The sequence below is a fragment of the Oncorhynchus clarkii genome, chromosome 12 (genome assembly GCF_045791955.1).
Source record: "Oncorhynchus clarkii lewisi isolate Uvic-CL-2024 chromosome 12, UVic_Ocla_1.0, whole genome shotgun sequence".
Classification (NCBI taxonomy): Eukaryota; Metazoa; Chordata; class Actinopteri; order Salmoniformes; family Salmonidae; genus Oncorhynchus; species Oncorhynchus clarkii.
The window spans coordinates 81,803,047-81,944,681 of NC_092158.1; the positions used below are offsets into that span (position 1 = coordinate 81,803,047).

At 43.1% G+C, this 141,635-nt stretch overlaps 9 protein-coding genes and 3 non-coding genes across 18 annotated transcripts in view; 5 read left to right on the forward strand and 7 right to left on the reverse strand.

Moving 5' to 3' along the window:
* Positions 1–39,544: 39,544 nt before the first annotated feature.
* On the reverse strand, positions 39,545–43,314 carry LOC139421461 (large ribosomal subunit protein uL3). Its single transcript, XM_071172389.1, has 8 exons — positions 43,289–43,314; positions 42,436–42,628; positions 41,980–42,148; positions 41,431–41,566; positions 40,979–41,165; positions 40,429–40,787; positions 40,027–40,146; positions 39,545–39,676 (listed from the first exon to the last, which is right to left on the reverse strand). The coding sequence occupies exons 1-8, from the start codon at positions 43,289–43,291 to the stop codon at positions 39,632–39,634; spliced, it is 1,212 nt and encodes a 403-aa protein (XP_071028490.1). The 5' UTR covers positions 43,292–43,314; the 3' UTR covers positions 39,545–39,631.
* Positions 39,762–39,892, reverse strand: LOC139423295 (small nucleolar RNA SNORA54). The gene has a single exon (XR_011635849.1). It is a non-coding gene; the product is annotated as a small nucleolar RNA SNORA54 (small nucleolar RNA).
* On the reverse strand, positions 40,872–40,958 carry LOC139423299 (small nucleolar RNA U83B). Its single transcript, XR_011635852.1, has one exon. It is a non-coding gene; the product is annotated as a small nucleolar RNA U83B (small nucleolar RNA).
* On the reverse strand, positions 41,274–41,367 carry LOC139423298 (small nucleolar RNA U83B). The gene has a single exon (XR_011635851.1). It is a non-coding gene; the product is annotated as a small nucleolar RNA U83B (small nucleolar RNA).
* Positions 43,315–47,449: 4,135 nt separating the features above from the next.
* On the reverse strand, positions 47,450–64,892 carry LOC139421462 (mitochondrial glutathione transporter SLC25A39-like). Of its 5 annotated transcripts, none has more exons than XM_071172391.1 (12): positions 64,535–64,892; positions 59,614–59,719; positions 54,494–54,553; positions 53,870–53,920; positions 52,711–52,820; positions 52,465–52,532; positions 52,193–52,317; positions 51,823–51,996; positions 51,520–51,629; positions 50,619–50,700; positions 50,419–50,499; positions 47,450–50,303 (listed from the first exon to the last, which is right to left on the reverse strand). In XM_071172391.1, the coding sequence occupies exons 2-12, from the start codon at positions 59,708–59,710 to the stop codon at positions 50,185–50,187; spliced, it is 1,077 nt and encodes a 358-aa protein (XP_071028492.1). In that variant the 5' UTR covers positions 59,711–59,719; positions 64,535–64,892; the 3' UTR covers positions 47,450–50,184. The 5 variants fall into 5 exon arrangements, with proteins under 5 accessions (XP_071028492.1, XP_071028491.1, XP_071028494.1 ...); XM_071172390.1 differs by lacking the exon at positions 64,535–64,892 and adding an exon at positions 60,656–60,710 and having other exon boundaries at positions 48,982–50,303; XM_071172393.1 differs by lacking the exon at positions 53,870–53,920 and having other exon boundaries at positions 48,982–50,303.
* Positions 64,893–65,918: 1,026 nt separating this feature from the next.
* On the forward strand, positions 65,919–74,566 carry LOC139421463 (progranulin-like). Its single transcript, XM_071172396.1, has 17 exons — positions 65,919–66,099; positions 67,136–67,276; positions 67,548–67,685; positions 68,359–68,487; positions 68,657–68,741; positions 68,830–68,936; positions 69,162–69,312; positions 69,414–69,518; positions 69,621–69,712; positions 69,837–70,079; positions 70,505–70,715; positions 70,836–70,927; positions 71,050–71,292; positions 71,703–72,032; positions 73,276–73,518; positions 73,783–74,028; positions 74,242–74,566. Exons 2-17 carry the CDS (start codon positions 67,136–67,138, stop codon positions 74,383–74,385), a joined length of 2,700 nt encoding a protein of 899 aa, XP_071028497.1. The 5' UTR covers positions 65,919–66,099; the 3' UTR covers positions 74,386–74,566.
* A 3,095-nt stretch (positions 74,567–77,661) lies between these two features.
* Positions 77,662–84,362, forward strand: LOC139421464 (RUN domain-containing protein 1-like). The gene is made up of 5 exons (XM_071172397.1): positions 77,662–78,227; positions 79,253–79,411; positions 79,529–79,727; positions 81,446–81,541; positions 81,641–84,362. Exons 1-5 carry the CDS (start codon positions 77,835–77,837, stop codon positions 82,501–82,503), a joined length of 1,710 nt encoding a protein of 569 aa, XP_071028498.1. The 5' UTR covers positions 77,662–77,834; the 3' UTR covers positions 82,504–84,362.
* Positions 84,363–84,899: 537 nt separating this feature from the next.
* LOC139422308 (large ribosomal subunit protein eL27) lies at positions 84,900–87,472 on the forward strand. Its single transcript, XM_071173503.1, has 5 exons — positions 84,900–84,966; positions 85,667–85,749; positions 85,890–86,059; positions 86,637–86,747; positions 86,918–87,472. The coding sequence occupies exons 2-5, from the start codon at positions 85,669–85,671 to the stop codon at positions 86,964–86,966; spliced, it is 411 nt and encodes a 136-aa protein (XP_071029604.1). The 5' UTR covers positions 84,900–84,966; positions 85,667–85,668; the 3' UTR covers positions 86,967–87,472.
* A 4,305-nt stretch (positions 87,473–91,777) lies between these two features.
* LOC139421465 (interferon-induced 35 kDa protein homolog) lies at positions 91,778–98,909 on the forward strand. The gene is made up of 10 exons (XM_071172398.1): positions 91,778–91,903; positions 92,290–92,326; positions 92,407–92,484; positions 96,141–96,299; positions 96,480–96,596; positions 96,712–96,859; positions 96,933–97,042; positions 97,266–97,452; positions 97,623–97,732; positions 98,166–98,909. The coding sequence occupies exons 2-10, from the start codon at positions 92,315–92,317 to the stop codon at positions 98,373–98,375; spliced, it is 1,131 nt and encodes a 376-aa protein (XP_071028499.1). The 5' UTR covers positions 91,778–91,903; positions 92,290–92,314; the 3' UTR covers positions 98,376–98,909.
* A 137-nt stretch (positions 98,910–99,046) lies between these two features.
* On the reverse strand, positions 99,047–110,033 carry LOC139421466 (branched-chain-amino-acid aminotransferase, cytosolic-like). Its single transcript, XM_071172399.1, has 11 exons — positions 110,001–110,033; positions 105,675–105,746; positions 105,025–105,225; positions 104,668–104,778; positions 104,436–104,555; positions 103,915–104,078; positions 103,270–103,412; positions 101,466–101,551; positions 101,165–101,305; positions 100,992–101,066; positions 99,047–100,833 (listed from the first exon to the last, which is right to left on the reverse strand). The coding sequence occupies exons 1-11, from the start codon at positions 110,016–110,018 to the stop codon at positions 100,792–100,794; spliced, it is 1,173 nt and encodes a 390-aa protein (XP_071028500.1). The 5' UTR covers positions 110,019–110,033; the 3' UTR covers positions 99,047–100,791.
* A 16,474-nt stretch (positions 110,034–126,507) lies between these two features.
* Positions 126,508–132,994, reverse strand: LOC139421467 (17-beta-hydroxysteroid dehydrogenase 14-like). Of its 2 annotated transcripts, XM_071172400.1 has the most exons (9): positions 132,622–132,994; positions 132,482–132,520; positions 131,745–131,842; positions 129,393–129,459; positions 127,705–127,796; positions 127,452–127,556; positions 127,281–127,348; positions 127,015–127,111; positions 126,508–126,832 (listed from the first exon to the last, which is right to left on the reverse strand). In XM_071172400.1, the coding sequence occupies exons 1-9, from the start codon at positions 132,710–132,712 to the stop codon at positions 126,689–126,691; spliced, it is 801 nt and encodes a 266-aa protein (XP_071028501.1). In that variant the 5' UTR covers positions 132,713–132,994; the 3' UTR covers positions 126,508–126,688. The 2 variants fall into 2 exon arrangements, with proteins under 2 accessions (XP_071028501.1, XP_071028502.1); XM_071172401.1 differs by lacking the exons at positions 127,705–127,796; positions 129,393–129,459.
* A 1,418-nt stretch (positions 132,995–134,412) lies between these two features.
* LOC139421508 (potassium voltage-gated channel subfamily A member 1-like) overlaps positions 134,413–141,635 on the forward strand; it is a 9,398-nt gene continuing 2,175 nt past the window's right edge. Inside the window, exons 1-3 of one of the 2 annotated variants that reach the window (XM_071172468.1) lie at positions 134,413–134,773; positions 136,696–137,526; positions 140,546–141,635. The exon at positions 140,546–141,635 is cut by the window's right edge and continues 2,175 nt beyond it. In XM_071172468.1, the coding sequence (XP_071028569.1) occupies positions 136,792–137,526; positions 140,546–141,454 (1,644 nt within the window). In that variant the 5' untranslated portion in view covers positions 134,413–134,773; positions 136,696–136,791 and the 3' untranslated portion in view covers positions 141,455–141,635. The remainder of the gene's footprint in view (positions 134,774–136,695; positions 137,527–140,545) is intronic. The other variant, XM_071172469.1, reaches the window with a different exon arrangement.

Here is a 141,635-nt window from a genome sequence, read left to right on the forward strand (position 1 = left end):
CCAGCATGGATCATGAAGAGGGAGTAAAATAGTGGTCTCTCTGTCAAGCATGGATGAAGAGGGAGCAATAGAGTGAACTCTCTGTCCAGCATGGCTCATGAAGAGGGAGCAATAGAGTGGTCTATCTGTCCAGCATGGCTCATGAAGAGGGAGCAATAGAGTGAACTCTCTGTCCAGTATGGCTCATGAAGAGGGAGTAATATAGTGGTCTCTCTATCCAGCATGACTCATGAAGAGGGAGTAATATAGTGGTCTCTCTATCCAGCATGGCTCACGAAGAGGGAGCAATAGAGTGGTCTCTCTGTCCAGGATGACTCATGAAGAGGGAGCAATAGAGTGGTCTCTCTGTCCAGCATGGCTCATGAAGAGGGAGTAATATAGTGGTCTCTCTGTCCAGCATGACTCATGAAGAGGGAGTAAAATAGTGGTCTCTCTGTCCAGCATGGCTCATGAAGAGAGAGCAATAGAGTGGTCTATCTGTCCAGTATTGTTCATGAAGAGGGAGCAATAGAGTGGTCTCTCTGTCCAGCATGGCTCATGAAGAGGGAGTAATATAGTGGTCTCTATCCAGCATGGCTCATGATGAGGGAGTAATATAGTGGTCTCTCTATCCAGCATGACTCATGAAGAGGGAGTAATATAGTGGTCTCTCTGTCCAGCATGGCTCATGAAGAGGGAGTAATATAGTGGTCTCTGTCCAGCATGGCTCATGAAGAGGGAGTAATATAGTGGTCTCTGTCCAGCATGGCTCCTGAAGAGGAAGTAATATAGTGGTATCTGTCCAGCATGGCTCATGAAGAGGGAGTAATATAATGGTCTCTCTGTCCAGCATGGCTCATGAAGAGGGAGTAATATAGTGGTCTCTGTCCAGCATGGCTCATGAAGAGGGAGTAATATAGTGGTCTCTCTGTCCAGCATGGCTCATGAAGAGGGAGTAATATAGTGGTCTCTCTATCCAGCATGACTCATGAAGAGGGAGTAATATAGTGGTCTCTGTCCAGCATGGCTCATGAAGACGGAGCAATATAGTGGTCTCTGTCCAGCATGGCTCATGAAGAGGGAGTAATATAGTGGTCTCTGTCCAGCATGGCTCATGAAGAGGGAGTAATATAGTGGTCTCTGTCCAGCATGACTCATGAAGAGGGAGTAATATAGTGGTCTCTGTCCAGCATGGCTCATGAAGAGGGAGTGATATAGTGGTCTCTGTCCAGCATGGCTCATGAAGAGGGAGTAATATAATGGTCTCTCTGTCCAGCATGGCTCATGAAGAGGGAGTAATATAGTGGTCTCTCTATCCAGCATGACTCGTGAAGAGGGAGCAATATAGTGGTCTCTTTCCAGCATGGCTCATGAAGAGGAAGTAATATAGTGGTCTCTGTCCAGCATGGCTCATAAAGAGGGAGTAATATAGTGGTCTCTGTCCAGCATGGCTCATGAAGAGGGAGTAATATAGTGGTCTCTGTCCCGCATGGCTCATGAAGAGGGAGTAATATAGTGGTCTCTGTCCAGCATGGCTCATTAAGAGGGAGTAATATAGTGAGTGGTCTCTGTCCAGCATGGCTCATAAAGAGAGAGTAATATAGTGGTGTCTGTCCAGCATGGCTCATGAAGAGGGAGTAATATAGTGGTCTCTCTGTCTAGCATGACTCATGAAGAGGGAGTAATATATTGGTCTCTCTGTCCATTATGGCTCATGAAGAGGGAGTAATATAGTGGTCTCTGTCCAGCATGGCTCATGAAGAGGGAATAATATAGTGGTCTCTGTCCAGCATGGCTCATGAAGAGGGAGTAATATAGTGGTCTCTTTATCCAGCATGACTCATGAAGAGGGACTAATATAGTGGTCTCTCTGTCCAGCATGGCTCCTGAAGAGGGAGTAATATAGTGGTCTCTGTCCAGCATGGCTCATGAAGAGGGAGCAATTTAGTGGTCTCTGTCCAGCATGGCTCATGAAGAGGGAGTAATATAGTGGTCTCTCTATCCAGCATCACTCATGAAGAGGGAGTAAAATTGTGGTCTCTCTGTCCAGCATGGCTCATGAAGAGGGAGCAATAGAGTGATCTCTCTGTCCAGCATGGCTCATGAAGAGGTAGCAATAGAGTGGTCTCTCTTTCCAGCATGGCTCATGAAGAGGGAGTAATATTGTGGTCTCTGTCCAGCATGGCTCATGAAGAGGGAGTAATATAGTGGTCTCTCTATCCAGCATGGCTCATAAAGAAGGAGTGATATAGTGGTCTCTGTCCAGCATGGCTCATGAAGAGGGAATAATATAATGGTCTCTCTGTCCAGCATGGCTCATGAAGAGGGACTAATATAGTGGTCTCTCTGTCCAGCATGGCTCCTGAAGAGGGAGTAATATAGTGGTCTCTGTCCAGCATGGCTCATGAAGAGGGAGCAATTTAGTGGTCTCTGTCCAGCATGGCTCATGAAGAGGGAGTAATATAGTGGTCTCTCTATCCAGCATCACTCATGAAGAGGGACTAATATAGTGGTCTCTCTGTCCAGCATGGCTCCTGAAGAGGGAGTAATATAGTGGTCTCTCTGTCCAGCATGGCTCCTGAAGAGGGAGTAATATAGTGGTCTCTGTCAAGCATGGCTCATGAAGAGGGAGCAATTTAGTGGTCTCTGTCCAGCATGGCTCATTTAGAGGGAGTAATATAGTGGTCTCTGTCCAGCATGGCTCATGAAGAGGGAGTGATATAGTGGTCTCTGTCCAGCATGGCTCATGAAGAGGGAGTAATATAATGGTCTCTCTGTCCAGCATGGCTCATGAAGAGGGAGTAATATAGTGATCTCTGTCCAGCATGGCTCATGAAGAGGGAGCAACAGAGTGATCTCTATGTCCAGCATGGCTTATGAAGAGGGAGTAATATAGTGGTCTCTCTATCCAGCATGACTCATGAAGAGGGAGCAATATAGTGGTCTCTTTATCCAGCATGACTCATGAAGAGGGACTAATATAGTGGTCTCTCTGTCCAGCATGGCTCCTGAAGAGGGAGTAATATAGTGGTCTCTGTCAAGCATGGCTCATGAAGAGGGAGCAATTTAGTGGTCTCTGTCCAGCATGGCTCATGAAGAGGGAGTAATATAGTGGTCTCTGTCCAGCATGGCTCATGAAGAGGGAGTAATATAGTGGTCTCTCTATCCAGCATGGCTCATAAAGAAGGAGTAATATAGTGGTCTCTGTCCAGCATGGCTCATGAAGAGGGAATAATATAATGGTCTCTCTGTCCAGCATGGCTCATGAAGAGGGAGCAATAGAGTGGTCTCTATGTCCAGCATGGCTTATGAAGAGGGAGTAATATAGTGGTCTCTCTATCCAGCATGACTCATGAAGAGGGAGTAAAATTGTAGTCTCTCTGTCCAGCATGTCTCATGAAGAGGGAGCAACAGAGTGATCTCTCTGTCCAGCATGGCTCATGAAGAGGGAGCAATAGAGTGATCTCTCTGTCCAACATGGCTCATGAAGAGGGAGTAATATAGTGGTCTCTCTATCCAGCATGACTCGTGAAGAGGGAGCAATATAGTGGTCTCTTTCCAGCATGGCTCATGAAGAGGAAGTAATATAGTGGTCTCTGTCCAGCATGGCTCATAAAGAGGGAGTAATATAGTGGTCTCTGTCCAGCATGGCTCATGAAGAGGGAGTAATATAGTGGTCTCTGTCCCACATGGCTCATGAAGAGGGAGTAATATAGTGGTCTCTGTCCAGCATGGCTCATTAAGAGGGAGTAATATAGTGGTGTCTGTCCAGCATGGCTCATGAAGAGGGAGTAATATAGTGGTCTCTCTGTCTAGCATGACTCATGAAGAGGGAGTAATATATTGGTCTCTCTGTCCATTATGGCTCATGAAGAGGGAGTAATATAGTGGTCTCTGTCCAGCATGGCTCATGAAGAGGGAATAATATAGTGGTCTCTGTCCAGCATGGCTCATGAAGAGGGAGTAATATAGTGGTCTCTTTATCCAGCATGACTCATGAAGAGGGACTAATATAGTGGTCTCTCTGTCCAGCATGGCTCCTGAAGAGGGAGTAATATAGTGGTCTCTGTCCAGCATGGCTCATGAAGAGGGAGCAATTTAGTGGTCTCTGTCCAGCATGGCTCATGAAGAGGGAGTAATATAGTGGTCTCTCTATCCAGCATCACTCATGAAGAGGGAGTAAAATTGTGGTCTCTCTGTCCAGCATGGCTCATGAAGAGGGAGCAATAGAGTGATCTCTCTGTCCAGCATGGCTCATGAAGAGGTAGCAATAGAGTGGTCTCTCTTTCCAGCATGGCTCCTGAAGAGGGAGTAATATAGTGGTCTCTGTCAAGCATGGCTCATGAAGAGGGAGCAATTTAGTGGTCTCTGTCCAGCATGGCTCATGAAGAGGGAGTAATATAGTGGTCTCTGTCCAGCATGGCTCATGAAGAGGGAGTAATATAGTGGTCTCTCTATCCAGCATGGCTCATAAAGAAGGAGTAATATAGTGGTCTCTGTCCAGCATGGCTCATGAAGAGGGAATAATATAATGGTCTCTCTGTCCAGCATGGCTCATGAAGAGGGAGCAATAGAGTGGTCTCTATGTCCAGCATGGCTTATGAAGAGGGAGTAATATAGTGGTCTCTCTATCCAGCATGACTCATGAAGAGGGAGTAAAATTGTGGTCTCTCTGTCCAGCATGTCTCATGAAGAGGGAGCAATAGAGTGATCTCTCTGTCCAACATGGCTCATGAAGAGGGAGCAATAGAGTGATCTCTCTGTCCAACATGGCTCATGAAGAGGGAGTAATATAGTGGTCTCTCTATCCAGCATGACTCGTGAAGAGGGAGCAATATAGTGGTCTCTTTCCAGCATGGCTCATGAAGAGGAAGTAATATAGTGGTCTCTGTCCAGCATGGCTCATAAAGAGGGAGTAATATAGTGGTCTCTGTCCAGCATGGCTCATGAAGAGGGAGTAATATAGTGGTCTCTGTCCCGCATGGCTCATGAAGAGGGAGTAATATAGTGGTCTCTGTCCAGCATGGCTCATTAAGAGGGAGTAATATAGTGAGTGGTCTCTGTCCAGCATGGCTCATAAAGAGAGAGTAATATAGTGGTGTCTGTCCAGCATGGCTCATGAAGAGGGAGTAATATAGTGGTCTCTCTGTCTAGCATGGCTCATGAAGAGGGAGTAATATAGTGGTCTCTCTATCCAGCATCACTCATGAAGAGGGAGTAAAATTGTGGTCTCTCTGTCCAGCATGGCTCATGAAGAGGGAGCAATAGAGTGATCTCTCTGTCCAGCATGGCTCATGAAGAGGTAGCAATAGAGTGGTCTCTCTTTCCAGCATGGCTCCTGAAGAGGGAGTAATATAGTGGTCTCTGTCAAGCATGGCTCATGAAGAGGGAGCAATTTAGTGGTCTCTGTCCAGCATGGCTCATGAAGAGGGAGTAATATAGTGGTCTCTGTCCAGCATGGCTCATGAAGAGGGAGTAATATAGTGGTCTCTCTATCCAGCATGGCTCATAAAGAAGGAGTAATATAGTGGTCTCTGTCCAGCATGGCTCATGAAGAGGGAATAATATAATGGTCTCTCTGTCCAGCATGGCTCATGAAGAGGGAGCAATAGAGTGGTCTCTATGTCCAGCATGGCTTATGAAGAGGGAGTAATATAGTGGTCTCTCTATCCAGCATGACTCATGAAGAGGGAATTAAAATTGTGGTCTCTCTGTCCAGCATGTCTCATGAAGAGGGAGCAATAGAGTGATCTCTCTGTCCAACATGGCTCATGAAGAGGGAGCAATAGAGTGATCTCTCTGTCCAACATGGCTCATGAAGAGGGAGTAATATAGTGGTCTCTCTATCCAGCATGACTCGTGAAGAGGGAGCAATATAGTGGTCTCTTTCCAGCATGGCTCATGAAGAGGAAGTAATATAGTGGTCTCTGTCCAGCATGGCTCATAAAGAGGGAGTAATATAGTGGTCTCTGTCCAGCATGGCTCATGAAGAGGGAGTAATATAGTGGTCTCTGTCCCGCATGGCTCATGAAGAGGGAGTAATATAGTGGTCTCTGTCCAGCATGGCTCATTAAGAGGGAGTAATATAGTGAGTGGTCTCTGTCCAGCATGGCTCATAGAGAGAGAGTAATATAGTGGTGTCTGTCCAGCATGGCTCATGAAGAGGGAGTAATATAGTGGTCTCTCTGTCTAGCATGACTCATGAAGAGGGAGTAATATATTGGTCTCTCTGTCCATTATGGCTCATGAAGAGGGAGTAATATAGTGGTCTCTGTCCAGCATGGCTCATGAAGAGGGAGTAATATAGTGGTCTCTGTCCAGCATGGCTCATGAAGAGGGAGTAATATAGTGGTCTCTGTCCAGCATGGCTCCTGAAGAGGGAGTAATATAGTGGTCTCTGTCTAGCATGGCTCATGAAGAGGGAGCAATTTAGTGGTCTCTGTCCAGCATGGCTCATGAAGAGGGAGTAATATAGTGGTCTCTCTATCCAGCATCACTCATGAAGAGGGAGTAAAATTGTGGTCTCTCTGTCCAGCATGGCTCATGAAGAGGGAGCAATAGAGTGATCTCTCTGTCCAGCATGGCTCATGAAGAGGTAGCAATAGAGTGGTCTCTCTTTCCAGCATGACTCGTGAAGAGGGAGCAATATAGTAGTCTCTCTGTCCAGCATGGCTCATGAAGAGGGAGTAATATATTGGTCTCTCTGTCCAGCATGGCTCATGAAGAGGGAGTAATATAGTGGTCTCTGTCCAGCATGGCTCATGAAGAGGGAGTAATATAGTGGTCTCTGTCCAGCATGGCTCATTAAGAGGGAGTAATATAGTGGTCTCTGTCCAGCATGGCTCATGAAGAAGGAGTAATATTGTGGTCTCTATCCAGCATGGCCCATGAAGAGGGAGTAATATAGTGGTGTCTCTGTCCAGCGTGGCTCATGAAGAGGGAGTAATATAGTGGTCTCTCTGTCCAGCATGACTCATGAAGAGGGAGTAATATATTGGTCTCTATGTCCATTATGGCTCATGAAGAGGGAGTAATATAGTGGTCTCTGTCCAGCATGGCTCATGAAGAGGGAGTAATATAGTGGTCTCTGTCCAGCATGGCTCATGAAGAAGGAGTAATATTGTGGTCTCTATCCAGCATGGCTCATGAAGAGGGAGTAATATAGTGGTGTCTCTGTCCAGCATGGCTCATGAAGAGGGAGTAATATAGTGGTCTTTCTTTCCACCGTGGCTCATGAAGAGGGAGTAATATAGTGGTCTCTGTCCACTATGGCTCATGAAGAGGGAGTAATATAGTGGTCTCTCTGTCCAGCATGGCTCATGAAGAGGGAGTAATATAGTGGTCTCTGAACAGCATGGCTCATGGAGAGTAAGTAATATAGTGGTCTCTCTGTCCAGCATGGCTCATGAAGATGGAGTAATATAGTGGTGTCTGTCCAGCATGACTCATAAAGAGGGAGTAATATAGTGGTCTCTGTCCAGCATGGCTCATGAAGAGGGAGTTATATAGTGGTCTCTGTCCAGCATGGCTCATTAAGAGGGAGTAATATAGTGGTCCCTCTATCCAGCATGACTCATGAAGAGGGAGCAATAGAGTGGTCTCTCTATCCAGCATGACTCGTGAAGAGGGAGCAATAGAGTGGTCTCTCTATCCAGCATGACTCATGAAGAGGGAGTAATATAGTGGTCTCTCTGTCCAGCATGACTCATGAAGATGGAGCAATAGATTGGTCTCTCTGTCCAGCATGGCTCATGAAGAGGGAGCAATAGAGTGGTCTCTCTGTCCAGCATGGCTCATGAAGACAGAGTAATATATTGGTCTCTCTGTCCAGCAAGGCTAATAAAAGGGAGTAATATAGTGGTCTCTGTTTAGCATGGCTCATGAAGAGGGAGTAATATAGTGGTCTCTGTCCAGCATGGCTCATGAAGAGGGAGTAATATAGTGGTCTCTCTGTCCAGCATGGCTCATGAAGAGGGAGTAATATAGTGGTCTCTCTGTCCAGCATGGCTCATGAAGAGGGAGTAATATAGTGGTCTCTCTGTCCAGCATGGCTCATGAAGAGGGAGTAATATAATGGTCTCTGTCCAGCATGGCTCATAAAGAGAGAGTAATATAGTGGTCTCTGTCCAGCATGGCTCATACAGAGGGAGTAATATAGTGGTCTCTGTCCAGCATGGCTCATGAAGAGGGAGTAATATAGTGGTCTCTGTCCAGCATGGCTCATGAAGAGGGAGTAATATAATGGTCTCTCTGTCCAGCATGGCTCATGAAGAGGGAGTAATATAGTGGTCTCTGTCCAGCATGGCTCATGAAGAGGGAGCAATAGAGTGGTCTCTCTGTCCAGCATGGCTCATGAAGAAGGAGTAATATAGTGGTCTCTTTCCAGCATGGCTCATGAAGAGGGAGTAATATAGTGGTCTCTGTCCAGCATTGCTCATTAAAAGGGAGTAATATTGTGGTCTCTATCCAGAATGGCTCATGAAGAGGGAGTAATATAGTGGTGTCTCTTTCCAGCATGGCTCATGAAGAGGGAGTAATATAGTGGTCTTTCTTTCCACCGTGGCTCATGAAGAGGGAGTAATATAGTGGTCTCTGTCCAGCATGGCTCATTAAGAGGGAGTAATATAGTGGTCTCTCTATCCAGCATGACTCATGAAGAGGGAGCAATAGAGTGGTCTCTCTGTCCAGCATGACTCATGAAGAGGGAGTAATATAGTGGTCTCTATGTCCAGCTAGGCTCATGAAGAGGGAGTAATATAGTGGTCTCTCTATCCAGCATGACTTGTGAAGAGGGAGCAATAGAGTGGTCTCTCTATCCAGCATGACTCATGAAGAGGGAGTAATATAGTGGTCTCTGTCCAGCATGGCTCATGAAGAGGGAGTAATATAGTGGTCTCTCTGTCCGGCATGGCTCATGAAGAGGGAGTAATATAGTGGTCTCTGTCCAGCATGGCTCATGAAGAGGGAGCAATAGAGTGGTCTCTCTGTCCAGCATTGCTCATTAAGAGGGAGTAATATTGTGGTCTCTATCCAGCATGGCTCATGAAGAGGGAGTAATATAGTGGTGTCTCTGTCCAGCATGGCTCATGAAGAGGGAGTAATATAGTGGTCTTTCTTTCCACCGTGGCTCATGAAGAGGGAGTAATATAGTGGTCTCTGTCCAGCATGGCTCATTAAGAGGGAGTAATATAGTGGTCTCTCTATCCAGCATGACTCATGAAGAGGGAGTAATATAGTGGTCTCTGTCCAGCATGGCTCATTAAGAGGGAGTAATATAGTGGTCTCTCTGTCCAGCATGACTCATGAAGATGGAGCAATAGATTGGTCTCTCTGTCCAGCATGGCTCATGAAGAGGGAGCAATAGAGTGGTCTCTCTGTCCAGCTTGGCTCATGAAGACAGAGTAATATAGTTGTCTCTCTATCCAGCATGACTCATGAAGAGGGAGTAATATATTGGTCTCTCTGTCCAGCATGGCTCATGAAGAGGGAGCAATAGAGTGGTCTCTCTATCCAGCATGACTCATGAAGAGGGAGTAATATAGTGGTCTCTCTGTCCAGCATGGCTCATGAAGAGGGAGTAATATAGTGGTCTCTCTGTCCAGCATGGCTCATGAAGAGGGAGTAATATAGTGGTCTATGTCCAGCATGGCTCATGAAGAGGGAGTACTGTAGTGGTCTCTGTTCAGCATGGCTCATGAAGAGGGAGTAATATAGTGGTCTCTCTATCCAGCATGACTCGTGAAGAGGGAGCAATATAGTGGTCTCTTTCCAGCATGGCTCATGAAGAGGGAGTAATATAGTGGTCTCTGTCCAGCACGGCTCATAAAGAGGGAGTAATATAGTGGTCTCTGTCCAGCATGGCTCATGAAGAGGGAGTAATATAGTGGTCTCTGTCCAGCATGGCTCATGAAGAGGGAGCAATAGAGTGGTCTCTCTGTCCAGCATGGCTCATGAAGAAGGAGTAATATAGTGGTCTCTCTGTCCAGCATGGCTCATGAAGAGGGAGTAATATAGTGGTCTCTGTCCAGCATGGCTCATGAAGAGGTAGCAATAGAGTGGTCTCTCTTTCCAGCATGACTCGTGAAGAGGGAGCAATATAGTAGTCTCTCTGTCCAGCATGGCTCATGAAGAGGGAGTAATATATTGGTCTCTCTGTCCAGCATGGCTCATGAAGAGAGAGTAATATAGTGGTCTCTGTCCAGCATGGCTCATGAAGAGGGAGTAATATAGTGGTCTCTGTCCAGCATGGCTCATTAAGAGGGAGTAATATAGTGGTCTCTGTCCAGCATGGCTCATGAAGAAGGAGTAATATTGTGGTCTCTATCCAGCATGGCCCATGAAGAGGGAGTAATATAGTGGTGTCTCTGTCCAGCGTGGCTCATGAAGAGGGAGTAATATAGTGGTCTCTCTGTCCAGCATGACTCATGAAGAGGGAGTAATATATTGGTCTCTATGTCCATTATGGCTCATGAAGAGGGAGTAATATAGTGGTCTCTGTCCAGCATGGCTCATGAAGAGGGAGTAATATAGTGGTCTCTGTCCAGCATGGCTCATGAAGAAGGAGTAATATTGTGGTCTCTATCCAGCATGGCTCATGAAGAGGGAGTAATATAGTGGTGTCTCTGTCCAGCATGGCTCATGAAGAGGGAGTAATATAGTGGTCTTTCTTTCCACCGTGGCTCATGAAGAGGGAGTAATATAGTGGTCTCTGTCCACTATGGCTCATGAAGAGGGAGTAATATAGTGGTCTCTCTGTCCAGCATGGCTCATGAAGAGGGAGTAATATAGTGGTCTCTGAACAGCATGGCTCATGGAGAGTAAGTAATATAGTGGTCTCTCTGTCCAGCATGGCTCATGAAGATGGAGTAATATAGTGGTGTCTGTCCAGCATGACTCATAAAGAGGGAGTAATATAGTGGTCTCTGTCCAGCATGGCTCATGAAGAGGGAGTTATATAGTGGTCTCTGTCCAGCATGGCTCATTAAGAGGGAGTAATATAGTGGTCCCTCTATCCAGCATGACTCATGAAGAGGGAGCAATAGAGTGGTCTCTCTATCCAGCATGACTCGTGAAGAGGGAGCAATAGAGTGGTCTCTCTATCCAGCATGACTCATGAAGAGGGAGTAATATAGTGGTCTCTCTGTCCAGCATGACTCATGAAGATGGAGCAATAGATTGGTCTCTCTGTCCAGCATGGCTCATGAAGAGGGAGCAATAGAGTGGTCTCTCTGTCCAGCATGGCTCATGAAGACAGAGTAATATATTGGTCTCTCTGTCCAGCAAGGCTAATAAAAGGGAGTAATATAGTGGTCTCTGTTTAGCATGGCTCATGAAGAGGGAGTAATATAGTGGTCTCTGTCCAGCATGGCTCATGAAGAGGGAGTAATATAGTGGTCTCTCTGTCCAGCATGGCTCATGAAGAGGGAGTAATATAGTGGTCTCTCTGTCCAGCATGGCTCATGAAGAGGGAGTAATATAGTGGTCTCTCTGTCCAGCATGGCTCATGAAGAGGGAGTAATATAATGGTCTCTGTCCAGCATGGCTCATAAAGAGAGAGTAATATAGTGGTCTCTGTCCAGCATGGCTCATACAGAGGGAGTAATATAGTGGTCTCTGTCCAGCATGGCTCATGAAGAGGGAGTAATATAGTGGTCTCTGTCCAGCATGGCTCATGAAGAGGGAGTAATATAATGGTCTCTCTGTCCAGCATGGCTCATGAAGAGGGAGTAATATAGTGGTCTCTGTCCAGCATGGCTCATGAAGAGGGAGCAATAGAGTGGTCTCTCTGTCCAGCATGGCTCATGAAGAAGGAGTAATATAGTGGTCTCTTTCCAGCATGGCTCATGAAGAGGGAGTAATATAGTGGTCTCTGTCCAGCATTGCTCATTAAAAGGGAGTAATATTGTGGTCTCTATCCAGCATGGCTCATGAAGAGGGAGTAATATAGTGGTGTCTCTTTCCAGCATGGCTCATGAAGAGGGAGTAATATAGTGGTCTTTCTTTCCACCGTGGCTCATGAAGAGGGAGTAATATAGTGGTCTCTGTCCAGCATGGCTCATTAAGAGGGAGTAATATAGTGGTCTCTCTATCCAGCATGACTCATGAAGAGGGAGCAATAGAGTGGTCTCTCTGTCCAGCATGACTCATGAAGAGGGAGTAATATAGTGGTCTCTATGTCCAGCTAGGCTCATGAAGAGGGAGTAATATAGTGGTCTCTCTATCCAGCATGACTTGTGAAGAGGGAGCAATAGAGTGGTCTCTCTATCCAGCATGTCTCATGAAGAGGGAGTAATATAGTGGTCTCTGTCCAGCATGGCTCATGAAGAGGGAGTAATATAGTGGTCTCTCTGTCCGGCATGGCTCATGAAGAGGGAGTAATATAGTGGTCTCTGTCCAGCATGGCTCATGAAGAGGGAGCAATAGAGTGGTCTCTCTGTCCAGCATTGCTCATTAAGAGGGAGTAATATTGTGGTCTCTATCCAGCATGGCTCATGAAGAGGGAGTAATATAGTGGTGTCTCTGTCCAGCATGGCTCATGAAGAGGGAGTAATATAGTGGTCTTTCTTTCCACCGTGGCTCATGAAGAGGGAGTAATATAGTGGTCTCTGTCCAGCATGGCTCATTAAGAGGGAGTAATATAGTGGTCTCTCTATCCAGCATGACTCATGAAGAGGGAGTAATATAGTGGTCTCTGTCCAGCATGGCTCATTAAGAGGGAGTAATATAGTGGTCTCTCTGTCCAGCATGACTCATGAAGATGGAGCAATAGATTGGTCTCTCTGTCCAGCATGGCTCATGAAGAGGGAGCAATAGAGTGGTCTCTCTGTCCAGCTTGGCTCATGAAGACAGAGTAATATAGTTGTCTCTCTATCCAGCATGACTCATGAAGAGGGAGTAATATATTGGTCTCTCTGTCCAGCATGGCTCATGAAGAGGGAGCAATAGAGTGGTCTCTCTATCCAGCATGACTCATGAAGAGGGAGTAATATAGTGGTCTCTCTGTCCAGCATGGCTCATGAAGAGGGAGTAATATAGTGGTCTCTCTGTCCAGCATGGCTCATGAAGAGGGAGTAATATAGTGGTCTATGTCCAGCATGGCTCATGAAGAGGGAGTACTGTAGTGGTCTCTGTTCAGCATGGCTCATGAAGAGGGAGTAATATAGTGGTCTCTCTATCCAGCATGACTCGTGAAGAGGGAGCAATATAGTGGTCTCTTTCCAGCATGGCTCATGAAGAGGGAGTAATATAGTGGTCTCTGTCCAGCACGGCTCATAAAGAGGGAGTAATATAGTGGTCTCTGTCCAGCATGGCTCATGAAGAGGGAGTAATATAGTGGTCTCTGTCCAGCATGGCTCATGAAGAGGGAGCAATAGAGTGGTCTCTCTGTCCAGCATGGCTCATGAAGAAGGAGTAATATAGTGGTCTCTCTGTCCAGCATGGCTCATGAAGAGGGAGTAATATAGTGGTCTCTGTCCAGCATGGCTCATTAAGAGGGAGTAATATAGTGGTCTCTATCCAGCATGGCTCATGAAGAGGGTGTAATATAGTGGTCTCTGTCCAGCATGGCTCATGAAGAGGGAGTGATATAGTAGTATCTGTCCAGCATGGCTCATGAAGAGGGAGTAATATAGTGGTCTCTCTATCCAGGATGGCTCATGAAGAGGGAGTAATATAGTGAGTGGCCTCTCTGTCCAGCATGACTCATGAAGAGGGAGTAATATAGTGGTCTCTCTATCCAGCATGACTCATGAAGAGGGAGTAATATAGTGGTCTCTCTATCCAGCATGACTCGTGAAGAGGGAGCAATATAGTGGTCTCTTTCCAGCATGGCTCATGAAAAGGGAGTAATTTAGTGGTTTCTCTGTCCAGCATGGCTCATGAAGAGGAAGTAATATAGTGGTCGCTGTCCAGCATGGCTCATGAAGAGGGAGTAATATAGTGGTCTCTGTCCAGCATGGCTCATGAAGAGGGAGTAATATAGTGGTCTCTCTATCCAGGATGACTCATGAAGAGGGAGTAATATAGTGGTCTCTCTGTCCAGCATGGCTCATGAAGAGGGAGTAATATAGTGGTCTCTGTCCAGCATGGCTCATGAAGAGGGAGTAATATAGTGAGTGGTCTCTCTCTCCAGCATGGCTCATGAAGAGGGAGTAATATAGTGGTCTCTCTGTCTAGCATGGCTCATGAAGAGGGAGTAATATAGTGGTCTCTGTCCAGCATGGCTCATGAAGAGGGAGTAATATACTGGTCTCTGTCCAGCATGGCTCATGAAGAGGGAGTAATATAGTGGTCTCTGTCCAGCATGGCTCATGAAGAGGGAGTAATATAGTGGTCTCTCTGTCCAGCATGGCTCATGAAGAGGGAGTAATATAGTTGTCTCTCTGTCCAGCATGGCTCATGAAGAAGGAGTAATATAGTGGTCTCTTTCCAGCATGGCTCATGAAGAGGGAGTAATATAGTGGTCTCTCTATCCAGCATGGCTCGTGAAGAGGGAGTAATATAGTGGTCTCTCTATCCAGCATGACTCATGAAGAGGGAGTAATATAGTGGTCTCTCTATCCAGCATGACTCGTGAAGAGGGAGCAATATAGTGGTCTCTTTCCAGCATGGCTCATGAAGAGGGAGTAATTTAGTGGTTTCTCTGTCCAGCATGGCTCATGAAGAGGAAGTAATATAGTGGTCTCTGTCCAGCATGGCTCATGAAGAGGGAGTAATATAGTGGTCTCTGTCCAGCATGGCTCATGAAGAGGGAGTAATATAGTGGTCTCTCTATCCAGGATGGCTCATGGAGAGGGAGTAATATAGTGGTCTCTGTCCAGCATGGCTCATGAAGAGGGAGTAATATAGTGGTCTCTCTATCCAGGATGGCTCATGAAGAGGGAGTAATATAGTGGTCTCTCTGTCCAGCATGGCTCATGAAGAGGGAGTAATATAGTGGTCTCTGTCCAGCATGGCTCATGTTGAGGTAGTAATATAGTGAGTGGTCTCTCTCTCCAGCATGGCTCATGAAGAGGGAGTAATATAGTGGTCTCTCTGTCTAGCATGGCTCATGAAGAGGGAGTAATATAGTGGTCTCTGTCCAGCATGGCTCATGAAGAGGGAGTAATATAGTGGTCTCTCTGTCCAGCATGGCTCATGAAGAGGGAGTAATATAGTGGTCTCTCTGTCCAGCATGGCTCATGAAGAAGGAGTAATATAGTGGTCTCTTTCCAGCATGGCTCATGAAGAGGGAGTAATATAGTGGTCTCTGTCCAGCATGGCTCATTAAGAGGGAGTAATATAGTGGTCTCTCTATCCAGCATGGCTCATGAAGAGGGAGTAATATAGTGGTCTCTCTATCCAGCATGACTCGTGAAGAGGGAGCAGTATAGTGGTCTCTTTCCAGCATGGCTCATGAAGAGGGAGTAATATAGTGGTCTCTGTCCAGCATGGCTCATGAAGAGGGAGTGATATAGTTGTATCTGTCCAGCATGGCTCATGAAGAGGGAGTAATATAGTGGTCTCTGTCCAGCATGACTCATGAAGAGGGAGTAATATAGTGGTCTCTGTCCAGCATGGCTCATGAAGAGGAAGTAATATAGTGGTCTCTGTCCAGCATGGCTCATGAAGAGGGAGTAATATAGTGGTCTCTGTCCAGCATGGCTCATGAAGAGGGAGTAATATAGTGGTCTCTCTGTCCAGCATGGCTCATGAAGAGGGAGTAATATAGTGAGTGGTCTCTCTCTCCAGCATGGCTCATGAAGAGGGAGTAATATAGTGGTCTCTCTGTCTAGCATGGCTCATGAAGAGGGAGTAATATAGTGGTCTCTGTCCAGCATGGCTCATGAAGAGGGAGTAATATAGTGGTCTCTGTCCAGCATGGCTCATGAAGAGGGAGTAATATAGTGGTCTCTGTCCAGCATGACTCATGAAGAGGGAGTAATATAGTGGTCTCTCTGTCTAGCATGGCTCATGAAGAGGGAGTAATATAGTGGTCTCTGTCCAGCATGGCTCATGAAGAGGGAGTAATATAGTGGTCTCTGTCCAGCATGGCTCATGAAGAGGGAGTAATATAGTGGTCTCTGTCCAGCATGACTCATGAAGAGGGAGTAATATAGTGGTCTCTGTCCAGCATGGCTCATGAAGAGGGAGTAATATAGTGGTCTCTGTCCAGCATGGCTCATGAAGAGGGAGTAATATAGTGGTCTCTGTCCAGCATGGCTCATGAAGAGGGAGTAATATAGTGGTCTCTCTGTCCAGCATGGCTCATGAAGAGGGAGTAATATAGTTGTCTCTGTCCAGCATGGCTCATGAAGAGGGAGTAATATAGTGGTCTCTGTCCAGCATGACTCATGAAGAGGGAGTAATATAGTGGTCTCTCTGTCCAGCATGACTCATGAAAATGGATTAATATAGTGGTCTCTGTCCAGCATGGCTCATGAAATTGATCTCCAGGAGAGCCAATGAAGAGTATGGGATCAGCTCCTGAACAGGCCAGTCAAATCCCTTCTCTGTCCCATTACTCCAATTGTGGAACCAGTTTCCCCCTGATGCTCGGACAGCAGAGTCCCTTGTTTTATTATTGTATTTTACTACTTGCACTAACTTTGCTGATAACTTCAAGGGATCCTATTATGGTATCTGTGCAGTGTGGGAGCAATGAGCCATCTGCAATCTTTTTGGGCTCCAACTCTATTCAAATTAAAGGGCCAGCAGGTTCATGGGGAAAAGAAAAAGACCCCACACTGTTTCTATCAGACAAAGTGCTGAGATCTTGATTCACTGTATTATCTGAGTTCACTGACAAAAGCTTCTCTCCATAAATTTGTCTAAGAATGTGTCCACGAAGCACTCTGAATGAATAGGGCTTTTTTATGTACAGTATAGGCATTTTTATTCAAATTTCATAAGGAGTAGCCATTTTACAAGGCTGGATTACATTAAATCCTAAATGGAGGAGAGGAGATACTTACATTACCATGAAGCCACATTGAGACCTACTAGCCACACACACACACACACACACACACACACACACACACACACACACACACACACACACACACACGTCAGTTTTTTATGTTTTAGGATTGGACGTTCTCCCTCTCTCTTTCATCTCTGTCTCTGTCCCTCCCTCTCTCACTTCCTCCATCTTGTCTGGCTAACATGCTTGTCCTTAATTTGCCTCTCCTGCACAATCTCTCATTCTCTATCCCTCTGTGATTTACACACTCACATCCTATCTCCTCCCCTCTCCCACCTGTCTTCCCCCATTGACTTACGCTTTCTTTTGTTCTTGCTATCATCATGCCTCTTCCCACTTATATGCTCCCTCTCCTCTACTTTCTCATCTCTTTCCTCTTCCTCTCTCTCTGTCTGTCTCTCTCTGTTCTCTCCCTCTTCTGTTGTTTTAGCTTGCTTTCTCATGAATGCAGAACATCTCTCTCCCTCTGTCTCTCCTTCCCTCTTCATCTCTCTCTCTCGGTCTTAGAATGCAGGATATGTGATGAAAGGTGGGAAGTGCTGTTGACATCACTGAAATCTAATTGACAGTGTGGCGGTGGTGTCCGTCCATACGAGAGTCCCAGCTCACTGCGGGGGAAGATGCATTTGTGGGCCACACTCCTAATGAGCTCCTTACCACTGGATTCTCTGTGGCCTCAACAGCCATCCCCTCTTCGTCCCTCTATCCCCGTCTCCCCATCCTGACAGTGGAGAGTTCAAGTCTGGAGTGGCTAGACGTGCCCTTGAAGAGTCAAGTCCGTTCTTGGCAGGCTAACAGAGTTGGACATTCCATGGGGACGTCATGGAGGGTTAACTCTCCGTGCCCACCGCAGTGAGAGGAGAGCAAGGCTCCGGCTACACGGCTCCATCATAGGCTGGGTTTCCCATGCTCTGTCGCTGAAGGTTACAAAGTGTCATATCTGAAATGGAGCCAGAGGAGGGAGAGATTTCTCACACTCTAATTGTGTGTGTGATTCACTTTCTCTACCCTCCCTTTCGCTGTTTCTCCCCTCTCCTACTGTGTGTCAATATCTGCATTTTAGCATGCAAGAAATTAGCCTCTCACTCTGAGTGTCTCTCTTTCTGTGTCCCTCTCCCTCTATCCCTCCCTCCACCCCTCTGGTGTGTCTCTCTGCAGTGTGATCAGAGAAGTGGGGGGGGGGGTTGAGGCCGAAGGAACATACTGTCCCCTTCTGGCTGGGAATACTAAGTGACCATCCTCTTCTCTGGGCTGTATTTGTGTCTAAGTACAGCAGTCTCCAATGTTACATAACCTCGCATCAAATCAACAATGACCTTTATCTGACTTTAGCAGCCAGCGTTCTGGGACAGAGCACCCCATGGGACCGTCAGGCACGTCACCTGAAGACTCGCCTCTTATCCCCAACGAAAAGGCCACCGCAAAAGACAAGGGCTCGGTTGAGCACGGCTGGAAACTGTTCAGCTGAAGAGTGACCCCACAAGGTAGCTGTACAAGACTGTGTGTGTGTGTGTGTGTGTGTGTGTGTGTGTGTGTGTGTGTGTGTGTGTGTGTGTGTGTGTGTGTGTGTGTGTGTGTGTGTGTGTGTGTGTGTGTGTGTGTGTGTGTGTGTGTGTGTGTGTGTGTGTGTGTGTGTGTGTGTGAGTGAGAGCCTCTTGTTTATGCTGACCAGAGAGTTGCTGACTGCGCTCACCTAGGTTATTTTGGGGTCAAGGAGAGGTGAGAGGCTACAGATAGTTAGGCATGGCTCCTCTACAAGACATGTCACGAGGACAAACAAACACTGAGTTCAAAATGACAAATTCAAATATCACCACAACCGCTATACTCAAAACAGAGGGAGGAAACAATAGTTAAGTGCGCAATCTGTACTTTCACAAAAGCGTTTGAAACAGTAATAGAAAATTAACGTTCCTCATGAAGAAACAGTAGTAGAAAAGAAACAGGTTCCTCATATAGAAACAGTAGTAGAAAAGAAACAGGTTCCTCATATAGAAACAGTAGTAGAAAAGAAACAGGTTCCTCATATAGAAACAGTAGTAGAAAAGAAACAGGTTCCTCATATAGAAACAGTAGTAGAAAAGAAACAGGTTCCTCATATAGAAACAGTAGTAGAAAAGAAACAGGTTCCTCATATAGAAACAGTAGTAGAAAAGAAACAGGTTCCTCATATAGAAACAGTAGTAGAAAAGAAACAGGTTCCTCATATAGAAACAGTAGTAGAAAAGAAACAGGTTCCTCATGAAGAAACAGTAGTAGAAAAGAAACAGGTTCCTCATATAGAAACAGTAGTAGAAAAGAAACAGGTTCCTCATATAGAAACAGTAGTAGAAAAGAAACAGGTTCCTCATATAGAAACAGTAGTAGAAAAGAAACGTTCCTCATGAAGAAACAGTAGTAGAAAATAAACAGGTTCCTCATATAGAAACAGTAGCAGAAAAGAAACAGGTTCCTCATATAGAAACAGTAGTAGAAAATAAACGTTCCTCATGAAGAAACAGTAGCAGAAAAGAAACAGGTTCCTCATATAGAAACAGTAGTAGAAAAGAAACGTTCCTCATGAAGAAACAGTAGTAGAAAAGAAACAGGTTCCTCATATAGAAACAGTAGTAGAAAAGAAACGTTCCTCATGAAGAAACAGTAGTAGAAAATAAACAGGTTCCTCATATAGAAACAGTAGTAGAAAAGAAACAGGTTCCTCATGAAGAAACAGTAGTAGAAAAGAAACAGGTTCCTCATATAGAAACAGTAGTAGAAAAGAAACAGGTTCCTCATATAGAAACAGTAGTAGAAAAGAAACAGGTTCCTCATATAGAAACAGTAGTAGAAAAGAAACAGGTTCCTCATATAGAAACAGTAGTAGAAAAGAAACAGGTTCCTCATATAGAAACAGTAGTAGAAAAGAAACAGGTTCCTCATATAGAAACAGTAGTAGAAAAGAAACAGGTTCCTTATATAGAAACAGTAGTAGAAAATAAACAGGTTCCTCATATAGAAACAGTAGTAGAAAAGAAACAGGTTCCTCATATAGAAACAGTAGTAGAAAAGAAACAGGTTCCTCATATAGAAACAGTAGTAGAAAAGAAACGTTCCTCATGAAGAAACAGTAGTAGAAAATAAACAGGTTCCTCATATAGAAACAGTAGTAGAAAAGAAACAGGTTCCTCATATAGAAACAGTAGTAGAAAAGAAACAGGTTCCTCATATAGAAACAGTAATAGAAAATTAACGTTCCTCATGAAGAAACAGTAGTAGAAAAGAAACAGGTTCCTCATATAGAAACAGTAGTAGAAAAGAAACAGGTTCCTCATATAGAAACAGTAGTAGAAAAGAAACAGGTTCCTCATATAGAAACAGTAGTAGAAAAGAAACAGGTTCCTCATATAGAAACAGTAGTAGAAAAGAAACAGGTTCCTCATATAGAAACAGTAGTAGAAAAGAAACAGGTTTCTCATATAGAAACAGTAGTAGAAAAGAAACAGGTTCCTCATGAAGAAACAGTAGTAGAAAAGAAACAGGTTCCTTATATAGAAACAGTAGTAGAAAATAAACAGGTTCCTCATATAGAAACAGTAGTAGAAAAGAAACAGGTTCCTCATATAGAAACAGTAGTAGAAAAGAAACAGGTTCCTCATATAGAAACAGTAGTAGAAAAGAAACGTTCCTCATGAAGAAACAGTAGTAGAAAATAAACAGGTTCCTCATATAGAAACAGTAGTAGAAAAGAAACAGGTTCCTCATATAGAAACAGTAGTAGAAAAGAAACAGGTTCCTCATATAGAAACAGTAGTAGAAAAGAAACAGGTTCCTCATATAGAAACAGTAGTAGAAAAGAAACAGGTTCCTCATATAGAAACAGTAGTAGAAAAGAAACAGGTTCCTCATATAGAAACAGTAGTAGAAAAGAAACGTTCCTCATGAAGAAACAGTAGTAGAAAAGAAACAGTAATAGACAATTAACGTTCCTCATGAAGAAACAGTAGTAGAAAAGAAACAGGTTCCTCATGAAGAAACAGTAGTAGAAAAGAAACAGGTTCCTCATATAGAAACAGTAGTAGAAAAGAAACAGGTTCCTCATATAGAAACAGTAGTAGAAAAGAAACAGGTTCCTCATATAGAAACAGTAGTAGAAAAGAAACAGGTTCCTTGTGAAGAAACAGTAGTAGAAAAGAAACAGGTTCCTCATAAAGAAACAGTAGTAGAAAAGAAACAGGTTCCTCATATAGAAACAGTAGTAGAAAAGAAACAGGTTCCTCATATAGAAACAGTAGTAGAAAAGAAACAGGTTCCTCATATAGAAACAGTAGTAGAAAAGAAACAGGTTCCTCATATAGAAACAGTAGTAGAAAAGAAACAGGTTCCTCATATAGAAACAGTAGTAGAAAAGAAACAGGTTCCTCATATAGAAACAGTAGTAGAAAAGAAACAGGTTCCTCATATAGAAACAGTAGTAGAAAAGAAACAGGTTCCTCATATAGAAACAGTAGTAGAAAAGAAACAGGTTCCTCATGAAGAAACAGTAGTAGAAAAGAAACAGGTTCCTCATATAGAAACAGTAGTAGAAAAGAAACAGGTTCCTCATATAGAAACAGTAGTAGAAAAGAAACAGGTTCCTCATATAGAAACAGTAGTAGAAAAGAAACGTTCCTCATGAAGAAACAGTAGTAGAAAATAAACAGGTTCCTCATATAGAAACAGTAGCAGAAAAGAAACAGGTTCCTCATATAGAAACAGTAGTAGAAAATAAACGTTCCTCATGAAGAAACAGTAGCAGAAAAGAAACAGGTTCCTCATATAGAAACAGTAGTAGAAAAGAAACGTTCCTCATGAAGAAACAGTAGTAGAAAAGAAACAGGTTCCTCATATAGAAACAGTAGTAGAAAAGAAACGTTCCTCATGAAGAAACAGTAGTAGAAAATAAACAGGTTCCTCATATAGAAACAGTAGTAGAAAAGAAACAGGTTCCTCATGAAGAAACAGTAGTAGAAAAGAAACAGGTTCCTCATATAGAAACAGTAGTAGAAAAGAAACAGGTTCCTCATATAGAAACAGTAGTAGAAAAGAAACAGGTTCCTCATATAGAAACAGTAGTAGAAAAGAAACAGGTTCCTCATATAGAAACAGTAGTAGAAAAGAAACAGGTTCCTCATATAGAAACAGTAGTAGAAAAGAAACAGGTTCCTCATATAGAAACAGTAGTAGAAAAGAAACAGGTTCCTTATATAGAAACAGTAGTAGAAAATAAACAGGTTCCTCATATAGAAACAGTAGTAGAAAAGAAACAGGTTCCTCATATAGAAACAGTAGTAGAAAAGAAACAGGTTCCTCATATAGAAACAGTAGTAGAAAAGAAACGTTCCTCATGAAGAAACAGTAGTAGAAAATAAACAGGTTCCTCATATAGAAACAGTAGTAGAAAAGAAACAGGTTCCTCATATAGAAACAGTAGTAGAAAAGAAACAGGTTCCTCATATAGAAACAGTAGTAGAAAAGAAACAGGTTCCTCATATAGAAACAGTAGTAGAAAAGAAACAGGTTCCTCATATAGAAACAGTAGTAGAAAAGAAACAGGTTCCTCATATAGAAACAGTAGTAGAAAAGAAACAGGTTCCTCATATAGAAACAGTAGTAGAAAAGAAACGTTCCTCATGAAGAAACAGTATTAGAAAAGAAACAGTAATAGACAATTAACGTTCCTCATGAAGAAACAGTAGTAGAAAAGAAACAGGTTCCTCATATAGAAACAGTAGTAGAAAAGAAACAGGTTCCTCATATAGAAACAGTAGTAGAAAAGAAACAGGTTCCTCATATAGAAACAGTAGTAGAAAAGAAACAGGTTCCTCATATAGAAACAGTAGTAGAAAAGAAACAGGTTCCTCATATAGAAACAGTAGTAGAAAAGAAACGTTCCTCATGAAGAAACAGTAGTAGAAAAGAAACAGTAATAGACAATTAACGTTCCTCATGAAGAAACAGTAGTAGAAAAGAAACAGGTTCCTCATGAAGAAACAGTAGTAGAAAAGAAACAGGTTCCTCATATAGAAACAGTAGTAGAAAAGAAACAGGTTCCTCATATAGAAACAGTAGTAGAAAAGAAACAGGTTCCTCATATAGAAACAGTAGTAGAAAAGAAACAGGTTCCTTGTGAAGAAACAGTAGTAGAAAAGAAACAGGTTCCTCATAAAGAAACAGTAGTAGAAAAGAAACGGTAGAACCACTAGACAGCATGACAGGGATTTTTTTTAAAGACATTGGAGGAAATGGGCCATGATATCCTACCCATCCTGCACTCTGGTGGTGAGAGGCAGTACTTCATGCAGGGAGGAAGGGCACTCCTGCTCCTATAAGCTTGGGGAAGAAAGGAAAGCTGTGTCCATGGGAACGGGCTTGGAATACTGATGCCACAGTGCAGGGGTGCATTGGAGCTGCAGTCTATTCTGGCAAGCTCAGGCTAAGGCCTTAGGTATTCTCATTACAGCTGTCCTCTAAATGTCTTAAGGCTATCATCAAATCTTGCCATTTTGTCAAAACTTGGCTTACAAAGTATCCCCTGTCACTATTATTCGAATATCTTAAAGATAATAAAGATAATAATACAACATTGATCAAATAGCAGCAGTGAAATAGTCTCTCATCATGTCCACATTGCTTTTGTCACTAAGCTTGTCAAAGTCCCCAGTCAGTCCTTCTGGTCCCCATAAGGGATTGTATGATTTGTGACCCACTGTCTCTAAATGTTGAAAGTAAAGAGACATTAGACGAAAATGCACCATGAACTCCTTCTTTTCCTCCACTGATAACGGCCGTGGCCAAACTTGGAGGTGGTGTCGATGAACTTAAGGTCGATCTTCTCCAGGGCAAGATGGCTCGACTGCACCAATAGACTGAAAACAGAAGTTAATCAATATGACATTTTGCAACCACACATGCCTTTCACATATATAGGTGTATGATTTGTGATCTATCATCTACTAATGAGATTCCATGTTTTATTCTTCAACAGTTCATGTTTCAGCATGTTGAAATATTGTACTGTATCGTCCCTCTATTACCTGCTGGATGAGGGACGGGGGAGTCAGGGCCTCCTTCAGACAGACAGACTCCTGACCCCATCCTCTCCATGAGACCTGAGTGTGAGGTCCTCCCTGATGGTCTGTCTCCCTGGCTGTCAGACTCCCTGCCATAGTGCCACAGTCAGTTACATCACCCTGTAGGACAACACTGACTCTCTGCCAGCCTATCTGCCAGGCCCAGGCCAGGACACCCCTCACACACCTACACACAGGCACACGAGCGTGCACAAACACACACACTCACACAATGCTTGGCCCTCCTCTCTCCTGTCCCAGCATGCTCCCTGGCTAGATGGCTCCAGTCCCACTACTAACAGCTGCTGCCTCAGGCCTGGGGCCCGGACCCACTGTACTGGACGGAGGTTCCACTGCTCCAGGCCCAAAGCCCCAGCCCAGTCCAGCCCAGGAAAACAACAAACAACCTTACTGCTCTGACTGGCACTACAATTACATACCAGGTTATCTGAGACAAACCTACATAACACACCAGTTGAAAAAATAATAAAACATCATTACAATAGAAGAGCAGAGGCAGGGCCTCCCGAGTGGCACAGTGGTCTAAGACACTGCATCACAGTGCTAGCTGTGCCACTAGAGATTCTGGGTTCGATTCCAGGTTCTGTCGCAGCCAGCCGCGACATGGGGCGCACACAATTGCCCCAGCGTCGTTAGGGGAGGGTTTGGCTGGCAGGGATGTCCTTGTCCCTTCACACACTAGCGACTCCTGTGGTGGGCTGGGTGCAGTGCACGCTGACACGGTCATCAGGTGTGCCGTGTTTCTTCTGACACATTGGTGTGGCTTGCATCTGAGAGGTGGGCATTGTGTCAAGAAGCAGTGTGGTAATCTAAAGCAGCACCATGAAGACCAAGGAGCTCTCAAAACAGGTCAGGGACAAAGTTCTGGAGAAGTACAGATCAGGGTTGGGTTATAAAAAAATATCAGAAACTTTGAACATCCCACGGAGCGCCATTAAATCCATTATTAAAAAATTGAAATAATATGGCACCACAACAAACCTGCCAAGGCAAGGAGGGCATTAATCAGAGAGGAAACAAAGAGACCAAAGATAACCCTGAAGGAGCTGCAAAGCTCCACAGCGGAGAGTGGATTATCTCTCTTATCATCACTCAGTGCGTGGGCTTTCCTCCGCTGTACCCGCACCACCGTCTGCACATTATGCCCTGAATCTATTCTACCACGCCCAGAAATCTGCTCCGTTTATTCTTTTTCCCCAACGCTCTAGGCGACCAGTTTTGATAGCCTTTAGCCGTACCCTCATCCTACTCCTCCTCTGTTGGGTGATGTGGAGGTAAACCCAGGCCCTGCGAGTCCCCACACACTGGGATATGCTTAACACTCCGGCAGTCCTACAATCTAAGCTAGATGCCCTCAATCTCACACAAATCATCAAGGAACCCACCAGGTACAATAATAAATCCGTAAACATGGGAACCCTCATAGACATTATCCTGACCAACTTACCCTCCAAATACACCTCCGCTGTTTTCAATCAGGATCACTGCCTCATTGCCTGTATCCGCTATGGGTCCACGGTCAAACGACCACCCCTCATCACTGTCAAACACTCCCTAAAACACTTCTGCGAGCAGGACTTTCTAATCGACTTGGCCCGGGTATCCTTGAAGGATATTGACCACATCCTGTCTGTCGAGGATGCCTGGTCATTCTTTAAAAGTAATTTCCTCACCATCTTAGATAAGCATGCCCCGTTCAAAAAATGCAGAACTAAGAACAGATTTAGCCCTTGGTTCACTCCAGACCTGACTGCCCTTGACCAGCACAAAAGCATCAAATAGTCCCCACGATATGCAACTGTTCAGGGAAGTCAGGAACCAATACACGCAGTCAGTCAGGAATACAAAGGCTAGCTTTTTCAAGCAGAAATTAGCATCCTGTAGCTCTAACTCCAAAATGTTTTGGGACACTGTAAAGTCCAAGAGCACCTCTTCCCAGCTGCCCGCTGCACTGAGGCTAGGTAACACGGTCACCACTGATAAATCCATGATGATCGAAAATTTCAATAAGCATTTCTCAACGGCTGGCCATGCCTTCCTCCTGGCTACTCCAACCCCGGCCAACAGCTCCGCCTCCCCCGCAGCTACACGCCCAAGCCTCCCCAGCTTCTCCATCACCCAAATCCAGACAGCAGATGTTCTGAAAGAGCTGCAAAACCTGGACCCTTACAAATCAGCTGGGCTAGACCATCTGGACCCTTTCTTTCTAAAACCATCTGCCGCCATTGTTGCAACCCCTATTACCAGCCTGTTCAACCTCTCTTTCGTATTGTCCGAGATCCCTAAAGATTGGAAAGCTGCAGCGGTCATCCCCCTCTTCAAAGGGGGTGACACCCTAGACCCAAACTGTTACAGACCTATATCCATCCTGCCCTGCCTATCTAAAGTCTTCAAAAGCCAAGTTAATAAACAGATCACTGACCATTTCGAATCCCACCGTACCATCTCCGCTGTGCAATCCGGCTTCCGAGACGGTCACGGGTGCACCTCAGCTACGCTCAAGGTACTAAACGATATCATATTCGCCATCGATAAAAGACAGTACTGTGCAGCCGTCTTCATCGACCTGGCCAAGGCTTTCGACTCTGTCAATCACCGTATTTTTATCGGCAGACTCAATAGCCTTGGTTTTTCTAATGACTGCCTCGCCTGGTTCACCAACTACTTTGCAGACAGAGTTCCGTTTGTCAAATCAGAGGGCATGTTGTCCGGATCTCTGGCAGTCTCTATGGGGGTACCACAGGGTTCAATTCTCGGGCCGACTCTTTTCTCTGTATATATCAATGATGTCGCTCTTGCTGCGGGCAATTCCCTGATCCACCTCTACGCAGACGACACCATTCTGTATACTTCTGGCCCTTCCTTGGACACTGTGCTAACTAACCTCCAAACGAGCTTCAATGCCATACAACACTCATTCCGTGGCCTCCAACTGCTCTTAAACGCCAGTAAAACCAAATGCATGCTTTTCAACCGTTTGCTGCCTGCACCCGCCCGCCCGACTAGCATCACCACCCTGGACAGTTCCGACCTAGAATATGTGGACAACTACAAATACTTAGGTGTCTGGCTAGACTGTAAACTCTCCTTCCAGACTCATATTAAACATCTCCAATCCAAAATCAAATCTAGAATCGGCTTTCTATTTCTATCCGTTTTGTTTCCAAAGAGCCTTATACCACCCACCACTGCGACCTGTATGCTCTAGTCGGCTGGCCCTCGCTACATATTCGTCACCAGACCCACTGGCTCCAGGTCATCTATGTCTATGCTAGGTAAAGCTCTGCCTTATCTCAGTTCCCTGGTCACGATAACAACACCCACCCGTAGCACACGTTCCAGCAGGTACATCTCACCGATCATCCCCAAAGCCAACACCTCATTTGGCCGCCTTTCCTTCCAGTTCTCTGCTGCCAGTGACTGGAACGAATTGCAAAAATCGCTGAAGTTGGAGACTTTTATTTTCCTCACCAACTTTAAACATCCACTATCTGAGCAGCTAACCGATTGCTGCAGCTGTACATAGTCCATCTGTAAATAGCCCACCCAATCTACCTACCTCATCCCCATACTATTTTTATTTTATTTACTTTTCTGCTCTTTTGCACACCAGTATCTCTACTTGCACATCATCATCTGCTCATTTATCACTCCAGTGTTAATCTGCTAAATTGTAATTATTCGCTCCTATGGCCTATTTATTGCCTCCTCATGCCTTTTTGCACACACTGTATTTAGACTTTCTTTTTTCTACTGTGTCATTGACTTGTTTATTGTGTTATTGGCTTGTTTATTGTTTACTCCATGTGTAACTCTGTGTTGTTGTCTGTGTCACACTGCTGTGCTTTATCTTGGCCAGGTCGCAGTTGGAAATGAGAACTTGTTCTCAACTAGCCTACCTGGTTAAATAAAGGTGAAGAAAAAAAAAGAATATACAGTGCCTTGCGAAAGTATTCGGCCCCCTTGAACTTTGCGACCTTTTGCCACATTTCAGGCTTCAAACATAAAGATATAAAACTGTATTTTTTTGTGAAGAATCAACAACAAGTGGGACACAATCATGAAGTGGAACGACATTTATTGGATATTTCAAACTTTTTTAACAAATCAAAAACTGAAAAATTGGGCGTGCAAAATTATTCAGCCCCTTTACTTTCAGTGCAGCAAACTCTCTCCAGAAGTTCAGTGAGGATCTCTGAATGATCCAATGTTGACCTAAATGACTAATGATGATAAATACAATCCACCTGTGTGTAATCAAGTCTCTGTATAAATGCACCTGCACTGTGATAGTCTCAGAGGTCCGTTAAAAGCGCAGAGAGCATCATGAAGAACAAGGAACACACCAGGCATGTCCGAGATACTGTTGTGAAGAAGTTTAAAGCCGGATTTGGATACAAAAAGATTTCCCAAGCTTTAAACATCCCAAGGAGCACTGTGCAAGCGATAATATTGAAATGGAAGGAGTATCAGACCACTGCAAATCTACCAAGACCTGGCCGTCCCTCTAAACTTTCAGCTCATACAAGGAGAAGACTGATCAGAGATGCAGCCAAGAGGCCCATGATCACTCTGGATGAATTGCAGAGATCTACAGCTGAGGTGGGAGACTCTGTCCATAGGACAACAATCAGTCGTATATTGCACAAATCTGGCCTTTACGGAAGAGTGGCAAGAAGAAAGCCATTTCTTAAAGATATCCATAAAAAGTGTTGTTTAAAGTTTGCCACAAGCCACCTGGGAGACACACCAAACATGTGGAAGAAGGTGCTCTGGTCAGATGAAACCAAAATTGAACTTTTTTGGCAACAATGCAAAACGTTATGTTTGGCGTAAAAGCAACACAGCTGAACACACCATCCCCACTGTCAAACATGGTGGTGGCAGCATCATGGTTTGGGCCTGCTTTTCTTCAGCAGGGACAGGGAAGATGGTTAAAATTGATGGGAAGATGGATGGAGCCAAATACAGGACCATTCTGGAAGAGAACCTGATGGAGTCTGCAAAAGACCTGAGACTGGGACGGAGATTTGTCTTCCAACAAGACAATGATCCAAAACATAAAGCAAAATCTACAATGGAATGGTTCAAAAATAAACATATCCAGGTGTTAGAATGGCCAAGTCAAAGTCCAGACCTGAATCCAATCGAGAATCTGTGCAAAGAACTGAAAACTGCTGTTCACAAATGCTCTCCATCCAACCTCACTGAGCTCGAGCTGTTTTGCAAGGAGGAATGGGAAAAAAATTCAGTCTCTCGATGTGCAAAACTGATAGAGACATACCCCAAGCGACTTACAGCTGTAATCGCAGCAAAAGGTGGCGCTACAAAGTATTAACTTAAGGGGGCTGAATAATTTTGCACACCCAATTTTTCAGTTTTTGATTTGTTAAAAAAGTTTGAAATATCCAATAAATGTCGTTCCACTTCATGATTGTGTCCCACTTGTTGTTGATTCTTCACAAAAAAAAACAGTTTTATATATTTATGTTTGAAGCCTGAAATGTGGCAAAAGGTCGCAAAGTTCAAGGGGGCCGAATACTTTCGCAAGGCACTGTATATATATATATATATATATATATATATATATATCTGTCCATAAGACCACTTTAAGCTGTACACTCCACAGAGTTGGGCTTTACGGAAGAGTGGACAGAAAAAATCCATTGCTTAATGAAAAAAATAAGCAAACACGTTTGGTGTTCGCCAAAAGACATGTGGAGACTCCCCAAACATATGGAAGAAGGTACTCTGATCAGTTGAGACTAAAATTGAGCTTTTTGGCCATCAAGGAAAATGCTATGTCGGGCGCAAGCCCAACACCTCTCATTACCCCAAGAATGAGGATGTTCTTCATCGGCAGGGACTGGGAAACTGGTCAGAATTGAAGGAATGATGGATGGCGCTAAATACAGGGACATTCTTGGCATTCTGGTTTCAGTCTTCCAGAGAATTGAGATTAGGACAGAGGTTCACCTTCCAGCAGGACAATGACTCTAAGCATACTGCTAATGTAACTTATACTTATTTTCCACCATAATTTGCAAATAAATTCCTTAAAAATCCTACAATGTGATTTTCTGGATTTTTTTTCTCATTTTGTCTGTCATAGTTGAAGTGTACCTATGATGAAAATTACAGGCCTCTCACATCTTTTTAAGTGGGAGAACTTGCACAATTGGTGGTTGACTAAATACTTTTTTGCCCCACTGTAAATGCCTTGGAATGGCCTAGTCAAAGCCCAGACCTCAACCCAATTGAGAATCTGTTGTATGACTTAAAGATTGCACTACACCAGCGGAACCCATCCAACTTGAAGGAGCAGTTTTGCCTTGAAGAATGGGCAAAATTCCCAGTGGCTAGATGTGCCAAGCTGATAGAGACATACCCCAAGAGACTTGCAGCTGTAATTGCTGCAAAAGGTGGCTCTAAAAAGTATTGCCTTTGGGGGGTGAATAGTTATGCAAGCTCAAGTTTTCTGTTTTTTTTGTCTTATTTCTTGTTTGTTTCACAATAAAAAAAAAACATTTGCATCTTCAAAGTGGTAGGCATGTTGTGTACATCAAATGATATATACCCACAAAAAAAATCCATGTTGTAAGGCAACAAAATAGGAAAAATGCTAAGGGGGTGAATACTTTCGCAAGCCGCTGTACCAATTGGATACCACGAACTTGGGTAGAAAAAGGGGTAAACAAAAAAATAATAGCAGAGGCAGAAATGTGCTGTTTCATATTTGATAAAGCCCTTAGAAGGTACTTCGGAGCAGATGGAGAGATTCTTCCAGAAAGAGGCCATCACCTGAACAGTTGACCTCACCTCCATTAGAAAGACAGGGAGTAATTAGTTCTGTATTTTACAGTGTTACTGGCAGATTTGGAGAAAGAAGTGATATTATGTATTAGAGTGCTGTAGGTGTTGGGACTGGACGTATCTGTGCTTGAGCTGCAGTGAGGGTCAGTGCCTCTGGAGGTTATTATTACACAACACAGGCCATCTCCATGACTCTCCCTCCAGACACTGTATCACTTCTTTCAGTGGATGCATCATGTTCATATCACATTCTTTGGTTCCCCTCTTTGGACCTCAACGACGAGAAATGCTTCCGTTGGGGAAAGTTTTGAAAAACTGAAATGTGCTATTGTGTGAACAATGCTCCAAAGACTTAAAGTAACACTCCAGTCTCATTCTCACCTCGTTGAACACCTGATTTATTTAACAAAAGGCACATCTCAATAGGTGGTCCAGGTATGTCTGACATGGCACAAGTGGGGGTGTTCTCTATTGCTCTTCTATTGTTCCTCGAGCCAATGGACTTCCCATCAAACCAACTCCTTAAATGCCCTCCGCCTGGTAGTTTGCAGTTGTGTCTAAAAAACACTATTTTAATCTAAACCTATTTGTTTACCCTTTAGTGTGTGTACTTTATTGTCTTTATATTTGGGATATCACCTTAACAGGAAAAACATTTTTTAAATCACTGGAGGACATCTTTAAGTTAATAGGAAATAAGGACCTTGAAAATCCTTCTGAAAATCCATTTTTTTGCAAAGGGTGCAGAATATTATGCAGAGATGTGTTGCGGGAGACGTGAGGGACGTCTAAATGGAGTGCGAGGCCCTCAGGGTGCTCCTCATTACCTGCTGAAGTGGAGGTGAAAGCACTTTTGAGATGAGTCAGAGTGGAAGGCTTAATTGCTGTACAGAGCTAGGTGAGCTCTGACTGAAGCCAAATACAGTGGGGAAAAAAAGTATTTAGTCAGCCACCAATTGTGCAAGTTCTCCCACTTAAAAATATGAGAGAGGCCTGTAATTGTCATCATAGGTACACTTCAACTATGACAGACAAAATGAGAAAAAAAATCCAGAAAATCACATTGTAGGATTTTTTATGAATTTATTTGCAAATTATGGTGGAAAATAAGTATTTGGTCACCTACAAACAAGCAAGATTTCTGGCTCTCCCAGACCTGTAACTTCTTCTTTAAGAGGCTCCTCTGTCCTCCACTCGTTACCTGTATTAATGGCACGAGTGGAGGACAGAGGAGCCTCTTAAAGAAGAAGTTACAGGTCTGGGAGAGCCAGAAATCTCGCCTTAGCAATCTCACTAGGATAAAGACCACCTCCATTCCTGTCATTATTGAAAGAGATCATGATACCTCACATCTCAAAATAGGGCTACTTAATGTTAGATCCCTTACTTCAAAGGCAATTATAGTCAATGAACTAATCACTGATCATAATCTTGATGTGATTGGCCTGACTGAAACATGGCTTAAGCCTGATGAATTTACTGTGTTAAATGAGGCCTCACCTCCTGGCTACACTAGTGACCATATCCCCCGTGCATCCCGCAAAGGCGGAGGTGTTGCTAACATTTACGATAGCAAATTTCAATTTACAAAAAAAAAAAATGACGTTTTCATCTTTTGAGCTTCTAGTCATGAAATCTATGCAGCCTACTCAATCACTTTTTATAGCTACTGTTTACAGGCCTCCTGGGCCATATACAGTGTTCCTCACTGAGTTCCCTGAATTCCTATCGGACCTTGTAGTCATAGCGGATAATATTCTAATCTTTGGTGACTTTAATATTCACATGGAAAAGTCCACAGACCCACTCCAAAAGGCTTTCGGAGCCATCATCGACTCAGTGGGTTTTGTCCAACATGTCTCTGGACCCACTCACTGTCACAGTCATACGCTGGACCTAGTTTTGTCCCATGGAATAAATGTTGTGGATCTTAATGTTTTTCCTCATAATCCTGGACTATCGGACCACCATTTTATTACGTTTGCAATTGCAACAAATAATCTGCTCAGACCCCAACCAAGGATCATCAAAAGTCGTGCTATAAATTCACAGACAACACAAAGATTCCTTGATGTCCTTCCAGATTCCCTCTGTCTACCCAAGGACGCCAGAGGACAAAAATCAGTTAACCACCTAACTGAGGAACTCAACTTAACCTTGCGCAATGCAGTTGCACCCCTAAAAACTAAAAACATTTCTCATAAGAAACTAGCTCCCTGGTACACAGAAAATACCCGAGCTCTGAAGCAAGCTTCCAGAAAATTGGAACGGAAATGGCGCCACACCAAACTGGAAGTCTTCCGACTAGCTTGGAAAGACAGTACTGTGCAGTACCGAAGAGCCCTTACTGCTGCTCGATCATCCTATTTTTCTAACTTAATTGAGGAAAATAAGAACAATCCGAAATTCCTTTTTGATACTGTCGCAAAGCTAACTAAAAAGCAGCATTCCCCAAGAGAGGATGACTTTCACTTTAGCAGTGATAAATTCATGAACTTCTTTGAGGAAAAGATTATGATTATTAGAAAGCAAATTACGGACTCCTCCTTAAATCTGCGTATTCCTTCAAAGCTCAGTTGTCCTGAGTCTGCACAACTCTGCCAGGACCTAGGATCAAGAGAGACGCTCAAGTGTTTTAGTACTATATCTCTTGACACAATGATGAAAATAATCATGGCCTCTAAACCTTCAAGCTGCATACTGGACCCTATTCCAACTAAACTACTGAAAGAGCTGCTTCCTGTGCTTGGCCCTCCTATGTTGAACATAATAAACGGCTCTCTATCCACCGGATGTGTACCAAACTCACTAAAAGTGGCAGTAATAAAGCCTCTCTTGAAAAAGCCAAACCTTGACCCAGAAAATATAAAAAACTATCGGCCTATATTGAATCTTCCATTCCTCTCAAAAATTTTAGAAAAGGCTGTTGCGCAACAACTCACTGCCTTCCTGAAGACAAACAATGTATACGAAATGCTTCAGTCTGGTTTTAGACCCCATCATAGCACTGAGACGGCACTTGTGAAGGTGGTAAATGACATTTTAATGGCATCGGACCGAGGCTCTGCATCTGTCCTCGTGCTCCTAGACCTTAGTGCTGCTTTTGATACCATCGATCACCACATTCTTTTGGAGAGATTGGAAACCCAAATTGGTCTACACGGACAAGTTCTGGCCTGGTTTAGATCTTATCTGTCGGAAAGATATCAGTTTGTCTCTGTGAATGGTTTGTCCTCTGACAAATCAACTGTAAATTTCGGTGTTCCTCAAGGTTCCGTTTTAGGACCACTATTGTTTTCACTATATATTTTACCTCTTGGGGATGTCATTCGAAAACATAATGTTAACTTTCACTGCTATGCGGATGACACACAGCTGTACATTTCAATTAAACATGGTGAAGCCCCAAAATTGCCCTTGCTAGAAGAATGTGTTTCAGACATAAGGAAGTGGATGGCTGCAAACTTTCTACTTTTAAACTCGGACAAAACAGAGATGCTTGTTCTAGGTCCCAAGAAACAAAGAGATCTTCTGTTGAATCTGACAATTAATCTTAATGGTTGTACAGTCGTCTCAAATAAAACTGTGAAGGACCTCGGCGTTACTCTGGACCCTGATCTCTCTTTTGAAGAACATATCAAGACCATTTCAAGGACAGCTTTTTTCCATCTACGTAACATTGCAAAAATCAGAAACTTTCTGTCCAAAAATGATGCAGAAAAATTAATCCATGCTTTTGTCACTTCCAGGTTAGACTACTGCAATGCTCTACTTTCCGGCTACCCGGATAAAGCACTAAATAAACTTCAGTTAGTGCTAAATACGGCTGCTAGAATCCTGACTAGAACCAAAAAAATTGATCATATTACTCCAGTGCTAGCCTCTCTACACTGGCTTCCTGTCAAAGCAAGGGCTGATTTCAAGGTTTTACTGCTAACCTACAAAGCATTACATGGGCTTGCTCCTACCTATCTCTCTGATTTGGTCCTGCCGTACATACCTACACGTACGCTACGGTCACAAGACGCAGGCCTCCTAATTGTCCCTAGAATTTTTAAGCAAACAGCTGGAGGCAGGGCTTTCTCCTATAGAGCTCCATTTTTATGGAACGGTCTGCCTACCCATGTCAGAGACGCAAACTCGGTCTCAACCTTTAAGTCTCTACTGAAGACTCATCTCTTCAGTGGGTCATATGATTGAGTGTAGTCTGGCCCAGGAGTGGGAGGGTGAACGGAAAGGCTCTGGAGCAACGAACCGCCCTTGCTGTCTCTGCCTGGCCGGTTCCCCTCTTTCCACTGGGATTCTCTGCCTCTAACCCTATTACAGGGGCTGAGTCACTGGCTTTACTGGGGCTCTCTCATGTCGTCCCTGGAGGGGGTGCGTCACCTGAGTGGGTTGAGTCACTGATGTGGTCATCCTGTCTGGGTTGGCGCCCCCCCCCCCCCCCCTTGGGTTGTGCCGTGGCGGAGGTCTTTGTGGGCTATACTCAGCCTTGTCTCAGGATGGTAAGTTGGTGGTTGAAGATATCCCTCTAGTGTTGTGGGGGCTGTGCTTTGGCAAAGTGGGTGGGGTTATATCCTTCCTGTTTGGCCCTGTCCGGGGGTGTCCTCGGATGGGGCCACAGTGTCTCCTGACCCCTCCTGTCTCAGCCTCCAGTATTTATGCTGCAGTAGTTTATGTGTCGGGGGGCTAGGGTCAGTTTGTTATATCTGGAGTACTTCTCCTGTCCTATTCGGTGTCCTGTGTGAATCTAAGTGTGCGTTCTCTAATTCTCTCCTTCTCTCTTTCTCTCTCTCGGAGGACCTGAGCCCTAGGACCATGCCCCAGGACTACCTGACATGATGACTCCTTGCTGTCCCCAGTCCACCTGGCTGTGCTGCTGCTCCAGTTTCAACTGTTCTGCCTTATTATTATTCGACCATGCTGGTCATTTATGAACATTTGAACATCTTGGCCATGTTCTGTTATAATCTCCACCCGGCACAGCCAGAAGAGGACTGGCCATCCCACATATGCTCTCTCTAATTCTCTCTTTCTTTCTCTCTCTCGGAGGACCTGAGCCATAGGACCATGCCCCAGGAATACCTGACATGATGACTCCTTGCTGTCCCCAGTCCACCTGACTGTGCTGCTGCTCCAGTTTCAACTATTCTGCCTTATTATTATTCGACCATGCTGGTCATTTATGAACATTTGAACATCTTGACCATGTTTTGTTATAATCTCCACCCGGCACAGCCAGAAGAGGACTGGCCACCCCACATAGCCTGGTTCCTCTCTAGGTTTCTTCCTAGGTTTTGGCCTTTCTAGGGAGTTTTTCCTAGCCACCGTGCTTCTACACCTGCATTGCTTGCTGTTTGGGGTTTTAGGCTGGGTTTCTGTACAGCACTTTGAGATATCAGCTGATGTACGAAGGGCTATATAAATAAATTTGATTTGATTTGTTTATAGGTGACCAAATACTTATTTTCCACCATAATTTGCAAATAAATTCATAAAAAATCCTACAATGTGATTTTCTGGATTTTCTTTTCTCATTTTGTCTGTCATAGTTGAAGTGTACCTATCTTTTTAAGTGGGAGAACTTGCACAATTGGTGGCTGACTAAATACTTTTTTGCCCCACTGTATGGGTAGAACACATGGACATACAGAGTGTACAAAACATTAGGAACAACTGCTCTTACCATGACAGACTGACCAGGTGAAAGCTATACTCCCTTATTGATGTAACTTGTGAAATCCACTTCAATCAGTGTAGATGAAGGGGAGGAGACGGGTTAAATAATGATTTTTAAGCCTTGAGACAATTGAGACATGGATTGTGTATGTGTGCCATTCCGATGGTGAACGGGCATGACAAAATATTTAAGTGCCTTTGAACAGGGTATGGTAGCATGTGCCAGGTGCACCAATTTGTGTCAAGAACTGCAATGCTGCTGGGTTTTTACATGTTCAACAGTTTCCTGTGTGTATCAAGAATGGTTCACCACCCAATGGACTTCCAGCCAACTATTGGATAAACCAGTCAATAATCAGCTGACTGGCTTTCTTGATGTTTATAGTATTCTCTCAAGTATGCAATCTGGTTTCCGCTCAGGTTATGGGTGTGTCACCACAACCTTAAAGGTCCTAAATGTCACCATTTCCCTTGATTCTAAGCAACATTGTGCTGCTATTGACTTGGCCAAAGCTTTTGATACGGTAGACCATTCCATTCTTGTGGGCCAGCTAAGGACTATTGGTGTCTTTGAGGGGTCTTTGGCCTGGTTTTCTAACTACCTCTCTCAAAGGGTGCAGTGTATAAAGTCAGAACATCTGCTGTCTCAGCCACTGCCTGTCACCAAGGGAGTACCCCAAGGCTTGATCCTAGGCCCCACGCTCTTCTAAATTTACATCAACAACATAGCTCAGCCAGTAGGAAGCTCTCTCATCCATTTATATACAGATACAGTTTTATCCTAAGCTGGCCCCTCCCCAGATGTTGTGTTAAACACTGTACAACAAAGCTTTCTTAGTGTCCAACAAGCTTTCTCTGCCCTTTGTTCTGAACACCTCCAAAACAAAGGTAATCTAGTTTGGTAAGAAGAATGCCCCTCTCCCCACCTGTGTGATTACTACCTCTGAGGGTTTAGAGCCTGAAGTAGTCACCTCATACAAGTACTTGGGAGTATGGCTAGACAGTGCTCTGTCCTTCTCTCAGCACATATCAAAGCTGCAGGTGTATGTAGGTTAAATCTAGACTTGGTTTCCTCTTTCACCTCAGCTGCCAAACTAACCCCGATTCAGATGACCATCCTACCCATGCTAGATTAGAGACGTAATATATAGATCAGCAGGTAAGGGTGCTCTCGAGCGGCTAGATGTTTACGATTCGGCCATCAGAATTGCCACCAATACTCCTTATAGGACACTCTATACTCTAAACGGGTCATCGCTGTATACCTGTCGCAAGACCCACTGGTTGATGCTTATTTATAAAACCCTCTTAGGTCTCACTCCCACCTATCCGAGGTATCTACTGCAGCCCTCATCCTCCACATTCAACACCCAGCGACATTGTGCTAAAGTTGCCATAAGCAGAAACCTTCCTGAGTCGGTTGACTTTTGTTGGCTGCAGCTAGCTGCAACAAACACTCAAACTGGACTGTTTATCTCCATCTCTCAATCATGGACTCTTACTGCCCGTAGTGGCTTTGTGTGATGTATTAACAATACCTTCTTGCCCTTTGTGCGGTTGACTGTGCCCAATAATATTTGTACCATGTGTTGGGTCTCTGTTGATGTAGTGTTGGGGTGTCTCGTGATGCGTCCTATATTTCTTTTATATTTTTAATCCCAGCCCATCCCCTCAGGTCTTTTGGTATGCCGTCATTGTAAATAAGAATTTGCTCTTAAAGGACTTGCCTAGTTAAATGGGCCATGAAGGCAAAAGGGTTTCCAACCCATTAGAAAGGTGTCCTTAATGTTCTGTACACTGTATAGCCAGTGTTGGTTGAATGGAAAAAGGACGCGGCTGTATACTTTCATGTAAATCAATAATGGTCTAAAACTGACAAGGAATTAATCTAGACATGCCATCATCCTGATCAGTGCACTCTGGAATGCAGTGTTCTTTACCTTGAAAATCCAGACAGCCTGCAGCAGTGGGCCATATCACAATAGTCCAGTCACTTTCTCAGCATTGATGGATTAAGTGCTAGGATCAGTTACCCTGACCAAATTCCCATTACACACAAAGCACAAAAATATTTTAGCAGAGCATTTATACAAAACGTACATCTTGCCATGTAACTACGCAGGTAGTCATGACTCGCAAACCATCCATTAGCCTAATTAACCACAACCATTTTCATTATTCACTGAGCTGTCATCTGCAGCTTCCCAATATGCTGACAGGCAGCGGTACAAGGCCACCAGTACTGCCCAAATGCATCAACATCCTTCAGCTCCCCCAAGGCAGGCAACCACTACACTGAACTACAGGCACACAGCGCTTTTGAAGTCAGCTCATTTCATGAGCCATGTTGACCGTGACAAGTTCACTGCCAACAGGTGCAACCGCATAGAGCCCATGAATAGCTTGTGCATTAAAGCACAGATTACCCCTTCAGTGACAAGATACTAACTCTAGGATGCAAACACTGAAAAGGTCTTCAAATTGGTGGCAAGATGTGAAACCATTCTTGCCCATGAGGGCTGATCGCCAACAGGCAGTATAGTATGCACAGCCAAAATGGTCTGCATAAAATCATTAACATTTGCCTTAATTTTGAACTGCATTATTTAACTTCTTGGGCAAGGTGACCAAATTCACATAGAAACGTGAGTTAGAGGCACTCATCGAAAGAAAGTCTAAGAGGTAGATATTTTCTGTGCATCTATTCAGTTTGAGTCCTTGTAGACCGGTCAGACAATATCACAGCAGTTTAGGTGGTACAAATAGTATCTACACGACTGTCACAACAAAAATAAGCTAGTTGAATTTCCTTGAAAGCTGCTGGGCTGTCTACTGTCCTACTTATCAGGACACGCAACTTAATTTGATCAAGCCACATGTAGCAAATAAGCATTCCATTCTTTGTTGAACTTCACCCATTGACCGATACAAGAACTAAATTTGCTGGGCCCAGTTAAGTCTCAGATGAAAGTTTGAGATTACACATAATAAGAAACGAGAATGGAGTTCACTTGTTTTATTATTAAACAACTCCGCCGTGCAGCATGAGGACTCATACCAGACAGAGCTAGAGGAGAGGACACGACATTTAGGCAGTCTCTTCCTTGGCAATGCGGTCCTTCTTGAGTGGTCCCTATAGACAAAAAGGACAAGTGGTCAGTGACAATGCATATACAGAGTTTAATAAGCAACCTCTACGCCATCTGTGGCTCCAGGGGTGATGTTCCCAGAGAGTGAACAGGGAACAGCAAAAAAATGATGCCGCTCCCCTGCCTCACTGAAGTTTGATCTAGCACCTGAATGGAACCCAAATTCATACCAAGAGTGAACCAGGTTACGATAAGTGCACTATGGGCATAGGGGACTGAGCTGCAATGCCAGTTATGTGAACTAGGGTGGGTCCACTACATTGATCCAGGGGACTTGTGAAACAGAGTGAAGACGAGGGAAGAGACAAGTAAATGTCATGGAAACTGAACGCACCATGAACGCCTTCTTTTCCTCCACTGTCTGGAAGCGGCCGTGGCCAAACTTGGAGGTGGTGTCGATGAACTTGAGGTCGATCTTCTCCGTGGCACGACGGCTGGACTGCACCAACAGAGACTGAAAACAGAATATATATATATTTTTTAAAGATTAGTGATGCATTATTGTAACGGGCCATACAGGACAACAATATTGAGCGCTATGTCCATCTGGTATGAAACAAATGCCCTAGCGTCAGTACACATCAGAACTCTACATGCAACAGGGACAGCACTCGTTTAGTCAGCCCAGGGAGGGAACTACCCATATTTAATATGTACCCGTTCAGTTTATCCAAATTAATGCCAACTGACAATGCATTGGAATAAGCATGCATAAGATGGAATTGTCTTTCCTCACCTTACGCAGGGTTAGCACCCTCTTCTTGACTCCAATTGTGCAGCCCTTCAGCATGACAAAGTCATTGGTCACCTCTCCGTAGTGGACGAAGCCACCCAAAGGGGTGATGCTCTTGTTGGACAGATCGTACTCAGTGGCGGCGTTGTTCTTCACCAGCTTGCCGTCCTTGGTGTGGTAGCCCTGGCCAATCTTGTATATCTTCTTGTTGATCTCTGTGCGGTGGTGGTAGCCCTTCTGACCAGCGCGGGCCACGGAGAAGGCCACACGGGAGGGATGCCAGGCACCGATACAGGCCACCTTACGCAGACCACGATGGGTCTTACGGGGGAGCTTCTTTGTGTGCCAACGGCTGGTGACACCTAAAGGGGAAATTGCAATGTTTAGTACCTGAGGACTTGGCATGAATAACCTAAGTTTGGTTAATTACATGTTCATTGGTGGGTTGTGGTCTCAGGAAGGCAGCATAGAATGCATCCTCATGCGTGTCAGACGCCATGACTGACGCAGTGTTCCATGGTCTCACACACACAGCCCTTCTTAAGACACATACCTTTGTATCCGTGACCCTTTGTGACACCGATGACATCGATCATCTCATCCTGGGTGAAGACATTGGTGATGGGGATAGACTGCTCCAGCTTCTCACGGGCCCAGTCCACCTTGTCTGATATGGAGCCTCCATTGAGCTGCACCTCCATCAGGTGGGACTTCTTCTGCCTCAGGGGCAGAAGCCTCATCTGGCGGGGGAGGAGAGAGGCAGGTGAGCCTGCTAGTCCTGGGACAAGGACCAGTAGAGCTAGTACAAACACTATGTATTTAACCCAAAATTGGGTTAACATGTGATACATTGTCTCAGAAGGAAGGCAGCATGGAATGTATCCTCATGCGTGTCAGACGTCATGCCTGACGCAGTGTTCCGTGGTCTCATCACAGACAAAGGGAGATCTGATTGATTAAAACTGTGGCATTGCAGGGAGCGCATTCTATCCTGCTCAGACTCACCTGTGTGTGGGCGATGATGCGGACGACCTGGCAGTACTTCTTCATGGAGGCGAAGTCCTTCTCCAGCTGCTTCTTGCCCTCGTCATCCTGCCACTTCTTGCAGTACTTTGTGAAGGCCTTCTTCTTGGACTTGTACCTGAGAGCATGCAGCGTGACCGGAGGGTAGGGGAGAAGAGGCACACGGGTTGGCACAGGTCCTTCATAACCCAGGGGGCCAGCGGAAGAACACTGTACTCAGCTGCTCGCCCAGCCTTCACAGGGGCGAAGGGGGCAGTTACAGCTTCAGAAGGGTTTTCGGCTCATGGCGCGGTGTCTAAGAAGCACTTTCCACCGGCCAGAGGAGCCCGGAGCTCATCAGGCCACGAGGCACCCGAGCGGAGCTGCCACCAGGGGGGGCACCGGATGTTAAGACTAGCTCACTAAAACACGCCATGTTTTATACGTCGAACAAAATGCTTCGAAGCTCACATTTAAACGTATACACTATTCAACCAATAGTCAAAATGTTTGTGTAAATATCTATTATTTTTCATGTGTATAATGACTCACCAGTTCCTGTAGAAACGACGCTTGCACTCATCACTAATGTGCTCAGCGAAGATGGTCTTGAAGGAACGCAGGCCACGGGGGGTCTCGACATAGCCCACAACACCCACCACAACCATGGGAGGCGTCTCCACAATGGTCACAGCCTCAACCACTTCCTTCTTGTTCACCTCTATAGGAAAATAGTAGTCAGGTATAACGGGTTGTAATACAAGAGTTCCACAGTAGACTTAAATTGCATAATGTCAATGCTCATCGAATGCGCTCAGTGCTCGACATTCATCAAGGGTTAGACCCGATATGTCCGCCCGTCGAGGGGATCATCATAGGCAGAAAAAAACACGACAAACTACTGTAATACAAGACCGAAACTAATATGGCTCGTTATGCATTCATAAAACCCACAGCAATATTCACCCAGTCAAATAAAAAAGAAACAGCATGACGCCAAATACTCACTTGAGCCAGGTCTGTCGACTTCACGCACGATGTGAGTCATGCCAGCCTTGTAGCCAAGGAAGGCAGTCAAGTGGACTGGCTTGCTGGGGTCATCCTTGGGAAAACTCTTCACCTTACCACGGTGACGTCTGCTCCTTTTACGGGGCAGGAAGCCCAAGGATCCGTGGCGAGGAGCCGAAAATTTACGGTGGGACTGTGAAGACAACGCAATTCAGCACATTGTCCATGAGGCATACAAAACTATGTGAACGCACTTGAGTCAGTATGTTAGAACTTGACATTGAACAGGCCAAGCACAAGGCCAACCATTCTGTCCGCCCGTCGAGGGGAATCGTCACCCATATTCAATGATTTGTACCTATAAGTAGTTTAATCAATAACCGGAGTAGCAACCTCACTAAATAAATCCCAACTGACGATGTAAACAGCGTCTTGGGGGAAAAAAAACATGTGGAACGTTAAGAGGTTCGGAATAGCTACTGTTGGGCGGGCTAATGGGTGTCAGGCCTCAAGGTAAAAACCAGTTAACGGTAGAAACAACTAGCACGTTGTCAGTTTTAAACAAGTTTGATTGTGAACTAACGTTACAAAATGTCAAATGTATTTGAGTAACGAAGCATGCTAGGCCTCAGTGTATCAACCATTTTAAACTACCAGTATGTCAACGATTACTGCATACATTCATTCTGTATTAATCTAAGACCATGTTATTATGGTAAGGTCTAACATCATACAACTGTATTAATTACAGATAGACACATCTTAGCTATTGATTAAAGGGCGAACATATAAGGATTGCGAAGATTCAAAACGGATTGAAACCCCAAGTCTCAAATAAGAAAAACGAACTCACCATTTTGTCTCAGAGCCGATTGAAAGAGGCCTATGAAAGGGGGATATTTGGTATTTATACAAGGACGTGACCCGTCACGTGATTAACGTAATCAACCAGCATCATGGTTCCGCCCCCCTGCTGTACAAACGCTTGCTTCAAAAACGTGTTTTTTATTATTTTTTATTTATTTTATTTTTATTAACAACAAATCAATACATAAAGCACATGAGGGAACACAAGCATACATATATTACAAACAATGGACAATCGAGCTAGGGGGTACAATATCACATTACAATTACACAAGGACCTTAAGGGACATGCATATACTTACAATTCTAACAGCTTTTTTGTTAGAAGAGCATTTAACCGTCTTAAAATACAGTTCAATTTATTTTTGTAGGGTACGAAAATTTGGATTTCTGTTTGTAAATGTACATTTGTGTATATAAAATTTGGCCAAAAGAATCATGAAATGAATTACATAAAAATGTTTTAGCTTAATTCTATTGTAAAGAATCCAAACAGTATATCTCTCCACAATAGTGTTAAATCTTCATAAATGTGTTCAATTACCTACTGATGTCTTGCCACAGCTTTCTTACATGCATACAATGCCAAAAAAGTTGCAACACTGTTTCTGGGTGGTCATTACAAAAGGAGCAATTTGAGTTGATGTCTTCCTTAAACTTCTTCATATAGTGGTTGGCAGGATAATATTTATGAATAATTTTAAAGGAAACTTCCTTAATTTTGTTAACAAGTAGGTATGTGTGTGGCAACATCCAAACTTTTTTCCAAAAGATATTATCAATAAATCCATTCCAATAAGGCATGACATAAGGTATACATCATCCTGCTGAAACAAGGTTCGTATCGCTCTGTTGTTGAATGGACCAAAAGAGAAACAAATCTTTCCTACTGATGAGTCAACAGGGGCAATAGAAGGTAGGCTCTGAGGGTCAGGTCTTGACACGTTCCTGAATAACATAGCAACACCTGAGGGAATGGCATCTAAAACAATTGCAAAATCTTTAGGTGTTACAGGGACCTTGTAAAGTGATAATAATTCTTTATAACTGAGTAAAAGACCCTCTGCATTTACCAGTTGGCTCACCAATAGGATATTATTTCGGAACCAATATTCTAAAAACAAAATATTTTTATACAATATATCCCGATTATTCCATATATAATATCTGTGTGGAGAAAAATTGTGTTTATAAATTAAGGACCTTGACAAGAAAACCTGCCGATGAAAAGCAGAAAGTTCCACTGGAACTTTGTCAATATTATAATTGCAAAACAACATGAAGTTAAGGCCACCAAAAGTAGAGAAGACATGATGAGGAATACAATTCCAGATAGAAGTGGGTCTTCTTAGGAATTGTTTTATCCAATTGATCTTAAAAGTATTACTTAAAGTAGTCAAGTCCAGAAAATTCAGTCCACCATTCTCATAAGTGTTCATTACAACAGTTTTCCTAATGTAATGGGTATGGTTTCTCCAAAGAAAGTTGAAAAGCATCTGGTCTATCTCCTTGCTTATTTTACTGTCAAGATATAAAGATAGAGCACCATATGTTAGTTTAGAGATACCTTCGGCCTTGGTTATTAGGACTCTACCTTTTAAAGATAAGTCCCTCTGTAGCCATTGATTTGGCTTCTTCTGGGGTTTTTTAATAAGAGGGTTAAAATTTAGTAAGCCTCTAGACTTCTGATCCTTTGTAATGGTTATGCCTAAATATGTAAGTTCTTCTTTTACTGGAATACCATAATATGAAGGTGTCACACAGTCTTTGACAGCTATGAGTTCACATGTATTAATGTTAAGATATAGACCAGACGCTTTGGAAAAGGATTGTATCACATTGATCGATATGGGAATTTGGTTAGCGTCTTTCAGAAAAAGTGTAGTATCATCAGCCAGCTGGCTTATAATAATTTCTTTACCAGCTATGGAAATACCTTGTACAGGACTATAATTTAAAGAATTTGCAAGAAGTTGGGTGATTAATAAAAACAGGTACGGAGAGATAGGACAACCTTGCCTAATTCCTCTCTTTAACTCAAATCTAGGCGAGGTGCCATATTTCAATTTGATAGAGCTGTTACCATTTGCATAGAGTCTTAATAGCCTTACAGAAAAAATCCACAAAGCCAAGTCTCTCAAGGGAGTGGAAGAGAAACTGATGCTCTACTGTGTCAAATGCTTTAGAAAAATCTAAAAAATAATATGAAGCTATCCTCAGTTATTAGGTCTGAGTAGTCAAGTACGTCTAATACTAGTCTGACATTGTTAGAAATATGTATGTTCCTCATGAAGCCAGACTGTGTTTCATCAATGATTGCATCCAGGACTTCTTTAATTATTTTTGCAAGTAGTGAGGCTAATATCTTATAGTCATTATTAAGAAGACAAATTGGACGCCAGTTATCGATGAGCAGCACTTCTTTTTTAGGCTTAGGTATCTGTGTTATTAACCCCTGACTCATTGTAGGAGGGAGAACATTGTTTTTAATACTCTCTAAAAAGACTTCAAATAGGAAGGGAGCTACTTGTTCAGAAAATAATTTGTAAAATTCTGATGTAATTCCATCAACACCTGGTGATTTATTGTTCTTTAGATGTTTGATAGACTCTATAATCTCTTCAACTTTGATGGGTTCATCACACTGTTTAGATTCTATATCACTGATAGAGTGAACATTAAAAAAAACATATCTGTGGATTCCTGACAATACGTAGAGCTATACAATTTTCTGTAAAAATTGTTACAGTATTTAGCGATACATTTTTGGTCATCTGTAATAACACCATCAATGTTTAACTTATGGATAGTGTTATTTTGTGACATTTCTCAAGTCTAAAGAAATGGGATGAATTCTGTTCTCCCCCAATCCATTTTTTCCTAGATCTAATAAAGGCTCCTTCTGCTTTTAATTTATATATATTATCCAGTTTATTTTGTAACTCAATTGGTTTCATCTTCTCCTCCCCCGAGAGGTCGGCTGGGGACCTCTGAGAAAGGAAAGTTATCTTAATGATCACCTTTTCCTCCTCAGCTCTTCTGGTCTTAGCAAGATTACTACCATATTTTCTAAGGTATTTGGACACCTCAAATTTAAAGAGCTCCCAGTTCTTGCAATAAGATTTTTCTTCACAAGCCCTTTCCCAAAAGTGTGAGAGCAGATCTTTAACCTCAAATGTAACTATATCATTATTTAATAATGAGCTATTTAGCTTCCAGTAGGATGCTCTACCAAGGTTCGTATCAGGGGTAAATATTTTCATATCAATGTAAATAGCCCTATGGTCTGTGAGGGGAGTAGTACAAATATTTGTAGTAACACACTCACCATCAATACATTTGGATATAAGCCAAAAATCTATTCTGGATTGTCTGGAACCTGTTTTGTTACTCCAAGTGAATGATCTGTCTGCCGGAAACCTCTCTCTCCATACATCAGTAAGATCAAACTTTTCCATAAAAAGTATTAAACCCAAATTCTGATTGGTTGGCCTACCTGGGGGCCATTGATCAGTTGAATTATCTATTGTAATGTTAAAATCCCCTCCTATCAATAATAACGAATTGGGAAATTTAGATAACCAATGAAGTATATGTTTCTCTATAGATTCAAGCAACTCATCATTCTCATGTTCGGTGTTGTACCCGTAGAAGTTTACAGTAATGAGTGTAATGTCATTGTAACTGATCACAAGACAAATAAAGTGACCAAAGGGGTCACATTCCGAGTGTAGAATATTACCAAAGGTATTTTTCATTGTAGTGACACCAGCAGAGTGTTCAGATCCATGGGAAAGCCAAATATCGTTGCCCCACTGTGACCTCCAGAAGTTGGTATCAGCCAAAATTGAGTGACTCTTGAAAAAAGCAAAAATCATTTTGAAATTGTTTAGCAAATAAAAATAAGGCCTTGCACTTCACATGGTTTCATAACCCCCTAGCATTAAGAGAAACTATAGACAAACCAACAAAGATTATATAAAAGTATAAACTGTAGTAGGGTGAGTCAAAGACGTAGGAGCAGTGAACGTAAACGATAAGGAACCGAGATCTGCACCATTTAAGTCAATTTAAAGTGAAAATAGCTTATTCCATAACTTTTGAAATTCAACTCAAATGAAAATGATGTTCAAGACCAAACCAAGGGTTCTTGTAGTAAGAGAGACTAAAAACCCTCTTTAGTGTAATCAGGAACTATTCTGAGAAATAAAACAAATAATCATTTAAATAAAAAGGGTACCTACTATTTTAAGTACATATGAAAACTGATCATAAAATAATTGAATAAAAAAATGTTTTACATATAAACGTTCCTAAGACCTTTTTTGGAAATAAGTATGAAATACTAAATAGAGCAATAACCGTGTAAAGTCAGAGCAGACCTGTATGCCCTTTAAAACAGTATCTTAGTTACGGTATACATAAAAAATAATAATACAGCTTTCAATCTTCTTCGTAAGTTTGTAAACAATATGTCTTCTGGTCATACAAGAACAAACTAATGAATTGAAATACCTGAGTATTCCTGAAAAATAGTCACCTGATGCTTAGGTAAACAACATTAAGGACAATGAGAATACCATGGCTGAAACCATCAACCTGTTCCTTCTAGTGAGATTTTAGGGAGGAATATGGATTTCTGAACCGTTGATGAAGCCTCGTCCTCCGACGAAGTAAGCAGCCTTCCCCTCATTTCGTGCTTTCTTGATCGTTGGCCACAACTTGTTCCTTCTTTCTATGTCCTCCGGGCTGAGATGCTCGGCGAAACGCATACCATGGCTCTGATGGAAGGCGTTCTTCCTAGTAGCTTTCCAGACAGCATCCCTGTAGAATCTGGCAGTGAAGATGATGATACCCCTTGGTCTTGAATCGTTTTTCTGTTGTTTCTTGCCGAGGCGATGCACAACGTCGATGGTATCACCAACTTTGTTCTTCTCTGCAGGCAAAACTTCTTGGCAGATACGGATAGCCTCTCCTCTCACATCTTCATTCTCTACCTCTGGCAAGCCGTCGTCTCAGGTTCCATTTTCTTGTGTATTGTTCCAGATCAGTGAGACGTCTATGGTAGACATTGTTATTCCTTTCCACACTTTTTTCAACTTTTGCCACTCTCGTTTTCACATCCTTGATATCACCACATGCAAACTCCAGTCTTTTTCAAGCTTTCGATAACCATGGTGTTCACGCCTACCATTTTCTCAATGGCGTCACACCTGGAGTTGATGAGTAAGGAGAGGGTAGCCACGATGTCAGAGTTCATGTTGGTTTTTTTGGAGGGTGGAGGTTTGCACGGAGTAACCGGTAAAGAGGGGAAATTGTCATCTTCAACAGCATTCGAAAGCATGATATTATCCATAGGCCAAGAGTAGTTATGGCAGTTGTCTATAAGCACGTTTCTCTCTTGTTGTTTAGCAATATTACTGCTAACTTCTTCACGACTTTGCTTGGACATGCTGAAATAAATTGTTCAATTATTATTCCAGTCACAGGAAAGGTCTTATATCTTGAACAAATAAAAATAGTAATGACTAAACTTTTCACAATCTTCCTGAAGTTAGTTACGGAGCTCGGTAAAAAAAGTGTCTGTTTAAGCCGCCACCTTGGCACCTCTCCCCGCTTGCTTCAAAACTAGAATTCTACTGTCACAGAAATGCATCAGGTAATAGATAAGGCAAAAGCTCTTGTGATTGGTGCAACACCTTTTTAATTTTACAGCTGTCCATCTCAACTTGTTCTCAACTAGCCTACCTGGTTAAATAAAGGTGAAATAAAAAATGTATTTGAATCCAATTAGGCATTCTGTTAGATGATCTGTATCCCTCTGACTGAATAAAAACTAGTAAAACCAGTCACAGCATATAAAACAGTCTATACATCCATGTAAGGTACACAAGAAATAATAAACACACAAATTGAAGATCAAGGCAACAACTCAGTTCAGACTAGTAGCCTAGTTAGAACTCCAGATCTTTCTGAAATGCAAAAAAAATAAAATCTAACGAAAGTTCTTCAAAAAACTATATTGACTCAGCCCAGTTCTGAAATGGATCAACAGAAAACCTGCACACATTCAATCATGTAAAAAAAAAAAAAAAAAGTATGTCAACCCCTTTTAGATAGCATAGTCAATTTGTCAGCTGTTTTGTCTGAAGTATTTCATTGAATAACATGTACCAAATTAACTCATAAAACCCAGTTCTCATCCTAGGGGAATGAGCCATGGTAACCCACCTACATAAGTATTGTATTTATTCCCATCACAAAAATTGACATTGAATAGTAGGCTACCATTGGTCAGATGACAAATCAATATGAGAGAATGCTACATTAAGAAAATCCATTGATCCCTGCTCAGCCATGCATTTGGTCTGGGCTAGTAGTTGAGTGGAAAGTCTTGATTGAATGGATTACTTTGCAAGCAGTTTCTTTTAGGGTTGTTGTTAGAAGTGTTCTCCCAGGTATGAACAGCAGGGGGCTGTACTAGCAAAGATGGGAACACTTTTAGTGTGCAAGGAAAGCATGCTAAAGTCTGAATAAGCCAGATCACAGGGCCGTTCCCCCACAGTTCTGAATTTAACTAATGGACACATTCATGGATACACGTATGACAGTGTTCACAGTTGTAGGAGTAGCCTCCCTGTGGGCCAATAGAAAGGGCTAGAAAACAGACAAAAAAAAGCCCATTCCTCATGTCTTTGTCTGAATTGAGAGACAGAGAATCCTCCAGGGTGATTTGAAGCTCAGGTTTCTAGGTGCAAAGTCTTAACCAGGAGCAGTCTTGCACAGCGTGCATGTGAGCGTGCATTGGCAGCTGCTAATAGTCTCTTCCCATTCTGCCCCAGAAGAAGGTAGCCAACCCTGCTTCTCCACACACACAGCCCCTCAGCAGGCCCGTTGCTCCCGGTCAAGGTTCATCTTCTGGAAGAAGATCTTCCCAAACTCATAGGTGCTGATCATGACAGCACAGGCGGGGGCCACTTTGATCACCCTGGGTAGGAAACCTGAGGGGGATAAAGAGACACAATTTACCTGATTTAGTCCTCCATTCAGACTGCTTACTATACCAGCGCTTCAGGCATTGCAAATATATACTTTTTATATATCCTTTGGACTTACCTGCAAAGAGCCCCCTGTATCCCGATTCAGCCCAAATTCCCCTCATGATATGCCATGTGGATGTGGGATACTTCACAGGGACTAGGAGGAAGGGGAGAAAGACAGAGATTTAGTGGGCAATCCTACGTTCTATCAGAGGATAAAATACGATTTCAGACGTGAATGGCCATACGGGTACATAAGACCCTGTAATTACACACCTCCCAGTGTCTCCATCTCTCCCAGTTGGATCTGTCTTCGTGTCTTCACCACGTCAAAAGGTAGGGTCACGATGGCAGCCACCTGGGACAGAAGACAATAGACACACTCTCTATAAGCAATACCCAGTGAAATCAACATAACTTACCCTCTGATCTATTGATCAGCAGTACGTTATGTAACTAGACAGGTGAAACACTAAAAACAGGCTTTAACCAGGGGGTCCACCTGTTATCAATTATCAACAGTTTAATGGTTGTCACAATTGTTTAAATTTTTTATTTCACCTTTATTTAACCAGAAATAGGGGAGGTAAAGGCAAAAAAAGGCCATGGTGGCAAAGTAAATACAATATAGCAAGTAAAACACTGGAATGGTAGATTTGCAGTGGTGACAACAATGACACAGCAATTCTCTATTTTTTTCTGGTGTCAACTCAACCCTTATAACTCATGAGAGGACTATAGAACTGCCATGATTTGACAGGGAACTTCCTGTTTTACTACAGATCTAGGCTAAGTAAGTGTGTCCACTTCTCTCACATGTGAGAGAATCTCTCTAAACAAACATAGGCCTGTTTTCAGCAGGGTGAGGCATTTGGTTTTTATTTATCATGGCCTCTTTCTGTCATAAATACAAATAACATCTGTGTTACAACTGGCTTTCCTTTCCTGGTGAGAGATAGCACACTGAACTCTTCTCCATATTTGTCAATGATCTACCTATAATAAAACACACCTCTGTCTCACAGTAAACTGAAAAGAAAAAAAAGAGTTTGACTATTTAACTATATACACCTTGCAATGTACAAACCATCCATAATCTTCTTCATGAAATCTAATAGAAGACATCTGCTTTATATACATTGTAAATTCCCAGTAGAGGTATTAATGAGATACTCACAGCTCCAGAGATGGCCCCTGCTGTGAAGCTGATGGAGAAGGTGGCCTGAGACACATTGTACTGATCACACAGATGGGCCTTCACCAGCTCATAGTTGAACCAGTACAGGGCTGCACACACAGAAAAACAGTCAAGTTGAAAAGTCACTGAGAAACATTATCACACCGAAGATAGTATTTATTATTCACCCACACAGGCGGTCTTCATTATGTAACCCCCAACTACTATCAACCAGTCCAACTAAGCCCTGGCAGTGACAGATAAATGGTTAGTGACATAACGTCCATGGAGGTGAAGTCTCACCTGAGAAGGGGACGTCTCGTAGGACGGTGGGTCCCCAGCCCCTCCACAGGGACAGCCAGCCATCCTGGGCAACACTAGAGCGGATACACACCCTCAGCTCGCTGTAGGTCAGCTTCCGGGACTGCATCTTGGTACGCACCAGCTCTAATGGGCTGATCACACTCACTGCTCCCACTGGAGAACACACAGACACGGGGGAGTCAACGGAAGAGGGGCAGCAACAAACACATTACAGAAGGGAACAATGTAATAATGGCATTATTATATATCTACATTCTTAGTGTGGCGTGTGACAACTGAACTGTATCATAATCAAGACTTTAATCAACTTCAAGACATTGTGAATCCCCGTCCCATGTAGTCCACTTACGTCTAGCGAGACCCCCAGCCACCAGGGGGATGTAGTTGCCTTGGAACCCCATGCCGTAGCGCAGTAAGTCTCTGAGCTGGTCATAGCAGGTGAAGTAGATGACCGTGGCAGGCACCGCCATCACCCTGTACACAAACAGCAAGAGTCTGTCAATCTCAAAGCTCTGCAAGTTATAGTTCTGAGTTTTTCTCTTTTATACAATCAAGGACTGATCGCTCTTGTTACCGTTCTTAATTACAAATACATGTACTTGAAATACCCAAGTGACTCACAGTGTGGGAGGCAGCCCGCTCCACAGAGACCTGACCCCCTCGTTGCGCGTGATCTTCACAAAAGCATCCTGAGAAAAACAAACACCACACCGTGTTTGTTCCTGGGAACTGTGGAGTTCCAAAAAAATACAAACATTTGGGACTTCAAAAGACAGGTCGTTCCCCATCCTGTGTTTTAACGATGTCAAACCAGGTGATGTTGTGCTGTGTTGGTGGGAGTGAATAAGAGGGTTCTGAGTCTCTTACCAGGGTGCCACTGAAGTGGGTTGGTGTTTTGTACCAGCTGGTGCAGCTGGCCCCATACTGACACACATAGATGTGATCCATCAGGCCATTACAATACAGGAAGCACTTCCCTGAGAGACAAAACACAAGAACAGGGTCACCAAAACAACCATACTGGTTAATACGTTACTGTATGAGACATGATGCTCTACTTATATCTATCTATACTATAGATAGGTAAATGTGAACCTACTGGGAGTAATGCCGAACGTTGGCGTCTCTGTAGGGCACGCATTCATGTTTGATACATCTATAGCTTCTAGCTCTATGTCAAATGAATGGATATTCAATAGTTCTAGAAAATAATTACAAAAATAAATACTTTAAGTTTGTTTTTCAGTCGATAGGTGTCCATGACAGAGGTTAGATAAGCTATTAATAACAGAGGTTATGGCAATGACCGGTCAGACCGACAACGGGGACAATAACACCAAGGCTGCTCTAGCCAAGGCCTGCTCTGGACTACTAGTGTTTGCCTTATTTTAGGTATTGGCAAATGGTCAATCCAAGGCAAAGTATTTGAGGAGAAATCTATAAACAAACAAACAAGCTCCTCTAGTAATAGAACATTACATAGGTTATAATGTATAACACTCATTTTACTATGAACTACTTGTTTGTTTCTTTGAGATTCCTAAACACAGGTACCGCAAGGCACAATTTGATACCTGGTAGCTATGAATCATGTTGAATTCTTTCAAGTACCAGAAAGCACTCATTGTTACCACATCATTTCGTTGTGAAGTTCAATATGCTAATTCTAACTAGCTGGTTACACTATCTGGGCTAATTTTCCTTAGTTTTCTTTATAAAATGTTCAGAGTGAGTTATGGTGTAGCTGAACGGAGAGATAGAGAGAGAGCGCCAAGGCTGTAGCCCATATAATCATTCAGCTGAGAGTATGAGGATGCACTGAGGAAGAGTATGACGTTACATATAATTGCCAAACATTTCAAAATCAATTTGCTCAGACTGGCTAAAGCGCATTTGTTTTGTTTTCCCAGGAAACCCAGTTTGTTAGTAGGTCATATTGGCAGAGCAGTGCCAGATAGGCACATGTAGTCAGTCAGACTGGGCAAAGTCTGGGCATGCAGCGAGCGGCGCCGGCGGGTTTACTCACATTTGGAGGGGCGGATTACACCGCTCCATGAAGCAGAGTCAGCAGCTAAAGCTATGAAACAAAGCAAAGAGAGAGAGATAGAAACACAGATGGAGAGACAATGAAAGAGCATTTGAGCAGAGAAAAGCTAAAGCATGTCTTACATTCCACTAAATGTAGCCTGACATGGCTGCCGAAGGTTGCCGACCCCCTTTACTTCAACCCCTCTTCTATTATTTAGGCTTAGGGAGCAGATGGGCAAGAGGCTGAATGTAGTCTCTCACAGGGAAAGTGATGACAGTGCAGTTGACTTTTTTTTTTTTTTTTACATTTAATTTATATATTTTTTTATTTAACTAGACAAGTCAGTTAAGAACAAATTCTTATTTACAATGACGGCCTAGGAGGGTTAACTGCCTTGTTCAGGGGCAGAACAACAGATTTGTACCACGTCAGCTCGGGGATTCGATCTAGCAACCTTTCGGTTACTGGCCCAATGCGCTAACCACTAGGCTACCTGCCTCCCCAGTTTTCAGGGGTGGAGTGGGGACATAAACATCTAATACTTAGACTATCCCCGCAATGGTAAGAAGCAATAAGCAGACTCATCGTATAAGCAGTGAATGTTATCTGTTAGTGTTCTACCTTGATAGAATGGTGTTTGCTGGGCCTGCAGCCTTATCTTCACCACGTCCAGTGGTGTGACTGTGAAAGAGAGACAGATTCAATTATACTGATCTATTTACACCCATCATGGGTCTCGTCAATGAGGAACATGTGCATACATGAGGGGGGTGTTCCTACACACAAGGCTTGGACACTTGTTCCACAGGCTTTGGAGTCTGGTCAGACTAGCCAGACCTGAACCTGTACAACCAGACTGGAGTGGAGCTCAGATGGACACACAAAGCGAACCAGTGACAGCCTCTGATGCAGTTGTGGCAGACTCCTGTGTTGTCGTGGAGGCTTCGGTCCCCCATGATGGAACATTTCATCCTAGTTCTACAGTTGCCATGGCACCTAGTGGCAGGCTAGGCAGAGAGCTCATGTAAATTCTGTACATATTTAATAACATTTAAATTGTTTTTATACAAATACTTTTTTACAAACATTTTATTTTTCAACAGCTAAAAGAGTGCAGATCAAGTCTTGATATCATGAATCGTAATCCTGCTCGTAACCCGATGAAAATCAGTGTGGTCAACAAGCTAGCTAATTCTGTAGAGATAGTATCTAATATTTCAGTACGGTATATCGATTCACTCTCCTTAAATATTTGTCATCTGATTTATTTGTTTTGGTCTCTGAATTGTTTAATCTCACTTTTCGCCACCAGCTCCTGATATCAGGGCATAAAATCTATAATATGTCTCCTGAATTTGCCTGGTGCACATGCGCACTAGGTCCGAGCTCATTTTCCCTGGCTAAACTAGCTGGCTACTGAACTATGCTAGTTTTTGTCCTCATTGCCAAACTTCAGAAATACTGCACCCTCAACTTCAAAACTCTTTTGCTACAATAGTTATACATTTGCTGGAAAGAAACGTACAGTTTTTTTTAGTTTTTTTTTAAACAGTCATTACTGGTTTGTGAAATCTGTCGTAAGACGGTGGAGAAGGATATCATTGCTACTTAAAACAGACCCAACATCAGTTTTCAGATTCACCGGCGTCATTGGCATAGGGTTAGCTGGAAGTTTCTGATTGGTCTTGAAACTGTGACATTAGCATAGGGTTAGCTGGACGTTTCTGATTGGTCTTGAAACTGTGACATTAGCATAGGGTTAGCTGGACATTTCTGATTGATCTTGAAACTGTGACATTGGCATAGGGTTAGCTGGATGTTTCTGATTGGTCTTGAAACTGTGACATTAGCATAGGGTTAGCTGGACGTTTCTGATTGGTCTTGGAACTGTGACATTGGCATAGGGTTAGCTGGACGTTTCTGATTGGTCTTGAAACTGTGACATTGGCATAGGGTTAGCTGGACGTTTCTGATTGGTCTTGGAACTGTGACATTGGCATAGGGTTAGCTGGACGTTTCTGATTGATCTTGAAACTGTGACATTAGCATAGGGTTAGCTGGACGTTTCTGATTGGTCTTGAAACTGTGACATTAGCATAGGGTTAGCTGGACGTTTCTGATTGGTCTTGAAACTGTGACATTGGCATAGGGTTAGCTGGACGTTTCTGATTGGTCTTGAAACTGTGACATTAGCATAGGGTTAGCTGGACGTTTCTGATTGGTCTTGAAACTGTGACATTGGCATAGGGTTAGCTGGACGTTTCTGATTGGTCTTGGAACTGTGACATTGGCATAGGGTTAGCTGGACGTTTCTGATTGGTCTTGAAACTGTGACATTGGCATAGGGTTAGCTGGACGTTTCTGATTGGTCTTGAAACTGTGACATTGGCATAGGGTTAGCTGGACGTTTCTGATTGGTCTTGAAACTGTGACATTGGCATAGGGTTAGCTGGACGTTTCTGATTGATCTTGAAACTGTGACATTAGCATAGGGTTAGCTGGACGTTTCTGATTGATCTTGAAACTGTGACATTAGCATAGGGTTAGCTGGACGTTTCTGATTGGTCTTGAAACTGTGACATTGGCATAGGGTTAGCTGGACGTTTCTGATTGGTCTTGAAACTGTGACATTGGCATAGGGTTAGCTGGACGTTTCTGATTGATCTTGAAACTGTGACATTAGCATAGGGTTAGCTGGACGTTTCTGATTGATCTTGAAACTGTGACATTAGCATAGGGTTAGCTGGACGTTTCTGATTGGTCTTGAAACTGTGACATTAGCAAAGGGTTAGCTGGACGTTTCTGATTGGTCTTGGAACTGTGACAACAGGCAGCCTCTCCTCGCTAGGTGCGATGGGATATGTAGTGATTTTGCCAACACAGCCAGATATCTACACAGCCTTGTACCTTTACCCTTTTTTTACACTGACTATCGTTGATTAAATCGGACTTCTCTGGTATTATTTAGTGTTGTTAACACTGTTCAAAATGGTCAGAAAAATCATTTTTATAATTATAACCCTCCTATTTCTAGATCTCCTTATTGTTATCATTACTATTATTATGATCATCATTATAATAATAAGTAATGACATAATTAGTAGGCTTAGAATAGCAGCCTTGTATAACCACCAGCTGTAGGCCTAAGACCACATCCTGTGTACGGTAACTTTCTTAGGCCTATAATTCAATAGTTATATAGGCTACTGCATCAATCAATCATTAATTTGTTCGTGCCATCACACAGCATACGAGACATTCATGAAGGCCAGCATCCTGGAGTCACCTCATCACTGTAGACATTGAGACTGGTGTTTTACAGGCACTATTTAATGAAGCGGCCAGTTGAGGACTTGTGAGGCTTCTGTTCCTCAAACTAGACACTCTAGTGTACTTGTCCTCTTGCTCAGTTGTGCACCGGGGCCTCCTACTCCTCTTTCTAGTCTGGTTAGAGACTGTTTGTTCTGTTCTGTGAACGGAGTGGAACACAGCATTGTATGAGATCTTCAGTTTCTTGGCAATTTCTCACATGAAATAGCCTTCATTTCTCAGAACAAGAATAGACTGATGAGTTTCAGAAGAAAGGTCCTGGTTTCTGGACATTTTGAGCCTGTAATCGAACCCACAAATGCTGATGCTCCAGATACCAAACTAGTCTAAAGGCCAGTTTTATTGCTTCTTTAAATCAGAACAACAGTTTTCATAATTGCAAAAGGGTTTTCTAATGATCAATTAGCCTTTTAAAATTATAAACTTGGATTAGCTAACAACGTGCCATTAGAACGAGTGATGGTTGCTGATAATGGGCCTCTGTACACCTATGTAGATATTTCATAAACAAATCTGCCATTTCCAGCTACAATAGTCATTAAAAACATTAATGTCTACACTGTATTTCTGATCAATTTGATGTTATTTTAAAATGGACAAAATTAAGTGCTTTTCTTTCAAAAACAAGAACATTTCTAAGTGACCCCAAACTTTTGAACGGTAGTGTGTGTGTATATATACACACTGGCCCTAGCCCTCACCCTCCGATCCAACAGGTCCCAGATCTGGGATTGAGATCTGGGCTCTTCGCTGACCATAGCAGAACACTGACATTCCTGTCTTGCAGGAAATCACACACAGAACGAGCAGTATGGCTGGTGGCATTGTCATGCTGGAGGATCATGTCAGGATGAGCCTGCAGGAAGGGTACCACAATGAGGGAGGAGGATGTCTTCCCCAAAACGCACAGCGTTGAGATTGCCTGCAATGACAACAAGCTCAGCCCGATAATGCTGTGGCACACCGCCCCAGACCATGACGGATCCTCCAACTCGATCCCGTTCAAGAGTACAGGCCTCAGTGTAACGCTCATTCCTTCGACAATAAACACAAATCCGACCATCACTCCGGGTGAGACAAAACCGGCACTCGTCAGTGAAGAGCACTTTTTGCCAGTCCTGTCTGGTCCAGCGACGATCGGTTTGTGCCCATAGGTGACGTTGTTGACGGTGAGGTCTGGTGAGGACATGCCTTACAACAGGCCTACAAGCCCTCAGTCCAGCCAGTCTGACCACTGATGGAGGGATTGTGCATTCCTGGTGTAACTAGGACAGTTGCTGTTGCCATCCTTTACCTGTCCCACAGGTGTGATGTTCGGATGTACCGATCCTGTGCAGGCGTTGTTAAACGTGATTTGCCACTGCGAGGACAATCAGCTGTCCGTCCGGTCTCCCTGTAGAGCTGTCGTAGGCGTCTCACAGTACAGACATTGCAATTTATTGCCCTGGCCACATCTGCAGTCCTCATGCCTCCTTGCAGCATGCCTAAGGCACGTTCACACAGATGAGCAGGGACCCTGGGCATCTTTCTTTTTGTGTTTTTCAGAGTCAGTAGAAAGGCCTCTTTAGTGTCCTAAGTTTTCATAACTGTGACCTTAATTGCCTACTGTCTGTAAGCTGTTAGTGTCTTAACGACCGTTCCACAGGTGCATGTTCATTAATTGTTTATGGTTAATTTAACAAGCATGGGAAATAGAGTTTAAACCTTTTAGAATGAAGATCTGTGAAGTTTGGGATTTTTACAAATGATCTTTGAAAGACAGGGTCCTGAAAAAGGGACGTTTCTTTTTTTTGTTGCTGAGATACACATTTAAACTCAGTTTTTCACAATTCCTGACATTTAAACCTAGTACAATTCCCTGTCTTGGGTCAGTTAGGATCACCACTTTATTTTAAGAATGTTTGATAATTATATAGACCTGATCATCTGTTGAAGAAATTGACCAACACTGACTAGTTCAAGTATACCCAGTTTGTCATTTATTGATTTTAACAGATGGGTCTTGTCCTTTACCAGTCCCGGTGGTGAAAATATTAAATTGTCTGTGTCTGTAGAAGAGTCACGTTTTCATTTTGAAGTAGGTTCCCCTGTCTTACTCTCTGCCATGTTTGGGTGTTGCTTGTTTTCATCATATTTGTTGATACATTTCTCTAGTCTTAAGATTTGTTCTGTGTTGTTATCCAGATTGAAGGTTATTATCCACCAGATTGTGTAGTGCTAATATTTAGTCTAACTCACCGACTTTGAATATTACCTTTTTATCTTGAGGTGGTCTACATAGCTGTGTTCAGTCCACCATCTTGGTGTTTGTAATCTGTGCTTTTACTGGTTCCCCTAGGTAGGTTTATTTATTTATTGGCAGAGAGGGGACATGTTTGTTGTTGTGCCCCTCTATTGGACATTGATCTTACCGAACACTGATGTGAGCAGCGCCCCAGTGCCAGAGGCCAGCATCTGCTGCACTGGAGTGATCCCAGCTGAGGGGGCAACAACAGGCCGTTCCCCCATCCTGACCACCTGAGACAGACAGGGAGACAGAAAACATCAACTTTAACCACACTACTCAAATGTCATTGTCATAGTGTTACTTTAATTTTGTCTTCTAATGAGAGGCTAGTTAGTGCTTGACAGATTCCATTATATGTGAAATAAACAAGGCTGTTGGGGAGTGCCTCTGATTTGAGCTAGGCTATACTCTGTGAAACTGTGCCTGATTACTGAGACAAAATACAGAATGTCCTCAGGGCAAGACGGCCAGCCTGGTCACTTCCTGGACAACAGCATGACTATTGTAAAGCTAGAGCTTAGCCTAACTCTAGGCTTGTGCATATTATCCAAACGTGTGTCTTAGGGGTCCTTGAATAGCCAACAGCCACTACAAGTCCAAATGACACACAGCTTGTTATTAAGGAGTCTATTTCTAAGTGATAGTGACTAGACGTACAGTAGCCTCGTTCATGTGGGATAGGAGGGGTTATAATAGAGCGCTTGACACACTAAGATAAGATATCTGTTGTGTGCAAGTCTCCCCTCTCCTAGCTACTACATCCAGTTTTCAAACCCCACACACTCTCACAACACCTCACTGATACAATAGCACGTCTGGTAACATAAAGACTACTATCCACAGAAGATTGACTAAGCCCACATTCAATACAGACAGCGGGGGGAATTAGAACCTGACAAATTGAAAATGGGTGATAACAAATGTCAAATTGAAATGGGTGATAAATGTGTTTACTAATATAAATTAATAATTGGCAGAGAGTGTAGAAAGCAACAAGAGAGAACATCTACCTGTCTCTTTACAGTACCACTAACATAGCTCTGTAAAGGGCTAATCATTTCTAGAGTAGATGTATAAACATTTCTAGCCCAGTTCTTGATCAGAGGGAGCCATCTCAAGCATATGATCGAATGTGTTGCTGAATGTGTTTGTGCACTGCAGAGGACCTGAGCACTCATATAGCCATGCCGAATGTCTCGTACTGCAGGCTTGCTGGCAGATGATCACGTTCCAATTTCTCTGACTATCACCTCCCCCTGCTGCAGCTGACTGTGGCAGGATTACCCTAAAACAAATCCCACCATATCCCGACCCTCAACAAAAATATGAACACAGGCCAGAAACTGATTCCTACATTTACAACATTGTCTAGGCTAATTTCACATAATTAAGACAGCATTGGTTATAGCAAGTTGTTAAGAGTAAAAATGATAACAACTACTTCCTCTATGGCTCACGCATCTGATTATTATGTATAATATTTCTAATCCATGTGTTTTATCAATCTTGCCCTGTGTTTTGTGATAAATGGCAGGGCCATTCCTACAATGGTGCCCTTTCTGTCCCCAGGAAATTTAACTTCTTATTTAGTGTAAAAGGTGGATTCCAAAAGGCTTTAAACCTTAAACTCAAAAATATGTATCTTGAAAGGGAATTGTATGCATTTTGAACACTTTTCAGTGGATGTAGGCATGTATTACCCATCAACTTCCACGAGAAATATGCCAGAAAATAAATAAATAAATGTTTTTCATTATTTCATACTCCTAGTTAAATTCTCTCATCAAAAAAAAATGATTCATGATTATTGTATTTATTATTCTATTTAAGATTGTGTCCCTGATATCACTTTCCACCATGTTAGTTGCTCCTGAGTAGCACAGCGTTCTAAGGTACTGCATCTGGGGCGGCAGGTAGCCTAGTGGTTAGAGCGTTGGACTGAATCTGCCACTGACCAAGGCAGTAAACCCACTGTTCCTAGGCTGTCGTTGTAAATAACAATTTGTTCTTAACTAACTTGCCTAGTTAAATAAAATAAAAATGTCAGCGCTAGAGGCATCACTACTGACCCTGGTTCGATTCCTGGCTGCATCACAACCGGCCGTGTTTGGGAGTCCCATAGGGTAGCGCACAATTGACCCAGCGTTGTTAGTGTTTGGCTGTCATTGTAAATAAGAATTTGTTCTTAACTGACTTGTTTAGTTAAATAAACATAAAATAAATAGTTTGTTGTACTCCATTTAAGAAAACAACCCCTTCTTGCAATGACACCATTCAGGAAGTGTAGTTTCTTTGGTGGGAAAACAATGGTGCAAAGCTTAATAAATATAAACAGTTTTATATATTTTTTGTCTGTATGTCCCACACCTATCTGTTAGGCAAAATGTAGAAAATTCACCAAATGTAAAAAATAAAAAAAATGTTTGATAGATTAATTAAAATCCTGTTAAAATGTTCACCATTATGCTAGTTCAGGTATTCCCAAACTGGAGTAGGAGCAATGATATCAAATAAAAATGTGATTCACATGAAAAAAAATATATATCTATTTTAACTTTATTTTTTCACATTTTCCACCAGGACTATACATTTGGGTGATGTTTTTTCTCACCTGAGTAGCTTCGTTTCACTACACAAAATTAAACTATTATGTGTTCATCAACATGACAACACAATGTCAAATACAGCCTAGTCAAATAATTAACATCCAATCACATTAAACATTACTCTCTCACAGGAATTCCATCAACGGTCCATATGTAGCCAAAACGTAGCTGCTGCTCATGTTGGTATCTGTACTGTCGGTGCAAAAGCCATGACAAGGAGACATAGTGGAGTGGTAACGCACGGCGTGCAAGCAGTTGCTCCCAACGCCACTTGGGTACACTGTAGCATCCACCGAGAGGCTCTTGCTGCCAAGGGAATTTTTTATTTTACCTTTATTTAACTAGACAAGTCAGTTAAGAACAAATTCTTATTTTCAATGATGGCCTAGGAACAGTGGGTTAACTGCCTTGTTCAGGGGCAGAACAGATTTTTACCTTGTCAGCTTGGGGATTCGATCTTGCAACCTTTCGGTTACTAGTCCAATGCACTAGGCTACCAAGCTGTCAAGAATGCCTGAAAGACATTTTGGACACTACAGTGAAAATGATTAACTTTGTTAAAGCAAGGACCCTGAACTCTCATGTATTTTCTGCAATATGTAATGATATGGGCAGAGACCACGTAACGCTTTTACAACATACAGAAGTGCGCTGGTTATCAAGGGGCAAAGTATTGACAATTTTTTTTAAATTGAGAGATAAGTTTAAAGTTCTTTACTGACCATCATTTTCCCTTATCTGACCGCTTGCATGATGACGAGTTTCTCACACGACTGTCCTATCTGGGTGATGCTTTTTCTCGCCTGAATGATCTGAATCTAGGATTACAGGGACTCTCTGCAACTATATTCAATGTGCGGGACAAAATTGAAGCTATGATTAAGAAGTTGGAGCTCTTCTCTGTCTGCATTAACCAGTACAACACACAGGTCTTTCCATCATTGTATGATTTGTTGTGTGCAAATTAACTCAAACTTACAGACAATGTCAAATGTGATATAGCTAAGCACCTGAGTGAGTTGGGTGCGCAATTATGCAGGTACTTTCCCAAAACAGATGACACAAACAACTGGATTCGTTATCCCTTTCACGCCCTGCCTCCAGTCCACTTACCAATATCTGAACAAGAGAGACTCATCGAAATTTAAGATTTCTGGATTGGGCTGTGCTCAGAGTCTTTTGCCTTGGCAAATCACGCTGTTAAGACACTTTGCAACCACGTACCTATGTGAGAGTGGATTCTCGGCCCTCACCAGCATGAAAACTAAATACAGGCACAGACTGTGTGTGGAAAATGATTTAAGACAGACTCTCTCCAATACAACCCAACATTGCAGAGTTATGTGCATCCTTTCAAGCACAACTTTCTCATTAACCTGTGACGAGTTAGTCACAATTTTCAATTAACAAATAAGGTTTTATATGTAAGATGGTTAAATAAAGAGATCAATTATATTGTTATTTGTGCCCTGGTCCTGTAAGAGCTTTTTGTCACTTCCCACAAACCGGGTTGTGACAAAAACACACTAATTATTATGTTTAATAAATGTATCGTATAGTGTGTGTGTGTGTGGCAGGCTTACAATGATGGCAAAAAACAACATTTGAGAGTGCACTGACACTGGCGCTAGAGGGGGTACAGCTGGATGTTGAATGTTTGAAAGGGTACGGGACTATAAAAAGTTTGAACTAGCACAGTGGTTCCCAATCTCTCACTCACAGAGCTATGGCTAATTTAGTCTTTACATATCCACCCTGTTAGGATTATGCACATAACAGATTGGAAAACGCACCTCAAAAAATGTAAGTGCCTGAGTTTGATCAACATGTTTTTCTGAAAGTCAAACATGTCCTTTTTCTGATAAAGTATTTATTTTTCTTCTATTTCCCCAAAAGTTATTAGGTCCAAAAGGCACCACTCAGTATGAATGACCCCAGCTAAAGTTATATTCTGGTGCAGGCCAACAAAATGTAGCTAGCTAAGTAACTGTAATATTGCACTGTACTGCATATCATGGTTGCACTACACCCACATCTAATTACAAATATACTTTGTGACATCTCCACCCAGTCAGCAAATCTGACCTTGTAGCCTTGTTGGCGTGGTGATGTAATGATGATGGACTAACACGGACATGTTGTCGTGCTCAAAAAAATTAAAATTGTAAAACATGTTGTCGTGCTCCTTTCTCAATTATAAAACGCTCACAAAACATTTGTTGTGGAACCTACCTAGGTAGCTAACTAACGTTAACTAGACATGAGCGATCATGCATGTACAGTAGAGTAGCTAATCTAATGGCAAAACAGGAACACATGCCAGCCCTCCCCAATTCAAGATGCTTGATAGCTAAGGCTAGCTAGCTGGCTAACAGACACTAGCTAGCTAACTAAATATCGCAAAACAGAAGATAAAACATGCCAAAGCTTGATACTAACCTCCAGTTTATAGCGTAGCTATAAAGGGTATCTATCTGCGTTGTGAATTTGATGGGATTTCATGGCATGTTGCCTGTTTCCCTGAGTGTTGAATTGACATGCTGTTCACAGCCGTGAGCTGCTGTTAGCTAACTTGACAAAGCTATCGAGCTAGGAACAAGTAAACCGACCCCTGATTCGTCTGCCGTGACAAGACACGCCTTCCATTAGTCTGACCACGGTTCTTGCTTGGTTATTCTTCTTCTTCCCTTGCAAAAGGAAATTGAACTATATTTTAAGACAATTAAATACTCTGCCAACAAAAAAACTGTTAGAATTATAAATGTGCGTCCTCCCCGACTTGCCTCTGTACTTGAAATAAATGCCTGCCTTTCGTATCTCTAGTCCACTGTTCCTGCCATCTCTGCACCATCACTGTCCATATCAGGCGTGTTGCCTCTGCCTTGCTCATTGAAACTACAACATCCCCACTACCAAGTGCTTGCTTAGCCAGTACATCAACTGCCTCGTTCCCCTCCACCCCCACAAGGGCTGGGACCCAAGTAAATCTTATCTGTATACCCATCTGTCTAATCTTGCCATGGGTTTGTAGACCCTCATTATACATGGCCTTGTCTGCTACGTGACCTAAAGGACTGGAGACTCATCAACACTGCACATGAATCAGAGCAAATAACTACTCTGTCTGGCTTGACTTCCTCCACCCACTGTAAGGCCAACAGTATGGCTATCAATTATGCCTTATATACAGCCAGATAATCTGTAATATGTTTCTTGACTGCTACCCCACATTCCTGCACCGCAAACGCTGACCCAGTACGTCCTGAACCATCTGTGTAAATGGCCATATAATCCTGATACACAGTATCCAGACATCTCATACACAAATCAGATGGATCAACACCCTCCCTATCTTTCTGTAGTCTCTCCAGCACTTCTAGATCAACTACAGGAGGCCGGAGTAGCCATTGTGGATTTACAGGAATAGCTACCGTCAGACTGAGCTCCCTTCATTACAGTCCCATCTCCTTCGCCTGGCTATTACCCACCTAAAGCTTGTGTTCTGTCTTCGCTCATGTTCCCAGCATGCCTGTAAAATCCCTTTGCAGGATGCGACACCCCATGTCCCTGTAGGCTGACCCAATAATTCATTGCCAACTGCTGTCTCCTAATCTACAATGTCATATCCCCCATCTACACCTGTAGCACAGCCACTGATGAGGTCCTAAACGCCTCACTACATTATCTGAGTCCTTGCCCTTCCTTGCTTGTTTATCCTCCTTCCTATCTGTTATTATTCGTTTGTCCCAATGACAGAATTTGTATTTGTCCTGTGAACTACTGCACCTCCTAGCGGAGAAGCTTTTCTAGTACCTGTTAGTGACGCGTGTGTGGTAGATTGACACCTATGTAAACCATTCAGAATGTCGAATAGATAGGAAGACATTTAGGGGCGTGAACATATTTCCTGTACCTGATATTTTGTTGTTGAGAAACTTCAGCGCGTTCAGGAGTCGGCTACATTGTCAAGGAGCGCTGACACCTGTAAAGTCACTGAGATAGAGGTAAGGTCAACTTTTTTTATTTAGATAGTGGCAAGATCTCAATGACAAATATATTAAATTCTAAACTTCTCAAGTGAAATTGTACCAAATGTCCTACTTCAAATTAAATTGCATATGTTGTTTATGCTATCCTTGTCATTGCTTTTAAATTGTTGTCATTGTCTTTTGTGATAACAATTACAAATAATGTAATATGGACCTAGGTGGGTGGGTCCATCTTTTAAAAATCTAAATGCACATTCTGACCAACATGGTTGAGTGTGTGCCAATAGAAAAATAAGCATGATGATATGTCAGGGTCCACAGTTCTTCTGGAACTGTTAAAGACCATTTTCGTCTCCTTTTGAAACCACCTTGTCACAAAATACAGTAAGTGAACAGTACTGATTGTCAGGTGAATATTGTCTGTGGTTAATACACCTGTGTTTCCTATTGCTCTTGATACCACAATGAAGGAAAGTATCTCTTATGAGAGGTACTTGGCTCAGATTAAGGGGAATTTTCCTTTCATAAAAACAGGTAAACTGAAAGTAGAAATGCTGTATGCTGCATCATTTTTGTGTCTAGTAGCCTAAACAACATTGAAGCAATGGTAGACTGCTTTAATGATCTGCCATTTGAAGCTCAGCACTTAGTAACAGTATAATCATATCCCCTTTTCTGCATCCTAGATTAATTATTTACATGTGGTTGCATATGAGGAGGGCTTTGTCTTGGTAAGAATGTGGAACTGTTAACTTTCTGAAGCTCACCCCATGGAACATAAAAGAGGAAGTGAATCTATGAAAATAGCTTGGGGAATTTTGATATACTTTAGTAGGCTACAGCACTACCTCATGAGATTGTCTGAGTTACTCTAGTTAAGAGGAAAGTGAGAGTTCTGTCTAGATTTAGTTCTGATGACTCCATTGTTGAGATTTTATGCATTTCTGTACAAAAGAGCTTTATAACATTTGTCAGTTATTGATTGTACAATAAATGTATATAATATACAGTTTGTGTTACAAGTTATTTCTGTCTCTCTCTTTCTCTCCAGATGCAGAGGTATCTGGTGTTCTGTATGGCCCTGCTGGCCCAGGTCTCTGCTGATGACTGCCCAGGCGGAGAGGCGTGTGAGGAGGGCAACACCTGCTGCAAGGTCCCCTCCGATGGCTATGAATGTTGCCCAATGTATCAGGTATGTATGGGGTGGTGCCTGCAGAGCTTAGCCCTTAGCTTTATTTGCAGCCTGAACCCGAGTTCCCTAACCCTTGTACACTGAATTATATCTATTAGAAGTGTATAAACCAAATAGGTAGACTATGGTGTCATTGTCTCTTACCCTGAAATAGATACCTCTTTCATTGCACCCTTGTGCTAGCATTCTCTCGTAGTATCTGTTTGGTCTGTAAGATGTGAGATTCTAACACACTTTGTTAATCAAACTACACTCTTACCATTTATCTCAGGCTGAGTGCTGTGAGGATCATATCCACTGCTGCCCTGAGGGAACACTCTGCGTTGTGAATGAGTCCATGTGTGTGAATGGAACTGTCTCCCTACCATGGGTGGAGAGAGTCTCTGCTAAACAGTCCATATATCCTAAAGTAAGAATGCCAGTGAATCCAGGAAGAAAGTGTAGCTGACTATTGACAACGTTGAAATGCACTGTAACAATGACACCAGTTGACTTTCATGGCAATATGTGCCCCTGTTTTCAGTCATTCACATTGTTGAGGAAAACACGTTGGAGGAATCAGGCAGAACTCATTTATCAGCAATAAAAGTTTATTCAAGCAACTGCAGGGATGATAACTGTCTGGATGAAACTGGAGAGGAACTTAAAAATGTTCAGAATCACACAGTCATTTATATTCTTCATCTACACAAAGAACTGCTTACCTCTCTTAAAGCTTTATACAAACAAAAACCGGTTCTAACCAGTTCTCACAGCCTACGATAGGGGAGTGATAAGAGCTGTAGAGCCTAAATAGACAGAACTAGAATTCAGCCTGGTTACGTCTTCAGTGCCCCAGACATAAGGAGCCAAAACCAAATCAACCCTTTGTGAGGTGTGTGAAGAGGGTACTGAAAATTAACAGTGAAAAGTACATTCAGTACTATTCAACTCAAGCATTTACATAGCATTAGACTCTAACAAAACCATTTTGCCCCAACAACGTAATTAAACTAGATGAACGTAAGGTAACCTAAAATACTATGATCAGTCATGTTTTTTGTCATTGAAAAAGTCAAATGTATTTTTTTCTACCCCTCTAGTCTTTCAGAATGATCAGTGCATATGCCGGGGATGAGGATGATAACATCTGCCCTGACAAGTCCCACTGCCCTGAAGAGTTCTCCTGTCTGAAGGCCACTACAGGCTATGGTTGCTGTCCTATTGCTCATGTAATAACCTAACCACTCCTGCAATCTAGCCTTTTGCGCCAGATTCATACTGTTATACTGTTCACATAAACATGCATCGGTGTCAATGGAAAAACTGGAGTTATGTGCACAGATATCAAGTTAGGATGCAGGCCCGAGTGAATAGTAAATTGATCTAATGTACGCACAGGCTGTGCCTTGCTCTGATGGGAAACATTGCTGTCCTGAAGGCCACCAGTGCAGCACAGACTGCAGCTCCTGCATCAAACAGACAGGTTAGACTCTTGTGGAGTCACATGTTGCCATCTTATGCTTCTGTTGCAACATCATCACTAAACCCTCTGCCTCCTTCTACCCCGGCAGAGCCTGTTGTTGCAGTGATGTGCAGTGACAGAGAGTCTGAGTGCCCAGAGGGAACCACATGCTGTGAGACTCCAGATGGGAGTTGGGGGTGCTGCCCCATGCCCAAGGTACAGGGGGGCTATATGGAGGGGGCTAGGGGGTTACCATCATGGATTTGCGAGTCAGGAATAATATTGGTCCTTTGAATGTGTGAAATGTACACTCTCCAGTGTCTGTAATCACTCCATGGAGAGATGTCTAATCAAGGATTTGCATGGCCTATGTGCTAACCCTTCGTTTATATATGGTCATCTCATAAGGTGATTCTCTGTGTGTCTATGTGCACTGACCAGGCCGTGTGCTGTGAGGATAAGATTCACTGTTGTCCTGAGGGCAGCACCTGTGACATCAAGCAATCCAAGTGTATATCCACTACCAACAAGGAAATGCCCATGTGGGCTAAGTTCCCTGCCCGCAAGAGGGCAGAGTGGGAAAACCAGAATGGTAGGTTTCACCCCCCCCCCCCCCCCCCCCCCCCTATTTTTGTACCAATCACTGTCGGGATGTTAATGTGTATATGATTATTTTGCTGTACGTGCTTTCAGAAGTTGCCCAGGTGACAACACCTATTCCAGACACTACCACCTCAGCCAATAGGAGTCCTGCTTCTCTTTGGGAGGGTACTTCTCCACCCTTCATTAGGACAGGAGGTATGACATTACACTTCTTCTTAGAACAATACAATAGTGTTGTGGAATATTTTGTTAGCTCGTCCAGTTGTGTTGATCACTAACACCCTGCTGTCTCTCCAGACGTTCCCTGTGATGAGTCAACAGCCTGTTTGGATGGAACCACATGTTGTAAAACACAGGAAGGAGGATGGGCATGCTGTCCTCTGCCACAGGTATACTATGTCTCATACTGTAGGGGCCCATTCACTCTCTTAGCTAATCAATTTCTTCAAGATAGATCAACCTGATTGCATGTCTTTTGCTTCCCCTTTTTGTTTGGGTTCTTCTCTCTTCCAGGCAGTTTGCTGCAGTGACTTCATCCACTGCTGCCCACATGGTAAGAAGTGCAACCAGGCTGCCCAGACGTGTGACGACCCCTCAGGCTCCCCCACTGAGCCCTGGCTGAAGAAGGTTCCTGCCATGCCTCGGGAGGGTAAATTGCCAGGAGATGTTACCTGTGACCCCACCCACGTGTGTCCCGACAACACCACCTGCTGCAAGACAGCGTCAGGAGGCTGGGCCTGCTGCCCCTTGCCTGAGGTAGGGACAGAGAGATGTGGCTACTACTGCTGTGGATAGGCAAATTAATGAATGGCCTCTTAACTTGACTGCTCTGCGATGCGGTGAGAGATTCTGTATGGCTAACAAAGAGGCACTTAGTTTTGTTTTTTACGATATCCCAGTATCACATCCTCATTCTTTACTCCTGTCAGCTTGCTGCTGCTTCTGATCTTAACCTTTCTACTGCCTTGTTAAGGGGTTTTGGAGCTTGAACCAATTGTTGTTTTTATAGCATTGAAAAGTGGAACTGGGAAATTGGGTAATCTAGGGAGTCAAACTTTTCTCTAACCTTGTATCATCTCTTCTGCTACCAGCAATACTTCTACATAATTCCTATAAAGGCTGGTGACAGTCTTAAATGACAGAAAATGTTTGTTGTGTGTCCTTTCCCTTCCTCCCTCCAGGCTGTTTGCTGTGAGGACCATGAGCACTGCTGTCCCCATGGCACCACCTGTGACCTGGCTGGCCTCACCTGTGATGGACCCTCAGGGTCGGAGCCCATGGTGGGGAAGGTGCCAGCTCTCACAACCCTGGCACCTGATCATGAAGAGGCAGCCACAGACCAGCAAGGGGTACAGATGGATGACATGGAGCTGCCTACAGAGGATGACAAAGGTGATGAAGATGAGGAGGGGCCTAGGACACAGTATGACGCCCACACCACCTGCTGCTTTATTAAATATTTTGTTAGCTCGTCCAGTTGTGTTGATCACTAACACCCTGCTGTCTCTCCAGACGTTCCCTGTGATGAGTCAACGGCCTGTTTGGATGGAACCACATGTTGTAAAACACAGGAAGGAGGATGGGCATGCTGTCCTCTGCCACAGGTATACTATGTCTCATACTGTAGGGACCCATTCACTCTTAGCTAATCCATTTCTTCAAGATAGATCAACCTGATTGCATGTCTTTTGCTTCCCCTTTTAGTTTGGGTTCTTCTCTCTTCCAGGCAGTTTGCTGCAGTGACTTCATCCACTGCTGCCCACATGGTAAGAAGTGCAACCAGGCTGCCCAGACGTGTGACGACCCCTCAGGCTCCCCCTCTGAGCCCTGGCTGAAGAAGGTTCCTGCCGTGCCTCGGGAGGGTAAATTGCCAGGAGATGTTACCTGTGACCCCACCCACATGTGTCCCGACAACACCACCTGCTGCAAGACAGCGTCAGGAGGCTGGGCCTGCTGCCCCTTGCCTGAGGTAAGGACAGAGAGATGTGGCTACTACTGCTGTGGATAGGCAAATTAATGAATGGCCTCTTAACTTGACTGCTCTGCGATGCGGTGAGAGATTCTGTATGGCTAACAAAGAGGCACTTAGTTTTGTTTTTTACGACATCCCAGTATCACATCCTCATTCTTTACTCCTGTCAGCTTGCTGCTGCTTCTGATCTTAACCTTTCTACTGCCTTGTTAAGGGGTTTTGGAGCTTGAACCACTTGTTGTTTTTATAGCATTGAAAAGTGGAACTGGGAAATTGGGTAATCTAGGGAGTCATACTTTTCTCTAACCTTGCATCATCTCTTCTGCTACCAGCAATACTTCTATGGAGGCTTGTGACAGTCTTAAATGACAGAAAATGTTTGTTGTGTGTCCTTTCCCTTCCTTAAGGCGGTTTGCTGTGAGGACCACGAGCACTGTTGCCCCCATGGCAGCACCTGTGACCTGGCTACCCTCACCTGTGATGGCCCCTCAGGGCCAGAGCCCATGGTGGTGAAGGTGCCCACCCTCACAACCCAGGCACCTGATCATGAGGAGGCACCTGCAGACCACCAGGGGGTGCAGATGGACGACATAGAGCTGCCTACAGAGGATGATGACAGTGAGGAAGACGAGGAGTTGCACAGGACACAGTGTGACGCCCACACCAGCTGCCCAAAGGACGCTACCTGCTGCTTTATGAAGTCCACCCAGAAATGGGGCTGCTGCCCACTGCCACAGGTGAGTGTTACAGTAATGGTTAGTGCTGAGCAATTGGTGCTTTTGAGGTCTGTTCGTTTTCGGTTCAATATTTTTTTTTTAAATAACGGATTTCAGTTTTGACTATTTGGGTTGAATGCTGTAACATCACAGAATAAAACAATAAAAGTCCCATGGTGGAAGTGACTGCCCATTACTGATTATCACTTGCTTTACTTTCATAAAATATAAGTTTTTGTGTATATTACATTTGTTTCAATTTATAACTTTGTCATTTCATTCCAATTCATCGTTTCATCTCTATAGAGCTGCTGCCTATGCTGTCTGACAAAATCACTATTTTGTAGTTCTTCAACATAAATAAGGCATACTTTTATGACTGCTGAATACCAACTATCAATCACTTTGATCATGTATTTTCAGGTAGATATACCTCGCGAAGCAACAGCTGTTCCAAAGACAGTACAGTATGAAGATATGCAGAAACTGCTTCTCCAATAGAAATATCCAATCACGCTTGTAGGCGATGTCATGGCGACGTTGGCTAGCTAAGCTCATGCTCAGAAACGTCATTGGGTGTAACTGGGATCACGTGCCAAACTGCGCATGTTACTGCCATCAAATCAAAGGCACTTCTTCAATATAGTCATTTTTTATTAAAATTAAAACGTATAAGATTGTCACTTTCACGAGGTTGGAGTAATAACTTGTTCAACTGCTTAAGACATTGGCTCGAATCTAGGTTGTACTTTTAGATTTGGAGAAAAAAAAAGTAATTCGATTTAGAGAAAATAAAATGTAAGGACATTTCTTTTACTTGTCCCATTGACTTCTCCAGCCCAGCCTGGTCTGCTTCTCAAGCGCTCTCTATATCCCCTCTGTAGCAGGCATAAAATAAACACAGACCGGACAAGTCGATGCGCAATGGATTATAGTCATTGTAGTTCATTACAATGTTTTATGTGTTTTATGCGCTAAACTCTGTAGACTATTGGCCTGTTGGAAACAACTCCCTACAACATCTCACAGTTCAGGCTGGATCTGATTTATCTCTAAAGAAACTGCAATGTGGGCATTGAGCTCATTAAAAAAAACTGAACGAAATGGAATTAAAATAATTGAACCGATATCGGTCAATTAGTTGTTTGATAACCAAAATGTTGGTCAATCACTCAGCACTATTAATGGTGTTCCCAACTAGTGAGGAAGGATTTTAGGGAATGAAAGCCCTTTCCCTCACTACTCGCTGTTCCCTCTTCCCCAGGCAGTGTGCTGTGCTGATGGAGAGCACTGTTGTCCCAAAGACTACATATGTGATATGAGCAAGACTTCCTGCTCTAAGGGTGGGGTGGTGATCCCATGGTACAACAAGCTGGCAGCTGAGCCAAATGACAGTGCCCTCACTGCCCCCCTCTCTGTGAAGTGTGACACCCAGAACAGATGCCCTGAAGGCTCCAGCTGCTGCCAACTTTCCACAGGACAGTGGGGCTGCTGCCCCCTGCGCAAGGTGTGTGTTTGTGTGAGCGAGGGTGTGTGTTGGTATGCACATGCGTATAGAGAACCCTAGAAACAGTTTTGCTCTGCTATCTCACACGGGGAACCTTTCATGTCTGTACCACATCTGGCCGTGATTGGGAGTCCCATAGGGCAGCGCACAATTGGCCCAGCATTTGGCCAGGTTTGGCCAGGGTAGGCTGTCATTGTAAATAAGAATTTGTTCTTAACTGAAATTAAATAAAACATAATTTCTCTGTCTTGTCTCCCTGTATAGGCTGTGTGCTGTGCAGATGAGGAGCACTGCTGTCCACAGGGCTACAGCTGTAACATGGGCTCAGGGACTTGCCAGAAGCTAATGTTTCTTCAGTTCCAGACGGTACCCCTAACTCGGGTGTCTGCGCCTGAGCCCCCAACCCCACAGGAGAAGGAAATCCACTGTGGGGGGCCGTTTGTCTGCAATAATGAGGAGACATGCTGCAAGGTCTCCGCCACTACATGGGCCTGCTGTCCCGTTCCAAATGTATGACATATGTACTCCTCCGCCCTCTCACCACAGACACCACAAACACTTCTAGAAATGTCATACTAATGTTAGTGGAGTTCAAGACTAAGGCATCTACTCTCCTTCTATTGAATAGTGAAATTCCTATATGGTTTCTCTCATTGCTTCCTCAATCTCTTTTTTTACTCTCCCTTCCACCTTATCCCTGTCCTCCTCCACCTGTCCTCCTAGGCGGTGTGCTGCAGTGACATGAAGCACTGCTGCACTACAGGCTACACCTGTGGTGAGGGAGGGTCCTGCACCCAGTCCACTGGCTTCAAATGGGACCACTGGCAGGTGTTCTTCTCCAACAAGAAGAGAGCCCTGCGTGTGTGACAACATTGGGCTAGACCCATCACTCCAACCGTTGGAGTGATAGGCCCACACTCCACCACCAGACGCATTGCACTAATGAAGGGACGCAGGAACTTAATAATATCACTGTTAGTGTATCAAATTGTGTTTTTTACAGAGGAAAAATAGTGTGTGTGTGTTCTATATATATATATATATATATATATATATATATATATATATATATATATTATATGAAAGGGAAATGAAAATAAGTAACATTTTGCACCATTGGTAGGTGCTTGGAATGTTACTACGTTTACTTCAAGAGATACCCATGCTTGCTCGTGAACAGAAACTATCAAAGATTTGAAATCACTCCAAAAATGAGATACCAATGTTGAACAATCTTTTAGGGTTGTGGCTCGGGGAAGGATTGGAATGTGATAAAAACTAGTTGTAAGATACTATCAAGATTGACACAGAGGAGCATATAAATGACAAGAACTTAGTACTGTTTTACAATGTTTGATGTTACCTTTTAAACAGGAAGAGTGTTGTTTTTTAGTTGATCATGTGAAGTGCATTGTGCCTCATAGTTTCAGGTATACCTTTGAAATGCCTTTTACACTAGTCTGCCATATGTAGGCCGTCATTGTAAATAAGAATTTGTTCTTAACTGACTTAACTGACTTGCCTAGTTAAATAAAATAAATATGCCACCCTGCAACTGATACTGTCTACTTGGGACAACTTGAAACATATATATTTATTACCTTTATTTACTAGGAAAGTCAGTTTAAAAAATCTTATTTTCAATGAAGGCCTAGGAACAGTGGGTTTACTGCCTTGTTCAGGGGCAGAACGAAAGATTGTTACCATGTCAACTCGGGGATTCTATCTTGCAACCTTTCGGTTACTAGTCCAACGCTCTAGCCACTAGGCTACCTGCCGCCCCATATGCCCTCCGTCTTGTTGCTACCACGCTTTAAGTAAGGGATGGATTATCCCACTTCCTTGTGTTTTAGAAGTTATGCAATTTTTAATAGTCCGTAATGATTCTGGCTGTTGCTACCAAAGGGAATTAATTTGCTGTAAAATGTGAATAAAAAAAATAAGTCATTGCCAAATCAATTGTACACTCTGCATGTGTTTGGTTTGTGATCAGTGTAACTATAGTAGGCCTTGCAAGTAAAAAGGTAAAAACTCAAGAGGTGATAAAGGTGAGTACTGAGTGGACTATAGTTGGAGAAAAACCACAATCAACGTCTGATACTAATTACCAATCACCGGGAAGTTTTCTGTGGGTTTTATGGCGGACGACACCCAAAAAGGTGTATTGGCGCCACCAACTGGACGGTTGGAAACCAATAAAATATAATGAATAAATCCGTACGTAATAATGATACTAACTTAACCACCCTAATAAAAAATAGCATATAGACAAAACAAACTCCAACTTCGTATTTTAGATCCCCATATATCCCTTAGGTTCTAGGACCTGAGAGGGTGGTACGGCTTGGGGAAATATTCCTTAACTCCTTTGCTGGGAAATCTTTCTGCCCCAGGAACCGCTCCGCCGCAATCACTATGATTTCCATCTTCCTGAACCTTCTCCCCACCTTGGCAGTGCCAATAATTACCATAGCTATAAATGCCACAAAGTCCACCTTCTTAACCTTTAAAATGTCAGGATCCTGCTGGTGAAAGGCAACTCCTGCAGCCTAGGCCTATCCACTACCTTGGACTCTTCTGGAGCACCATTCAAACCTTTTCATAGCTGCTGCATATGAAATACTCTGTGCAACCCTGACTAAGCCACCTCATTCTCTTTCACCCTTGTGGGGCATTCGGAAGACGTGGCTTCATTGTTCCCACCGCAATTGCAACATGTCACATATTCATCACTTTTATAAACATATGGTCCCTTCCACTTGGACATCTCGGCTTCTCCCTTCTGCAAACACTTGCTACATGAATAAGATCTTCACAATGATCACACTGCATTGGTTTTAGGATAAATGCTCTGACTCTGTAGTTAATATACCCTAACTGCCCTTGAGTAGGGAGAATCCACATCAAAAGAACAAATAGACTTAATTTTTTCACCATTCATCACACGATTCATCCAACGTGCTTCAATTACTCCAGGAATATTTTTAATCTCTTCAAAATCAACTTCCCACGAGACGCCTGCGACGGCCTGATATAACCCCCTTGAGGGGTGCCCTGTTACGAAGAGACACACACGAAACTTCAAACTTTTAAAAGTTTTATTTCACCTTTATTTAACCAGGTAGGCTAATTGAGAGCAAGTTCTCATTTACAACTGCGACCTGGCCAAGAATAAAGCAAAGCAGTTCGACACATACAACAACACAGAGTTACACATGGAATAAACAAACATACAGTAAATAATACAGTAGAAAATGTATATTATATACAGTGTGTGCAAATGAGGTAGAATAAGGGAGGTAAAGGCAATAAATAGGCCATGGTGGCGAAGTAATTACAATATACCAATTAAACAATGGAGTGATTGATGCGCAGAAGATGAATGTGCAAGTAGAGATACTGGGGTGCAAAGGAGCAAGATAAATAAATAAATATAGTATGGGGATGAGGTAGTTGGATGGGCTAGCAATTTAGAAAATCAATTAAAGCCGTTCCTTCAGATCCGCCGAATCAAAACAAGCCCGCCTCTCGTGATCCTCACAACCTTCACTTTGCCCAGTACTCTCTCCACCAGTTTGGATAACTCAAATGGTTTCTTCAAATTTGGTACTCTGCTCAACCACCGGATTAAACACTCCCCCCCCCCCCCTTTTTTTGTCATTACATATCTTTTTATTTTATTTTATTAACAACAAATCAATACATAAAGCACATGAGGAAACACAAGCATACATAGATTACAAACAATGGACAATCGAGCTAGGGGGTACAATATCACATTACAATTACACAAGGACCTTAAGGGACATGCATATACTTACAATTCTAACAGCTTTTTTGTTAGTAGAGCATTTAACCGTCTTAAAATACAGTTCCATTTCTTTTTTTAGGGTACGAAAATTAGGTTTTCTGTTTGTAAATTTACATTTGTGTATATGAAATTTGGCCAAAAGAATAATGAAATTAATTACATAAAAATGTTTCAGTTTATTTCACCGGATTAAACACCAACAAACCGTACTCCTACTATTCTCGTCACTGTGCCCCACTGGGAAGTTATGCTACGGATAGCAAATGGCATATTGCTGTTTCTTGCAGGCAGTTCATATGCCCACCAGATCAGTGCTTTTACGATGACTTGGCACTGTTTATGACGTTTGACGTATGAATCTTTCAAGATGGCGATGCACCTGCTTCATCGGTGGTAATTATTTTAATTTCTAAACGGTGTACATAAACGATAAAACAAAGCGTCGTTTCCAGTTGACAATAACTTTAATATCGGAGGACAACGTTGTCTTTATTACCTTTCAAACATGTCGACAGAGGAACTGTCAACCTCGGACAGCGAAGCTGCCTTTGCTGGGGCTGGCGAGCGATGGGCGCCCGTCGGCGCTGTAGCCAGTCCGGAGGATGAGAGCGGGAAGGGAAACGCGGTCGAGCCGATGAGGAAAGGCTCAGCTGCATCTGGTGAGACGGAGATGGTCGCAATATTGAGGAAACTGGAGGACGAACAGGGCCTGCTGAATTCCTCGCTCCTCGCGTTGACATCTCATTTTGCACAAGTGCAGTTCCGCTTGAAGCAGATAGTTCACGCTCCAACTGATGAGAAGGAGAGGATGCTGGTAGAACTCGAGGAGTTTGCCTTCAAAGGCTGTCCTCACGTTGTGGGATGCAGGCCACAGGACTCTCAACAGCTTGAAAACGCGGTAAAGTAGTCCATCTAGCCCACGGTTGGTCAGACTTGGTAGATCTAAGAATGTAAACAATGGTTCTTCTTCAGTAAGTGGGAAAATGATGTCAACACAAACACTCAATTGCTTGAGGTTGTGTGATTATGCAAGCTATAAGCTATCCATTATGTGTAGAAAAATAGGTTATGTTAGTCCCCCACAAAACAGACCACAGGCAGACACCAATTTAGGCCTACACCAACGTCCGTACACAGTGTTCCACCAGTAATACCTGATGAGGGGATGGGGGTGAGTGTGGTGGTCACATTAGTTGCTGCCCTTACTTATGTAGACTGGTCATCATTCAGTGTCGGTAAGATAGCTGTGATGATGACCAATGGACACATATAGACTCAGACACACTCTGGGATGCAACACTCAGAAACATGTGCACACACACACACACATACAGGCAGTAGCAGCCACCGTCTTGTCAAACATCTCACAGGAAATTAAATTATCCGGGCGGCTACCTGGCTTTTGATTAAGGCTTTGGTTTGCATCAAAATATCAAGGCTGTGCTCTCTGTTCTGTTCCCTGAGATCTGTTATCTCCAGAGGAAGATAGAAAATGGTAGTATCTCATCAGCACAATAAGTGACTCACAGGCTCAGTTAACATGCTTCCAGAAGATCATTATCACTATTATTACAGATATCAGACCTGACCTCTGTAATAATTGCTTCTGTATGCACAACTAAACCAAACTCCATTGTTTACTCCATGCAACTCTCCATTTACCTTCGAGATGATGTAATACTGTCTTTGATTAAAGGTTTACTTTTTCTGTTTTCCTCTGTGTCTACATGCTTTACTTGTAGGAGGACCTGGTGAGTATGGCTACAGCTCTCTGTTCCTCTCCAGCATCTGTTTAGTCTGTCTTTAGTAAACATGCATGATGAATAAGGGCTGTGTATAGACCCTCCCCATCACTCCCTGTCCCCTTTGTACACCCCAGTCCTCCACTGACAGTGTATTCTCTGTTCTCTCTTCTCCACACAGAGTGCGAGGGAGAAGAGGGAGCGTCTGGAGGTCCAGAGGGAGAAGCAGAAGGAGCTCATCGTCCAGCTGAAGACCCAGTTGGATGACCTGGAGCGCTATGCCTACCAGGAGGGCAGCTACGACTCCCTGCCCCAGTCTGTGGTCATGGAGAGACAGAAGGTAGGGCTCCGTTCATGTACCAGAAGTCTCCCAAAAATCTATTCTATACAATGTTGTTTACTCCCAATGTGTAATGTCCTGGTAATACCCATGACGGTTCCACTCTTCCACTGCCAGGTAATCATTGACGAGTTGATCAAGAAGCTGGATGTGAACTTCAACGAGGACATAGGGAACCTGACGCCTGAGGAGCTAAGACAGAGAGTGGACGCTGCCATCGCTCAAATAGTCAACCCAGCCAGGGTCAAGGAGCAGCTGGTGGACCAGCTCAAGACCCAGATCAGGGACCTAGAGATGTTCATCAACTTCATCCAGGGTAGGTGGCAGTGGGCCTGGGATGCCATTTTGGCTGTGGTTAGGTTTCTTGGAAGCTCACTAATACACACTTTGTTACCGAAATATTCCACCAATATTCTGACTTACAGTCCCTTGCGAAAGTATTCGGCCCCCTTGAACTTTGCGACCTTTTGCCACATTTCAGGCTTCAAACATAAAGATATAAAACTGTATTTTTTTGTGAAGAATCAACAACAAGTGGGACACAATCATGAAGTGGAACGACATTTATTGGATATTTCAAACTTTTTTAACAAATCAAAAACTGAAAAATTGGGCGTGCAAAATTATTCAGCCCCCTTAAGTTAATACTTTGTAGCGCCACCTTTTGCTGCGATTACAGCTGTAAGTCGCTTGGGGTATGTCTCTATCAGTTTTGCACATCGAGAGACTGAATTTTTTTCCCATTCCTCCTTGCAAAACAGCTCGAGCTCAGTGAGGTTGGATGGAGAGCATTTGTGAACAGCAGTTTTCAGTTCTTTCCACAGATTCTCGATTGGATTCAGGTCTGGACTTTGACTTGGCCATTCTAGCACCTGGATATGTTTATTTTTTAACCATTCCATTGTAGATTTTGCTTTATGTTTTGGATCATTGTCTTGTTGGAAGACAAATCTCCGTCCCAGTCTCAGGTCTTTTGCAGACTCCATCAGGTTTTCTTCCAGAATGGTCCTGTATTTGGCTCCATCCATCTTCCCATCAATTTTAACCATCTTCCCTGTCCCTGCTGAAGAAAAGCAGGCCCAAACCATGATGCTGCCACCACCATGTTTGACAGTGGGGATGGTGTGTTCAGGGTGATGAGCTGTGTTGCTTTTACACCAAACATAACGTTTTGCATTGTTGCCAAAAAGTTCAATTTTGGTTTCATCTGACCAGAGCACCTTCTTCCACATGTTTGGTGTGTCTCCCAGGTGGCTTGTGGCAAACTTTAAACAACACTTTTTATGGATATCTTTAAGAAATGGCTTTCTTCTTGCCACTCTTCCATTAAGGCCAGATTTGTGCAATATACAACTGATTGTTGTCCTATGGACAGAGTCTCCCACCTCAGCTGTAGATCTCTGCAGTTCATCCAGAGTGATCATGGGCCTCTTGGCTGCATCTCTGATCAGTCTTCTCCTGGTATGAGCTGAAAGTTTAGAGGGACGGCCAGGTCTTGGTAGATTTGCAGTGGTCTGATACTCCTTCAATTTCAATATAATATCCAATTTAATATATAATATCCAAATCCGGCTTTAAACTTCTTCACAACAGTATCTCGGACCTGCCTGGTGTGTTCCTTGTTCTTCATGATGCTCTCCGAGCTTTTGACGGACCTCTGAGACTATCACAGTGCCGGTGCATTTTTACGGAGACTTGATTACACACAGGTGGATTGTATTTATCATCATTAGTTATTTAGGTCAACATTGGATCATTCAGAGATCCTCACTGAACTTCTGGAGAGAGTTTGCTGCACTGAAAGTAAAGGGGCTGAATAATTTTGCACGCCCAATTTAAAAAAAAGTTTGAAATATCCAATAAATGTCGTTCCACTTCATGATTGTGTCCCACTTGTTGTTGATTCTTCACAAAAATACAGTTTTATATCTTTACGTTTGAAATGCCTGAAATGTGGCAAAAGGTCGCAAAGTTCAAGGGGGCTGAATACTTCCGCAAGGCACTGTACTATTGTATTTTCCCTTTACCCAACAGATGAGGTAGGGAACCCTCTTCTGTCTGGCGGTGAACCCAGCCAGCAGCCGAGGACAGCAGGGCCCAACACAAGAGCCCCTGGAGGGAGGAAGAAAAGTCAGTTATCAGCCAGCATTATTATCATAGGCTCTACAACATCACTCACAATACATCACTCACAATACATCATTAACGATTCTCTTCTCCTGCCCATAGTGGACCCAGAGCAGGCCCAGAAGATGAGGCAGACGGGCTTGCAGCTGATCCAGCGGGCCCTGGCTGTGCTGCAGATCTTTGCAGTGAGCCAGTTTGGCTGTGCGGCTGGCCATGTTCCCCAGAGCATGTGGTCGCAGGGGGAAGGGGGCCAGGACTACAGCCCTCTGATTCAGCGTCTGGAGGGGGCTGTAGACCGGGTTCGAGTGCAGGCCTCGTGCAGACAGCCCTCAGTAGATCATGTGGTCAGCTACAACAGCAGCTTGTCCTTGGGGTCCCGTGATGAGCTCACTGGCTCAGTGAGGAAGGAGCTGGCCATGGCTCTGAGAGACCTGCTAGCCCACGGTCTCTACTCCCCCTCCCAGGGCATGAGCCTGGTGCTGGCCCCCATCTCCTGCCTGCTGCCCTACAGACCTGGCCCAACAACCATCCACCCCTGGGAGCTCTTTGTCAAGTATTACCACTCCAAAAACGGCAAGGCCTTCGTGGAGTCGCCAGCCCGCCAGCTCTCGCAGTCCTTCAGCCTACCTGTTGCGGGCAATCCGGTCACTGTCACACCCAAGCAGTCTCTGCTCTGGGCCATTCACTCAGTGTTGCTGGAGCACGATCGCTACAAGCGAGGAGCAGACTCAGAGTTCAAGGCTCTGGTATGCATGGCTCTGAATGAGCAGAGGCTAGTGTCATGGCTTAACCTGCTTTGCAAGTCAGGGGCCTTGGTGCACCCGCACTACCAGCACTGGAGCTACATGGCCCAGACAGGCTTTGAGGGAGCCCTGCGCATCCTGGGACGAATCAGCCACCTCAAGTTTAACCTGCCGGTGGACCTGGCTGTGAGGCAGCTCAAGAACATCAAGGATGCCTTCTGAGAAGGGACTGTCAAGAGACACCCAAAAACCATGCTTTCAGCTCACATGGTTACCAGGCCTGATATAAGGGTAAAAAAATAATACAATCAACTGGCCCTTGAGGACTGGGAGGCATGGTTTGGGTCTCCCTCAAGTGCTGAAATTATAATTGGCATAAAAGATTTGTGCTAATGTTTCTTTATCTGTTTTACTTTAAATGTATCATTGGGACAAAACATTTTTGTTAGCATCCTGTCTAAAACATGGCATGAATTCCGTGCGAAGCTGTTCAACAAAAATCAAGTGTGCAATGTTGAGATGCATTATATAGCAAATCTGATTTTTATATAGCAAATCTGTAACTAACATTTCATTTATCCATGCCCCCCATAACCACACAAAGGGAGCAGCATATCAAGATCTTAATGACTTGTTACATTGCATTATATGGAGCTTGTTGCCTCCCCTTAGGAAACACTTCCTTTATGTGATGTTGTTTGACTTGTCCCTATGGAGATGAGATACAGTAGCTCAGACCTATGCAGATAATATCGTGAGGTTGGCCTTTTATTGTAATTCACTACTGTATAATGATTATCTATAGAATGGGTAATCATCAATGTGACCAAATGTATAGTCATTCCCTCCCCATACTCTGTAGTATGGGCAAAAACAGACCAGTATCCTGCACTGTCACTAAACTGTACATTTTGTGTTCTCTACAGAAGAGAATAATATGGGTTACTACAGTTCACATTCACAGAGCATTGCTCTCTGTCTGTGGTTACTCAAAGCTCCACTGTTGTGTTCACAGAAGACGCACACTATTCAATGCACTCAGGTCAAATGAACATGGCAACAGTGTATGCTCTCACCAATGAATGTACAAGAGAGGCAAAATTCTAAAGATGTCACAAGTGTTCTGATAATCAAAATGATCACTCATGCAGCATGTAGTGTCTCTCCGTTGAGAAATAAGCAGAACCTGCCTAACGTGTCTTAAAGGTGGATAACGTAGAGACCCTGTATTAACTGCTGCTTTACTGGTCCAAATGGAAGTGATTCAAAAAATTACAAAAATATATACGATTTCACTATTTAGCTTATGTAATTATATATTTAATCATCTAATATTTAAGATGATTGTGGGATGTGATCGTTTTCTCTGTTTCTATTCGTTTTTTGAATGGTGAATGAAAACCACTTGAAGTGAAATCTTCCTATTACATGTGAATCACATGGGGTGTATCCTGAAAAGCTGAATGTACAAACCATAGATACTGTTAATTTCCACATGAGTGAAAACTGTTATCATCCCTGGTATGGTTTTTCCAACCCTCATATTAAGGTGTTACCTACTTTGTTATTGGTTAAGTGCTGCTCCCAGACTTTATGTTCTGTTCTCTTATGGTATTGTATTGAGATCTATTTCTATTTTGTTGTATAGTAAATTTCAAATGCCTCAGCCGGACCACTACCAGACTATGCTTGGATCTGGTCTGTGCTTTACTGGTGTGCATCTCCATGTAGTGTATGGGAGGACAGGTTGTCCTACATCGAAAGGGATACTTTGGTTTGCATAGTTCTGATGTGTTAGTGTGAATATCAATACCCCCTTCATTTAGCCTGCATTGTTACTTTTCAAATGCACTGTGCTCATGTCAAAACTACTGTTAACACAAACATAGATGTACACATCACAATACTACTACTAAGGAATCTACATTTCTGTATGAAAAATGAGACTTAGTTACTGTCTCTGATTTGTTTTTGTTATTCTGTGCATACCCTACTGGTCAGATTGAGAAAAAGTTATACAGCTGTTTATTGTTTTTGTTCAATAACTATGAATGTGAGAAAATAAACTATTTCAAAACCTATTTCAGCCCATTCATTGCTTTCAACACACTTGTTGTCAATGCACATTAATAAGTCACATAAAATACAGGGGTAATAATGATGCCTGACACGTTTGTCTTTAGTTTAGTCAAGTTGCAGGCTTTCACTTTGCATAGCAGCATCAGATAACACTGGCAACTGTGCCAACAACTGAATACGACGCCTTGATTCCGACATCACAAAGAAACTCAATATAGGGCTGACTCTAGGTTCCCTTTTATAAGCTTGACATAAATGACTCCTGAGTGGCGCAGCGGTTTAAGGCACTGCATCTCAGTGCTAGAGGCATCACTGCAAAACCTGGTTCGATCCTGGGCTGTATCACAACCGGCTGTGATCAGGAATCCCACAATTGTCCCAGGGTCGTCCGGTTTAGGATAGGCCATCATTGTAAATAAGGATTTGTTCTTAACTGACTTGCATTTTTTTTTATGACGTTCCAAAATAAAGGAACTGTTCCAGGACCAGTTCTGAGCATAGAGGTGTTCCGCTCGGCGGAAATGACGCATCGTTGATTGGATGTCAAAGGTCACGAAAATTTTCTCAACTTCCTTTCCTGCTAGCAGTGGCCACAGAATAGCACCAGTGAGTGAAATTCTCAACGCAATAATCTTCAACCATCTTGATAAATCCTGACGTTTACATACTTCTTAGTTGTTTTTTTACCCTAAAGTATACGTTTAAGATCCGGGTTTGGTGATAATTTCCCTTAATTTTACATTGGAAAAATGTGTGATTATATATAGTGTCTGCTATCCATATAGCTAGCGTTTCATCATGGCAGCTTGCTTGATGAGGTTCATGTCGATTCAAATCCAACCACTTCGTTTATGTAATTTTATATAATCGGATAACCACAATGTGCTCGGTTAATGGCGTTCGGTTGCCTATTTGAATGTATACAACATATTGCCTAAATGGTAACGTTAAGCTAGCTAGGTAAATAAACAGTGATGGCTGTCTAGCTAGGCTGGACAATAGAACGAGTCAAATTGACCTAAGGCTGAAAAACAGCTGAAGAACGTTGGTTAACACCTACTTCAGTCAAGACATTATGTAATTTAATGTTTCATAAAATACTGTTTTTCGTTGCATGACTTGGCTACTTTACGTCGTTGTTGCTCCTGCAATCTCGTTCAGTCTTTGGTCATCTGACGTCCAAGCAGACGTAGTTTAGCTAATAGCATACCAATATTCTGTACCTATCAGTAGAATATTTTATCTAGAAGCAGTGAATATTGTCTAGTAATAATGCTTTTCTTTTGTAACTCCTCTTGTCACCCAGAGATGGGCAAATTCATGAAACCTGGGAAGGTGGTGATGGTCCTTGCTGGGCGCTACGCTGGTCGTAAAGCTGTTATCGTCAAGGTAATTTTGATCCTGGGTTATTGTTAAATGTGCATGTTTCACTCTGTTTCATTAGTTACTGTTTGCTTGGAAAATCCTCTTGCAATGTGGTCTATAAACACATAACTAAACAGCTAACTATATTGATTATCTTCCTACAGAACATTGATGATGGTACCTCAGACCGCCCTTATAGCCATGCACTGGTCTCGGGCATTGACCGCTACCCCCGCAAAGTGACCACAACCATGGGCAAGAAGAAGGTTGCCAAGAGGTCCAAGATCAAGGCTTTCGTAAAGGTGTACAACTACAATCACCTCATGCCCACCAGGTCAGTGCCAGGTGGACATGGGAATATAGGATGGGAGTAATGGTGGTTTAGGTGGCTGACATGTGAGACTAAAGTGTAGGTGACTAGCAGTATTGCATCCATGTAATATGTCCACATTTTCATGGAATTCTGGCAGTGACCAAACTGGCAGGGATCTATTAAGTGGGATGCAATATCAAGGAATGTATATATGGTGTACTGAGTGGACCCTATTCTATTGGATGTGGTGAACTACCCTTTCGCACTCCTAAGCCAAGTTGTACTGAGCTGGCCTGGTTATGCATCCATATCCACCATAGTTGCAGTTGCTGTGCTGGAAAGAGATATCTGAGCCAGCAAAGTACGGTTTGGGTCAGCATGCTAGTGAAGTCTATGGCTGTTCAACCCATTTAATCTCTGCGTGCATCAATTCCATTTTGTCTGTACTTAGTGAACTTGATAGGTGGCTTGATTTGATTTTCATGATTCTTGGAATGTTCAGAGTAGGTGAAGTTTTATCCACTTGTGTGTGTGTCGTTATAGGAAATTGCCTTAGCTGTCTTACTAAGTGTCTTGCTGTGTTTTTCCCTGTGCTCAGATACTCTGTGGACATTCCTCTGGACAAAACCGTCGTCAACAAGGACGTCTTCAGAGACCCTGCCCTGAAACGCAAAGCCAGGCGGGAGGCCAAGATTAAGTTTGAGGAGAGGTGAGTCTTTCCCACACCAGGAACCAGGACTTGTGAGAAATACACAGGTTCCTTGTCCTGGTAATATGTGACACATGATACAAGTAGCTTAACTACTATAGGATAATTAAATATCACGCTTTTTCATCTCCATTGATAACCTTTTCTAAAATGTTTTTTTCTATCCACAGATACAAGACAGGCAAGAACAAATGGTTCTTCCAGAAGCTTAGATTCTAGGCGTTCATTGGTTTCACTAATAAATGTATAAAAAAAACATTGACTGGTGTTTTCATTTGTGGTTTTATTGACAAGTGTAAGATGTTTGAGATTAAACTTACAAAAGCTGCTTGTTAATGACGATGTTCATGTCATGAATTCACTTATTGGCCCAACCAGACTTGTGTGAACATGGCATTGACAAGTAAAATAAGTGGAAATTTGTTGGAAGCGCAGTGAAGTACAATCTTGTCCTTAAACATTTTGCTAATTTCCATTTCAACACTCTCAAATTGGCACAGTGGTCACCAAGCTACTGAACGTGCATGTTTCCCAGCCACTAGCACACCTGAGAAATCTATTCAAGGTCATTTTATATCTCAGCAAAAAAATTAACATCCCTTTTTCAGGACCCTGTCTTTAAAACATAATTCAGAAAAATCAAAGTAACTTCACAGATCTTCATTGTAAAGGGGTTTAAACACTTACCTGTGCTTGTTCAATGAGCAATAAACAATGAATGAACATGCACCTGTGGAAGGATCATTAAGACACTAACAGCTTACAGACAGTAGGCAATTAAGGTCACAGTTATGACAATTTAAGACAGGCCTTTTTACTGACACTGGGAAAAACACCAAAAGAAAGATGCCCAGGGTCCCTGCTCAACTGTGAATGTGCCTTAGGCATGCTGCAAGGAGGACTGCAGATGTGACCAGGGCAATAAATTGCAATGTCTACTGTGGAGACGCCTAAGAGTGCTACAAGGAGACAGGATGGACAGCTGATCGTACTCGCAGTGGCAGACCACGTAACAACACCTGCACAGGATCTGAACATCACACATGCAGGACAGGTACAGGATGGCAACTGCTTGAGTTCCACCAGGAACGCACAATCCCTCCATCAGTGCATAGACTGTCTGCTATAGGCTGAGGCAGGTCCTCACCAGACATCACTGGCAACAACATTGCCTATGGGCACCAGAACTGGCAAAAAGTGCTCTTCACTGACGAGTTGCAGTTTTGTCTCACAGTTTATCGTCAAAGGAATGAGCATTACACCGAGGCCTGTATTCTGGAACGGGATCGAGGTGGAGGGTCCGTCATGGTCTGGGGCGGTGTGTCACAGCATCATCGGACTGAGGTTGTCATTGCAGGCAATCTCAACGCTGTGCGTTACAGGGAAGACATCCTCCTCCCTCATGTGGTACCCTTCCTGCAGGCTCATCCTGACATGACCCTCCAGCATGACAATGCCACCAGCCATACTGCTCGTTCTGTGCATGATTTCCTGCAAGACAGGAATGTCAGGGTTCTGCCATGGCCAGCGAAGAGCCCGGATCTCAATCCCATTGAGCACGTCTGGGACCTGTTGGATCAGAGGGTGAGGGCTAAGGCCACTCCCCCCCCAGAAATGTCCGGAAACTTGCAGGTGCCTTGGTGGAAGAGTGGGGTAACATCTCACAGCAAGAACTGGCAAATCTGGTGCAGTCCATGAGGAGGAGATGACCTGCAGCTGGTGGCCACACCAGATACTGACTGTTACTTTTGATTTTGACCCCCCCTTTGTTCAGGGACACATTATTCAGTTTCTGTTAGTCACATGTCTGTGGAACTTGTTCAGTTTATGTCTCAATTGTTGAATCTTGTTATGTTAATGTAAATATTTAACGTTAGGTTTGCTGAAAAAAAACGCAGCTGACAGTGAGAGGATGTTTCTTTTTTTGCTGAGTTTATATATACAGTTGAAATCGGAAGTTTACATATACTTAGGTTGGAATCATTAAAACTCGTTTTTCAACCACTCCACACATTTCTTGTTAACAAACTATAGTTTTGGCAAGTCGTTTAGGACATCTACTTGTGCATGACACAAGTAATTTTTCCAACACTTGTTTACAGTCAGATTATTTCATTATTTCAAATAATTCCCTGGATCACAATTCCAGTGGGTCAGAAGTTTACATACACTAAGTTGACTGTGCTTTTAAACAGCTTGGAAAATTCCAGAAAATTATGTCATGGCTTTAGAAGCTTCTGATAGGCTAATTGACATAATTTGAGTCAAATGGAGGTGTACCTGTGGATGTATTTCAAGGCCTACCTTCAAACTCAGTGCCTCTTTTCTTGACATCATGGGAAAATCAAAAGAAATCAGTCAAGACCTCAGGAAAATCAATTGTAGACCTCCACAATTCTGGTTCGTCCTTGGGAGCAATTTCCTAATGCCTGAAGGTACCATGTTCATCTGTACAAACAATAGTACGCAAGCATAAACACCATGGGACCACGCAGCCTTCATACGGCTCAGGAAGGAGATGCGTTCTGTCTCCTAGAGATGAACGTACTTTGGTGCGAAAAGTGTAAATCAATCCCAGAACAACAGCAAAGGACCTTGTGAAGATGCTGGAGGAAACAGGTATAAAAGTATCTACAGTGCCTTGCGAAAGTATTCGGCCCCCTTGAACTTTGCGACCTTTTGCCACATTTCAGGCTTCAAACATAAAGATATAACACTGTATTTTTTTGTGAAGAATCAACAACAAGTGGGACACAATCATGAAGTGGAACGACATTTATTGGATATTTCAAACTTTTTTAACAAATCAAAAACTGAAAAATTGGGCGTGCAAAATTATTCAGCCCCCTTAAGTTAATACTTTGTAGTGCCACCTTTTGCTGCGATTACAGCTGTAAGTCGCTTGGGGTATGTCTCTATCAGTTTTGCACATCGAGAGACTGAATTTTTTTCCCATTCCTCCTAGCAAAACAGCTCGAGCTCAGTGAGGTTGGATGGAGAGCATTTGTGAACAGCAGTTTTCAGTTCTTTCCACAGATTCTCGATTGGATTCAGGTCTGGACTTTGACTTGGCCATTCTAACACCTGGATATGTTTATTTTTGAACCATTCCATTGTAGCTTTTGCTTTATGTTTTGGATCATTGTCTTGTTGGAAGACAAATCTCTGTCCCAGTCTCAGGTCTTTTGCAGGCTCCATCCATCTTCCCATCAATTTTAACCATCTTCCCTGTCCCTGCTGAAGAAAAGCAGGCCCAAACCATGATGCTGCCACCACCATGTTTGACAGTGGGGATGGTGTGTTCAGGGTGATGAGCTGTGTTGCTTTTACGCCAAACATAACGTTTTGCATTGTGTTGCCAAAAAGTTCAATTTTGGTTTCATCTGACCAGAGCACCTTCTTCCACATGTTTGGTGTGTCTCCCAGGTGGCTTGTGGCAAACTTTAAACGACACTTTTTATGGATATCTTTAAGAAATGGCTTTCTTCTTGCCACTCTTCCATAAAGGCCAGATTTGTGCAATAGACTGATTGTTGTCCTATGGACAGAGTCCATAGTTTAGAGGGACGGCCAGGTCTTGGTAGATTTGCAGTGGTCTGATACTCCTTCCATTTCAATATAATATCCAATTTAATATATAATATCCAAATGTTTGAAGCCTGAAATGTGGCAAAAGGTCGCAAAGTTCAAGGGGGCTGAATACTTTCGCAAGGCACTGTATTCAACCTCCTGCATGCAAAGACATGTACTACAGTAAAGAGATGTAATGCTCAGCGCTACGATAAATACTTGATTCACAATCAGGATCTGTCTGGCCCAACTTTTTAAACAATAGCCTGAAATGTGGCAAAAGGTTGCAAAGTTCAAGGGGGCCGAATACTTTCGCAAGGCACTGTATTCAACCTCCTGCCTGCAAAGACATGTACTACAGTAAAGAGATGTAATGCTCAGCGCTACGATAAATACTTGATTCACAATCAGGATCTGTCTGGCCCAACTTTTTAAACAATAGCCTGAAATGTGGCAAAAGGTTGCAAAGTTCAAGGGGGCCGAATACTTTCGCAAGGCACTGTATATCTACAGTAAAACAAGTCCTATATCGACATGTCCTGAAAGGCCGCTCAGCAAGGAAGAAGCCACTGCTCCAAAACCGCCATAAAAAAGCCAGACTACGGTTTGCAACTGCACATGCGGACAAAGATCGTAGTTTTTGGAGAAATGTCCTCTGGTCTGATGAAACAGAAATAGAACTGTTTGGCCATAATGACCATCATTATGTTTGGAGGAAAAAGGGGAGGCTTGCAAACCAAAGAACACCGTCCCAAACGTGAAGCATGGGGGTGGCAGCATCATGTTGTGGGGGTGCTTTGCTGCAGGAGGGACTGGTGCACTTCACACAATATATTGCATGGGGATGGAAAATTATCTGGATATAATGAAGCAACATCTCAAGACATCAGTCAGGAAGTTAAAGCTTGGTCGCAAATGGGTCTTCCAAATGGACAATAACCCCAAGCTTACTTCCAAAGTTGTGGCAAAATGGCTTAAGGGCAACAAAGTCTCAAGGTATTGGAGTGGCCATCACAAAGCCCTGACCTCAACCCCATAGACAATTTGTGGGCAGAACTGAAAAAGTGTGTGTGAGCAAGGAGGCTTACAAACCTGACTCAGTTACACCAGCTCTGTCAGGAGGAATGGGCCAAAATTCACCCAACTTATTGTGGGAAGCTTGTGGAAGGATACCCGGAACGTTTGACCCAAGTTAAACAATTTAAAGGCAATGCTACCAAATACTAATTGAGTATATGTTAACTTCTGACCCACAGGGAATGTGATGAAAGAAATAAAAGCTGAAATAAATCATTCTCTCTACTATTATTCTGACTTTTCACATTCTTAAAATAAAGTGGTGTTCCTAACTGACCTAAAACAGGGACTTTTTTACTAGGATTAAACGTCAGGAACTGTGAAAAAACGGAATTTAAATGTATTTGGCTAAGGTGTGTGTCGACTTCCGACTTCAACTGCATGTATACTCAGTAAAAGCTGGTGTATCGAGTGCTGTGCTGGCTACCTCTTGTCGAAATCTGCCGTCTCGTTTTGAAGAAACTGAAACTGAAAGAAAAAGACGTACCACTTCACAACAGCTAACTACAGTAAGTGGTTGACTCCGCTTTGTCTTCTATAAAGTCGTAACTAAATGAATGTTTTAATTTAAAATAGATTGGATATGTGTTAAGAGTCATACTTTTTTGTTAAAGACAGTCAATGGTACTTGGACGCGTTGATAGTCGGACCGACTCAAAAAGGAATGTGTAGCTAGCTATATGAATACCGAAAGCTTTCAACTAGATCGTTTCAAACTACTTATCATTTTATAAAGTGTAACCTACACTAGTCAGTGGAGACGTTGGCTGCGTTTAGACAGCAAGTCCAACTCTGATATTTTTTCCAGTAGTTGGTCTTTTGATCTGTCACAGCTCTTTTTCATTATAAATTGGGCCTACTTCACATTTTCCACGACATTTTATACTCTTTACAGATTAGCGTCAATTTCTCCGACAGTCATGTGTGATGAGGTAAGGGGGAACCCAATCTTCAGTGAGTCTTATCATTTTTGTAAACAGGCCTGACCTAATGGAATCGAATTGTTTTTCAGGATTTCTCCTTAATTACAGACAGCCAGGGATCACAAAACACCTTGGATGGAATCCTAAATGCTATCAGCAAATGCAAGGTATATTTGACCAAAGAAAGGATATTAATTGGGAAAGCTCAAGCGCTAAGTCTAGGACCAAAAGGCTCCTTAACAGCTTCTACCCCCAAGCCAGAATAGAATGAAATGGCCACCAGGACTATTTACATTTGTTTTTAACACTGCTGCTACTCGCTGTTTATCTATGCATAGTCACTTTACCCCTACCTACATGTACACATTTCCTCGACTAACCTGTACACCTGCACATTGACCCGGTACCCCCTGTATATAGCCTCGTTATTGTTATTTTATTGTTACTTTTTATAATTGGTAAATATTTTCTTAACTCTTTCTCATTGTTGGTTAAGTAAGCATTTCACCGTAAGGTCTACTACACCTGTTGTCACATGCGCCAAATACAAAGTTTCATTTGAATTGTAGAATAAATAAATAAAAAAAAATATATACAGTGCCTTGCATAAGTATTCATCCCCCTTGGTGTTTTTCCTATTTTGTTGCAATACAACCAGTAATTTAAATTGATTTTTTTAATTTGGATTTCATGTAGTGGATATACACAGAATAGTCTAAATTGGTGAAGTGAAATGAAAAAAATTGTTGTTTAAAAAAAAAATACAAACGGAAAAGTGGTGTGTGCATATGTATTCACCCCCATTGCTACGAAGCCCCTAAATCATATCTGGTGCAACCAATTACCTTCAGAAGTCATATAATTAGTTAAATAAAGTCCACCTGTGTGCAGTCTGTGTCACATGATCTGCCACATGATATCAGGATATATACACCTCTTCTGGAAGGCCCCAGAGTCTGCTACACCACTAAGCGAGTGGCACCACCAAGCAAGTGGCACCATGAAGTCCAAGGAGCTCTCCAAACAGTTCAGGGACAAAATTGTGGAGAAATACAGATCAGGGTTGGGTTATAAAAAAAGATCTTTGAAACTTTGAACATCCCACGGAGCACCATTTAAATCCATTATTAAAAAATGGAAAGAATATGGCACCACAACAAACCTGCCAAGAGAGGGCCGCCCACCAAAACAGACCAGGCAAGGAGGGCATTAATCAGAGAGGCAACAAAGAGACCAAAGAGCTGCAAAGCTCAACAGCGGAGTGTGGAGTATTTGTCCATAGGACCACTTTAAGACGTAGAGTCAACAGAGCTGGGCTTTACGAAAGACTGGCAAGAAAAAAGCCATTGCTTAAAGATTTTTTTAAAATCCAAAAGCAATGTGGGAGACTCCCCAAACATATGGAAGAAGGTACTCTGGTCAGAGGAGACTAAAATTGAGCTTTTTGGCCATCAACGAAAATGCTATGTCTGGCGCAAACCCAACACCTCTCATCACCCCAAGAACATGGTGGTGGCAGCATCATGCTGTGGGGATGTTTTTCATCGGCAGGGGCTGGGATACTGGTCATAATTGAAGGAATGATGGATGGCGCTAAATACAGGGAGATTCCTGTTTCAGTCTTCTAGAGATTTAAGACTTGGATGGAGGTTCATCCTTCCAGCTGGACAACGACACTAAGCATACTGCTAAAGCAACGCTTGAGTGGTTTAAGGGGAAATGTCTTGGAATGACCTAGTCAAAGCCCAGACCTTAATCCAACTGTGGTATGATTTAAAAATCTCTGTACACCAGTGGAACCCATCCAACTTGAAGGAGCTGGAGCAATTTTGCCTTGAAGAATGGGCAAAAATTCCAGTGGCTAAATGTACCAAGCTTATGGAGACATACCCCAAGAGACTTGCAGCTATAATTCCTGCAAAAGGTGGCTCTACAAAGTATTGACTTTGGGCGGGGTGAATAGTTATGCACGCTCAAGTTTTAACATTTTTTAGTCTTATTTCTTGTTTTTTTCACAATTTTTTTGTATTTTGCATCTTCAAAGTGGTAGTCATGTTGTGTAAATCAAATGATACAAACCCCCCAAAAATCTATTTTAATTCCAGGTTGTAAGGCAACAAAATAGGAAAAATGCCAAGGGGGTGAATACTTTAGCAAGCCACTGTGTGTGTGTAAGAATTCCCTGTCTTAGGTCGGTTAGGATCACCACTTTATTTTAAGAATGTGAAATGTCAGAATAATAGTAGTGATTTATTTCAGCTTTTATTTCTTTCATCACATTCCCTGTGGGTCAGAAGTTAACATACACTCAATTAGTATTTGGTAGTATTGCCTTTCAATTGTTTAACTTGAGTGAAACGTTTTGGGTAGCCTTCCCCAAGCTTCCCACAATAAGTTGGGTGCATTTTGGCCCATTCCTCCTGACAGCGCTGGTGTAACTGAGTCAGGTTTGTAAGCCTCCTTGCTCACACGCTTTTTCAGTTCTGCCCACAAATTTTCTATAGGATTGAGGTCAGGGCTTTGTGATGGCCACTCCAATACCTTGACTTTGTTGTCCTTAAGCCATTTTGCCACAACTTTGGAACTTGCTTGGAGTCCTTGTCCATTTGGAAGACCCATTTGCGACCAAGCTTTAACTTCCTGACTGTCTTGAGATGTTGCTTCAATATATCCAGATCATTTTTCATCCTCATGAGACATCTATTTTGTGATGTGCACCAGTCCCTCCTGCAGCAAAGCACCCCCGTGCTTCACGGTTGGGATGGTGTTCTTCAGCTTGCAAGCCTCCCACTTTTTCCTCCAATCATAACGATGGTAATTATGGCCAACCAGTTCTATTTTTGTTTCCTCAGACCAGAGGACATTTCTCCAAAAAGTATGATCTTTGTCCCCATGTGCAGTTGCAAACCGTAGTCTGGCTTTTTTATGGCGGTTTTGGAGCAGTGGCTTCTTCCTTGCTGAGTGGCCTTTCAGGATATGTCGATATAGGACTCGTTTTACTGTGGAAATACTGTAGATACTTTTGTACCTGTTTCCTCCAGCATCTTCACAAGGTCCTTTGCTGTTGTTCTGGGATTGATTTGCACTTTTCGCACCTAAGTATGTTCATCTCTAGGAGACAGAATGCATCTCCTTCCTGAGCGGTATGACGGCCATGGTGTTTATACTTGCGTACTATTGTTTGTACAGATGAATGTGGTACCTTCAGGCATTTTGGAAATTGCTCCCAAGGATGAACCAGGCTTGTGGAGGTCTACCATTCTTTTCTGAGGTCTTGGCTGATTTTTTTTGATTTTCCCATGATGTCAAGCAAAGAGGCACTGACTTTTAAGGTAGGCCTTGAAATACATCAACAGGTACACCTCCAATTGACTCAAATTATGTCAATTAGCCTATCAGAAGCTTCTAAAGCGCTGACATCATTTTCTGGAATTTTCCAAGCTGTTTAAAAGTACAGTAAACTTAGTGTACGTAAACTTCTGACCCACTGGAATTGTGATACAGTGAGTTATAATTGAAATAATCTGTCTGTAAACAGTTGTTAGAAAAATTGTCATTCACAAGGTAGATATCCTAACCGACTTTCCAAAACTATAGTTTGTTAACTATAAATTTGTAGTGGTTGAAAAATGAGTTTTAATGATTCCAACCTAAGTGTATGTAAACTTCTGACTTCAACTGTGTGTATATGTATGTGTATGTATGTATGTATGTGTGTGTATGTATATGAGGCTTTGTCAACTGCGTAATAATTAATGCATGTTTAATCCCGTTGGTGAGTGTAGCCTATGGCTCAAGGGCCTCATAGAATCTGTGTTCTCAGGTTCAACACAATCAGTTGCTGAAGGAGCAGCAGGACCTGTCCAGAGCCAGGGATGACCAGGAGGACCTTGCTAATCAGTTCAGACAACGCATAGTCAAACTGAGGATATCTCTGGAAGAGGATGACAACAACCAAGCCAGGGATGTAGATTCTGAAAGGGTATGACAAACTCTCTCAAACCACTAAACCGAAGATCAACACTAGAATTAACTTTTTTCTTAGGATATCGCTATATTTGGCTTATCCTATACTTAGTGGCTTTTTGCAGGGTTGAGAGAGGTCTTGATAGAGGTTTTGTATTCTGCCTGAATGACTAATAGGAGTAATGTTTCCCTGCAGAAGAAGATAGCCGCCCTGCATGATGAGGAGAGCAGACTGAAGAGGGAGATCCAGAGAGCAGAGGAAGAACTGCAGCTTGAGGAGGAGAGCACCCACCACCTCAAGCAGCAGACTGATGTAGGGCCACACCCCAAAACTAAGGAGCTATATTATTAGTCTTGGTGTGGCTGTGTACTGTAGTAGGTGTATTGAGATTTAGTGTACTATTGAAGATGGTCTCTCTTGGTTTTAGGTGTCTACTGCTGCAGTGCCTGAAAAGAAGGTTGTGTTCACTGGAGAAACGGGTGATGGTGCAAACACACACAATTTTGATGTGAAGCCACATATAGTGTATCCAATGGAGGAGGGCACTGCACTGATCACTTTTGAGGATGAGGAAGGTAAGACCGAAACCTTTACTCTGTCTAGCACCTATTTTATTTCTGTGGTTATTATACCGCCTTTCCTCCACAGTGGCCCAGAAGATCCTGAGCCTGAGGGAGCACAAGGTGGATCTGGGTGGGGATTGTGCCATCACTCTGGAGGCCAAGCTCGTACAGCTGCTGGTGCCCTGTCAAGTAGAGGTACAACCACAGAGACCCATCTCCATTCACTAGTGTTTAGGTGTCAGGAAGATGATGTAATGAGTGCAATACAAGGGCCTGAACAACTGTGGCTCTGTTATGAAGAGTGTCATGTGCAGAATAACTTGGATTACATCCAGTTAGTTTATTTCATTTGTATGTATGTCATTGCATTCCTTTGTGTGAACCAGTGTCTGTGTGTGCACCTGTCTCTCTACCTCAGATGGACACCGAGGTATGTTCCCGCCGTATCCTGGTTTCCAACCTGCCCAAGAAGGTCGAGGAGGACCGCTTGCTCGACAAACTGGAGATCCACTTTGCCAAGAGCAAGAATGGAGGGGGGGAGGTGGAAGAGTCTGACATGCTGCATGATTCTGGCAACGTGGTCATCACTTTTACAGAAAACAATAGTACGCAAGTCAAGTTCCTGTTGGAAAATGTCGTTTTCTTCATAAAGGGAAAAAGCTCAGACTAATGAATTTTCATCATAATGTTATTTCTGTCCATTCCTTCTGACATTATATAATTAGACATTTACAACTTTTGATTAACTGAGCATACTGTGCATTGTTTACCACAGTTGCCAAAGGCCTGGCTGACAAGCAGTACCACGATGTGGAGTTTGAGAAAGGGAGGAAGAACAGTGTGAAGGTGACTCCATTTCTGAACGGAGAGATCACAAGTTTCCAGGTAAGCAGATTTCGTGTTCATGGCCATGAGTTTATCCCTTTAACTCCATGACAACCAGACTATAAAATAAGCAAGCTACACTATCAGCAGAAATACCTTTATGCCTAGTGAAATCATCAATTCAGAGAGTAATGTTATAAACCGTACACAGTTTCAGTCTGTGGTGCACCCATTCAAATTTGGTTAAAAGTTACAACTACAATGGGATTGTTATACAATTATAATTCCAGGGTTAAGCTAAAGTAATGTACATGTTTACGTGTTGGTTTCCACATTACCTCACCTGGAAAAACTCAAGGCCCTATACACTAGATAATAGGTGCTCAACTCATTGTTTGGGACTTACAGACAAGCTAGTCCAACCATTAGTGTCTAGAAGCTGTCTGCAGTAAGGCGATATCCTCCAATCTGATCCTTCTCGCCCCTCTACCAGACACGGCTGTCAGCATGTGGGCGTACTGTGCTGCTGACTGGCATCCCTGCCGTCATGGAGCAGGAGAACCTGCAGGACCTGCTGGAGATCCACTTCCAGAAGACCAGTAACGGTGGGGGAGAGGTGGACGCCTTCCTCTACAACCCCCTGGGGCAGCACACCCTGGCCCTGTTCGAGGAGGACTGTCCCACTGAAGACCAGAGCCAGTGAGAGGGCCAGGCACTGATAGCCCTCCCCCTAGTGAGCTCAACAGACACCTTTCTATTGCTGCTCATCAATCCCATCTCAGTACAGGATCAGTTAAATCCAGCCTGGGGATCTAATCCTGGCCTGCTATCAGCATAGAGGTATGATCTCAATTGCAATCTTGCAACCAAATGCTAATCTTAAATCAAAAGCTTTGGCACATTGCCAACCCCTGAGTTTACATCGTGTCTAATATTGTCTTTTCTGGGATACCTGTTTCAAAACATAATTTGGTAGAACCATCTATTTATATAGAATTTCTGATTATGTATGCAGATCATTTTGGGTGAAATGTTCTTAGTGAAGAAAAAATATTCAGAACAAAATTAAGTTGCCAAAGAAATTTAAATTATGCTTGACAAGACTAATTTAGATATCTTTAAGTTAACATTTAGAAGGAATGTGTATTCTAGTGTTCTATAATCGTGGTATTTTATTGTTTTCTGTCAGAATCAGTGATTGTAATAAAGTCTGTCCAATAAACGAAGTCAGACATTACGATGGTGTGTGTGGTTCATTCATTATTACTGAGAAGGGACTACACTGACAATGTGAGATTTAAGTTTTAATCGAGTAAAGTGCATGAGCATCAAAGCAGTACATTGTTTAGCAAAACCACATCCAGTCAGACAATGGAACACAGATGGAGTTTATTGTAAAAATCTAGTAACAATGTCCCACAACAAAAACAAAGATCCAGCAGGATAGCCTAGTGCAACCACTATAAACAAGTTCGATCCACAGGACAACGATAGTCCACACACCCGGTCAGGCACTTAGGGAGGAATGGAGAAAACCAAGCGATATGAAAGAGGCAAATACATTAATAGAAAGGAAAGCAGCAGGGTGAGGACATAAACCTGGATATACAGTTAATAATTGGGAAGACGGTTGTTCCAATTGACAAGATAAACCCACAGACAAAACTACTCATTGTTACCTTAAGTTTACATAATGATTACACACAACCTAGTGCAGAAGTCAGTCTATAGCATCTATTGAACATGGTCTCTCTCATACTCTGAAGTCTACAATAAACTGGTTGGCTGACAGCCGTGGTTTATCAGACTGTATACCACGGATATGACAAAACATGTATTTTTACGGCTCTAATTAAGTTGGTAACCAGTTTATAATAGCAATACGGCACCTCGGGTTTGTGGTATATGGCCAATATACCACGGCTTAGGGTTGAGTCCAGGCATTCCGCCTAAGAACAGCCCTTATTGGCCATATACCACACTCCCTCGTGCCTTATTGCTTAATAAGACACCAAAGGGGTTTGTGGTATATGGCCAATATATCACGACTAAAGGGCTGAATCCAGGCGTTGCGCATATGAACAGCCCTTAGCCATGGTATATTGGGCATATACCTCGCCCACTTGGGCCTTATTGCTTAAGTATATCATGTAGCTATAGCTAACCTCTTTGTGTATGCTTGAGTTCACTTGGACCTCTCCATTTTAATCTCAATCTTTTCAACATCACTTTCTTAGTGGCATCTTTCTAATCCAGAAAGACACACACGATCACTTGACTTAAATCAAACTAAGGTCAGTGTAAACTCATTTCTAGGAGATTGTTGAAAAGCACCTCTGGTGTCAATATGGTATGTATAACCATTTGTATTCCTGGCCTGATATACATAGGTTCTACAACAACAACAAGTCTTAAATCATATTCTACTTCCTCAGGTTATAGTGATATTTAGAAAGTAACAAATCCTGTGACGTGGTTTTGATCTGATCCGTTCCTACAGTCACTTAACAATAATAGTACAGTCAACACATTCCTTATGTCAGCAAGTGAAAATGTCTAACACTCAATTGTTCCTATTAAGTACCTGTAAAAGTTATTCCCATATTGCAAATGACCAATAACTTACCAGTAATCCCCTACAATAGTTGTGCGTATTGCATATTTAAACTATTACAACAATACATCAGTTTGTGTCTAATAGCATGGACAACCCTATAGACCATCTCAGGTAGTGTTTATTAAAAAGCTTGGAGGACGATTTCTTCTGTAACCTGTGCTACAGTATGATAAAGGACTGAATAGGAAGAAGACTGACTTTGTTCCTAATACAGACTAGACTAGGTTGGTTGAACCGAGGCTGCGGCCGTTTCACAGCATTACTTATACAGTATTGTGTAACTGTCGGTATTCCATGCAAGTTGCAACATTTGAATGACAGACTAACCCTATCCCTTTACAAGTCCCCGCAGAAACACCAGGAGTAACAGACGTGACCTGTTCATCTCTGTCGGTCTGCCAGCCTATCAGAAGGAGTGCATTATGGGTTGTGCTGAAACTGCTGGTCTTGAAGATGGAGCGGGGGACTGGTCGCGATATGATTGGCATGTGCAAACTGCCAATTAAACGACCAGTGGTGTCCATTCACTCTGTTTCCGGCCATACTGAGGAGTGGATGGCGCCAGGAGTGAAGAGTGGGGAAAAAAAAAAAAGAACATCTTTATTTTGTTGCTTAGAGCAAAATGTATTTAGTTCTAATTAATATCGGAGGGAAGTACTCTGTTTAAAGGGTCAAAGCAAGCATTAGGGCAGACCTGCTTACCTGCATGTCTGTCAGCTCTTTGTGGAATCGCTTGGCCAGGTCTGGACCATTCTGCATTGTAGGAATTTGGTAGGTCTGAGGGAGGGGAGAGAGAATATAATCTGGAGCATTTTGTTTGAGGGCAAAACAAAAGGGTTTCAGAAGAATTTAAATACACCAAGGCTTGTGGTTACCTTCCCTTTGTAGAGCAGGCTGCCGACGGGACAGACCACACACGCCGTCCCGGCACCAAACACCTCCGTAATCCTGCCTGAGTCCAGAGCACCGAGCAGCTCCTTCATGCCCATGGTGCGCTCTGTCACTTTGAACTCTCCCTGAAGGAAACAAAACAAGTCCGTATGACTGTCAATCACTATAATTCCAATAAAATAATTCTGCTAACCATCTTTTGTCTTCTATGTCAATGGATTACACTGGTCTTATATCCTCTTTGATATTTTCCCATTATAACCTCCCTCTTCCTCCCCTACTTACCCATTCTCTGGCCAGGTCTAGCAGAGACTGTCTGGTGACTCCTGGGAGAATGATGCCATCTAGAGGAGGAGTCAGCAACTCTCTCTCTGCATACAAACAGGTACTCTTACTCACATACATAAGCTGTACACCGTTGTTTGGAGTTGAACAGAATTCACCATTTCAAGTTGAACAGAAACATTAACATCCAACAGGGGGAAGCACTGACACAGACTATTTTGACAGTCCAGGCAGACATTAAGTGAACAAACACAGACATACAGACTAGAGACAGTCAAACAGACATACGGTACCTTCAAAAAGTATTCATACCCCTTCACCTAGTCTGCATTTTTGTGTTACAGCCTTCATTCAAAATGGATTAAATATTTTTGAAAAATCTCTCAATCTACACATAATACCCCACAATGACAAAGTGAAGCACATTTTTGCAAATGTATTGAAAATTAAATACAGAAATCTTATTTACGTGTACATACCCGAGTCAATACTTTGTCGAAGCAACTTCGGCAGTTATTACAGCTGTGAATGAGTCTTTCTGGGTCAGTCTCTATGAGCTTTCCCCACCTGGATTGTGCAACATTTGCCAAATTATTATTTTCAAAATTCTTCAAGCTCTGTCAAATTGGTTGTTGATCATTGCTAGACAACCACTTTCAGGTCCTGCCATAGATTTTCAAGTAGATGTAAGTCAAAACTGTAACTCGGCTACTCAAACATTGACAGTCTTATTTTGAGGTAGAGTTGGCCTTGTGTTTTAGGTTATTGTCCTGCTAAAAGGTGAATTCATCACCCAGTGTCTGGTGGAAAGCAGACTGAACCAGGTTTTTCTCTAGGATTTTACCTGTGCTTAGCTCCATTTATTTTTTATCCTGAAAACCTCCCCAGTCCTTAACAATTACAAGCATACCCATAACATGATACAGCCATCACTATGCTTGAAAATATGGAGTGGTACTCAGTAATGTGTTGTATTGGATTTGCCTTAAACACAACATTTTGTATTTAGGACAAAAAGTGAATTGCTTTGCCACATATTTTGCTGTATTACTTAAGTGCCTTGTTGCAAACAGGATGAATATTTTATTCATACAGGCTTGCTTTTTCCCCACTCTGTCATTTAGGTTAGTATTGTGGAGTAACTACATAGTTGTAGATTCATCCTCAGTGGTCTCCTAATTACAGTCATTAAACTCTAACTGTTTTAAAGTCACCATTGGCCTCGTGTTGAAATCCCGGAGCGGTTTCCTTCCTCTCCGGCAACTGAGTTAGGAGGGACGCCTGCATCTTTGTTTGACTGGGTGTATTGATACACCATCCAAAGTGTAATTACTAACTTTGCCATGCTCAAAGGGATATTCAGTGTCTACCAATAGGTGCCCTTCTTTGTGAGGCATTGGAGAACCTCCCTGGTCTTTGTGGTTGAATCTGTGTTTGAAATTCACTGCTCAACTGAAGGACCTTACAGATAATTGTATGTGTGGGGTACAGAGATGAGGTAATCATTAATAAATCATGTTGATTACTATTATTGCACACAGAGTGAGTCCATGCAACTTATGTGACTTGAACTTATTTAGGCTTGCCAGGGATTGAATACTTATTGACTCAAGATGTTTCGGGTTTTTAATTTGTAAGTAATTTTACTTTGACATTATCACTGGCCTATTGTGTGTACGCCAGTGATAAAATCTAAATGTATTCAATTTTAAATTCCGGCTGTAACACAACAACATTTGGAAAAAGTCAAGGGTTGTGAATACATTCTGAAGGCGCCGTACAGACGATAGACAGTGAAACAGACCTCCTCCCTCATTCGTCCAGTAGATGAAGAGGTTCATGGTGCCGACCTCTGTGATCTCCTCCTGCTCTCCATACAGCCACAGGACCTGCTGACAGCCCTGCTTTATGGCCTCATTCTGCACTGATATAGTAGGCCCATAGTTACTGAGAGGGAGAGAGAGAGATGGAAAGTTTGAGAGTGAAAGGGAGGAATAGACATGGGAGAGAGGAGGGATGGTGGAATTTTTCATTTCAGAAGGCAGCTCCCTTGGACACACATAAACAGCTCCTCCTGCTGGGGGGGCTGACCTTGTGAGAGAGGTCAAACAACATGGCTACCAGAGGACAGACAGGACATTAAGTTCATGTTCAGGTTACATGCAGCCAACATGTTGTCTAGAGGAATGTGCATGGTTAAAATAGCTAAACAATTACATTATAAGCCTCAAGCTGTCTCTATTCAGAAGTAAACTTGGGGCCCCAGAGTCAGACCATATCTTGATAATTCCATGATGTTATACAAGAGTTGTTATATAGCTAATAAGCTATTAAGAAACCACTCTCGTTTTTTGGAAATTCCAACGCAACAAAGCAACCCATTGTTGCTTTCGCAAATTGTTGAGTCACTTCTACTTGGAAGTGTGTGTGTTAAAAGTGTGATACTCACCCCCCCATCTTGTAGGCTCCAACCCCCCCTCTACAGGCCCTGACATAGCTTGGGTCTGCCAGCAGAGAGACTGGGCTGAAGGCCCCTGTGGTAAAGTAGGGCCCTACAGGACCCACGATGCAAAATAGTAGGGCTTGGCTGGACCTCGACACACCCAGGGAAGGCTAAGGCCAGGAGGGGGAGAGGGGAGGAAGGAGAGGGGTGTTACTGGAGGAAACAGTGACAGCGCTATGTCACTACCTAGGGCTAAGTGTAGATGGTTAAAAAATAGATGTGATCATTTTTTAAAATTTAACTAGGCAAGTCAGTTAAGAACCAGTTCTTATTTACAATGACGGCCTAGGAACAGTGGGTTAACTGCCTTGTTCAGGGGCAGAACGACAGATTTTTACCTTGTCAGCTCAGGGATTCGATCTAGCAACCTTTCGGTTACTGGCCCAACGCTCTAACCACTAGGCTACCCCCCAAATGTGAAATCATGGAGACTGTCTCCTGTGTCTGAGAGGGGGAGCAGTGCTCACCTCAATCCCAATGTAGGTGGGTCTGATGTAGAGGCTGGCGTCTAGGGAGTAGGGGACCCAGTCCTGGTCCACCTCCACTAGCTTCCTGATGCACTCCAACAGCTCCACCTTATCAAACAACTACACAGAGACGGGAGGGACAGAGGACCTGTAACTACTTGGTTCAGTTCAATTGAGTGGAAAACCAGCGCTTACATGGGGTTCTTCAGGACCAGGTCTGAGAGAGACTCACAGGGAGACAGCTGCGTTCAGCAGTGCGGTGCATCCTCTCCATGTTCAGGTTGGGTCTGAACAGACGGATGTGATTGTCCACCCCTCTGAACGCCTTCATGCCCTCAAACAGCTGAGAGACAGACACAGACATACTGTTCATACATCTGGCAGAATGAACCATCTCTGAAAGAATAAGCTAGGTGACTGGTATCAAGGAGGTCTCAGTAAGACAGTGCTAGCCTCGTCAGGCAAATTGACCACTGCGCTCACATTTCCTTTATGAAACAGAATGTGAACTATTGCGACGTCTGTCTGGTTTTACAAGGCTAACATAGCCAAATGTCTCCTATGTCTGCACTATGGCTCCTTCTCTCACCTCTATGGAGTAGTGCAGGGCAGAGGTGGCAGGGTGCAGCGACAGGTTCTGAAAGGGCTTGATCTGGGGAACCTTCCAGCCCTCTTTCTCTGACCAATAGATGGTCAGCATGTGGTCTGAAAACTGCTTGCCAAACACCAGGGAGGCGGGGTCTGGCTTGGGCTTCCCCGCAGTGTTGCGCTCGATAGTGAGGTCTGCGGCCTGAGACAGACGGACAGACAGACGAGGAGGGGAAAGGAACAGAGCGAGGGCCGAACACAATGATTTTCTTTATTGTAATGAAAGGGCTTGCTTGGAGTGGAAATGAATGGTGGTCTTGGGAGCCAATTAAGCACTTCAATTAAACTGAATTAAATAATCAAAGCACAAGGAAGTGAGAGAAGGGAAGAAAGGGTGCAGAGTCACGTGGTGGACTTTGATCAAAAGACCCCCGGGCTGACTGGTAGGCTACTGAACACGTGCCAAATGACACTTCTACCTGTAAACAAGCTTCAGCCGGCCTCTGTTAATAAACAGCCATGCCTTAGAGTCATGCCAAGCTCCTAAAAACCTCCTGTGTTGGGGGTTGTGATGACTCAGACAATATAGTAATACAATGACTCAGGAAACTGTCTCAGGTGTCTGGTCATTACTTCTCCTTTATATATTACCTTGAATGAGCTGGCAAACCGCAACGACCCCAAAGAGTAGGGGATGGCTTGAATGAACCGTCCATGAAGTGCCTAATAAACAAGAGAAAACATTACATTTAATAATCCTGGTAAAGTTAAAAGAATATAGGCTACCAGAATTCACATTATGACAAATTACCTACTAAGAGCCTTGTAATACAATCTACTCCCACACTGGAAACTTGCCTTCTCAACCAAGTTGACAATGTTGTCCCTCTTGTAGATAAATGTAAACCAGTAAAGCACAACACGTGTCTGTCGTGACGTAAAAAAATCTATATATATATATATATATATATATACACACTGTTCAGTACCTGCACTGTGTCTGTAAGGGACAGCTGGAGCAAAGCAGTAGGCTGTAAATACACTAATAATATATACACACACTAGAGGTCGACCGATTTATGATTTTTCAACACCGATACCGATTATTGGAGGACCAAAAAAAGCCGATACCGATTAATCGGCCGATTTAAAAAATAAAAAATGTATTTGTAATAATGACAATTATAACAATACTGAATTAACACTTAACTTAATATAATACATCAATAAAATCAATTTAGCCTCAAGTAGATAATGAAACATGTTCAATTTGGTTTAAATAATGCAAAAACAAAGTGTTGGAGAAGAACGTAAAAGTGCAATATGTGCTATGTAAGAAAGCTAACGTTTCAGTTCCTTGCTCAGAACATGAGAACATATGAAAGCTGGTGGTTCCTTTTAACATGAGTCTTCAATATTCCCAGGTAATAAGTTTTAGGTTGTAGTTATAGGACTATTTCGCTCTATACCATTTGTATTTCATTAACCTTTGACTATTGGATGTTCTTATAGGCACTTTAGTATTGCCAGTGTAACAGTATAGCTTCCGTCCCTCTCCTCGCTCCTCCCTGGGCTCGAACCAGCAACACAACGACAACAGCCACCACATCGAAGCAGCATTACCCATGCAGAGCAAGGGAAACAACCACCCCAAGGCTCAGAGCGAGTGAAGTTTGAAACGCTATTCGCACGTGCTCATCTCGCCTCATCTCGGGAGTTGATAGGCTTGAAGTCATAAACAGCGCAATGCTTGACGCACAACGAAGAGCTGCTGGCAAAACGCACGAAAGTGCTGTTTGAATGAATGTTTACGCGCCTGCTTCTGCCTACCACCACTCAGTCAGATACTTAAATACTTGTATGCTCAGTCAGATTATATGCAACACAGGACACGCTAGATAATATCTAGTAATATCATCAACCATGTGTAGCTAACTAGTGATTATGATTGATTGTTTTTTATAAGATAAGTTTAATGCTAGCTAGCAACTTACCTTGGCTTACTGCATTTGCGTAACAGGCAGACTCCTTGTGAAGTGCAACGAGAGAGCGGCAGGTCGTTATTGCGTTGGACTAGTTAAATGTAAGTTTGCAAGATTGGATCCCCCGAGCTGACAAGGTGAAAATCTGTCTTTCTGCCCCTGAACGAGGCAGTTAACCCACCGTTCCTAGGCCGTCATTGTGTTCTTAACTGACTTGCCTAGTTAAATAAAAAGGTGTAAAAAAAATCTCTAAAAATAAATAAATACATTTTTTTTTTTTTATCAACAAATCGGTGCCCAAAAATACCGATTTCCGATTGTTATGAAAACTTGAAATTGGCCCTAATTAATCGGCCATTCCGATTAATCGGTCGACCTCTAAACACACACACAAAAAGGTATGTGGACACCCCTTCAAAACTAGTGGATTTGGCTATTTCAGCCAAACCGGTTGCTGACACGTGTATAAAAATCGAGCACACAGCCATGCAACCTCCATAGACAAACATTGGTAGTAGAATGGCCTTACGGAAGGGCTCAATGACTTTCAACGTGGCTCCGTCATAGGATGCACCCTTTCTAACAAGTCAGTTCGTCAAATTCCTGTCCTGCTAGAGCTTCCCCGGTCAACTGTAAGTGCTCTTATTGTGAAGTAGAAATGTCTAAGAGCAACAACAGCGCAGCCGCGACGTAGTAGACCACACAAGCTCACAGAACGGGACCGCCGAGTGCTGAAGTGCGTAAAAATCGTCTGTCCTCGGATGCAAAACTCACAACCGAGTTCCAACCTGCCACTGGAAGCAACGACAGCACAAGAACTGTTCGTTGGGAGCGTCATGAAATGGGTTTCCATGGCCGAGCAGCCGCACACAAGCCTAAAATCACCATGCTCAATGCTGGAGTGGTGTAAAGCTTGCCGCCATTGGACTCTGAAGCAGCGGAAACGCGTTCTCTGTTGTGATGAATCACGCCTCACCATCTGGCAGTCCGATGGACAAATCTGTGTTTGGCCAATGCCAGGTGAACGCTACCTGCCCCAATGCATAGTGCCAGCTGTAAAGTTTGGCGGAGGAGGAATAATGGTTAGGGCTAGGCCCCTTAGTTCCAGTGAAGGGAAATCTTAATGCTACAGCCTACAATGACATTGTAGATGATTATGTGCTTCTAACTTTGTGGCAACAGTTTGGGGAAGGCCCTTTCCTGTTTCAGCATGACAAAGTGTGGTCCATACAGAACTGGTTTGTTGATCGGTGTGGAAGAACTTGATTGGCCTGCACAGAGCCCTGACCTCAACCCCATCAAACAACTTTGGGATGAATTGGAACCCCTTACACAACCTGGAGGTTTGTTTGGGGTTATTGTCCTGTTGAAAAACAAATGATAGTGGGACTAAGCCCAAACCAGATGGGATGGCGTATCGCTGCATAATGCTGTGGTAGCCATGCTGGTTAAGTATGCCTTGAATTCTAAATGAATCACCGACAGTGTCACCAGCAAAGCACCCCCACATCTCCTACATGCTTCACAGTGGGAGCCACACATGCAGAGATCATCAGTTCACCTACTCTGCGTCTCACAAAGACACGGTGGTTGGAACCAAAAATCTCACATTTGGTCTCATCAAGTCTTCTTATTATTGATGTCCTTTTAGTAGTTGGTTCATTGCAGCAATTCCACCATGAAGGCCTGATTCACGCAGTCTCCTCTGAACAGTTGATGTTGAGATGTGTCTGTTCTGTGAAGCATTTATTTGGGCTGCAATCTAAAGTGCAGTTAACTCTAATGAACTTATCCTCTGCCGCAGAGGTAACTCTGGGTCTTCCTTTCCTGTGGCGGTCCTCATGAGAGCCAGTTTCATCATAGCGCTTGATGGTTTTTGCGACTGCACTTGAAGTAACTTTCAAAGTTCTTGAAATTATCCAGATTGACTGACCTTGATGTCCTAAAGTAATGATGGACTGTTGTTTCTCTTTGCTTATTTGAGCTGTTCTTGCCATAATATGGACTTGGTCTTTTACCAAATAGGGCAATCTTCTGTATACCACCTCTACCTTGTCACAACAACTGATTGGCTCACACACATTAAGAAGGAAAGAAATTCCACAAATTCACTTTTAACAAGGCACACCTGTTCATTGAAATGCATTCCAGGTGACTACCTCATGAAGCTGGTTGAGAGAATGCCAAGAATGTGCAAAGCTGCAAAGGCAGGCTACTTCGAAGAATCTCAAATATATTCTGATCTGTTTAACACTTTTTAGGTTACTACATTATTCCATAATGTGTGTTATTTCATAGTTGATGTCTTCACTATGAATCTACAATGTAGAAAATCTACAATAGTAAAAATGATTTAAAACCTTTGAATGAGTAGGTGTCCAAACGTTTGACTGGTACTGTATGTTTTGGCCTGTCTGGTGAAGGTATGCGGAGAGAGAGTGTGTGTGTGTTGGAGACATAGCCAAACCTCATAGCAGGCATGCCATTTCTAGGGAAAACCACCTCTTTACAATGGAACGTAATTTGACACTGTATTTCCATGCATTGAGATTTCGCTTTTATCGTAAAAAAACACCCTTCACATTTTAAAGCTTACATCTGTAGTTTCTGACTGGCTAAAGATTCGGAATAATGTAATCCACCCTAAATATTAATTACTGCAATGTTATTTTGCATAAGAATTCAAATCTGTTAAAGATCGTATTTTTACGCCACACATTTATTTATCACCCACGCTCCGAATACTGGCGCAAAAACACCCCTAGGCCTATTAATCTGTGACTGCACGCATTATGTCGACACTGCCAACATGAATAACGTCACCAAAAACTGTAGCTGATAGACTGAAGGTAAAGCAGCGCGGGACGAGTAGCACATCAGTTAAACAAGTAAATAGTGGAGGTCCATGAACTCTTACTTGTTCAACACATTAGCCCCGCATTGTTAACTATTTACAGAGACGATCGAGATAAAAGAGAGTGATCTTTGGACTCACCGTCCTCAGAGCTGCCATCGCCGCTACGTAGCTAATGAATGGTAAATGTGTCCGTGTGGGAGCAAATTCTATAAGCGGTGGTCATTTGCGTTCCGTATTGGACCTTGTCATAATAACAATGTTCTTGAGATTAAAACAATAAAACAAATTCGTATCTGATATATATTTCTTATATATTTTATTTGTAAATTGTGCAAGAATAGGTTTGCAAATTCCAATGAATTTCAAGTAGGCTATTTTACCTTTACACGAAATAATAAAGACGTCATCTGAAGACATGCTGGTATGAATACTGAATTAATTATTAATAAAATATACAGCAAATTATAATGGAAGATGGTAATAGTCAGCACAGCAGTGTGTTGTTGAAGATGACATAGGCGTGACGAATCTCTGCCATCTGGTTGGACAAAACAGACAGGGTTAGATGGGTTCGAATAAACGAAGTTTATCAAGTTCAAACGACCAAGAGTGGAGATGGCCACGATTGGTCTACGAACGTGGAGTTGTTGCAATCTTGTTATTTGATTGGACGTCGTGCATTCGGGGGATGGGCATTTAAATACGTAACCATGGTTTGAATGTGTATTTGTTATATAATGCATAATTTCTCCTGTAATATTGTCTACATCTTTGTAATAATAATATGTTGAACCCTGCCGTTTTCTTTACATGCCAATGTTGTCCATCCGCATTCAGCACACTTGTATTGTCCAATACCGTGTCCACAAAGATTGTCTATTATATTGACAAGATAGTCAAGTGGCAGCTCTAACAATAGAAATGCATGTCCTCAAAGATGGAAGATAGGCGTGAGGAGGCGAGATCATGTGGGACCATTCTAGCCAGTGAGGAAAAGGAGGGTCGAACAGGCCCCCATTAATATCGACAGGACTGCGGGTCAAGAGTTTCAAGTTCCTTGGTGTCCACATAACTATCATAGTTCAAACACACCGAAACAGTTGTGATGAGGGCACGACAACACCTTTTCCCCCTCAGGAGAATGAAAAGATTTGGCATGGGTCCCCAGATTCTCAAAAAGCCCTACAGCTGAACCATTGAGAGCATCCTGACCGGTTGCATCCCGCCTGGTATGGCAACTGCTCGGCATCTGACCGTAAAGCGCTACAGCGGGTAGTGTGTAAGGCCCAGTACATCACTGGAGCCAAGCTTCCTTCCATCCAGGACCTATATACTCAGGGCTCCTGAGTGGCCCAGAGGTCTAAGACACTGCATCCCTGTGCAAGAGGCATCACTGTAGTACCTAATCCAGGCTGCATCACATCGCTGTGATTGGGAGTCTGATAGGGTGGTGCACAACTGGCCTGGGGTAGGCCATCGTAAATAAGAATTTGTTCTAGTTAAATAAAATTACTAACTAGGTGTTGTCAGAGGAAGGCCCACCCCTCACTGCTGTTTATTATCTATGCATAGTCACATTAAAAATGATTCAGACTAACCTGTACCCCTGCACATTGACTTGGTACCGGTACCCCCTGTTTATAGCCTCATTATTGTTATGTACATTTCTTGTGTACCTTTTGATAGATTTATTAGTAGTATTTTTTTACTTTAGTTTATTTAGTCAATCTTTTATTAACTCTATTTCTTGAACTGCATTGTTAATTAAGGGCTTGTAAGTAAGCATATCACGGTAAGGTTTCACCTGTTATATTTGGCGCATGTGATAAATGCAATTTTATTTAATTTGATTTAAAAGGGCAGATATGCGTGTGAACAACAGGTCATAGAGATAGATAGAGGACTCATCTTTGTATGATGGCCATTATAGCGTCTGTGACAGCATGGGCAGCACAATTGTGGCTATCTCCATTTCAAAGTAATCAATTTTCTTCTTCTTTATTGGCTGATTGCTCCCAACTCAAAGGAATCAAAGGAATCCCCACTCCTCAACGGCAATGCCCATGCAAAAACGAGTTAGATCCATGATGAGTCCTCTATCCATCTCTTTGACAACAGGAATATATAGATATAGAGCCTTTTTTTTTCAAAGTTGCCGAAATGCCACCTGTGTCACCTGCCACCTGTGTCCAATTATATCAGTGCATTCATAACAACCTAACCATTCCGAAACTTCTATTCCATAAAAAATGCCTCTTGCAGCAAATTAGCAATTACCTTTTTTATTGACCAAATTCTACACTCTCTCATTGACTACCATACAAAAACTCCTAACTTCGTGGGTCTATTTTCGTTGACAGATTTTGGGCTAAGTAAAACATCTTGCTTCACATTTTCTTCTCTGGTGTGCATATAGAAAGCTGATGCAACTCTCGGGAAATTCCCGGTTGCACACTTTTTATGATCTTTGAGTTTCACAACTTCCTCTAATGCACCACTGAGATATACAGTATATTAAATACTAGGCACTCTGGCTATCACACTCACCTATGTAGCTAAGCCTACTGAATGAAAATAATGAATTTATCTTACATGCAAGTGGATGCTATCCTATGGGAGGGTAGCAAAATATTTTGTCTAATATATGTCTAATTGTTACTAATCAAATGTATTTTACTGTATTCAAAATGTGTGTATTGTAAATAAAAAATATTGGCATAAGTGAGGTTGCATAATCTATTCCAAGTAACCTTAGTTTAATCAATGTGGGCATCTGTGTTTTGTGGAGCCTGAATCACCTGTTGGTCTAGTTTCATTTAATGTTGAATTAGGCCTACTCTGGGGATTTCTCCTGGGGATTTGTTCTACCCTGTAGCAAAACAAATGACAAATCCATGTCACTGAGATTTGTCCTCTGGAGTTTGGAGCATTGTGAAGAACATTAAAATCATTCAAAATACTTCACCAGAAAGCATGACTTAGCCACAGAGGATCATTAGCTCATTTTTAAAAAATAGCTGTGGATTGTTTAAAATCACAAGCATATAGGCCTATATGCCTAGTTGGGAAGCATTTCAACTTGGGCAGCGCATGTAGCAATAGGCCTAGCTAATTATTGAGATGCGGCTGTCAGTGAAAAGCAATGCATCTAAAATATGTGTGAAGATAATGTGTCTTGACTATCATTTGAAATGTTGAGACAAGAAGAAGGGGAGGGGTATGTGACGATATTGGTGCATCTCTCTCCAGAATGCGCTCAGCTCTCCAGAATGTGATTAGCTGTCTCCCGCCAATTGTTGCACATTCCTTGTTTGTATTAGTTGTTTGACTGTTGAGTGTTCTTTTTTATAAATTCACCTTTACATATGTCACCAGTAGTACATTTACCGTTAATCTGCATCATTTGGTTACATTCAATTCAGTTAATGCATGGATTAAAGGACAATTCCACCCCAAAACAATCTTTTGGTATTTGTTTAATTAGTCCATTGATTACATAATACCAAAATGTTTTGCTTGTCAGCACTCAAGTTTTCAAGACATGTAATTTTACAGCAAAAGGCATCATGTGGGGATAATTTCTGTATTTTGAAAGTAACATATCTTGAAAACTTGAGCGCTGACATGCAAAACATTTATATGTATTTTTTATTTCACCTTCACCTATTTAACCAGAAGGGCCAGTTGAGAACAAGTTCTCATTTACAACTGCGACCTGGCCAAGATAAAGCAAATCAGTGCGACACAAACACGGAGTTACACATGGGATAAACAAACGCACAGTCAATAACACAATAGAAAAATCTATATACAGTGTGTGCAAATGTGTAACGGTTTTCTTTAGGTAAAGGAGAGTCGGACCAAAATGCAGCGTTGTGATGATTCATGTTTGTTTAATAAAGGAAAAAAACGATACATGAATAAACTACAAAATAATGAAATGTGAAAACCTAAACAGTCCTATCTGGTGCAAACACAGAGACAGGAACAATCACCCACCAAAACCCAACACCAAACAGGCTACCTAAATATGGTTCCCAATCAGAGACAATGACTAACACCTGCCTCTGATTGAGAACCATATCAGGCCAAACATAGAAATAGACAAACCAGACACACAACATAGAATGCCCACCCAGCTCACGTCCTGACCAACACTAAAACAAGGAAAACACACACGAACGATGGTCAGAACGTGACAAAATGTAGTAAGATTTGGGAGGTCAGGCAATAAATAGGCCACAGTGGCGAAATATTTCCAATTTAGCAATTAACACTGGAATGGTAGATGTGCAGAAGATGAATGTGCAAATAGAGATACTGGGGTGCAAAGGAGCAACAACAACAAAAAATAACAATAAGGGGATGAGGTAGTTGGGTGGGCTATTTACCAGAGGTAGGACCAAGTCATTGTTTTACAAGTCACAAGTAAGTCTCAAGTCTTAGCACTCAAGTCCCAAGTCAAGTCCCAAGTCAAGACAGGCAAGTCCGAGTCAAGTCTCAAGTCAAGACCGTCAAATATCAAGTCCTAAACTTTGAGTTTCGAGTCCTAAACAAGTCATAATGTGCTCTTCACCAAATGTAATAGTACATTACATTTATGCAAATCATGAATGCTTTTAAAAATATCTATATATTTATTACTTTCCAAATAAACTTTATATTTCCATGGAAATACATGAGTAGCCATGAGAAAGCACCCCCCCCCCCCCCCAATAGTGATTGACTATCGAGGATCGCTATGGGGCGCAATCAGGCTATGTAGCTTGTACACAATCGCCCAACCTTAACACACACACACACTCTCTCTCTGTGTGGTTACAGTAGGCTAACGTATGTCAATGGTTTTAGGAACAGCAGTAACATCAGACAGGATTTTGGCTACCAACTGCCTAGCCAGTTGTATCTCAATCTTGTGTGCAATGATCGCAGTCCCACACTAACTGACTGTGTGGAGGCTCCTTGATTTAACGTTACGTTAGCCTACATGATACACCAGTAAAGTAATAAAATATATAGCTGTCGGCTATATTTGCCACGACTTAGCATTCTTTGTGCAGATTCAAATGTTGAACAAAGTTGGATATTTTTGCGCCTCTGTTTGTAATTTTCTTCCCGCATGTTTTGCAAGTTGCAATCCGTTTTTTGTTGATACAGCATCGTCTTTATATCTGAAAATAATAATTTGGGGTATCAACTTTCCAAGGGCTCCATCTGAATTTACTCACAGACATTCCTCTGCACTGCCACACACAACTTTTTCTCAGCTGGCACAATTTGATTGGCTGCTGTCCGATTCAAACTGTAATCCTTTAAATGAAGAGTTGATGCGCTGCACACTTTTTTAAATAGCATCATTTTTTATATTTGGGCTTGGAGAGGGTATCAGGCCGAGTCATAAGGCTAAAGTCCAATTCAAGTTACGAGTCATTGGTGTTAAAGTCAAAGTCGAGTTGCAAGTCATCATATTTGTGACTCGAGTCTAACTCGAGTCCAAGTCATGTGACTCGAGTCCACAACTCTGCTATTTACAGATGGGCTGTGTACAGGTGCAATGATCGGTAAACTGCTCTGACAGCTGATGCTTAAAGTTAGTGAGGGAGAAATAAGACTCCAGCTTCAGTGATTTTTGCAATTCGTTCCAGTCATTGGCAGCAGAGAACTGGAAGGAAAGGCGGCCAAAGTAGGAGTTGGCTTTGGGGATGACCAGTGAAATATACTTGCTGTAGCACGTGCTACAGGTGGGTGCTGCTATGGTTACCAGTGAGCTGAGATAAGGAGGAGCTTTATCTAGCAAAGACTTTTAGATGACCTGGAGCCAGTGGGTTTGGTGAAGAATATGAAGCGAGGGCCAGCCAACGAGAGCATACAGAGCGCAGTGGTGGGTAGTATATGGGGCTTTGGTGACAAAACGGATGGCACTGTGATAGGCTACATCCAGTTTTCTGAGTAGAGTGTTGGAGGCTATTTTGTAAATGACATCGCTGAAGTCAAGGATCGGTAGGATAGTTAGATAGGTAGTTTTATGAGGGTATGTTTGGCAGCATGAGTGAAGGATGCCTTGTTGCGAAATAGGAAGCCAATTCTAGATTTAATTTTAGATTGGAGATGCTTAATGTGAGTCTGGAAGGAGAGTTTACAGTCTAACCAGACGCCTAGGGATTTGTAGTTGTCCACATATTCTAAGTCAGAACCGTCCAGAGTAGTGATGCTAGACGGGCGGGCAGCGATCGGTTGAAGAGCATGTATTTAGTTTTACTTGCATTTAAGAGCAGTTGGAGGCCACGGAAGGAGTGTTGTATGGCATTGAAGCTCGTCTGGAGGTTAGTTAACGCAGTGTCCAAAAAAGGGCCAGAAGTATACAGAATGGTGTCATCTGTGTAGAGGTGGATCAGAGAATCACTATCAGCAAGAGAGACTTCATTGATGTATACAGAGAAAAGAGTCGGCCTGAGAATTGAACCCTGTGGCACCCCCACAGAGACTGCCAGAGGTCCGGACAACAGGCCCTCCAATTTGACACACTGAACTCTATCTGAGAAGCAGTTGGTGAACCACGCAAGACAGTCATTTGAGAAACAAGGCTGTTGAGTCTGCTGATAAGAATGTGGTGATTGACAGAGTCAAAAGCCTTGGCCAGGTCGATGATGGCTGCACAGTATTGTCTTTTGTCGATGGCAGTTATATCATTTAGGACCTTGAGCATGGCTGAGGTGCAACCATGACCAGCTCAGAAACCAGATTGCATAGCGGAGATGGTATGGTGGGATTTGAAATGGTCGGTGATCTGTTTGTTATTATCTTGGCTTTCGAAGACTTTAGAAAGGCAGGGTAGGATAGATATGTCTGCAACAGTTTGGGTCTAGAGTGTATCCCCCTTTGAAGAGGGGGATGACAGTTCATAACAAAAGGGAGACAACAAGATATATTTATAACAAGATAGATGTTTTTTATAACAAAATGCATTTATGAAATAAAGTAAACTAAGTACAATTAACAATGGTGTGTGTAATCAGTAGTGCAAGTGAGTGTTTTGCATGCATTAACGTGATAATGCGGGGTGTTGAAAGTTCCAAAGCAAACAACCAAAAGGCCACAAAAATACCACAAAATCTGTAAAGGTATCTGCATGGAGAGAGTCTCCTCCATGAATGGGGAAGTGGTGTATTTATCCTGGGACACACCTGAGTCAATTTCTCTGACGACCCTCCCAACTCCACCCACCGACATCCTATTAAGGAAAACAAGAGCAAAGAGAAAGAATTCGGCAGACAGAGTGGGAGGGTCGTCACAATGTACAGACAATGGTATGGTAGGATGTGAGTATAGTGGAGGTAAACCCCCCCTCCCCCATAAAACCGGAGACCAACAAGGACCCCGGAACACCATACCAGTCACAAAAACAAGTTGACCCAGTCTTTGGGTCAATTTGCCCTAGCCAACCTCATCCTCCCCAGACCTCTGCAACCTTTGCGAAGAGGAAGCAACCTCTAAGAGGAAGAAGAAAATGAGGACAGAAGGGAACAGACAGGAGCGACAGAACAGGACAATACCAAACACAAAATAACATTCCCAAGAAACGCATTAGTTCCTTTTTATTAGTTGGTGGTGGAAAAGCATCAATAGCTACCACCTTAGCCCGAACTGGATGCACTTCACCCTGTCCAACCATCTTTCTATGGTATGTAACGGTCACCTGAGCAAACTCACATTTAGCCAGATTACCAGAGGCAAACAGGCGTCGCCGGAAATCACACATACCATAATAGGGACTGAGGGGGCTCGGAAGACTTCCAGTCATCCTGGAGAACAGATAGAAGTCTACGCACCTTATGTCCAAACACAAGGTCATTTAGACTGAAACCCGTGCTGTCCTGTGAAACCTTCCTAGCGGCTAAATGTAACCAAGACAACCCCTCCTTTCAACAAAGACTTAAGTGTTTGATGGAAACGTTCCAGTGCTCCTTGACTTTGCGCGTGATAGGGTTAGACAAATTGTGTTTAATATGGAGCTGTTGGGGAACCTGACCAAACAGATTAGAGGTGAAATTAGATCCCTGATCACTCTGAATGACCTTAGGAATCCAAACAGTGAGAAAAACTGAGTCAAAGCTTTTAACACAGACTTACACCGGAGAGAATAGGCAGCAGGAAACCTAGTGGTCTGACACATCACAGTGAACAGGTAACCACTACCCTTTTTAGAACGAGGCAGAGGACCCACACAGTCAATAATCAGATACTCAAAAGGTTGGCTGAGTACAGGAATAGGAAACAGTGGTACCGGCTTAATAGCTTGATTAGGTTTACCAGTTAATTGACAGGTGTGACAAGTTTTGATAAACTCAGAAACACCCCTCTTTAACCTAGGCCAAAAGAAATGTCTTATTATGCGATTGTAGGTTTTCCTCACACCCATATGTCCAGCAACTTTGTTGTGGGAAGTTGTCAACACCAACTCAGAAAGCTTAACTGGTACAACAACCTGACTAATCGCCTACCCCAGAAAACAACTACCATGAGACACCCACTTTCTCATCAGGACATCCTCTTGGAGAAAATAGCCATGGGAGACATCTCCCAACTGTTCCACAGGCACAATTTGGTCACACAACTCTTCCAACGTGGAGTCATCCCGTTGCGCATTGACCAGATCAGAGCGGGATACAGATAACGGGATAACAGGGAAAGTAGTGACAGACTTCTTTGTGGTATTCTCGCTAGTTGGCGCAGTGACCAGTTCGCAACGACTCATAGAATGCATCACTGCACACGTAGAGAACACCTCTGGGAAACTCTGCGCACTCATCAGGAATCCCTGCAAATTACGGCTTAGTGGAAACCACTAGAGATGGAAACAAGACAGGCCATAGACGCTCACCAGCCAAGTTATTCCCAAGGATAACGTCGATACACTCAATAGGCAACGAAGGACGCACCCCCACCTTTGACCAGTCCACAATCCAACATCAGTTTATGCAATGGGACTGACAGTGTTCAAACCTATTCCCCTAATCAGAACACTATTCCCTGAATCAGTCTCAGCAGAGAAGGGTAACAGACTCCAACACAAACAGAGGCACCTGTGTCTCTCAGGATCTTCACTGGCACTAGGTCCTTACTTCCTAACAGACACAAAACCCTCCATATGAAAGGTAAATAGTCTGGGTCAATATGGACTTTCACATGCCCCTGGGCCTGAGACAATGTGTCAGGAGTGAACTGATGTGGAACAGGCGCAGCTAACGCCGTAGGCTTAGATTTAACGTAAGCACACGTACTGAATTTACCCCTAGCCCTGAGAACCGGACATTCGTTTTTCCAATGAACTGAACCTTGACAGTAGTGATCCTCTTGACCAAAGTCAGCTTCACCACGGGAGTCAGGCTCAACCCAAGTTGAATGAAACTTTTCCCGTGAACCAAAGTATCTCGGTGAGCGAGGCCCAAATCTCTCTGAACGCCCCCACTCACTCCGAATACGAATACGGGGCTCTGCAAAGACACTTGTGAGTCAAAACATACTCGTCCGCCAAAAACCGCGTCTTCAGCGACAGTCTTCACTTTTCGTTCAATAATGTGTGTAGCTATACGATCAGGGATTGTGTCCTTAAATTGCTCTAACATAATCAGATCACACAGCCCTTGGAAAGTCATAACTGCAGTGTCGGAACACCAGTAATTAAACTGTGAAGATCATTTTCATGCAAACTCAACATGAGTCTGTTTATCATCCCTTTTTAAAGTTCTAAATCGTTGGCGGTAAGCATCAGGGACCAGTTCGTAAATCTGTAACTCAGCCGTTTTAACCTTATCATAACTGGCACTGTCGGGTACACTAAGAGCTGAATATGCTTCCTGCGCTTTACCAGTCAGCACACACTGCAACATTAAAGTGCGGTCAGAATCAGGCCAACTCCTGGCGTCAGCAACACGCTCAAACAACGAAAGAATGTATCAGGGTCCTTTTCATTAAATTTAGGCAACAACTGTAAGTTCCCAACAATAACAAATGTGTCCGGGGCACGACCAGAACAGGAACAAACTCTACCCTGACTGCTTTCCTTCCCTAACCAGCTCTAGCCGCTCTTGTTGCAGCTTGATTTTAGCACGCTCCATATCCTGTTTAAATTCCAATTCCTTTTCATATTTTAACCGATCAGCAGCCAATTATTTTTCATACTTTACACGATCAAGCTCTAGCTTCTCATGATCATGCTCTAGCTGTAACAGAAGCAGTTATTTCTGCTGTTCAAAAAGAAGACTACTAGGACTAACAGATGGAGTGGCCATTGTAACGTTATGGGGAGACGGCGAGTCCTCAGCAGAGGCTGCCCCAGTGGTAACTTCAAGAATACCACTCTCCATCAGATTGGCCTTCAATATTAAACTAATAGTATTTTAGACGTTTATCACCAATTTCAACCTTATAGTGTTCAGCAACCTTCAACACCTGTTCTTTAGTACTATCACGCCCTGACCATAGAGAGCCCTTGGTTCTCTATGGTGTAGTAGGTCAGGGCGTGACTAGGGGGTGTTCTAGTTCAATATTTCTATGTTGGTGTTTTGTAGGGTTCCCAATTAGAGGCAGCTGGTAATCGTTGCCTCTAATTGGGGATCATATTTAGGTAGCCATTTTTCCCACCTGTGTTTGTGGGATATTGTTTTGTGTTTGTGCACCACTACTTTCACGTTTCGTTGTTGGTTTATTGTTTTGAAGTTTCACCGAAATAAAGATGTGGAACTCTACACACGCTGCGCCTTGATCCGTCTCTCATTACGACGATTGTGACAGAATATTCCCCCAAGCAAGGACCAAGCAGCATGTGACGGCGGTAAAGGAGTTTTGGACCTGGGAAGAAATTCTGGGAGGTTGTGAGACCCTTCCTTGGTAGGAGACACCAAGGAAGGTGGAAGGACAGCGATGACGCCGGGGAACGTGGCCACAGAAACCCCAAGATTGTTTTTGGGGAGGCCACGAGGGGTGGTCTGCGGAGCAGCAGCGAGTCATCATTAAACTGTGAAGTGCTGGCACAGTCCGGTGCCATCTGTGCCAGCTCCCCGTACTCACCCTGAAGAGCCAGAGACCGTCAGGGAGGCGATGGAGAAGTTGGGAGAGAGAGAGATGAGAGAAATGTTATGTAAGTGTGTTCTGCACGGCATCCGACCTGCAGAGCCTGTCAGCAGTCTGGTGAGTCCTGTGCCAGCTCCCCACACCCTTCCTGAAGTGTGTGTCACCAGTCCGGTTCCACCTGTGTCGGCTCCACGCACAAGGCCTCCAGTGCGCCTCCCCAGTCCGGTACGTCCTGTGCCAGCTTCCCGCACTCTCCCTGAAGTGCGTGTCACCAGTCCGGTGCCACCTGTGCCGGCTCCACGCACCAGGCCTCCAGTGCGTCTCCCCAGCCCGGTACTTCCGGTGCCAGCTCCAAGGCCGGAGTCTTCCTCTGCGCCGATGCCCAGTCCAGGCACAGTGTCCAGTCCCGCTCCAAGGCCGGAGCCTTCCTCTGCGCCGATGCCCAGTCCAGGCACGGCGTCCAACCCAGCTCCAGGGCCGGAGCCCTCTGCGCCGGTGCCCAGTCCAGACACGGCGTTCAGCCCGGCGCCATGGCCAGAGCCTTCCTCTGCGCCGGTGACCAGTCCAGGCACGGCGTCTTCATAAGACACCATAGTCACAAGAAAAAAAAATCTTGCTCTTCCCCTCTACTGAGCACTCCAGCCCACAACCAGAGAAATGACGATCACACTGGAAACCACAGAAGAGAGATTAGATAAATATTGAGCTTCCCCAAAACCTACAGTAACTCAACCCTAGTCTTCGTGCAGATTTGCGGTGGGTATTTACACACTCTAACCCGCTGGCAAGGAAATAAACCACCCAGCATGCTGGCAGATTCCGCCAAGCCACAGACGTGCCCCCAAGACAACTGCTCAATCCACAGACACCACACAAAAATAACAAAATAACCATGCCCAACGTATTCCAAAATGAAACACGTCGCTAAGCCTAACAGGGGAAAAAGGCTATAGCTCCAGGTAGAAAGTATCACTACCCTATCCAAATCTCCCACTGAGGTACACAGCCGACAGCGAGTAGAGCAAGAGTTTCCAGGCTGGGCAAGGGGCCTGGAAACTAACCAATGTACTCTATCCACTGCAGTGGCAAGTTTACCAAACAAAAGGCAACCAATACTGGGCACCAAACATTACAAAATCAAAAAAGCTGTAACAAAAAATGCAAAAAAGCACCTACAAAGTTTAACATTAACTCCACATTTTCACCCAAACACAATACCTTCAAGATTCCGGACGAGCCCCCACTTGTCACGAACCGGCTCAAAGTTCATAACAAAAGGGAGACAACGTGGAGACAAGATATATTTATAACAAGATAGATATTTTTTATTACAAAATATATTTATTAAATAAAGTAAACTAAGTACAATTAACACTGGTGTGTGTAATAAGTAGTCCAAGTGAGTGTTTTGTAATGCATTAATGTGATAATGCGGGGTGTTGAAAGGTGCCAAAGCAAACAACGAAAAGGCCACAAAAATACCACAAAATCTGTAAAGGTGTCTACATGGAGAGAGTCTCCTCCATGAATGGGGAAGTGGTGTATTTATCCTGGGACACACCTGAGTCCAGACAGAGTGGGAGGGTCGTCACAATGTACAGACAATGGTATGGTAGGATGTGAGTATAGTGGAGGTAAACCTAGGCATTGAGTGATGATGAGAGAGTTTTTATCTCTGGAGACAAAAGAGCTAAGGCATGTTGAGCGGGACTGAGGGCTCAGTAGACCAGGACAGTAGACAAGGCATATTGACATTAGAGAGAGGCATAAAGCAGTCACAGGTGTTGATCAGGAGAGCTAAGACAACAACGGGTAAATTGAGATGAATGGGCAGAGCGGGTCAGCAAGGTACATACAGGACCTGAGTTCGAGGCTGGGGCCGACAGGTAAACAAAATGAGGTACCATGTTATTGAAACAGTCCAGGGGGCATCAGCTGTGTAGCCGAGTGATCATAGGGTCAAAAGAGCAGCAATAAGTGAGTCACGGTGCCATTTGGTAGTCACTACTACGCTAGGCGAGCAGGGGACAAAGCGTTCAGAAAAACTAGCGGGCCAGGGCTAGTAGATGGTTCTTCGGCGACATTGTAACAGAATAGCTTGTTGAGACCACATCAGGCAACCACGTCTGCAGTCCAGCCATGACGGGGCTCCGTGTCGACAATAATGGGTCCAGGCCAATTGTCAAAGAAGGTATTGTAGCCCTAGAATTAGCTGGTATATGGGCCTACCTCGAGGCTAGCTCAAAGCTAGCTGGTGCTTTCTTCGGGGCAGAGGCGTTAGCTAACAGTAGCCACTCGTTTGCAGCTAGTTAGCTGCGATGGTCCGGTGTAATGATCCAGAGCAGCAGGAATCCGGTGATGTGGTAGAGAGAAGCAGTCCGATATGCTCTGGGTTGATATCGTGCTGTGCAGACTGGCAGGTATTGTACGAGCTAAGTCTGGCTGGTGACCGAGAAAAAGGTGAAGACCACTAGCCGTGGCTAACAAAGACTTGTAGCTAGTTAGCTGGCTAGCTCCTGATGGAAGTTCCAGTTATAAGGAATCAAAATAGCAGATCTGTACCACATTGGGTGAGGCGGGTTGCAGGAAAGTATATTTAGTTTGTAGATAGAAAGTGAGATTAATATATACAGTGGAGCAAAAAAGTATTTAGTCAGCCACCAATTGTGCAAGTTCTCCCACTTAAAAAGATGAGAGGCCTGTAATTTTCATCATAGGTACACTTCAACTATGACAGACAAAATGAGAAGAAAAAAAATCCAGAAAGTCACATTGTAGGATTTTTAAGGAATTTATTTGCAAATTATGGTAGAAAATAAGTATTTGGTCTATTACAAAAGTTTATCTCAATACTTTGTTATATACCCTTTGTTGGCAATGACAGAGGTCAAACGTTTTCTGTAAGTCTTCACAAGGTTTTCACACACTGTTGCTGGTATTTTGGCCCGTTCCTCCATGCACATCTCCTCTAGAGCAGTGATGTTTTGGGGCTGTTGCTGGGCAACACGGACTTTCAACTCCCTCCAAAGATTTTCTATGGGGTTGAAATCTGGAGACTGGCTAGGCCACTCCAGGACCTTGAAATGCTTCTTACGAAGCCACTTCTTCGTTGCCTGGGCGGTGTGTTTGGGATCATTGTCATGCTGAAAGACCCAGCCACGTTTCATCTTCAATGCCCTTGCTGATGGTAGGCTTTGTTACTTTGGTCCCAGCTCTCTGCAGGTCATTCACTAGGTCCCCCCGTGTGGTTCTGGGATTTTTGCTCACCGTTCTTGTGATCATTTTGACCCCACAGGGTGAGATCTTGCGTGGAGCCCCAGATCGAGGGAGATTATCAGTGGTCTTGTACGTCTTCCATTTCCTAATAATTGCTCCCACAGTCGATTTCTTCAAACCAAGTTGCTTACCTATTGCAGATTCAGTCTTCCCAGCCTGGTTGCAGGTCTACAATTTTGTTTCTGGTGTCCTTTGACAGCTCTTTGGTCTTGGCCATAGTGGAGTTTGGAGTGTGACTGTTTGAGGTTGTGAACAGGTGTCTTTTATACTGATAACAAGTTCAAACAGGTGCCATTAATACAGGTAACGAGTGGAGGACCGAGGAGCCTCTTAAAGAAGAAGTTACAGGTCTGTGAGAGCCAGAAATCTTGCTAGTTTGTAGGTGACCAAATACTTATTTTCCACCATAATTTGCAAATAAATTAATTAAAAATCCTACAATGTGATTTTCTGGATTTCTTTTCTCATTTTGTCTGTCATAGTTGAAGTGTACCTATGATGAAAATTACAGGCCTCTCTCATCTTTTTAAGTGGGAGAACTTGCACAATTGGTGGCTGACTAAATACTTTTTTGCCCAACGTGTTGAAAAAGACTGGCTATTTACACTGGATAAGACACTGGATAAGACAAAGACAAACACATACGTCCTACTGCTACGCCATCTTGGTCAGACACTTTGGGACTGTCATTATTGGACAGTTTTTCTGATTGTCTTAACTCACCACCACTAATAAGCTGAGTTTCTCAGCAATTTTTTCAATAGCAAGTCAATTCAGTATATATATATTGTTTTACATCCATTGTGAATGATGATAGTTCCTCACAGTATTTGAAAAAGCTTTCCAACACTCACCCCCTAGATAATCACCAGGCCTTGGTGTAAAAGAGCAAAATGTCATGCCCTGAGCATCCCATATACCCAGTGGAAACGCCATAAAATACCTGAAGACCTTTCCCTTTGCCAAAAACAACTGTGATGGCCCAGAAAAGGCTAGTTGATTCACTGTAGCCAGTGACAGCATTGGGCCAGACCTAGTTTATTGATTTGATGCAATGTTGGCTTCACTAGTGATAGCTCAAATCAAGACAGATAGAAAGGGAGGGAGGCAAACAGGCAGTGGGAAGATAGATGAAATTGAAAGAACCTTGCATTTTAATCAGGACATTTTCAGTTTTTATTTGTCAGCTTTATGTATTTTACTTAGTTGACAGTGTAAAATATAGTCCTACTGCTACATTGGCCTATAGGCTATCTCATAGTTCCATGTGCTCATTTATTTAGCCGCCGGTGTGAATCAGTGTGTTCACGTGGCAGAGGCTGGTGCTCTCCCATTAGTGGAATTTTAACTTTTTAACATATTTGTATTATTAGCCACGTGACAATGATTTTGAGAAACGAAAACGTTACTATTGAAATGACACTGTTCCACGAAAATGTGCATATGATAATCATAACTTAAATGAAGATGGGTAGAAATGGTAGGATAAATTGTAAGCTTCTCGATACTTGAATTTCACAAACTTGAAGGTGTACAAAGGTTCAATAAAACACCCAAAATGTAATGGAAATCGTCTACATGTATTTTGTGTGTTCAGATGCCCTGTGTGGACAAAGTCATGGGACCTTATGACAATCAGATTAAATTAACTACATTTTTCAGAGAGAAAACTTGTAAATCGGTCCAATTCGAACAGAACACATGAGGGTTAAGATAAATATAACTAGAGGGCCGTTTTAACTAAATTAAAACTGAGCACAAATTGACAGCTATGCGATCCATCGCGGAGAAAATAGCTCACCACGATCCAGCACCAGCGGGTGGAAAGCGTCATTTGCTGGGCCGTGCCCAGCACTGTGTTGCATGCTAGACTAGTTGACAAGTACGGCTACGTGTTTGACATGGGCAGCAGCAGGCCTGAAAGCCAAGTGCGAGAAAACGCAATTTGATTTAGTTCCCATTCCCTTTACGCCAAGTTTAGAATCGTAAACTAATAGAAAATGTATGTGGACACGATTGCGAAAACTGCTCCAGATCACTTGATATCCGCCACAAGGGGGAAAGAATAGAATATGGAGGGTGGAGAGGGTCAGACCCGAATTAACTTAAACGGTCTATCGTACAGCAGAGCGTGTCCAACTCCAAACCAACCACACTGAATAGATAGGAGCATATCATGAGCGCACAGCTGAGAGCGCTCCATGCAAAATAGGTTCCATATATACATATCCCATGTTTTCCTCTCTCCCCTACCCCAATCCCATGATCATTTATATCAACAATGCAACGGAAAAAATAGTTTCATCGTTTTTATTGCAACACAAATTATTGCAGCGTTACCATCTCACCACCAGGGGGTACCATCTCCAGCACCTCTACATCCCATGGCTATGGATAAAACAGGGTGATTGGTTCAATAATCTCAAGCAGGATGGCAATAGAACATAACAGGTCCTGTTATTGGTCAGGAGGCCTGCTCATGGGACCTGGCTCTTGTAGCCGTAGTTGAGTTCTGCTCCTCCACTAAGCAGCAGGTCTATCCCAGTGCAGAACGTTGCATCAGCAGCCAGGTACAGAGCAGCCAACCCACTCTCAGCTTCTGTCCCCATTCGACCAAGCAGCTGTTGGAGATTAGGAAGAATGTTAAAGATGAGCCATCAAGTTCATCAAGACGAGAGATGCAAGTGAAATTAGGAAGTCTCTACCAACCCTCCCTTTTCAATGCATTCTGAAATATGTCATTGTAACAGATCTTATATTTCATCGTATATCTTGTATTGGCTCCTGTGAAGTGAGCACTTGCCTGAGCGTTCTCTCCTTCTTTAATGGTAGCTAAGGTATCTGCAGTCTGTCCAGCCAGCTCCTCCCACAGAGGTGTCATCACATTACCAGGGGAGATGCTACAAGATAATACACATTTAGACTGCAGCAAACAGAGCTAGAGATAAGAGGAAAAAGTGGAAAAATACAAAAGTATTTTTAAAACAGGACAGACAAAGGGGCAAGAGAAAAAAATAAGTAGAACATCCTAAAAGTTTGTAAATGGAGACAGATGCCAGTTCTACTCACCAGTTGACTCTCACTTGGTACCGACTCTCATCCACAGCCATGGCTTTTGTCATGGCAATGATCGCCCCCTTGTGGAGGAAAAGAGACACATCACCCCTGTTAGGCCTACTTCTCCAAGCCACAAACAGTGGAATAAAGTACTGCATACAGTTATCTAGATTTTTAGTTCACCTTAGTGGCTACATACGGTGCTGCATTTTTCTGACCAATGGAGCCCACCAGACTGGACAAGTTAATGATGTTCCCCTGGCGCTGTCGCAGGTGGGGCAGGGCATACTGAGGAGGGGAGATCCCGTGATGACGTAAAACATATTATAAGGTATATAATAACCCATTATTAAGGCTCATACATGCTTATAACAAGTAATAAAGCATTATACCTGAAGGCTTTCAGTAAAGTAAATATAATGAGTGAATTATTTACTTTGGAGGCCAGGAAGTAACTGATGAGGTTAAGATTCAAAAGATCTCTGAACTCATCTGCAGTAGTGTCATCTGTGGGTTTATGAGGTGGGTCTGAAAGGGGATGAAAGTGAGGGAACTCAATGAATACAGCATAAACACTAACCAAATGTCTATGGAGTATGTGAATTGTAGAAGAGGGGGAAGAAACATGCCTTTCATATCCACAAAAAAAGTGTTAAGTGGTACAAAAATGTATGCAGATCTTTAAAAAACGATGAAAACCAGTATAGCATTAAAAATACATCCGCGTTACGACTTGCACCTTTGTCAGGGGGTGACGATCAGGGGGTGACGATCAGGAGGTGACGATCAGGAGGTGTATAGTATAGACTTTACCGTCCGTCCCCTCCCCCCGACCTGGGTGTGAACCAGGGACGCTCTGCACACGTCAACAGTCACCCTCGCAGCATCGTTACCCATCGCTCCACAAAAGCCACGGCCCTTGCAGAGCAAGAGGAACCACTACTTCAAGGTCTCAGAGCAAGTGATGTCATCGATTGAAACGCCACTAGCGCGCACCACCGCTAACTAGCTAGCAATTTCACATCGGCTACATATACACGAAGTACAAAACATTAGGAACACCTGCTCTTTCCACATCAGACAGACTGGGTGAATACAGGTGAAAGCTATGATCCCTTATTGATGTCACTTCAATCAGTGTAGATGAAGGGGAGGAGACAGGTTAAATACGTATTTTTAAGCCTTGAGACAATTGAGACATGGATTGTGTGTGTGCCATGCAGAGGGTGAATGGGCAAGACAAAATATTTAACTTCCTTTAAACAGAGTATGGTAGTAGGTGCCAGGCGCACCGGTTTGTGTCAAGAACTGCAACACTGCTGTGTTTTTCACCATAAATAGTTTCCTGTGTGTATCAAGTATGGTCCACCACCTAAATGACATCCAGCCAACTCTGGGAAGCATTAGAGTCAACATGGGCCATTATCCCTGTGGAACGCTTTCGACACCTTGTAGAGTCCAGGCTGTTCTGGGGGCAAAAGGAGGGGTGCAACTCAATATTAGGAAGGTGTTCTTAATGTTTTGTACACTCAGTGTATGTGTTTTTAATGCTTGAATATGCCTGTTTAAATAATGGCTTGCCAGGGCCTCCCAAGTAGCACAGCGGTCTAAGGCACTGCATCGCAGTGTTAGCTGTGTTACTACAGATCCTGGTTATATACCGGGCTGTGTCGCAGCCAGTCGCACCTGGGAGACCCATGAGGCGAGGCACAATTGGCCCAGCGTCGTCCGGGTTAGGGGAGGGTTTGGCCGGCCGGGATGTCCTTGTCACATCGCGCTCTAGCGACTCCTGTGGCAGGCCGGGTGCATGCACACTGACAGTTGTTCGGTGTTTCCTCCGACACATTGGTGCAGCTGGCTTCCCAGTTAAGCGTGCATTGTGTCAAGAAGCAGTACGGCTTGGCGGGGTTGTTTTTCGGGACAATGGGACAAGACTGTAACTACCAAAATGGATATGACAAATTTTTGGGGAAAAAGGGGGTAAAAAAAACTATATATATAATAATAAAAATAAGTGCCTGGATGTGGATTGGTATACCAACTATCAGCTGATTTGTGGATATATCATTTCCTTTCTTTCCTTAACAACATCAATTCTCATACAAAATGATAACAGATACTCACGCCACCCAGCATTGTTGACCAGACAGTCTATTTGACCATAATGCTCCACTGTCACTGAAATCAACCTCTGCAGAGAGAATACCATACGTTGAGTTGACTGCACACTGTGTAAGACGTTTATAATTGCTATCTCCAGGTATGTGGACCTATGATCCCATTACCTATGTACCTACCTAACTTGCTACATAGAGCCTAAGCTGAAAAACCAGCTAGACACACCACTAAAATAACATAGAAACATACACACATCCCTCAGTCAAACACACAAAACAGGTTATAGCAATGTCACTACTGTTCACAAGCACCAGGATCTGGACACTGAATGATGATTGGATGTGTAGAAAAAAAAGAAGCCGCTCTGGATAAGAACATCTGCTAAATGACCTAAATGTAAATGTAAACATTATGGAAAGCTTCCGTCTTGTAGTGTTAGTCTGATCACTAATACATTTTAATTGTCTGATGAGGCTTCATCTATCTGTCCACTCCAATATATATATATATATATATACAGATACAGTTGAAGGTCGGAAGTTTACATACACTTAGGTTGGAGTCATTAAAACTTGTTTTCAACCACTCCACAAATTTCTTGTTAACAAACTATAGTTTTGGCAAGTGGGTTAGGACATCTACTTTGTGCATGACACAAGTAATTTTTCCAACAATTGTTTACAGACAGATTATTTCACTGTATCACAATTCCAGTGAGTCAGAAGTTTATATACACTAAGTTGACTGTACCTTTAAACAGCATGGAAAAATTACTGGAAATGATGTCATGGCTTTAGAAGCTTCTGATTGACTCAAATGATGTCAATTAGCCTATTGGAGGTGTACCTGTGGATGTATTTCAAGGCCTACTTTCAAACTCAGTGCCTCTTTGCTTGACATCATGGGAAAATCAAAAGAAATCAGCCAAGACCTTAGAAAATAAATTGTAGACCTCCACAAGTCTGGTTCATCGTTGGGAGCATTTTCCAAACACCTGAAGGTACCACGTTCATATGTACAAACAACAGTACGCAAGTATAACACCATGGGACCACGCAGCCGTCATACCGCTCAGGAAGGAGACGCGTTCTGTCTCCTAGAGATGAACGAACTTTGGTGTGAAAAGTACAAATCAATCCCAGAACAACAGCAAAGGACCTTGTGAAGATGCTGGAGGAAATAGGTAGAAAAGTATTTAAATCCACAGTAAAACGAGTCCTATACCATCATAACCTAAAAGACCGATCAGCAAGGAAGAAGCCACTGCTCCAAAACCACCATAAAAAAGACAGACTACTGTTTGCAACTGCACATGGGGACAAAGATCGGAATTTTGGATAAATGTCCTTTGGTCTGATGAAACAAAAATAGAACTGTTTGGTCATAATGACCATCGTTATGTTTGGAGGAAAAAGGGGGAGGCTTGCAAGCCGAAGAACACCATCCCAACCGTGAAGCACAGGGGTGGCAGCATCATGTTGTGGGGGTGCTTTGCTGCAGGAGGGACTGATGCACTTCACAAAATAGATGGCATCATGAGGATGGAAAATTATGTGGATGGAAAATTATGTGGATATATTGAAGCAACATCTCAAGACATCAGTCAGGAAGTTAAAGCTTGGTCGCAAATGGGTCTTCCAAATGGACAATGACCCCAAGCATACTGCCAAGGTTGTGGCAAAATGGCTTAAGGACAACAAAGTCAAGGTGTTGGAGTGGCCATCACAAAGCCCTGACCTCAATCCTATAGAACATTTCTGGGCAGAACTGAAAAAGCATGTGCGAGTAAGGAGTCCAACAAACCTGACTCAGTTAGGTTTAGGAATTTTTACTAGGATTAAATGTCAGTAATTGTGAAAAACTGACTTTAAATGTATTTGGCTAAGGTGTATGTAAACTTTCGACTTCAACTGTATATATATACTTATTTTTTTAAAACAAATTAATAAATGTATGTCAGCACAGACCTCAATGCCTGAGCGAGCACAAAAAACAGGGGAAGAAAACAGGAAACCAGGGCACAGGAAACACAAAGCTTCAAATAATGACCAACTGGGCCTTTAATAGTGATTTCTAAGCAGTTTATAAGCAGACCTTAAAATGAGGAGCAAGGGGCTTGCTAGAGCTGTGAGTAAACTCAGACGAGAAGAGTCCTTTCACAGACAGGGAAAATCCAACAAAGACTAAAGATAGGTGGAGTGTAGATTATAATTCAAAATGTTATAGTAAGCATTCTGATCAACCACAGGTCATGTGAGGAATGAGGATATAAACTCTGTTGAAATGTTGTGCATATGAGTGATCATTTGACTCTCATTTCACTGCCCTATAAGATAAGTCATTGCCCAGAAGCCCTACCTTGATGTCCTCCTCTTTGGAGATGTCACAAGGTACAAATTTGCATGACCCTGGCCCTGCCCTGTTCAGCTCAGCCTCTAGAGCCTGTCCTGCTGCCACTGTAAAAAAAATAAAAATATATATATATATATATATATATATATATATATATATATATATATATATATATATATATATATATATATATATATATATATATATATATAAGAATACAGTAAACTTATGAATATGCAATGTAAAGATGATTTAGAGAGGGATTTTTTTAATGATTCATAAAGTCTTCAACAATGGATTACTGATGAATGAAGATTCTGTGAAAACATTATTGATACATGTGTGGTGATTCTGATGGTTTCTTGTAACTGATGGCTTCTACGGTTGTGGCTAAATGGATAGGATAACTAATGCAGCAGGTTAGGAGAATTAATGTAGCAGGTTAGGAGAATTAATGTAGCAGGTTAGCATAATTAATGTAGCAGGTTAGCATAATTAAAGTAGCAGGTTAGGATAATTCAAGTAGCAGGTTAGGAGAATTAACGTAGCAAGTTCGGAGAAAAAGTTTAAGGTTAGGCTTAGCTACAATCCTACAGTTGTCACCAACACAACTCGAACATGCAACTTTTGGTACGTAGCTGTACTCCATCTAGCCACAACCGTAGAAGCCACCAGTTCCACCACACATGCAATGGTATACTTTAATCTGAGCAAAAAAATCGAATAAACGTGCAGACACTCACCCCCTCTTGCACAGAAGACAACTTTGGCCCCATTCTCCACTGGGAAAAAAACAACAGAATAGCACATTATTGTTTCCACAGTACCCCACTCTGCTCAAATCTCAACAAACTAACTTCAAATCATCAACTTTGATTCTTACCGAATACTTTGACAATCCCTCTACCAATCCCTTTGGACCCGCCGGTCACAATGACAACTTTGTCTCCGTAACGCAATGTACTGCCTGACATGTTCACTAGAGCCAACCCGTCACGGGTGATGATTTCAGTGATGATTTCAGTGATGATACGTTCGCAAAGAACCGCCACTACCTGGTTGACTGTGTTGGTCGAATGCCGCAAACAAAGTTACTTGCCCTCTTTCCAAGCTTCACTTTTTATTATATTTCTTTACATGCAGCAAAATATATAATTGCATCCCTCCCGTTGTCTTTTTGCCTTTTACATTTATACGTTAACTTTCTCCTCCCTCCTCCAAGTTCCTCAAAAATCATGGGTTTTGTTGTCGTCTGTGAAGACAGGTGAGCGGTTTTGTGGGACTTGTAGTTTTAAGCTCCATGCAAATTCTAACGGACATCCTGGTGCTGCAACCTGCTGTGTCAACATGCATACCGGTTTCTCAGTCTATGTATGAGGCATATTCTGAAATGGAAAAAATAAACCATTACATTCATCAATTAACCAAGAAGCCAATGGGACGGTTTTTGCAATTGTTTAATGCATAATAAAAAAAATACTTTAAACGCTTTATTGCTCACTTTCCTGTCAAATCCACCTCATGTCAGTGTTATAACTGTTATACATTTTACATGTTTTCCCCCCCTTCCAACTCGCACACGTCTCTAAATAGTTAACTCAACCATCAATTCTTATTTTACATTTACATTTGAGTCATTTAGCTTACAATCTTATCCATAGCGATTTACTGGAGCAATTAGGGCCTTGCTCAAGGGCACGTCAACAGATTTATTTACCTAGTCGGCTCGGGATTCAAACCAGCCAACTTTCGGTTACTGGCTCAACGCTCTTAACTGCTAGGCTACGTGCCGCCCCATGTAACCTTTTTCTGGCCCAGAAATAAGGCTGTTGACATCTTACAGTGGTCACTATATGTCACTTACATTTTTGTTGACACAACACCTGTGAGTCATTACCTGTCTGACACGTGTGCACCATACCCTATACTATACTATACACTAAGCCAACTGAATAAAGGCTTACGAAAGGATCATCAGAAAAGGAGTGTCATGGCTTTTTGTTGTAGGCTTTCAGTTTTACTGTTTGGTCTCATAACATGTGTTAACATGTTTGTAAATGTGACTTGGGCCCTACATTTTTCCTGACCACACCTCACCAGGAAATGCATTGGCTCTGCTACATAACTAATTTATGGCCCTGAGTGTTTCCTGGTAAGGTGACATGGTCAGAAAAACACAGGGCCCTAGTCAGGAGCATTATAAATACTGAAGCCAGGATGGAACTCCAAAATACATTCTCACTGGGATTTTATGGGTGTTCATTTGGGTCTCGTGAGGACATCAGTACATGTGTTGAGGATGGTGTGTGTGTTTTTGTGTGTTTGTTTATGACAGGGAGAGAGGGGAAATTGAAGACTTTAAGAGAGAGGCAGGGGGCTGACATTAGGGGGTGGGGGAATGAAGAGGACTTTAAGAGAGAGGCAGGGGGCTGACATTAGGGGGTGGGGGTATGAAGAGGACTTTAAGAGAGAGGCAGGGGGCTGACATTAGGGGGTGGGGGTATGAAGAGGACTTTAAGAGAGGCAGGGGGCTGACATTAGGGGGTGGGGGTATGAAGAGGACTTTAAGAGAGAGGCAGGGGGCTGACATTAGGGTGTGGGGGTATGAAGAGGACTTTAAGAGAGAGGCAGGGGGCTGACATTAGGGGGTGGGGGTATGAAGAGGACACCGTGCTGAGGTTGTAGAGAGAAGGCAGTGGATTGAATTTCGACCTGACAGCATTCTCCAGAGAAATAGTCGGCATGAGAGAGAGCAAAGGGGAGAGACTGAAGGCTGTGACCTACAAACAAGCTTAACTATCTTCACTTCACCCAGGGTGGGGTATCAGCAGACAGATTAACACTACCCCTGAAGGAGCCATGGTGCAGACAGACAGACAGACAGACAGACAGACAGACAGACAGACAGACAGACAGACAGACAGACAGACAGACAGACAGACAGACAGACACCCTGTGGCGGAGGTACAGTAGTGGAGGCACCGTGATTCTCTTGAGTAATTAGTCTCTTTCAACAGTAGCTGACTGACAGAGGGGTGAGTGGATCAGTGCAGGCTGCTTCTTGTAAATAACACCAATAATATGGTTACTTCACAGCAGCATGCTTGGGCATGGCATGTAACTAGGATGTTTATGAGTAGGACTCTGTGTTATTCTAATAATGGCTGTGTTGACTGTAAAGACTAATGTTCTGATTAAAGAAACAGTCATTCTGAACATAAAGGTTAACGGTTCTGATTGAAATAACACCTGTCTAGTTCATGCTTTTATTTGTTATTCTTTACTCTAGATGTAAAATGTGTCTTGTACACTACCGGTCAAGACTTTCAGAACATTGACTCATTCAAGGGTTTGTCTTTATTTGAACTCTTTTCTACATTGTAGAATAATAGTGAAGACATCAAAATGATGAAATAACACTAATGGAATCATGTAATAACCAAAAATGTGTTAAACAAATGAAAATATATTTTGTATTTGAGATTCTTCAAATAGCCACCCTTTGCCTTGATGACAGCTTTGCAAACTATTGGCATTCTCTCACCAGTTTCACAAGGTATTCACCTGGAATGCATTTAAATTAACAGGTGTGCCTTCTTAAAAGTTCATTTGTGGAATTTCTTTCCTTCTTAATGTATTTGAGCCAATCAGTTGTGTTGTGACAAGGTAGAGGTGGTATACAGAAGATAGCCCTATTTGGTAAAAGACCAAGTCCATATTATGGCAAGATCAGCTCAAATAAGCAAAAGGAAATGACAGTCCATCATTACTTTAAGACTTGAAGGCCACTCAGTATGGATCATTTCAAGAACTTTGAAAGTTTCTTCAAGTGCAGTCGCAAAAACCATCAAGCGCTATGATGAAACTGGCTCTCATGAGGATCGCCACAGGAATGGAAGACCCAGAGTTACCTCTGCTGCAGAGGATAAGTTCATTAGAGTTACCAGCCTCAGAAATTGCAGCCCAAATAAATGCTTCACAGAGTTCAAGTAACAGACACATCTCAACATCAACTGTTCAGAGGAGACTGCATGAATCAGGCCTTCATGGTTGAATTACTGCAAAGAAACCATGACTAAAGGACACCAATAAGAAGAAGAGGGTTGCAAGGGCCAAGAAACACGAGCAATGGGCATTAGACTGGTGGAAATTTGTCCTTTGGTCTGGAGTCCAAATTGGCGATTTTTAGTTCCAACCGCCGTGTCTTTGTGGGTGAACGGATGATCTCCGCATGTGTATTTCCCACCATAAAGCATGGAGGAGGTGGTGTTATGGTGTGGGGGTGCTTTGCTGGTGACACTGTCTGTGATTTATTTAGAATTTAAGGCACCCTTAACCAGCATGGCTACCACAGCATTCTGTAGCGATACTCCATCCTATCTGGTTTGGGCTTAGTGGGACTATCATTTGTTTTTTCAACAGGACATTTTTATTTTATTTTTGAAATGTAACCTTCATTTAACCAGGCAAGTCAGTTACAATGACCCAACACACCCCCAGGCTGTGTAAGGGCTATTTGACCAAGAAGGAGAGTGATGGAGTGCTGCATCAGATGACCTGGCCTCCACAATCCCCCGACCTCAACCAAATTGAGATGGTTTTGGATGAGTCAGACTGCAGAGTAAAGGAAAAGCAGCCAACAAGTGCTCAGCACATGTGGGAACTCCTTCAAGACTGTTGGAAAAGTATTCCATGTGAAGCTGGTTGAGAGAATGCCAAGAGTGTGCAAAGCTGTTATTCTACAATGTAGAAAATAGTAAAAATAAAGAAAAACCCCTGAATGAGTAGGTGTTCTAAAATTCTTGACCGGTAGTGTATTTGCGGGTGAATTGGAGTAAAGTACTTAATGATCACATTTCCGTTAAATAATTCTGAGTATTAAAATTGCCAATAATGTGAGATGTTTCTCCTCCCACTTCTTTATCTGCCTTTACCTGATATGTCTCTTCTTCTGCAGTACCTGATATTTTTCTTGATAACTTCAGCAGCGTTGTGCATTTCTCTCTAGAGTAAGGGGACAAACTGTCCTCACAAAGAACTAAATAGAAGCTGAATGACAGACCAAGGAATGGAGAATCATGACAAGGGTGGAGGTGAAGGAGGAGGAGAAGGAGACAAGAAACATCTCCCAGAGGAGGTGAGCGAGAGCGACAAGGAGACCAAGGACCAGCGCAACAAGGCGGAGAAGGGAGAGAAGGAGACAGAGAACAACGGCAGTGAAAAGGAGAGGGTTGAGGGGAAAAGGGAAAGCTGTCGTCGCTCAGGCTCCCTGTGGAGGGGGGGCTGGGCCCTGACGGAGCGGCTAGCCATCAACGTGTCGGGGATGCGGTACGAGACACAGCTCCGCACTCTGGCCCAGTTCCCTGACTCCCTCCTGGGGGACCCTAACCGCAGAATTCGCTACTTTGACCCTCTGCGCAATGAGCTGTTCCTGGACCGGAACCGGAACTGCTTTGACGCCATCCTCTACTTCTACCAGTCTGGCGGGCGGCTGCGGCGGCCTGCCAACGTGCCCCTGGATGTGTTCTTGGATGAGCTGCGCTTCTATGAGCTTGGTGAGGAGATCATGGAACGCTTCAAGGAGGATGAGGGCTTCCCCAAGGAGGAGGTGCCTGCGCTGCCTGAGAACGAGATGCAGAGGAAGGTTTGGATGCTTTTTGAGCACCCAGAATCCTCCTCGGGCGCACGCATCATCGCCATCATCAGCGTCATGGTCATTGTGGTGTCCATCGCCATCTTCTGCTTGGAGACGCTGCCTGACTTCAGGAACGAGAAGGAGCTCCGAGAGGTGAGAGGGGGCTGTTGTGGGGCCAGGGGCCTGAGGGCCAAACAGAAATGACACACAGGAGAGAGAGAATGAGAGAGAAACAGAGAATAGTAGAAAAGGATACAAATGGACCAGGAGAAAGGAGAGGCTGCGGGAGATGTGCATAAAGCACAGATAGAGGAAGGAGAGGAATAAAGAGAGGAATGAAGAGAGGAATGAAGAGAGGATGAAAGAGTAAGGAATGCATCTCGACAGGGTGCTAAGAGAACAGAGGTTAGCACATTTGGAGACTGATGATGGGGTGATCATCAATAGTCATTGAAGGATGACAATTAGTAAAGGATGACAGTTAGTGAAGGATGACAGTTAGTGGATGACAGTTGGTGAAAGTCAATGACAGATGTCACCCTGTGGAACATAAATACTACATATGTGATGACACAGGCCCCTTACAGGGTTAAACACAACATGCAACACACACACCCTCACACACACCATCACACACACACACACACACACACACACACACACACACACACACACACACACACACACACACAGGACAGAGATATTTCTGAGATTATTTTAGTCATGTCATTAAAATTGAGGGAAAGGAATGGGAAGAGTGGGGGGTGAGGAGAGGGGGAACTAAAGTGTGGTAGGAAAACAAGAGAAATAGGTTGGAGGAGAGAGAGAATCACAGTTAGGGAACTAGAGAAAGAGGGAGGTTGCAGGTAAGAGCGGGAGAGAAAAAGGGGTGGGACAGAGAGAGATGAGAGGCAGGAAGGGAGGGGTAAATATGGACTGCACAAAGAACATTATGCTTTATTGATGGTATCTCCAGATCACTGTCCATCTGTGTCTCACATTGACTGGTGCTCCAGGATCACTGTCAAGACGACTCCGTATGGGAATAGATGGAGCTGATAGGAACATATAAACGGAGAGAGAGAGAGAGAGGGAGAGAGAGAAAGAGGGAGAGAACGGGGGAGAGAGGGAGAGAGGGTAAGTGAAAGTGGAGTGCAAAAGAGGAGAGTGGAGAGGAGCGTGTCTCACGTTACTCCTTAGAGATCTAAAGGAGCTATATATAGTGTAAGGACAACCCTAAGAGCACATCAACATGTAAACGTTGGTTCCCATTAATAAACACACTGACTCATACCCACTGAAAGAGGCATGGAAAGAGTAGTACAGAACACCTATTTGATGACTCGCACAAAATGAAATGAACTTCACCTGCCAAGTGGCTTACCGACAAGGTTGGCTTAGCTGCTTTTGGATTTTGAGGGATCATGCAAAAGCACAGAACACATGGTATACGGTGGGTCTTACCGAAGCGCATATGCACACACCCGACCTCTCACACTCACTCAGTCACTCACACACACTCACATGATCTGAACATCTGACAGAAGACACAGTGCTCTGTACAGACTCAAAATGGCAGCATAGGTGGCAGCAACTGAAAATAAATCCTTGTCTTTTACAAGACGACCACCTCCCGTTGCAACGGTAGCTCTAGACACTGCATACAGTATTGAAAGACATGCTGTACGGTTCTGTGACCATTTGGAATGAGCGGCTAGTTGTTATTCCTTTCTTATTGGGTGACAAAGAGTGCGAATGTCTGTCGGGGCAGTGTGATCATGGCTTTTCAACCTCATAAAGGTGAGGAGAAATGGAACTAATGTGGGTGACAAATGTGAGGGCAAATGTCACTGTCATTTCAGTTGGTAAAAGCATTCCAGGCCTCTACACAGAGACTAACATATGCAGTATATGCACAAACAAACAACTGCTGTATATGCACCTCACACAGGCACACTCATGCAGGCACACGGACAGGCACTAACACACAGAGTATCATAGACTTTTGCTTCACTATAATTTTATCACAGGCAATAACAATTCTGAGCCATTTCACTCCAATCCGTCTTATGGCTGGACATACCATAAAACCTACATTTGACTGTCTCACTTTGAACCCCAAGACTGCTTCTTAGAAAACATTGTAAGGATGAAATGAAGTGTCAGATTCCTCAGTCAGTCCAGACGCTGCGCTGTAACATTAGCCGTTGTCACATGCAGTCATGCTCTATAATGTTTTCTTCTGTTTAAGTATAGAGACGAAACACATTTGCATCAAGGTCTGCGTAAGGAAAGAGAGAGAGAAGTGAAGTTATGTTAACACAGTATTACAGTTATCACAGTCTTAATCAGACTGTGATGCATTTTCCACATCTGCTGAGGAAAGACTTTGCCACCTTTAAAATAATCACTTCTCCTCCTTCTCTCCTCCTTCTCATGTTTACTGTAGTCATCATGGTTCTCCCCGACCTCTGTCTAACCTTCCCTCATTACTATTTCTTATCAATTCATTTATGTCCTTCATTACCCTTGTAATGAACACGAGGGGAGACCGAGAGCTGGTTTCAAGCGCAGTGCGCAGCAGGTGTTTATTGCAAAGGTCCACAGGAGGAGGCAGGTAGCTGGGTCCAGGGGCAGGCAGAAGGTCACACACAGGGGGTCCAACAGGGCAACAGTACAGGCAAGGAAAAGGCTAGTAACGTCGTCCAGGAGATCAGGCAATAGGTAGATAACAGGAAAACCGATTGGCTAAAGTACAGGCAGGGAATAGGCAAAAGGCGTTGTTAGTGAGGCAGGCAAAATCTATCATACACTGGAGGAGTACATCACAGGAACACCAGCGCTCTGAAAGACGTGTGTCACAAAACAAACAAAACCTCACAGTGACGGGGTGCAAAGAACTGAACTAAATAGTGTGAGATAATGACATACAGGTGTGTGAACAGGTGATTAGAATCCAGGTGATTGGGATCTGGAGAGTGAGCTGGAAAGTTAGCTGCGTTCAGGGGATCTACGTGTTGGAGGGTGTGAGTTGGAAGGAGACGTTACAACCCTATTTGTTATCTCTTGTCTAAACCACGGTCATCCCCCCTTCACTGTTTTATCTCCCTTCAATCTCTCCTGCTTCATTTCTAACACCACTCACTATCCCTCTCTCCTTCTCTCCCCCCAGAAATTCACCTACCAGCCCCATCCTACCCTCCCCAACATCACCATCCTGGTCCCTCCCACTGGCAGTGCTTTCCATGACCCCTTCTTCCAGGTGGAGACCATATGTATCTTCTGGTTCTCCTTTGAGCTCATTATGCGCTTAGCCAGCTCCCCCAGTAAGCTCCACTTCTTCAAGGACGTGATGAACACTATCGACTTCCTTGCCATCATTCCCTTCTTCGTCACTCTGGGCACAGAGCTGGCCAGGGACAAAACCTCCAACAAGGACCCGGGCATGTCTTTGGCCATCATCAGGGTCATTAGGCTGGTCAGGGTGTTCAGGATATTCAAGCTGTCGCGTCACTCCAAGGGCCTGCAGATCCTGGGCCAGACTCTCAAGGCCAGCCTGAGAGAGCTGGCCCTGCTCATCTTCTTCCTCTTCATCGGAGTCATCCTCTTCTCCAGCGCTGTCTACTTCGCCGAGGCGGACAGCCCCGACACGGTGTTCACCAGCATCCCCGAGGCCTTCTGGTGGGCCGTGGTCTCCATGACGACAGTGGGCTACGGGGACATGTACCCTACGACTCTGGGGGGCAAGCTGGTGGGCTCCATGTGTGCCATCGCTGGTGTGCTCACCATCTCCCTGCCAGTCCCAGTCATTGTGTCCAACTTCAGCTACTTCTATCACCGAGAAACGGAGTGTCTCGAGAAAATCAGTGAGTACACCCACATCAGCACCTCTCTCTGGGAGGGTGAGGATGAGGATGGAGACAAGGGGGAGGGAGATTACACTCCCCTGTATGTGGGCGACTGCAAGGGAATCTGTAACCCCCTCAATGGGACACTGCTGTCAGGACTGTGTGCGGGGCAGGACGGGTGGGAGAACAAAGGCAACGTGTACCTCAGGGAACCCCTGGTCACTCAGGTGTGAGACAGGATGGATGGATAGACAGAGGATCTGCTGAATACAACCCTGGTACTCTGCCTCTAAGTTAAATAGAGAGAAAGATAAAGGAGGATGGTAAAGGAGACGAGATACAAAATAAATACTATTTTACTCAAGGACTTACTTGCACCGTCAATGGCTTACACCGTTTACTACAAACAGAACT

Coding starts and splice junctions, on each gene's coding strand:
- LOC139421463 (XM_071172396.1), top strand. CDS start 67,136: ATGCAGAGGTATCTGGTGTTCTGTATGGCCCTGCTGGCCCAGGTCTCT. Junction 67,686..68,358: donor AACAGTCCATATATCCTAAA/GTAAGAATGCCA, acceptor CTACCCCTCTAG/TCTTTCAGAATGATCAGTGC. Junction 68,742..68,829: donor CTCCTGCATCAAACAGACAG/GTTAGACTCTTG, acceptor CTACCCCGGCAG/AGCCTGTTGTTGCAGTGATG.
- LOC139421465 (XM_071172398.1), top strand. Junction 92,485..96,140: donor ATGCTATCAGCAAATGCAAG/GTATATTTGACC, acceptor CTGTGTTCTCAG/GTTCAACACAATCAGTTGCT. Junction 97,733..98,165: donor GAGAGATCACAAGTTTCCAG/GTAAGCAGATTT, acceptor CCCCTCTACCAG/ACACGGCTGTCAGCATGTGG.
- LOC139422308 (XM_071173503.1), top strand. CDS start 85,669: ATGGGCAAATTCATGAAACCTGGGAAGGTGGTGATGGTCCTTGCTGGG. Junction 85,750..85,889: donor GTAAAGCTGTTATCGTCAAG/GTAATTTTGATC, acceptor ATCTTCCTACAG/AACATTGATGATGGTACCTC. Junction 86,748..86,917: donor AAGATTAAGTTTGAGGAGAG/GTGAGTCTTTCC, acceptor TTCTATCCACAG/ATACAAGACAGGCAAGAACA.
- LOC139421462 (XM_071172390.1), bottom strand. Junction 54,554..59,613: donor GCTGCTCACATCAGTGTTCG/GTAAGATCAATG, acceptor TCTCTTTCACAG/TCACACCACTGGACGTGGTG. Junction 50,701..51,519: donor CAGGGGCCATCTCTGGAGCT/GTGAGTATCTCA, acceptor CTTCTGTCCCAG/GTGGCTGCCATCGTGACCCT.
- LOC139421464 (XM_071172397.1), top strand. CDS start 77,835: ATGTCGACAGAGGAACTGTCAACCTCGGACAGCGAAGCTGCCTTTGCT. Junction 78,228..79,252: donor CTCAACAGCTTGAAAACGCG/GTAAAGTAGTCC, acceptor TTCTCCACACAG/AGTGCGAGGGAGAAGAGGGA. Junction 81,542..81,640: donor CCCTGGAGGGAGGAAGAAAA/GTCAGTTATCAG, acceptor TCCTGCCCATAG/TGGACCCAGAGCAGGCCCAG.
- LOC139421467 (XM_071172400.1), bottom strand. CDS start 132,712: ATGTCAGGCAGTACATTGCGTTACGGAGACAAAGTTGTCATTGTGACC. Junction 132,521..132,621: donor AGGGATTGTCAAAGTATTCG/GTAAGAATCAAA, acceptor TTTTTTTCCCAG/TGGAGAATGGGGCCAAAGTT. Junction 131,843..132,481: donor TGTCTTCTGTGCAAGAGGGG/GTGAGTGTCTGC, acceptor TTTTTTTTACAG/TGGCAGCAGGACAGGCTCTA.
- LOC139421466 (XM_071172399.1), bottom strand. Junction 104,556..104,667: donor CTGAACGCAGCTGTCTCCCT/GTGAGTCTCTCT, acceptor GTCTCTGTGTAG/TTGTTTGATAAGGTGGAGCT. Junction 103,413..103,914: donor GGAGCCTACAAGATGGGGGG/GTGAGTATCACA, acceptor TCTCCCTCTCAG/TAACTATGGGCCTACTATAT.
- LOC139421461 (XM_071172389.1), bottom strand. Junction 42,149..42,435: donor AGTCGACAGACCTGGCTCAA/GTGAGTATTTGG, acceptor ATTTTCCTATAG/AGGTGAACAAGAAGGAAGTG. Junction 41,567..41,979: donor CGTCGTTTCTACAGGAACTG/GTGAGTCATTAT, acceptor GCATGCTCTCAG/GTACAAGTCCAAGAAGAAGG.